The following is a 126206-nucleotide window of genomic DNA, read 5'->3' on the forward strand; positions in this document are numbered from 1 at the left end:
AATGGGATTTTTAGGTCAAGCAGTTTTTTATCATATATCAAAAACAGAAAAAAATGTATTTAAATGAGTTATTCCAGGAAAACTTATATAAGGACCAGAACATAGATGAGCTATAACTCAGTAATAACTGGCAGTTACTGCAAACATCCATGTGCGCAAAAACCTTACAGGATTCTTTTGAATTGTGTCAAGCAATAGGAACTGTTTTTTCTTCTTTTTCACATAGCTCTGTGTATCAGTAAGAAAGGTATCTCTCAGAGTTCTCCAAGACTAACTGCTGTTTAGAATTCAAGGCAGCTCTAATAATATGGCTATTGTTCTGTCTGTCCAGTAGCCAGGTTTAAGGAACCTTCTCTCTGTGGTTGTGTTGTCCAGCTGGTGTGCACAACGCCGGGGGGACCCTGTGCATCTGGGTGACACATGTGCAGAGACTGATTTCCCTCAGCTTTCAGGGAGGCTGCATGGGGCCTGGGCAGCAGAAACCTCAGGCAGGCAGAGAGGCAGCCTCCTCTGCTTACCCCAGGGGGCACTTCGATGGCAACCTTTTCCCTGCAAGGCACAAGGCACTGCTTTGTACGGGACTTGCACTCTTTCAGTCTCCTATCTTTGCTCTCTATTTTCTGTTTCCCCACCGCCATCTTCATTTTTCTGAAGAGATGCTCATTTTATCTGTCACTGGGCAGGCTTCTTTCTCCAGGTAACCCAGGGGCCAGTCAGGGCGATGGCCTGGCAGCTCTGATTCCCATTAAAGCAAAACTAGCAATCTGTTAAATAAGCCTAATATTAACTGAGAAAAAGAATGGCTAAAGCAAATACAATCTATTGATCTCATTTTGACTTATCAACTGATTACAGGCAAGGACCAGAAAGTTGGGGTGGCCAGTTTGCTCAGTGGTTAGAGCACAGTGCTCATAACACCAAGGTCCCCGGTTTGATTTCTACATGGGCCAGTGAGCTGCACCCTCCACTACTAAATTGAAAACAACAACTTGACTTGGAGCTCAGTTGCGCCCACCACAACTAGATTGAAAACAACGACTTGACATGTTGCTGATGGGCCCTGGAAAACACACTATTCCCCAATAAAAATTAAAAAAAAAAAGTTGAGGCTTAAATTTATATACCATGTAGTACAATTTGTATAGGTCCTGACACAAATGTCTGAGACAAAATCAGTAAAGAAAGTTTGAAAGCTAAATTGCATATATTTATTTCTAGAAAAATTTAAAACTATACTAAATGTTTTCCCTGATAGGCAGAGTTAACTGCGTGGTTTGTAGAAAGGGTGCTAACTAGGCTGATGACATTTGGCTCTCTTCCCAGCTTGCTACCTTATTACCATGTGACCTCAGTTCAGATATTGTACCTCATTGCACTTTAGTTTCCTCATCCCAAAATGACATACTAATACTTGCCACATCTACCTCAAAGGGATGTTGTGAAAATAATAGGAAAATGATTTGAATAATTGAAAATGCTGTAGTGCGTTTTTATGATAGGGAACAATGATCTTGAATTTAAGATGTAAGGCTTATGGTACGTTGAGATGAGTATGAAATGTGGATCAACTGCTGGAATAGGGATTGTTATTGCAACAAAAGTTTTCTTTTTAAATTTTAACTCCAATGAAGTATTATGGTGAAGTTCAGTATTATTTCATACATATAAGATTATTAAAGTCTGGCTTTAAGGTGATCACATTTGCTCTCAAATGTGACTTATTTTTTTTTAATTTCTTTACTATAACTTAAATAGGATATAGGAACTGATATTTCTTTCTCAGAACTCTGACCATATTTATAATGGAAGTCAGTGGGAAAATTGATTTTATTTAAGAGGTTTCTGTCCCACAACAATATTTTGGAATACATATTCTATTTTATGAATCATGCTGATGTCTAACTTTTATGCAATCTATATTCCAATTGTATATGTTTAAAAAATTTAACTGTGTAAGTAAGCATAATTAATCAACCTAACAATGTTCTTTAACTGAATCTCAGATGCTGAGACCATGTATTTTTTGTGTTGTTTTTTGAGTTTTTTAATCCATGAACATGGAACATCTCTGCATTTATTTAGTTCTTTTTTGATTTTTTTAAAATTGAAGTTTATTGAGGTGACAATGGTTAGTAAAGTTACATAGGTTTCAGGTGTACAATTCTATAATACATCATCTATATATCATCTATTGTGTTCACCACCCAGAATCAGTTCTTCTTCCATCACCATATACGGTGTTTCCCTGAAAATAAGACCTAGTTGGACAATCAGCTCTAATGTGTCTTTTGGAGGAAGAATTAATATAAGATCTGGTCTTATTTTACTATAAGACAGGGTATAATATAATATAATGCAATGTAATATAAATAATATAATACCGGGAGACCATGTATTTTTAAGTATATAAAATTAGTATATTTAATCAGTAATTGTAATATGGAGGTATGAACCCTCAGCCACCATAAAAATGAGATTCTATTGTTTATATTTAATCAGTAATTGTAATATGGAGGTATGAACCCTCAGCCACCATAAAAATGAGATTCTATTGTTTTATTCCTGTTTTTCACTATTCACAGGAAAATAACATTGATTTTTATTTTATCAAGGTTGTGAGCAAATCCAAAATACTTAAAGAATATTATTTATCCTGACTCAAGACAGACCAAGTCATACATCTCATTAAACATTTTAAAAAGTACAATTTTATTTTTTGTTGTAATTGAAATTCCAGCAATATATCTTTGATTAATACAAATAGAAAATCATTAGTTATAACTTAACTTATTCAGTTTGATACCCAAATATTTAAAAATATGGTAGCTCTAGTAGACAGAAAATAATAAAAGGAATACTTGCAGGTAATAAATGTAGAACAAAGCAGGTAAGTGAAATTTACTTGTGACTTACTGTTAGTTACATTATAGGAGGTCTGACAATTAAGTTTGTGAACTCATCCTAGAAGAAATGCTACATACTTCATTGCTGAATATCACTGTGGTCACCTTCGAAGTACTCCCCTTGGGAAGCTATATACCGATCCCAGCACCTAGTCCACCCTTCAAAGCAATTTTGGAACTTTTTCTGGAATGGCCATCAGACTGTCATCATATTACCCTTGATGTCCTGAATGTCATCAAAATGTCGTCCTTTAATATTTGCTTTATCTTTGGATAAAGAAAGAAGTCATTGGGGGCCAGATCAGGTGAGTAGGGTTTTTCAATAGTTATTTGCTTACCGGCTAAAATCTCCCTCACAGATAATGCACGTAAGCTGGTGCATGGTTGTGATGCAAGAGCCATGAATTGTTGGTGAAAAGTTCAGGTCATCTAATTTTTTCACGCAGCCTTTTCAGCACTTCTAAATAGTAAACTTGGTTAACTGTTTGTCTAGTTGGTACAAATTCACAATGAATAATCTCTCTGATATCAAAAAAGGTTAGCAACATTGTTGCAACAAGTTTGCAAACTTAATTGTCAGACCTTGTACTATTAAGACAAGTTACATCATACTATTATAAATTTTTATTTAATTAAAGTTTATTGTGGTGACAATTGTTAGTAAAGTTACATAGATTTCAGGTGTACAATTCTATAATACATCATCTACATATCACATTGTGTGTTAACCACCCAGAGTCAGTTCTCCTTCTATTACCATATATTTGATCCCTTACTATTATAAATTTAAGGTATTTTGGTATCATAAAATTAAACTTAGGTTTCTTCAAGGTCACTGTTGTGGGCCTTACCTGGCTCCTGAGAAACCATCAGTTGATAATCTGAGAAACTATCAGTTGATAATCTGGGTTTGAGAGTGTTTGGTTAGCATTTCTTGGGCTCTGTGTACTCCATTGCTTTGCTTTGGAAAACAGCTACGATTCAGAGGCATCCCTCAGGCTATTACGGAGACTTCATGGGTGACTCATTAGGAAATTTGGTTTTCAAACAGCAGGACACCTGCATCACATCTCACTGTTGGCAGAGAGTGATCTAAAGGAGATTAAAAAAATTTTTTTAACAAGTATTCAAATAGTGCTTACTGGGTACCAGGCTCTTCCAAGCTCTTTAGAGGCATTAAGTCATTTAATACCACACCTAATAAGTACCATGATTATCTTCTTTAGTTGATGAGGAAATGGAGGCATAGGCAGCTTAAGTAACCTTTGAGGTCAGTTGTCCAGAGTGATTGTGATTCAACCTCAGGATACCTGGCTCCAGAGGCTTGGCTGCCTCTCTATGTGGCTAGTGATAAACAATGCTAAACTGTGCACCATCTGAGCTGGTTTTCTGGTACAGGCTTTATGCCAGGGGAGAACCAATCACTCTCAACAAGTACTGTGGTGAATTTGGAAGAGATACCAAGGGCAGTCACCTATGTCAGTGAGGCACATCTATAGACGTCAGATTTTTAAAAATAAGATTGATCATCAATTTCTAAGATGCTAATACTTCCCTCTTAGTTTTATTGTAAACTTTCCTTTTTTAAAAAAAAATTTATTGGGGTGACAATTGTTAGTGAAATTACATAGATTTCAGGTGTACAATTCTGTATTACATCATTTATAAATCTCATTGTGTGTTCACCACCCAGAGTCAGTTCTCCTTCCATCACCATATATTTGATCCCCCTTACCATCATCTCCCACCCCCGTAAACTTTCCTTTTAAAAAGCCACTTACCTGAGAATTATCCACCATCAGGTCAGCACCATGGTAATAACTATGTAAACAAAGAGTTGAACTGGTGCAAATAAAGTGATGAAAAGTCAGCAGTGTCAGAGAGGGGAATACTAAAATTTTGCTTTTTCACATTCATGGATTTCTTTTGCTTTCTAGGTTGTTTTTGTTTTTACAAGTGAGTTTTATCTTTTATTTAATATGTTGCTCCACTTTGTATTTCAGATTCCACTTAAGCATTTAAAAATTTACAACATAGTGCCGTATCCTTTCACATTAACTATCAAATTAGCTAGAGAAGTTGAGTAACTTGTAAGGACTCCAAAAAGCAAAATATTAAAAAATGAATTTGAACTTGGTGAGTATATGCAGTCAATTATCTAATCGGGTGTAAGGGAACCTCTCATGTGCCAGACATCATGCTTAGCATTTTATACAGTTATCCTGTTTAATTCCACAGCCTTGCAAAGTGGTATCACACCTATGATTTGAGGGCCGAGAAAAGAGGCTTGCAGAGGGTAGTAGCTTGCCATGAGTTTCAGTTAATAAAAGGCCTTAGTGGAATTGTAAACTCAGGTATTTCAGGCTCCACATAACCCAGTGCTTTATCAGAGTCAACCTAAGGCACGGGAATCTTGCTGAGAAGGTACCAAATTTACTGGCAATCAAGTGATGATTCAATACCACTGCATCTGGAAATACTGAGCAAATAAACAATAGCTGCAGGGGCATCCAGCCACTTCTTGCATGATTAGTTGAAAAAGAAATACGTGCACACACACGTTGGAAAAATGTGATTAGCTAAGGTTCGGCCTAATTTAACTGGCAGGAAGAAACAGCTTTTGAACAAAGGGTAATTTGTTCAAATAGGAGGTGAATTAAAATAATTTGCCTATTGAAGCTGGTTGGTGCTGCAGCACCTATAGGCCGAACAGGGGTCTCTTCCGCCCGCTGGATCGGCTAAACAGTAGCTACGGTAGGACTACCCAGTGCTCACCTTCAGATGGGAAGGCAACTCCTATTATAAGGGATAGACATAGACCCGTATCACACCCCGACAGTACGTTTCCACAGGAAGTGCAGGACGGGAGGTTTCATTAATCCAGGACAGAAATACTCCTTGTCCCCATAGCGGGTATTCTGGGAGGAAATTACACCATTGAAGTTAACCACCTCGAGATACCCTTCCCCCCCAGGTACATCATCCTTCATTATTGATCCCCAGGGAGGAACGCATCCAAGGTTCAAGACTTGTCCTTCAGTCCCAGGCAGGGCGGCGAGCGCCGGGGTCCCCAGGCGGGCGGAGGCGACGGTGACGCAGGCGGTGGCCGCGGACCCGTTTGGGGCGCGAGGGGAGGGGGCAGGTTCTCGGCGCGGTGTGGACCAATCAGGAGGCGCGGTGTTTCGGGAGCCGGGAGGGTCGGGGGGAGGCGGCGGCCCCCGGGTTTCCTCGGGCGCGGGCGCAGCGCCGCCTGGTTCCCACCGATCGCGCGGAGCCTGGGGAGGTCTCCGGGCGCGCCCGCCGGTCCTTCTGTTCCTGCGCGGCTCTCCCGCCCCCGCGGGTCCGCCCGCTCTGCTACCCAGACGGGGCTCGGACGGGGCCCAGCCGCCTCCTCCTCGGGCACCTGGTCTCCGCCCGCAGCGCTACACGTCCGGCCGCGCTCCTGGTGCCCGCGGGCCGTGCGGGGGCGGCGCCGGCGGAGGCGCCTCGCTCGGGCCGGTGGCGGTAATGCTGCTGCGGGTGCCGCCCTTGCGGCCCGGCGGGCAGCTGGCAGAGGCAGGAGCCGGGGCCGGGGCCGGAGCGCTGTCGTCGCTGGCCGGGACGCCGCCTGCGCCCGCGCTCGGTTTCCGCGGCCGCCGCGGGGCGCCGGCGCCCGGTGCGGCATGAGGAGGAGGCTGCACGCCGGCGAGCGCCCCGCTCCGCGGCCCCCAGGGCCCCCGCAGGCCCCAGCGTCTCGCGCGCGCCGGCTGCGGCCCCGGCGCCCACGCTAGCCGCGCGCGGGCACCACGCGCCGCGGTCCGGAGTGGCAGGAGGAGGCGGCCCAGGCCTGCGGAGCGCGGGGGGCTTCGCGCCCGGGACCCCGGCGGACGCGGCAGTGGCAGCCGCCGAGAGCCCGGCGTGCTGCAGTTTGGCGCCCCTCTCCGCACGGGCGCCGCGGCCGGCAGCCGGCGCCTCTCCGCACCTGCAGTCCCTCCTCCCGACGCTGCCCGGCGGATAAAACGCGCGTCCTCGGCCCCCACAGGTCCTTCGGTTCTCGGGCTCCCGCCCCGCGCCCCCTCTCCCGGCTCCGCTCCTTCCCGCTCGTCCTCCCGCCCTCCCCCTCCCCCGGGCTCCCCGGCCTCCCATTCATTCCGTTCGCCCCCTCCCCTTTCCTCCTCCCTGCTCGGGCCCTCTCCCTCGGAGCCTCCCCGTGCGGACCCCGTTGCAGTCTCGGGGTTCTCGGCACATTCATGGAAGTTTAGGGTCTGGACGGCGCCCACAAGTCCGGCCAGAGAGCGCAGCCCAAGCTGCTGGCCGGGAAGAGGAAGATGTCTGTGCTCAGGAGGATGATACGGGTCTCCAATCGCTCCCTCCTCGCCTTCATCTTCTTCTTCTCCCTCTCCTCGTCTTGCCTCTACTTCATCTATGTGGCTCCGGGCATCGGTAAGCACCGAGACACACCCTCACTTCCCACAGTCCCACTGGAGTAAACGCGGGATGTTACTGATGGGCTTTGGAAGCTGTAGAAACAAGAGGCTTGGCAGAAATTGTATTTGAAATGTTTTCCAGAAGTGGCGAACTGCTTCTGGGCATGGCTTTGGCATGTGAGTTTGTTAATGCACCTTTAAGTAACTTAAACACTGCATTAAATGGACTGCAAAAGGAGAGGTGATCGCCTTGGATGCCCTGCTCGCTTTCTTGAGTGTTCACCACAGCTTTATCCATCTACTATCAAGTTTTAAGCTTACACTCAGTGCTTAATCGTAGTTTTGTTCAAACATCCTCAGATAGAATAACTGGTCGTAAAAATATGATGGAGAAACCAAGGGTAGCATATGTGATCGAATTCAAGAATGTACGTATTCTAGTGTTCTAGGTCACTTTTGTAGAATGGGGTCACTGAACATTTGGGCCACGCTTAAGGAATTTTTAGGCGAGGAGTTGTCTTGTAAAAACAGTGCTCCATTATTTAGTCTGCTTGGGTCTGCTTTTCAAGGGTAGTTAGCCTCTGCTACCTGTTAGGATGACTTCTGATATAAAATAATGATTAACAATTATGTAAAGTAGTTTAAAATTTTAACCTATTTATCTTTTTTTTTTTTGCTTTTGGTCTAAATTAGACTTACATAATCTGCTTGATATGGCTTCTTCATTAAATACCCTAATTTCTCAGCCCTCCTTGGTTAAAAAGGTGCCAATGTAGCATTCTAATAAATGAAAAAGAAACTTCTTATACACATTGTATTTCCTAAACTGTTCTGAGTTTTTTCTGGTTATTATGTATTTAATGTTAAATTACTTAGTAACATTGTGCATCTCCTATCCTTTCTTTTTAGATACTAGTAGTCTTTTAAGCCAGTATGGTTTCTCCCCTTGAGGCAGCTACAAAAGGAATGGCCTCTTACAGTGTGAAAGCACCTGCAGAATTTTGAGATGGAAGTATTATCAGGGCATTGTCTTGTGTGGTAATAGATTATTGTAATAAAGTGCAGGCAGGGAAGGAAGAAGTAAACCTCATTGACCCTATATAATTTCTTAACATTACTACGTGACTTTTTAAAAAAATAACATACTTTATTGTCTTTTGAACAAGAGAGTTGACATTTTAACTTATTTCAGTACTTCTCAAAGTAAAAAACAATATGCACTGAATTAATTTTTCATATCTTATTTTTTAAATAAAAGTATAGTTAACATACAACATTATATTAGTTTCAGGTGTACGATGTGATTTATTCTTGATTAAACTTTCGGATTCAAGTAATATGCATAAGCTCAGATAATGCGTGAGAAGACAAAGTGTTCAAACCTTGATGTATCCCAAAATAGAAGTTTGAGGTTACAGTTTGAAGAAGTATGAATATTTTAACATATTATTTCCCTTTAACGAGCTTTTAAAAAAAGGCTAAGTAAAACACTCCTTGAAGCTTATAGTAGAAATGACAATGATAGCTTCATGGATTTGAGAGTAGTTAACCAAAATATTCAGCAGGCTTTTCTTGAAATCCTTTGCCATTTTGGAAGTCTTACAAATTAACTCCTGCTTCTACAGCAATTTTTATTTTCTTATGCAGCTCTTTAAAGGTTGGACATCTCTGGGGGATGTTATTTTATTAGACGTTTAACTGAGAGATTTTGGAGAAAAAATTTTTTTACACTTAGATAATTTTATTATTTTCTTGGTATTTTGAGTAACATCATCAAGTTATGTTACTCAAAAAGCTAACAGAAGAAAATCAGAATTCCAGCTGTTAACTTGATAGCTATTCAGTTTTTGTTAGTGCATTAATATATTATCTATAGATTCTTAAAATTCAATCGATATGAAGTGCTAATATATTTTTCTTATTTGTATGCTAATGTTTGCCATAGAACAATCACTGATATGTCATAAAAATTTTGGCAGTTTTCTTAGGTTGACACAGTTTAAACTACTATTTGGGTGGGTCTTATAATTTATAACTTTGAAAATTATTAAAGTCAGTAAGAGTGAAAACCAAAACTTACAAGATACTATCAGTTTATTAAACGGAATCTACTTCCCAAATCCAGTATCAGCAGGAAAAGGAAAGCCTCCTTATTTATCTTTTCAGTATTGGGAAGCAGTTTTCCAAAATTTACGTTTTTGCTTGAAAGCTTGGAATTTTATCATTGGCAACAAATACTGTCACTTTTTCTTGAAGTGTCAGGCTCACTGATCATTTTTGGGAAAATGCAGGTCAAATAGGGAAGTCTAAATAACCATCGTTTGTTAGTTGTTCTTTCAAGTAAAAATGATGTTCCATGAAAAAATGTGGCTATTTCAGCTCACAGTGCAACAATCAGTAGCATAATTTGATTTTCAAAACAACCATGGTAGTTTTGTATGCTGCATAAATGCTTTATGCATACTATCTATTTCATCATAGACTTTTTATTAATGAGAAGTATCCCAAACTAATTAGGGTCTTATAACTAGTTTACATTATAGGTACATGCAATCTTTTTGAAATAATTTATATTTTAGCCTGAATTACATTTGGGGGCAAAATTTTCATATGACTAAAATATATGTTGTATCAGAGAGCACTTTTTATTTAAGTAAATATTTCAAGTCTTTTCTGTTAAAGTTTACATTAATCCTGTCCACGTCAACCTGTTTAGTAGACATCAATTATATTTTCCTACCTTTTCCATTTAGAGACCTATTTTTGTTATGTGCTTATCTCAGGCAGTCCTTTTATCATTTTAGTTACTCTTCCTTAGTCGTCTTCAGCTGCGTTCTTTCTTCCCAACTTCTCTTCCTTCTGAGCAAATACCATAGTACCAAATTGTTGTAGACAGTGTAATCTGTTTAGTTCCTAATGTTGTCTCATGTTGATCAACAATTTTTTGGCTATTTGGGTCTTAATCTGCAATGAGTTCCATCAGACTCAAAGCTTGTTATTTTAAGAATAATTTGAAACATTTTCTTTGAAATCCCAATTCATATAGGAAACACAGGATAGTCTTTATATTATGAGCTCTAGTACTGTAGAGGGAAATGGGTCTGCAGACACCTCCTGCCCCCCCTCTCCCCAGAAGTCCATGGACAGATTGCCCTAGCCCACCCATGGAGCCATGAATCATTTCTCATTCAGTTTCTATCTTTGTGCTTGATTGCAAAAAGATGAATGCAGTGTCCCTCCAAGGTCTTGACCTAGCTGGATTGAGAATGGAATTGCATTTAGTGTGAAACAGTTTCAAGCATAACTCCCAACACAACATAGTCATTTTCCTGCTATGGTATCAGATGACTAGATGAGTGGTTTGCAGATTCATTCAGCAAACATGAATAGAGTAGCTTAGATGGGCTAGACATTGAAGCATGGGAGATGGAGAGATGACTAAGACACAGTTCCTTTCCTCACCCTCCAGTGGGATGAGCCCCGTGAAAGCTGTAACAGGTCCTTGAAAAGCATGCAGTGGGGAGTGAGGACTGGTTAAGGATTTCCAGAGAAGGTGATGATGGTTGGAGTGGGCCATTGAGGATGGATAGGATATATCTGGACTGAGAAGAGATTCTAGTTGGAGGGAACAGCATAAGCAATGATAGGTTCCAGAAAGTAGGAGTATTTCCATCTGGCTGCTACTTAGGGTGTGGAGTGGTAGGTGGGGCAGATTGGGGAAAGTCTTGAGGCTCCTCTGCCCAGCTTAGTGTTCTGGTGCTTGAGGTCCTTAACATTTCTGGCAGAGAGAAACTTGTCTTGGCTCATACAGCTTTCTCAAAGCTGTCTATGATTAAGAAAGAAATTTATGTGCCTGTAATCAGTGGGGAAATACCATGAGGAAGATTGCACAGCTTCCCTGGGAGTGGGGATTTCACTGTCCATTTGACTCACCAAGGCCTTGACCTTTTCTAGACAGCTGATAGGCTGATGTATTCTTTGAGTAGAGGTTATATCTGGTTAAGCCACTTTGGTCTGAATTCCTATAGGCCCTTTGAAAGAATTACTTGGCCAAGTGCTTTGTTATTTGGGCCTCCAGGGTGTTCGTGCCCTGCTGGAACTAGTGAAGCTGGTAATGGGCGGTCAGGGTATGAGGGTTATATGTGCAGCATATGTGTTGTGGGAGAGGGTTGCTTAGTTAGGTCCTTGCTCAAAGCCCCTAACCTTTTGCCTGGGTTTCTCTTGGCTTGCTCAGAGGTGGCTAGTTGCCCTGTGGCTTTTTTATTGCAGCCCTTTAGCCTCCTGGCCCTGGCTGGGTGAGCCTGGTTGTGTTATTTTTTGACCTGTTGTAGTCTGCTTTTTGTTTCAAAGGTCCTTTTAGTTTCCTCACCAAAAACGCCGATGTGCACTGCCCATTTCAGGAATTCTTTTGATTTGAGCCACAGCTTTGGACATTTCTTTCCTCTGGACCTTTCTTACTAGCCATGTATCCCATGCTAAAATTTTTGTGCTGTGAGTAGCAGGAACCATTTGAAGTTTTGAAAATGGGGATGATGCTCTGTTTTAGAGCAATTCTTCTAGCACGGAGTACGGGTTATGGAGGGCAGAGCCAGTGGCAGGGAGACCAGCGAGGATGTTATTTCAGTAGCTCAGGAAATAGAAGATTGGAACCTAATCAAGCTGATAGTTGGATCAGGGCAGAGTTGAGGGGATGTGAATAGTGGGATTGAAGGAAAGGGAGAACTTTAAGACGATGCCTGTATTCTAGTTTAGACAACCAGGCTGCTGGTAATAGGGAATATAGAAAGGCACATGCCTTGAGGAGGCTATTTTGGTTTTAGAGAAATTGAATTGGGATTGTTGTAGGATATCCAGGAAGAACTTGTCAGTAGGTAGGCAGATGGAAATAAGGGCTTAGAGTACAAGAAAAATGTCTGACAGGAGAGAGGTTTGGTTTTCTTTTGCATCTAGGTGAATGATACTTACCTATTTCTCCCCTGACACACCTGAATATAAAACTAACTCCTATAAGCAGAAGGAACTCATTAACTTAGTTGCTCTTAAATGTAGAGTGATAGTGGTTAAATCAGAATATGAAGGAGGCCCACGTGTAGTTTGACAAGTTTCCCACAAGGCTCTGCTACCCTTTTCACTCCCCAGCCCTAAATGGGAGTTAGTGTGGTTGACACTATGCAAAGTTTAGATGGCCGCCCAAGGACAGTTTGTGGAGGCTAAAGAGATGGTAGCCAACAGCTTAGAACAAGTGGAGAAATAGAAACAGGAAAATAATGGGAGGGAGAGATCTTGAAAGTGAAGAGAGACCTTTGCAACAATAAATAAGTAAATAAATAAAAATGATAATAGCAAGACAAGTATTGCAGTGGGATAAAGTTCAGTGGGGGTAAAGACTGGAAGGAAAACTGTTGATTTGGTAAATACCGTGTTTCCCTGAAAATAAGCCCTAGCTGGACCATCAGCTCTAATGCATCTTTTGGAGCAAAAGTTAATATAAGACCCGATCTTATATAAGACCCGTTATTATATTATGTTATGTTATGTTATATAAGACTGGGTCTTATAGTAAAATAAGACTGGGTCTTACGTTATTTTTTGCTCCAAAAGACGCATTAGAGCTGATTGTCTGGCTAGGTCTTATTTTCGGGGAAACACGGTAGAAGGCCTCTGACAGCCAGCCACTATAAGAGTTGTTTTTGTGGTGTCATGGGGAACCAACCAGATTGCCTTGAGTGGGTAGTACAACAGAGGTCAAATGAAAGTGGCTCATTTAGTGGAAGGTAGGCGGTGAAGTGAAAGGGGAAAGTAGGATTCAAGGAACCTTAAATGGGAAGACCTGAGCTTATATGGAGGATTAGGGAGTAAAGATAAAGTTTGAAGATTTGAGAAAGGGAACAGATTATAAAATGTGATCTAAGAAGACTTCATTCATTTACTTATTCATACAACAAACTTTGTTTGTACAAGGAGCTCTGGTTCCACGTTGAACAGGATCCGCACGGTCCCGTTCTTCACAGAGCATATGCCAGTGTGAAATTCACCCAGTTGGAGAGTAACTATTCTAGAATAGAATGTGAAATACAATTTCTCGTAGAGGCACCCAATTTGGGTGGGGGTGGGGGCACTAAACTAGTGTAGGCATTAGGAAGAAGAGGTAGATTAAACTGAGGTCAGAAGCTTAAGTTAGGTAATCAAAGGGTTGGCTTGGGGAGAAATGCTTCAGGCAGGAATGGAGTACTTGAAGGCTAAGAGGTGAGAGAGAAATGGAAAGCTAAAAAAAAAGGGAGGGAGCTGGTGCATAGAGCACAGAGGGGTGTGTTGGCTGAAGCCAGAGATAAATACGGCTCCAGTCACACAGATCCTTGTAAGCTGGGTTTGAGAACTTGGACTTTAACCTGAGGAAAATGTCAAACCAATGAGCTTAACTTCTAAGGAGAGCGGCGTGATCAGATTTTTCTCTTAGAAGGATTTGAGCTGTGCTGGTATGAATGCATTAAAGGGAATAAGATTGGACTCAGGGAGACCTGGTAGAGGGAGTGGGATCAAGTGTACAGCTAAATTAAGTTTGAGATGTTAGAGGAGGAGATAAAGGTGTTTGTGATTGCAAAAATGAGATGTATAGGGAGAGGGAAGTTGAAGGAGTTCATATCTGGTTAGGTGGGTAACTGAGTTATTTGTTTAGAGTGAGGAACTCTTTATGTGAACAAATCTTAGTGTAGAGTGGCCTGTTTCCTGGACTAGGTTAACAGATTTGGGTTTTGCCTTAGCACATACAGGAGGCTTAGGAAAGGATTGTTGCTTGTATGGATGCTCCTGGTTCAATAACTCCTCTGGGTATGGCAGCTGCCGTTCGTTCTCTTACCAGCTGACTCATCAGTGCCATTCTGATGTTGGACGTTAGACACCTTGGGAGAATATGGAGGGGATTAGGAACAAGGGAGAAAATGCCAGGATTGGTCAGTGCATTAGTTATTACTTTGTAACAAATTATCCCAACATTGAGGGGCTGAAAACAGCAAACATGTATTATCTCATAGTTTCTGTGGGCCAGGAATCTGCACATGGTTTGGCTGAATGCCCCTGGTTCAAGGTCTCTTACTGGGCACAACATGTTGGTCAAGGCGTTGGGTGAAGGCTCTGTTGGAGGGGGATCTGCTTCCAGGTTTCCCCAGGTGGTTGTGAGGGTTGTTAGATTGAGGACCTCCGTCCTTTGCAGCTTGTCGGCTGGTGGCCTCACTCAGTTCCTTGATCCATGGGCCCCTCCATATTTTCTTTGCTGTATTTTCTTTGTCGGGAAAGAGTCATTAGGTTCAATCCACACTCAGAGGGATAGGGTAAGGCCTTCTTAGAAATTGCCTGTTTGAGCCGCATATGTAACTCAGCTATCTTGTTTTAACATAAATGAATCTAAGTCCTTTGGCCTGTGGGAAATGAGGTATTTTTTGAAGCAAAAATGGATTCATTAACATCTGACAATGCTTAGTACCATGGAGATGTTATTCTTTTATGAATACATTTGAGTTCTATTAAACAATGTGGCAGAATGAGATAGTGAAGCATTTATTCTGCAGCAATGTTTATCATTACTGCCTTTTAATGTTTATTAAAGGTAAAAATAGCCACGTCTGTGGATACTTTGAAAAGAAAAACTTCTAGGTTTGTAGTCTCTCTCTGTATATGGTAGGTATTCCAAACACTAATTGGAATTGGGGTGGGAGCAAGATGTGTTTTCTTCTGGAGGCAGGAATATAAAGGGTGGGTACATTTCTCATCCATCCTGGGACCAGCCTGTTGATCACAGGAAGTCCTACAAGGTTTCTCAAGGCATTTGTGCTATAGGCCTTCACCTCTGTTGGCTGTAGCTCTGGCTGCTCCTCTCCTCACGATAGCCCCAGAGCCAAGGGCCCAGCGCCATGGAGACTGTGTCTGGAGCCAAAGCTGTGTGCAAAAGGGCCCCAGGAGAAGATCCCAAAGCTGGCCCACTGCTTTGTCCACTATTGGAGCTCCATGTGGGTGTCCCTACCATTCCCCCAAGCCCATAGTAGTAGGATAACCTTGTTGTAAAGAAAGAGAAGGAAAGCCAGGCTCCCAAGGATTGTTACTTTCCCAAAAGCTCACACGGCATTGTTGGAAGAACTGAAGTGGACAGCTTTTGGAAGAGCTGAAATGTACACTTTGGGATATCTGACTCCACTGTGCCTGAGTTGAAGTAACTAATCATTCTTGCCCTTGCAAAATTGAAGATTTGGGGGAAATATAAGCTCCCTCTTTTTCAGCTTAAAGGGATAAAAGAAGAGAGATGAAACTTTCTTTGCATAGCGTCAGATACAGTGAGGGTAATTACAAAAAGGCAGCTTTTCGTCTCATTGTAAAGAAACCAAAGCAAACCGTTCTAACTGAGCTGTAAACAATGAAACAAGTGGCCTTATAAGCACTCCTTTCATTACATGTTTTCCAAGCTGAGGGTTACAAACCTGTTAAGGCTGGAGAAGGTGCTTTGCTTGGGAGACTGATCAGGCTTCTAATAGCCCATTAAACCCAGCTACCCTGTGCTGCGTTAAACTTTGCAGCACTCTTGCTCACCCAACCCAGGGACACACCTGCTTCTCCACCTGTCCCTTCTTCCACCCACACTCCTTTCTGTGACTTGTTTTCCCTTTCAAGCCTGCCTTTCATGTTTGTCTTAACCTAAGTAGAAATGTGAAGGTGGGTGGGGAGCTGTGGGGAGACAAGTGGAAGGAGGTGCATTGCAGAGTGATTTCTCTAGAGCTCGGACTTCCTAGGTCATGTTTGGGAGTTCTTAGAGAATCGGGAGCCCCTCAGGCTTGTGTATTTACAGTAGTCTCCTTTTGGTCAATTATCCTGGTCTCCTTACCAAGCTGACTATTGTCACCACTGCTTCAGACTGCAGTTTACCAGTTTAATCAGAACCGCCTGTCCCTGTTATTTCTTTTCTCTCTCTCTTTTTTTTATTTTCCATTTGGATCTGTTTTTGTCTTCTTCATTTTTGGAGGACAGAGTGATTTAGTATTTAAAAGACATTTTCTTTACATTTCTGCTTTGTTTTTTTTGTCAAGATAATAACAAAGTGAGTAATGTTGTGATTTGAGTTGAAGATCAGGTCAATTGAAGCTTGAAATTGGGTTTTCTGAAGGTACCTACAATGCCATTAACGTGTCATTGGAAAATTGAGTTTATGTCAATTATTACTAGGTATTTTTACCTCAAATCTTGAGATCAAGAGAATTGATTTCCAGAACTGATACCTGGAGAATTTCAGGTAACACCCCAGTTTTATTTTTCTCTAGCCTGTAAATCCTATTGGGCTAACTTGATTTGTTATGTTTCATGGACATACTTGTTTCTGGTCATCTCAGAACCTGGCAGAGTTTGGTTTAAACTATAGCAAAAACCCTCCATAGTTAACATAAGAAAGATAGCTTAAAGGATGTTCTTTGAGAAGATAAACAAAATTGATAAACCTTTAGCTAAACTCACCAAGAAAAAGAGAGAGGGTTCAAGTAAATAAAATCAGATGTGAAAGAAGAGAAATTATAACTGATACCAAAGAAATACAAAGGATTGTAAGAGACTACTGTGAACAACTATACGCTAACAAATCATATAACTCAATAGATGGATAAATTTTTAGACACATGCAATTTTCCAAGACTGAGTCACGAAAAAATAGAAAATCTGAATAGACTGAGATTGAGTCAGTCATCGGAAAACTCCCCCAAAACAAAAGTCCAGCCGAGATGACTTTACTGGTGAATTTTCCCAAGTATTCAAAGAAGATTTAATATCTGTCTATCTCAAATTCTTCCAAAAGATTGAAGAGGAGGGAACACTTCCAAACTCATTTTACAAGGCCAGTATTACCCTGATACCAAAACCAGAAGACCCTACAAAAAAGAAAATTACAGGTCAATATCCCTGATGAAACACAGATACAAAGATCGTCAACAAAATATTAACAAACCAAATTCAACAATGCATTAAAAGAATCATGCAACATACTCAAGGGGGATTTATTCCAGGGATGGTTCAACATCTGCAAATCAATCAACATGATAGACCACATTCACAAAATGAAGGATCAAAATCATATGATCATTTCAGTAGATGTAGAAAAAGCATTTGATAAAATTCAACATCCATTTATGATAAAACCTCTCAACCAAGTGGGTATAGACTGAATGTACCTCAACATAACAAAGTCCATAAATGACAAGCTGATAGCTAATATCATACTCAGCAGTGAAAGGCTGAAAGCTTTTCCTTTAAAATCAGGAACAAGACAAGGATACCCACTCTTTCTTCCAAGATGGTATTGGAAGTCTTAGAGCAATTAGGCAGGAAAAAGAAAGAAATAAAAGCACTGAAATTGGAAAGGAAGATGTTAAACTATCACCATTTGTGGATGACATGATTTTATGCATACAAATCCGTAAAGACTCCACCAAAAAACTGTTAGAACTAATAAATGAGTTCAGTAAAGTTTCAGGGTTCAAAATCAAAATGCAAAAATCTGTTGTGTTTTTATACATTAACAATGAACCATCAGAAAGAGAAATTAAAAAAAAATCTCATTCACAATTGCACCAAAAAAGAATAAAATACCTGGGAATAAGCTTAACCATGGAGGTAAAAAACTTGTACACTGAAAACTATAAGACATTGATGAAAAAAATTGAATAAGACACAAATAAATGGAAAGATATTTTGTGCTCATGGATAAGAAGAATTAATATGTTAAAATGTCCATATTACCCAAAGTAATCTACAGATTCAATATAATCCCAATCAAAATCCCAGTAGTATTTTTCACAGAAATATAACAAACAACCTTAAAATTTGTCTGGAACCACAAAAGATCCCAAACAGCCAAAGCAATCTTGAGAAAGCAGAGTAAAGCTGGAGATTTCAAACTATATTATAAAGCTATAGTAGTCAAAACAATATGGTATTGAAATAAAAACAGACTGTAGATCAATGGAATAGAATAAAGAGCCCAGAAATAAACCCATGCGTATATGGTCAATTAATTTATGACAAAGGAGATAAAACTATGAAATGGTGGAAAGGACAGTCTCTTTAATAAATGGTGTTGGGAAACTGGACAGCCACATGCAAAGAATGAAACTGGGTCACTACCTTACATCATATACAAAAATTAATTCAAAATTGGTTAAAGACTAGAATATAAGACTGGAAACAGTAAAAGTCTAGAAGAAAACATGAGCAGTAAGCTCCTTGACCTTGGTCTTAGCTATGTTTTTATGGAACTGACTTCATAGGCAAAAGCTACAAAAGCAAATAAACAATGGGACTACATCAAACTAAAAAGTTTGTACACAGCAAAGGAAACCAACAACAAAATGAAAAGGGAACCTACTGAATGCGAGAAGATATTTGCAAATCATACATCTGATAAGGGCTTAATATCCAAAATATATAAAGAACTTCTGCAATTCAATAACAATAGAAACAATCTAAAAATGGGCAAAGGATCTGAACAGACATTTTTACAAAGAAGACATACAAATGGCCAATAGGTACTTGAAAAGGTGCTCAAGTCACTAATCCTCAGGGAAATGCAAATCAAAACCACAATGAGATATCACCTCACTCTTGTCGGAATGGCAATTGTCAAAATGACAAGAGATAACAAGAGTTGGGGAAGATATAAGGAAAAGAGAACTCTTGTGCACTGTTGGTGGGAAAGTAAACTGGTGCAGCCACTATGGAAAACAGTATGGAGGTTCCTCAAAAAATTAAAAACAGAGTTACCGTATGATCCAGTAGTTCTATTTTTGGGTATTTGTCCAAAGAAAATGAAAACACTAAGTTGAATGATATATGCATCCCTATGTTCATTGCAGCTTTTTTATAATAGCCAAGATATGGAAACAACCTGTGTCCTTCAATAGGTGAATGGATAAAGAAGATGTGGTAACACACACACACACACACACACACACAGGAATTTAATCAGCCATCAAAAGAATGAAATCTTACCATTTGTGACATGGATGGACCTTCAGGGTATTATGCTAAGTGAAATAAATCAGGCAGAGAAAAACAAATACCGTATGATTTCACTCACATATGTCATCTAAAAAAACAACAAAAATGAAAACAAAACCAATCCCATAGATACAGAGAACAGATTGGTGATTGTCAGAGGGAGGAGAGGAGTTGCAGGGGTGAACGAAATGGGTGAACAGGATCAAGAGGTACCAACTTCCAGTTATAAAATAAGTAAGTCATGGGGATATAATGTACAGCATGGTGAATATAGTCAATAATACTGTATTGTAAAATTGAAACTTGCTAAGAAAGTAAATCTTAAAAGTTTTTAGCACAAGAAGGAAACGTGTAACTTTGTATGATAACAGATGGTACATATACTTAGTATGGGGATCATTTTGTAATATATAGAAATGTTGAATCACGTACACCTGAAACTAACATGCCAATTATATTATGTCAATGTAATGTCAATTATACCTCAATTAAAAATAAAACAAAAACATTTTATACAGCACTTGGCTAGAAAAGTTTTTATAACATCTTTACAGTTAAATAGCTATATGAGGATTGTTACTATAACATACCTTGATTGAAATAGCTTGTGTTTTATTTTTGAGTATTTGAGGTTTGCTAGTCTTAATATGACTTTACTGAAACCGTGTTACCTATATTGCCTGCCTGTTAATTAGTTAATTGCTCAGAAATGACTTGTAATGCAATTTCCAGTTTGACTCAGAGAAGGAGAAACTGCACTTTATTTTTGTTTGAATCAAGAGACGTAAAGAATGATAAGATGCCTTGCTTATTGATTTGAAAATATTCTCTAGCTTTGGAAATCTTCACAATTCATTTCCCACATAGTGTTCTTTTTTCTTCTGCTTGTTTTACAGTCATTTTCCTTCCATGAATAATAAGTTCAAATTGTGAAAAGTATTTTAATTGTGAAAACACAAGGAAATTGAGGATAATTTTAAAACATATAGTTCAGATTGGTCTCACTTTTATTTTTTCTCATTAATGAGAGAATTCTTAAGTGGATTGAGATTCATTTCATAGTCACCTTATGTACTCTGAGTTCATTAATTTTTCTAAGTTATATAATGTTTCCTGGGGTGTTTATTTGTGGTTTGATCTTTTAGTCAGTAATTTTGTTAAGTAAATTTCCCTACTGATTTTGATTTTAAAACTGTTTTGTTGCCTGCATTCTTCCTTCCCTGATTCCCTCGTTTCCTTCTAATTTTTCTTTTCTCCAATGTGGTTTATCACTCCTCACTCTTTGGGCTCATGTCATGCATTAAAGAAGCTATACATTTATTTTAAGTCAATAATAGTGAATTAACAAATGGCAGTGCCGATAGCTATATTTAATAGTATTTTCATATTCCTAGATCCAGGGTCTATTTGTTGAATTATCAGCTGGGTTTAAACTATCTTGAACTGATGATGTGGTCTTTGCAAAAGTTCTTCTGATGTTTTAGGTAGTTTATGCTTCTTCAGGGTTTTGGTTTTTACAGAGGAACCCTTGGAGCCCGTTAGTTTCTGGTACTGCTTGGCACATGGTAGGCATTCAATAAATATTTGTTGAATAAACATGTCCCACACTGAACATCTTTAATAAAAGCGTTGGAAAAGTCAGATTTTGTTTAAAAATACTTCATCTTGATCAGTATGAAAACACAAATAATCTTCAAAAAGTAGCTTAAAACTTTTAAGCTGCAGAGTGGAAGTGGTAAAGCACCTGTTGTAAAGAATTTCTTGTTACTGTTTAGTGTCTGCATCAGCAGAGCTTTTGCTGTTGCTAAGATCTGAACTAGATCTGAACTATATATGACCACTGTATGTGGCTTCTTGATAGAATGGGATTCTGAACACAGAACTCTTTCATTCTCTTTCTTCTTTAGTCAGCCCCTGGCTTACTTGAAAGATGCGTACACTTGAAACCTATGTAATTTGACTAACCATTGTCACCCCAATAAATTTTAATTAAAAAAAAAAGAAAGATGGGGAGGAGAATATTATAGGTTGGTAATTATTTTGCCCTGCAGATTTCCTTGAGCCCATACCTGGCTTTGAATTATTATCACCATGGTAAGATAACTCTGTTTAAATATAAACATAAAGTGACATAAAGTGAATCATTTGTTTTACAGCCTGGCATAGCTTAGAAGTTTGTTATTTTTTGTTTTTAACCCAACTCATACTTTGGTCCTAGGCAAAGTATGAACTGTATTTCATATACAGTCTGGCCCTAGCCTAATCCAGGGGTTTATAACATGATTATAGGAGATAATTAGCTTTACCAACTTAGATGAGTAATTTGGGAATTTGTTGAATAAGAGGTAAGATGTGGAAAAGAAAACCTTTAAGAATCTGAAATAGATGTTTTAAAGATTATTGTGAGTTCTTAGAAATTCAGAGGTACCTGATTCAGATATCTGTAGTTAGTCTCAAGGGGTGTATGTAAGCGGTATCTTGCTTTTATTCATACGGTTTGTTTTCTTAATTTCCTGTGGATAATACGGGAAACCATTATCTTTCCTGTAACTTCAGACTTCCTCCTCCACCTTGCATTAGTGGAAATCTGGTTTATCCTTTCTATTGTCACTTCCCTCATAACTTTTTGCATTGAAGATTTTTCTTTTTCTTTGTCCCTTCCTCTCCTCTGTGACTTTCAGCCATTGCTTCTTCCCAACTTGCTACCCTTCAAAGTCATTCAGACCTGTGCTTGAATCCTGATTTTTAAATTCTATCTATGCCACTTCTGAGTTTGTTTCTTTATTTTATAATGCGGAAAGTTGTACTTATATTCTGGGGTGCTGTATTAGTTTCCTAGGGCTTCCATACACATTACCACATCCTGAGTGGCTTAAAAACAACAGAAATGTATCATTGTACAGCTGTGGGGGCCAGAAGGCTGAAATCAAGGTATTTGCAGGACCGTGCTCCCTCTGGAGGCTGTGAAAAAGAATCCTGCCTTGCCTCCAGCCTCAGGTGCCTGTTGACATGCCTTGGCTTCCTAGGCTGGTGGCCACGTCGCCCCAATCTCTGCTTCCATCTTCACATTGCTTTCGTGTGTGTGTGTGTGTGTGTGTGTGTGTGTGTGTGTGTAAAATCCCCTTCTGCCTTTCTCTTATCTGAGCGCTTGTCGTAGGATTTAGGATCTACCCAGATAATCCAGGATGATCTCTTCTCAAGATCCTTAACTTAATTATATCTGCAAAGACTTCTGTTCCAAATTAGATAACATTCACATCCTGGGAATTAGGATGTGCATATATCTTTTGGGGGGCCCCCACCAACCTGCTACATGTAGGTGGTTATAAAAACTAAATGAAATGTAATTATACATATACGTGTGCATATTTAAATATATTTATATATGGCACTTAGCTCAGTGCCTGGCCAAAGTAAGTACTCAGTAAATGTTGGTTCATTTCCATTGTCTTGAGAAACCTGTGCCTTCCCACATTCTACATCCTGGGATGATTTCGGCAGTTAGTGCTCAATTCAGAACATTCCCGGTTCACTGTCCCCTGCTCATGTCCCTGTGGTGACCATCAGGAAGTCTGGGCCGTGTCTTCCATCTTCACCTGCTTGGCAATGCATTGGGTGTCCTCATAGCTGTGGCATGTTCTCCTTTGTACTTCTCTAGACCACAATGTCCGAACCTCCCTCTTCTGGCACTTTCTCACCTCTGTTAACATTACTTCTCATCTTCACAATGACCTCTAGTCCTCTCCCCCTCCTTTCTGTTTCTTTCACATCATCCATCCATCCACTTGGACCTTTACAACTTATTTTCCATTGCTACCCAATCCTACTCTTTTGGACTGTTAGTCCCTGGATGTGCTCTGTACCCGTGCACTTCAGAGCCTCTGCATATACTGTCCCATGAATGGAAATGTTTTTAATTTAATTTTTTCAATTTTTATTTTTTATTAGTTTCAGGTATACAAAGCAATGTAATAATTAGACATTTACATGCCTCACAAAGTGATACCGCCCCCTCACTCCCACCCCCCACTAATCTACTACCCCTCCAACATCATATATCGCTATTAAAATATCATTGACTGGGGCGGCCCAGTGGCTCAGTTGGTTAGAGCGCAAGCTCTTGAAAACAATGTTGCTCGTTCAGTTCCCGCATGGGATGGTGGGCTGCGCCCCTGCAACTAAAGATTGAAAATGGCAACTGGACTTGGAGCTGAGCTGTGCCCTCCACAACTAGATTGAAGGACAATGACTTGGAGCTGATGGACCCTGAAGAAACACACAGTTTCCCAATATTCCCCAGTAAAATTTATTAAAAAAAAAAAAAAAAACCATTGACTATCTGCACTATGCTGTACTGTACATCCTGTGGCAATACACACATGCGTGCGCACACACGAGGTGTGACAGGTTGTGAACCCATCCTAGAAAAAGTGCTACATACCTCATTGCTGAATATCACTATGGTCACCTTCGAAGCACTCCCCTTGGGAAGCTATGCACCAATGCCAGTGTCTAGTCCACTCTTCAAAGCCACTTTCTAATCCCTTCACCTTCTTCCCCCATCCCTACCCCCCTCCCATCTAGCAGCCATCAGTTTTTTCTCTGTATCTCTCTTTCTGGAATGGCCATCAGAGCTGTCATCATATTACCCCTGATATTCTGAATGTCATCAAAATGTCTTCCTTTCAATATTTCCTTTATCTTTGGGTAAATAAAAAAGTCATTGGGGGCCAGATCAGGTGAGAAAGGAGGGTGTTCCAGTTATTTGTTTACTGGCTAAAAACTCCCTCCCAGACAGTGCCGTATGAGCTGGTGCATTGTTATGATGCAAGACTTGTGAATTGTTGGTGAAAAGTTCAGGTTGCCTAACTTTTTCACACAGCCTTTTCAGCACTTAGAAGTAGTAAACTTGGTTAACTGTCCAGTTGGTACAAATTCATAATGAATAATCCCTTTGATATGAAAAAAGTTAGCAACATCGTTTTGATTGTTGATTTGGACTGATGGAGTTTTTCGGTCGTGGAGTATTGGCTAACGTCCATTGTGCACTTTGTCGCTTTGTTTCAGGATCATGTTGGTACACCCATGTTTCATCACCAGTGATAACATCGCCCCAAACATCGTCTTGCCTCTCCAAAGGGTCCTGGCAAACTTTGACTTTCCTTTGATTTTATTCATCATTGAGCTCCTTTGGGACCATTTTTGCACATACCTTCCTTATGCCAAGATTTTCAGTTAAGATTTTTCTATTGATGTTTCCTTGGTCAGCTGACAATTTTGATGCACAATTCAACAAATTTTTGCAAAGTTTCATCAGTTTTGTTCATTACTGGCTGCCCTGACCTCTTCATCCGTGATATATTTTCTCCCCTCAGAAAAACGTTTAATCAATTTGTACACTGCCATTTTCTTCATGGCATTATCCCCATAAACTTGGATTAATGTATCCATGCTTTCACTTCCACTCTTGCCAAGTTTAACAAGAAATTTAATGTTTGTTCATTGCTCTAATTTAAGCTCAGACATTCTTGCGACGGCACACAAAATCACACGACAACAATAATGAACGCCACTCAGCAAGACACTGCCACATATTGACACAAACACAGCTGTGAGACACTGATACACCAAGGTTATGAAACCTCACCAAGCTGTTTGTCCAGTGCTGCCAACATAAGCGCATGGTGGCAAGTTTGCAAACTAATTGTCAGGTGTGTGTGTGTGTGTGTGTGTGTGTGTGTGTGTAATTATAGTTGACATTCAATGGCCAGGCATCTACACAAGTGATTCCCCTGGTAAGTCCAGTGCCCATCTGGCACCCTACATAATTTTTACAACATTATTGATTATGTTTCCCATACTGTATTTCATATTCCTGTGACTATATTCTGACTACTAATTTGCACTTTCTAATCCCTTCACCTTCTTCCCCCATCCCTACCCCCCTCCCATCTAGCAGCCATCAGTTTTTTCTCTGTATCTCTCAGTCTATTTCTGTTTAGTTTGCACATTTATTCTGTTCTTTAGATAAGACACATAAGTGAGATCACGTAGTATTTACCTTTCTCACTTATTTCACTTAGCATAATATTCACTTAGCACAATATTCTCTAGGTCCATCCATGTTGTTGCAAATGGTAAGATTTCATTCTTTTTTTATGGCTGAGTAATACTCCATTGTATAAATGTACCACAAGTTCTTTATCCAATCGTCTAATAATGGCCATTTTGGTTGTTTGCATATCTTTCTTGGCTGTTGTGAGAATGTTTTTTCCTTTTTTTCTTTCTTCTTATAGTGCCGTAAGTTTAAATTTACTCTTTTCTATCTCAGTCAGGCCACTGTCATGCTCAGGTCCCTCTTTTTTCCCAAAAATAAAAAAAATCTTCTCTTGACCTTGCTCTCACTTATTTTTTTCTGAAACGTAACTGCTTTCATTTTGTCACTATCCAGTTAACTCTTAACTGTTTTCCTTACTTTCTGGAAAGTGCTCTTTTAAAGATTGACAGTGATCTCCTAGTAGCTTTTTTAAGAGGACTAATGGTATGATGGTAAACAGCTAGAATGTTGGAGCCGAGCTATCGATTTGTAGCTTCACCACTTGCTAATAACTGTGTGACCGTGAGCAACTTACTTAACTCCATGCTTCAATTTCTTTATCTGTGAAATGGGAATAATATTAGTACCTACTTTATGGGGTTGCTTGTAGGTATTAAATAGGTTAGTATATGTAAAGTTCTTTTAAGGGTGCCTGGCCAGTATGTACCGATTATTAGTTGTTGTTGTTTTTTTTTAAGCTATTGTTTTTTATTCTTTCTTCTTAGCCTCCAGGCATTTGACGTGGTCGATTGTTGCCCCTTCCATCTTCAGAGCATTGAAGTGCAGACTAATTTATCTTGGGGTCTTTTATCTTTGCATCTCATCTTTGTGGTCTGTCTCCACATTCGCATCTGAACTTCACCTTCTTATCTCCTTTCTGGATAAATTTTCCTGTGGTAATTCACCACCATAGTTCCCACTTTTACTTTGATATGAATGTGTTTCCAAATTGTATTTCGAGCCCCCCTTTCTTATCTCCAGACCTATTTTTATAACTGCATGCCAGAATGTCTAACCCACATGATCTCCCTCAAAATCAGCTCTTCACTTGCCGTACCTTCTTTTAAGGGACCTGTGGCAGTGTTTCATAGTGGTTAGGCTCATGATAACAGGATCAGAGGTTATGTTGTGTTTGAGTCCTTTGGAGCTCAGGAAACCTTCCCAGATCACTGTAGACCGGTGTATTCTCCTTGTCTTGAATACTTACTGCACTTTCGCTGAACAAATTGGATGTGGAAAAGGGTGGGGAGACAGTAATAGCAAATGCATTCCTTAATTTTCTTAAGTTGAAAATGAGACAAGTTCATAAACCCAGGGTAGGATGCCTAGAAGCTGTTGTACACTGTTGATTTTTGAAGGTTTTTTTTTTTTTAAGTTGTCATAGTTTTTCTTCCCCATGGAAAGCAGAACTGGTAAATTAAATTTATGTCTCACAATGCAGAGGCAAATAGCAAATGAACTAAATTAGAGACACAATACAGCATGATTTTAATTAAGCAATGGTAGTTTTTAGTGTATTTCTGAGTTGTATTGAGACCAAAGGGCTAGGTTGGGAAAGATTTCCCAATTTGTTTTCTGATATGTAGTTTCTTGTAAGTTGAAATAGCAATTTTAGACAACGATGTTTTCTAATTTATTTGTTTGCCAATAAGACATTACATTTTATATTAATGATATTAGGCATATAGTTACTCGAGTGTGGGTTAACTTAGTTTTATGACATTTGTAAATCAGAAAATTGGAACCATTCTCGCACTGCTTTAGTATGCCAAGCAGCACTCGGGTGTCTCTTTCGTCCTGTTAGCATGACTGTTTAAACACAGCTTCATTCCCTAATGGGTTTTGATCTTTAGGGATTAAACCCTTGAGGACCTAAGGAATGTAACTCAATTAGCTGTACTTGATTTAAAATAAACTAATAGATTTTCCATTTGGAGAAGTTGGTGTTTCACTTTCCTTTATTCTTCTCCATCAATCTAATGACTAGTAAATGCATTCTTTTGGTAAATGGTTCACCTTTGTCACAGGTACCGTCAGTGATCTACTTTTTCTTAATTGTTTTGTAACCTGATAGTTTGAAAGTTTTTAGAAAAATTGACTTTGATTATTCTTTTTATCCATATATATATATATATATATATATATATTTTTGCTACATAAGTTTGGCTTGGTTTCAAGATGACAGAATTTTTTTTTATAAGTAGGTATTTTTTTTATAAAGCAAAAGCTATGTGGTTTTAAAAAATTCTGTTTCCAGGACACACAATAATGCACATACATTCTTGCTAAGCATATCCTTGCTTAGGCCAGTAGTATTTCCCGAAGTCTGGGCAACAATATTGGCTTTGGCTTACCCCTTGGCTCAGTTCTGCTATTTCAAGATCAGTCTTCTTTTTACAGTTTGGTGCATAACAAATATAAAAAAGTTATGTACATCATTGATAACAAGTTTCATGTGCACCTTTAGGATTAGATGATCCAACGTGTTGTAAACCAATAGGCATTAGTAATCTACCTGATGTCTTTTTCCTGCATTATTTCAGTTGAACTTGAGATCTTGGTTTAGTTTGAATTGCTAATGTTAGTTTGGCTTTTATTGAAAATTTTCCCACAGTTTTGGTTGGCGGTTGTTTTTGTTTTTCATTTTGTCTCTTCTTTCTTTTAAAGTCCACTCAAGAGCAGAGACATAATGAGAACGTGTGCTGTTTGTAACCTGTATAACAAATTCAAGCCTAAACAAGTTAAATCTAATTATAGGACTGCTTTCTGGAGAGGATGTAGACATACTCTTGGAAATGATTGAAGTAAAGTTTATGTGAAACCTAGATTTCTGTTTCTCCATTATGAATTGAAGGTGAAAGGAGAAGTGTTATTTTACTCTGCCTCTCTACTAGTTTTATTTACTCTGCTCATTTTGTAGTTTGAGCAAGTTCAAACTTACATAAGAAATGGGAAAGGAGGTAGTAAACAATACATTTTGCTCATTGTTCTGTATTATCATGAGGAAGTAGGACAGGGCCCAGAAAATTAGTTGTCATTTTCAATTTTTTCATTTGGCATTCATTTTTCAAGAATGTTATGAGTGTGTTCAGAGGCAACTTAACTGATGAGTCATTAACCGAGCCTTGTGCCGTGTTGGTTTTGCCATGATAATGAGCCCCCTTCTCTTTTCTGAATGAAGTTTATGATTTTTGGGGTTTATGCTTGGAGAATTTAGAGTAGAAGGGGTTTTAGAGAACATCAAGTGTAATATTGCCTTTTCCAGAGTTATGTACTGCTCTAGCAGAATCAGAACCAAGAGAGGAAAGATCTTTTGACTTTAATTCTGTGCCTCTCTGAGGAGATGTGGCATCTCAAAAGGCAGGGATTTTTGTTATCTTTGTCAATTTACCAGTTTTTCCCAACAAAAACAAATTAGGGGCCTATTTATGAAGCACCACAAAAAAATGAAATTGACCAATTTAAAAAATGCACGTCGATTTTGATTTCGTCTGCTTTTACAATCCTGGTAGGTAGATTTGGGATTTGAAGGGAGTGTAAAGGTTCAAGTAATTAACTCTTACAGAGAAATTAGCAAAATAGATACTGACTATAAATAATTCTATCCCACCCCTATCCAACACATTGACAATTTGCAAGGATATCCATATCAGATATTATCGTGATTTGATATATTTACAATCAGATAAGACATTCTCATCTTTGTGGAGTTTTGGGTTTGAGAATATTAACATAGAATTAGAGAAAGTGAATTTTATAACTATATGATTGCATACTTGTAATAAAATGCCTCTTTGAAGTTTATAAGTATATTTTATAGCAGAAAATCATTTATGGGTTTCATTTCCTTTCATTAAAGGAATTCATTATGATATTTCTGTTTGTTTAGTCTCATTCTATTTGATATTACTACTTTAATTTTTTTCATTTTTATTGTTTTTGAAAACGTTTGTTTTTGTAAGTTTTTGATAATAGGAAATTATGATTTTAATTTCTGTTTTCCCTTTGGACACACTAATTGAGTCAGTTTGGCCTTATTGGACAGTTCCCCAATTCTGAATATTTTATTAAATTTAAAAAAAGCTTACTGAGTCATAACATTCTCTCTCTCTCTCTCTCTTTCTTTATAGCCAACACATATCTCTTTATGGTACAAGCTCGAGGGATAATGTTGAGAGAAAATGTGAAAACAATAGGACATATGATCAGGCTTTATACAAATAAAAACACTACACTCAACGGTACAGGTAAGATTGCTTCCTGTTTAATCTTGCTTTGCTTCTGCCTCTTATCCTTGTAGTCATGAAGCAGCAAACCAAATTTCTCAAGCCCTGGTTTTGCCTGCAGCTAGCTCCCTGTTAATGATGAGGGTATCTCCTGATAAGCATGCTGGGAAATTCTTGTACTGCTGGAGCCAGGACTCTCACGTATTCTGTTCTTGGGTACGTAAAAACATGGTCATAAAGGTGATGAGGATTTTATACAAAGATACTTAAGTTAATTCTTGCAAACATAAACAAAATAAAAAAACAGCTTGTATGTTTTTAATTCACGTATTGCATTTAAGAGAAATTACAAAAAGAATCATTTATTCATATTTGCCCTTCTGTCCCCCTTCTTTATGCTCATTCTAATTCCTAAAGTATTGTTTCCAATTATGTTTAGAAAATACTTACTACTTTTAATTACAGAAGGGTCTTAATAATTTTATGGACTTTTTAGGGGCTAGTGGAGCAATTACATGAAATTGTAGATGAGTAGCTGCTCTTGTCTTTTTAAAATATTGTCTGCAAGAAGAATGTCTATTAGAACAACATAAGGTTAAGATTTAAGTAATAGGCCAAACTAATGACTTAATGATGGTAGAATTGATATAAATAGGTTTAACTGTTACGGAAGAATACTTATTCTTCTCTCTGGCAGTGTTTCCACATTGTCTCCAAGTGTTCTGAGGTATCATTTTAAAGGGTTCAGTGGCTGATTGTCAGTTGTTGAACCTTCTATATTCTCATTTTAAACAGTTAAAATTAAAGATTTAATTTCCACAGTTTTTCATTATGCCACTGTAAACTACACACACACGCACATACCCACGCACACACACAACACACTCACTCCACTAATACAAAGTCCCTATCTCCCAACCATAGATATTTTTTTTAAGATGCATTTTAAAGTGGGTAATAGGTTTAGACCCTTGAAAAAAATTTAAGACTATAACATACGGATTCTTAATTTAATTTCACACATGCTTCTGCAAAATTGTTCTGGTCATTTGCCTAATTGGTGTTATGATATCAGAAATCAAACACTGTTATTTGTTTTCTTCTTTTTAACTTTAAAGAAATTTCTTTTGGAAAGACTGTCTCATGGTAGTAGACATTCTATTAGTACAGTAAAAGTCTCATTAACTTGTCTTGTGCATTAATTGGTCTTCTGAGTAGTGGGTCAATTTTTGGAGAAATTTAAACATTTAAAAGCTTCTTTGGGACTTGCCCTGGTTGAGTAAGTTAATTGTGAAAGTGTTCATTAAAAGTTAATTCAACTGAACAGAGATATTAAGCATCTTTAGGTTACTCTGTATAAATAAATACTAAGAAATTTGTGCAATAATCAAGTTCTTTTCCTGTAGTATGAATAAGTTATACGAGGTGTGATCAAAAATTGTGTTTGTTTAAACACAATGTTTAAATTGAAAAAAAATTATTACAGTAAAAGACACATTGCCATTAATGCCCCTCAAAATATTCCCCCTCGCTTTGAACACCTATCCCATCGTTCTTGCCACTTTCTGAAGCAGTTCTAGAAGTCCTCTTTCGTGAGTATCTTTAGTTGCGCTGTCGTGGCTGCCTTGATGTGCTGAATCAGTTCAATACGTTTTTCTTTCATGGTCGTTTTGACTTTGGGGAAGAGCCAGAAGTCGGATGATGCCAGATCTGGTGAATAAGGTGAATGAGGACACACTGTAATATTTGTGTTTGACAGAAATTGCCATATACCAGAAGCAATGTGTGACGCGGAGCCTTTTCGTTGTGATCAACAAATATGGTGAATGCTGCTGCCAACCAACGGAAAGGCAGGGATCCTCAATACAGGAAGTGGCGTGCCAAACCTTAGTAACAGTGTGTGACAGGTTTCAACTTGTTTGGTGCAGTCAGTCAGATGGGAGCTATGATTGAGAGAAAGTATGTTTTAAAGTTTGCCACAGATCATCCTCCATCATGACAACGCTCCGTGTCACACATCGCTTCTCGTATGGCAGTTTCTGTCAAATAAAACGTTATGGTGTGTCCACTTCTATCTTATTCACCAGATCTGGCATCGTGAGACTTCTGGATCTTCTCCTTTCATGTTTACCATTTTGAATCGATTCAGGACATGGAGGCAGCCACGACAGTGCAACTAAGGACCCTCAGGAAAGAGGACTTTCAGAACTGCTTCAGAAAGTGGCAAGAATGATGGGATACTTGTGTGTGAAGTGAGGGGGGTGTATTTTGAGGGGGATTAATGGCAATGTGTCTTTTACTGTAATAAATTTTTTAAGAAAACATTCACCGTATTGTTTGATTACACTTGTATGTGTATGTGTGAATGTTAAGCATAATTAGGAAAATGATTGCTTGCGCAAGATGAACTTCCCCCCCAGCCTCCTGCAACTGAAGGGGGAAAAAAAGGAAATCCTCTCCTCCCCTCACCAAGTCACAGTTTCAACAAAGACCGAATAGCCAGTACATAACTTTGATTAAAGTTTGCTTACTTTTATGAACCTTTGAAAACTTTTCATATGGTCCCTTTATTGGTAGCAAACTGTTCTCAGGAGACAGTGAGTCGTCTGTGTCAGTTAAGAATTGGGTTTGGTTGTAAGAGAGTCCCAACTGTGAAGCTTTCAACACATGAGGATTACGTTCTTATGCCAAAAAAGTTTAGAAGTTGCATATCTGTGGTTCTTTCCACCTTCTGCTCTGTCATGTGGAGTCACAGTCTAAGATGGTTGCCAGGGCTCTAGTCTTCATACTAGTGCTTGGGTCAGTAAGACAGTGGGAAGCAAGGGGGAAGAACAAAGAGAGTGACCCTTTTAAGGAGCTTTCCTGAATGTCCCACACAGTATTTCTACTTACGTCTCACTGGCCAGAACTTAGTTGTAAGGGCACTGGGAATTATAATCTTTGAGCTGCCTCCCTGGTACTCTGAATGAAATTGGGGTTCTGTTACGTAGGGAGAAAGGGCAAAGGGAGTTTGATTAGGCAACTATGAGGCTCTGCCATTTTCATTCATATTGAAGAATTAGTATAGTTACTATACTTAACTATAGAGAGTTAAGTATATCATGTAGATATTGGGGATACAACATTAAGAAAAACATCGTCCCTTTATATGAGGATCTCCAGGCTTCCGGGACAGATGGAAACATAAATATTTATAATGCAGTTGTTTATTTTTTGCACAGACTTATACAAATATAATCTGCAAAAAAGAGATAATGGCCGATCAGATATCAAAGAGCCAATTGAACTCTAGGGGAGAATTTATTAACATACACTGGCTCATTTAAAATTTAATGCTTAGATTAGATCTTAGAAATTCTCATACAAGGAGAAAAATTTGTAATTATGTGAGGTGACGAATGTTAATGAAACTTCTTGTAATCATTTTGCAACATATACATATATCAAATCAAGTACATCTCAAACTAATACAACGTTATATGTCAATTAAAAATAGATTACAAAAAATGAAATTCAACACTTAATGGCAAGTATGTTGTGATATTTATAAGCACATTTGATTTCAAAAAGGGATTTTCAATCCTGTACCTGACTTTCTGAAGCATCAAGTGTAAATATTACAGATATATATAACATATTCTTGTGAAGAAATCACATGGTCTCATCGTCAAGTGATGCCTTGCCTTGGGGCTATGAAGTCAGTCAAATTAAGAAAACAAGATATATTCAATGACTAGTTACCAAAACAACTGTTAAAGCTGACTGGTTGGTTAGAAATACCCCAGTACACTTATTTAATAGATGTGTGTGTGCTCTGACACCCTCAGACACTGCCAGACTGACGTGGACAAGCTAATGGTAAACAGACTAGAACTCTCATTGAGTTACCAGGACTAGTTTGAAATGCCCTTTTCCAAGAAAAACAAAACCCTTGAGAGGTCTCCTAGTCTCCTTTTATCTTAGGTGATAAAGTCTAGTGTGAGCTGGGGAGGGGACCTGTTTGGCAGTTTTCATTCTGTGTTTCTTTCCTTTGGGTGTGGTTCTGGAAGGCAAGAAGCAGGCAGGTTGTCCAGAACTTGTTTTCACCCATTCGTTAGGTGAATAATCTACGTTTTAGAGAAGTTGTGGATCAGTCTCAAATTCATCTACCATGCATACCCTTAAAACCGCTCCCGATTTTGCAGGCAGTGGTTATATTTGATGGACCTAACCACTTTGTAAGAATAATGTTTTTGAGGGTTTGTTACAATATAGTCCCGAAAACCTGAAATCATTGTTGGCTATATTACCAGTTGTGAAGTGTTCATTTGCAGGAAGTTTCTACTATGTTGTAGGTACTTTATCAGATACTAGAAATCAGAGGCAATTTGATTTCAGAAAAGGTATTCGGACTAGTGGCAGGGGGTGGATAGACTTATGTACATAATATATTGAGATGGCATAAATGCTACTGGACAGAGTACTGTGGAGCACAGAGACGTTTCTGTACATCTGGCAGCGCGTTGAGATCTTTAAATTTATAAGGATGTGGCCCAGAAATAACATGTTTAGCTCCAAAACATGGTGTTTAAGAGATGTGAATATACTGATATTGCAGGTCTTTAAAGCTTTTTAAAAAATGTTCTCCAGAAACATAAAAATGATAATGTGTTCTTTTGTGCAAGAGTCAGTCATTCTCGCACTAAAATATAAAGTAAAACAATCCACTGGCCCTCCTGTTGCCGCCAGACTCCCTGAGGGGAGCTGGCGTTAACAGTTTGTTTTGCAGAAATGTCTAGAGAGCTTAGAATTTCTGTGAGCTGGAGGTGGATTTGTGGAATCGTAGTGTGTGGCTAAGAGAAGGAGCTCAGCATTAATGACAAGAATTAATAAATTATACCGAGTAAGAAAATACTCTAAAGTTAACTACATGACATTGAGGATTGCATGAGGATGTTAATATTTACCTGCTTCAGGCTTATAAGAAAATGAGTCTTTGGAACACATAAAGGCAGAGGAGTCTCAGAGATAACCTTATTTATCTTCTATTTTCAGCTCCTGCAAATGCATAGTGTGCAGTACATGCTTAGCTAGCATAGCAAGAATCCCTAGGGCAAGAAAAAAAATTTTTTGTAATGTAACTTTAAATTTGGTATATATCTAGACATGTATTTTTAAAAAGCACCTTAAGGAAAGAATCAGAACTTTCTTAGACTTCCTTACGCTTATTATATGTTTAGCATCTTTAAATCTTTCAGATATATATGGGAGAGATTTGGATTATGGGCTACTAGAGGGGTTTCTGTGCTTTTAATCTGTCCCTGGGCATACGAAACAATATCCACTGAATCCCTGTCCCCTGTGTGATGGAGGATTTTCCTTGTCGGATGCTTTCCAGGACTCCTCCAGAGAAAGGCTTTGGGGAGGATTCTCGCTGGGGCTTTCCCACTTCCTGGTAGAACAGCGTTTAGCAGTTGTTCCATCATCAGCCCCTATTTGTCATGCTGGGGGTTTGGCAATGCAGTTACCTTAGCACCTTCCTGATGCCCGGCCAAATTCCTAAATGGGTTTTCGTGCAGTCCTTTGGAATTATGTCTCTTCCTTGGTACCAGATCTCCCATAAACCTCTGCTTAGCAGCCTCTGCAGGGCCCCTCACAGCAGGTGGGCCTACAGCTGGGGGTGAGTCTCTGCTCTGAAAGGCTGTTCTCCCTCCCAGGCTGCATCTCATCCCCCTCAACGGCCATGATAAATGAATATTTATGGTAGACAAAGGTGTACAGGCAAAGGGGAGGGGTTTAGTGTTCTTGGACTCTTATCACATACTTCATATTTAATTTTTAGGATTCTACCGTTTTTGCACAGTGAAAGGGTTTAGCTTTTATAGTTCTTCAATAAGGTATATGATTTTGACCATTAGCCGTTTTTACTTGCTGGTCACTGGCAGGCCTCTCTTTTAAGTCATATGACATTCTCATCTTTCCTGTCCCTTAGCACGCAGGCCAGTTCAGATAGGAATAGCTCTCTTATCAGAGCAGATTACTGAAGATGGAGAGAATATCTTCACATTTTCCTAAAGTGTCTGCTAGAGCTTCATTGTCTATTGGTCCATGGTTTGTGATCCAGGCGGCAGACAGTCATTTAATTAGCTGTTTCCATCTTTTTCTCTCTTACTCACTGTATGTTGGTCTCATTCTCTTAGACTGGCTTCCTCTTAGATAAGGGAAACTGGCATAGAGGGAAACTGGCAAGTCATGGTTCCCAGATTGGCATCCCAGAACTCTGTTCCAGAAAGGGACTGAAATGCGTTCTCTTTGGCTCCACGTGTTCAAAACTTTTAAGGTTCTGATTGTCCTAGATTGTGTCACGTGCTCATCTCTAAACCAGTTGCTCTTAGCTACAGTTATTGAATATATATGTGGGCCAGGGATTTTTCTAAGAACTTTATACATTTATCTTATTGAAATCTGAAAACGACAACATGAAGTGGGCACAGATGAGGAACCATGTTGTCTTGCCCTGTACCACAAAGCTAGTGTGTATTGGAGCAAGGATTTGAATGGAGCATTTGACTTTAGGGCTCTAAACCAATTCCCTCTATGCTTTATAACTAACTGGCTGATTCTAAAGCTAATGGACCTAATGTAATAATAAGCTCCAGGGCTCCCCAGGGACTGCAGCCCATGGAAATGACTAATTTAAAGATTTAAAATAGGCTGTTACAGAAGTTGAGTGAGTGAATCAGTTTCCTAAGTGTGGGACGGTGAGAAGATATTACTCCTGCATCTGTGCTCTGTGGATGCTAGAAGCAGTGCTGTGTCTGTGTGAACACCCTCGGCTGTTTGGTAGTGGAAAGGATTCCCAGAGTCCCTGGGATACTGTCACACTCCCTTTCAGTGTGGCTCAGCCAGAGGACGGATGGGAGCAGGTGCTCTCATAGGGCCACACATGAGCCTGCTCTGTATGATGCACAGGGAGGCCAGGCTGCTGTCTGCACTTGTCCCAGGGTTCCTTTGGGAAATCTTGCTGAGAGGTCCATTCTGGCAGCGGTGAATAATAAATGGGAGAGTAGCCATGGCAGTTGCATTTTGCTTTCACTAGTTCTTTGTAAGTCATTGCTTTGAAGTACTTCTGTAGATTTCGTATTACAGATCTCACAATGACAGTGACATATTTCATACCAGGAGCAAAGCAAAAGGCAATTTTTTGGTTGTAACTTTTTTCTCTCTCTCCAAGATTATCCTGAAGGCAATAATTCAAGTGATTATCTTGTTCAAACAACAACATATCTTCCGGAAAACTTCACATATTCACCATACCTCCCCTGCCCAGAAAAACTACCTTATATGCGTAAGTGTCATCTATACTTTTGACTTAACTATTTCCTTGAATTATAATAAAATAATAAAAATTACATGATTTGAAGACCAGGCTCAGATCATTACTGTGGGTGGTAATGTTTATATTATGTAGCATGTTATTTGATTTCTTTGGGGGGGAGGCGGGCAAAGGATTTTTTTGGAGAAGGAGGGGGATTGAAAAGCTGAAGAAAAAGTTTACCCCTTACCCAGAAGTAACCTCTGTTGTGTTTGATGCGTATCCTTACAGGTTATTTTAAAGTTATTTTTTACACGGATGGCTAGATAGATAGGCAATTAAAATTGTTCAAAGGTTTTAAGAATTTATATAAATGGTCTTAAATTACGTTTAATTCTGCAAATGGCTTTTTTACTTAACAGTTTTTGAGAATGGTCTATGTTGATACATATAGGTCCATTTATTTCCCTTAACTATTGTATAGTACGTCTTTGAATAAATGTATCACATTTCACTTATCTTTTTCCCTGCTGTTGAAAACTTACGTTGTTTCCACTTTTTTGCTATCACAAAGCAAAGCTGTAAGGAGCAGCATATTTCTCTGTGACAATGAGTGTATGTGCTCGAGAGTTCATACTCAGAAGTGGAAGTGCGGGGTAGGCTGGCCTGGTTGTGTGCTGGAGCAGCTGTACCCATTGTATCCTCAGCACCAAAGCGTGAAAACACTTTTGCTATTGATGGACTTTTTAATTTTTGCTAATCTGATAGACAAAAATAATGGTATTTCATTGTTTCCACTTTCACTTTTCTCTTTACCAGTGAGTTCAAGTAATTTTTCATGTGTTTATGAGTGGTTTTGCATTTTTTTCCCTGTGACTCTCCCAATCACGTGCTTTATCAGTTCTTTATTGGTTAATTAGATTTTTGCATTGATTAGTAGGCGTTCTTTGTATATGTTCTGGCAGTGACTTGTTGTCTACTATATGTGTTGTAATAGCTTTTCAGAGTCTCTGGCTTGTCTTTTTATTTTGTTTATGGATTCTTTTATTTTATACAAGTTTAAAATTATGATGTTTTCAAGTGTATCTATCACTTTATTTAAGGCTTTTGCTTTTTTTTTGTCTTAAGGAAGCTTTCCTTACCGCAATGCCATACAAATACTCTATTTCCTTCTAATAATTCTCTAATTTTGTTTTTAACTTTTGTGTATGATATAAGACAGGGATCAAAATATTATATTTTAAATATATACATTTTCAAAATTATGAAGATAATACATTATCACTATTAAAAAAACTATAACTCAGAAGCCACATGACTTATTATTTTGACTTTTTTCCCTTTATCCCCTCATTTTAAGTTTCCTTTATGCATATAAGTTTATATCTTGATTCTTATATAATGAAAAATCTAAATAAACATCTTGTTTAATTGCTTGTTTATCCTGTGTTCTAATGTCCTCAGTATCTACTGTGTTTCCCCCAAAATAAGACCTAGCTGAACAATCAGCTCTAATGAGGCTTTTGGAGCAAAAATTAATATAAGACCCGGTCTTATTTTAATATAAGACTGCATCTTATATAACACAATATAATTATAATTATAATTATAATATAATATAATATAATATAATATAATACTGGGTCTTATATTAATTTTTGCTCCAAAAGACGCATTAGAGCTGATCATCCAGCTAGGTCTTATTTTGGGGGAAACAGGGTAAGTATGTTTTTTATAGCTTTACCTGAGTTTTCTTTATTGAGGAAATTAGCCTTTGCCTGCCATATTTGTGGGATTTTTTTTCAGTTCATTGTTGATAGGTATAATATCTCTATAATAAAATGAAAGATTCACCTTTCAATATCATCTAAGGCTGTGGTTCTCAAACTTTAGGGTGCATTGGAAACTTTTGGATTGTCTTATAAAACAGATTGCTGAGCTCCACCCTCAGAGTGTCAGATTCATTAGATGTGGGGAGAGGTCTGAGAATTTTCATTTCTAACCTGTTCCCTAGTGACATTGATACTAGTGATCCTTGGGCCACACTTTGAAACCCCCTGCCCTGCAGTAGAGGATCTCATTTCTGGTTACACAATAGCCTGGGGAACTTTTATAATTCTCGGGGCCAACCTCTAAGTTTCTGATTTTATTGATCTGATACGAGACCTGGGTTTTGCTATTAAAAACACAAAATTCTCAGTTGATTCTAATCTTGCCATCTCCTTGCTATCCCATAATAGAGTGAAAGTATGATTTTTATGGCTATATATTTGTTAATTACCGTGCTTTGATTTCCTAAAAATGAGTGTTTTTGTGCAGAACTGAAACCACCGAGGTACGTTCTGTTGAAATATTGATTACAATAATGTCATTTTCATAATTTGCACATTCAGGGATTTATAGTTTTAGGATCTCTTTCTGTTCTTGGTTTAGTTGCCATTTTCTTAATTAGTGCTTTATGAGTACTAATTAAATTCTGTTTAGAAGCATCTGCCTGCCAGGCCTTCCTACCAGCGCTCCTCTCCTCTAGTCCCATAACTTGTAAATATTCTGTCACGGGTGCTTGAAAGATTGTGTCATGGTTGCAACTCACTGCCTTTTCACTGAGTGTGTTGGAGTTACTGCTCCTTTTCTCTGCTTCTCTCAGTGTCTTGCATTCTTCTACAAGAGAGGGTCACATTTGTTTGGCCAGCCACCCTTTCACAAGAGACCTCCTCAGGGGCTACCAGCTTTGGGTCGAGCACCAATCTCTTGTCTAATTAGCTGTGGCCAGAGTGAAGGGGGTTGGGTAAAAAATCTGGCCGCATACAAATATCCCCTTAGAAAGGGGCCCATGGGCATAGCCACCATAATGAGGGTTCTTCCTAGAGGGCCTTGCATGAGCCCTCCAGGAAAGCACATTCGCTAGGGGAGACTCAGTTTACCTATGTGTAAAATCTGGAGTTATAATATCAACTTCAGAGTGTTGCAAGGATAAATAGAAGCACAGTGGTTGAAGCTTGGCAGAAGTTAATTCGATATTCCCTTTCCTTCTCCTCATTTCTTTGAATGATATAGCCAATCTTTACAATGATCAAGGGAACGAGAAACCTAGAAATATGTCGAGTGAAGTAGTTTTATAGTTAGCTGCGCATCCTTAATTTTTTAAATTAACAGGATTATTTCTCATCAGTGATGGAAAATAGCATAATAAAATTCCTAAGTGTAAAATCTTTCTGTAATATCACACAAAATAATTGAATATGATTTCTCCCCAAATAACAATTAAAGGAAGTCTGTGTAAGAATAAGACCTACTTATGTGAAACCCACTCAAGCATGAATGATACCTAATTTTCCTATGATCACCAAAAGTGAAGTTAAGGCTTAAAGTTGGTGTGTTTAATTATCTAACTATAACTTCTTTTTGAATTTTATCTACTGTAGTGCTGCGACTATTGGCACTGGAGTACCCTAAAGATAAAATCTGAACTTTCCAATCGGGATTCAGATAAAATTGATCTCATGGATTTCAGCAATATTTTATGTTCAATCAATTACACCATACAACCAATTTAAATGTGATTATTCATACAATACGAGTGAATACTTCTTTGTTACTGTTAGTATTTACAGATTCTCCAGAGGGCAAATACCCTTTCAGCTTTATGAAATTTATATGAAATTCTTTGTGCTAACAAAGTAAAATAGAAATTTTACTGTATTTAGAGCCAAAAAACAATAAATGTTTAGTGTGGATGTTTTGATTTTTTTCTGGGTGAAGTAGTGATAGAAAATGTCAGTTGTGTACTTTGCATTAAAATGAAGTTAGACTTACCTGTAGTTGTCCTACCTTTTAATTCTTATTCAAATAGAATACATTTGCAGTGGCTTTTATATATTCTGTCCTTACTGTTTGTGGAATAGTTCCCTTTATGTATTAACCCTGATAGTTTCTATAGTTGCTAACAAAAACATAACAAATGTTTTTGTTATGTCTGTGAACATAACAAAAGTTGCACAGACTTTTTGAGATGAGTTTAACTAATTCAAAGGAAAATTGGCAAAGAGGGTAAAGATAAGCAAATAAACTTCAGGAAAGTTGAAATAATGCATACTGTAACAAAACATTATGCATATATTTATTGTAGAAAAGGGATAGGAGTCATTTTAGACAAGCAATTGTTGAACAGTGGCAGTACATGCAGTGGGCTCTAAGTTGTTCGTAGGGGCAGGCAGAGGAGAAACAAAGCTAAATATGGTCTCATGTCTGCCAGCTAGAGCAGGTAACACACTCAAAGAGAGGCAGTGTGCTAACTGCTATGAAAGGGTTATTATGGGATGAAAGGGAGACATCAGAGAGAGAGGGAATATGGAACATTAGAAGTGGGTCTTGCAAGATAGTTCAATAGGTAGGTGAGGGGAACAGCATCACAGCACAAGAGATTCTGTATTCCAGGAATGGAGAGAGGTCCACTGGGACTGGGGTGGGTGTGAGTGGGGTGTGTGGGACAGGGAGAAGGGCCTTGTGGAAAGCACTAACCAGTTGGGGGGCTTTGTGGGTTCCACGAGTCCCTAGGCTTCCACGAGATAGGCTTCAGAGAGAGCGGAGCCCCTGACTATGTATGCAACAGACTGCTTGATGGCCTTGTGTTAATCTCTGTAAGATGAAGGTGCAGCGTTTTCAAAGATCCAGGGGCAAAAAAAGAGTAAAACAGAAACAAACAAAAAACACTGCTTTAGGGAATTTCACATTCATATGCTTTTGGTAGATGAATAATGTGACTAAGGTGGTACTTCAGACAGATTATTCTAATGAGAAGTTAGAATATGGATGAGAAAATGGATGAGAATGGGGAAATACTAGAATCTGGAACACCAAGGAGGAGCTCACTGCAGGGGGCCAAGAGGCATGACAAGGACATGTGCCAAGGCTGTGACATTGGAGAGAGGAAGAGGCACTAAAGAGAAGCTATAGGGATGCTATTGGCCAGATATAGTGACCAACGGAAGGATCAGGCTTAATTTTTAAGTGTCTGATTTGGTGACCGTTAACTGAAACAAGTAATGCAGGATAAACATCACATTTGGAGAATGGAGGAGTGAACGAGTTCAGTATTGGGCCTGTTTTGTTTAAAGCTCAAGAGAGTTAATTTGGACTCTGAATTTCATCAGACAGATCTGGGCTGGAAATAAGAGGAATTGAGATTTGATGAAGGCTGAGAGTGGGTCCCTGAGCAACGTCAGCACTCACGGGGATGACAGTAGTCAGTAGAAGAAGGAAAACCCTCAGGGACACAGAAGAGTCAGAGAACGGCATCCCAGAGACCAACAGGGAGAGAGTATTCTGTCTTGTCACATATCTCAAAGGAAAACAGGTAGAATGAGACACTGTGAAAGGATATTGAATTTGGCACATAGAAAATTAATAGGAACTATAGCAAGGACAATTTTAGTAGGGTAAGAAGCAAAATACACTGCCCTGAGAAGTGACTTAGAAGTAGATAAAAACTAGTTGGTTTAAAAAAAAAAAAAGTTTGGTGGCAAAGGGAAGGAGAATGGGGATAAGGAATCTGTGGAGAAGGTGGGGCTGAGGGAAGAACTCTTTAGGAAGAGATGGACTTGAGTGAGTACATGTATGAGGCATTACGGAAAGAAATGATGGAGAAACAAGAGAGGGACGTAAGAAGGAGCATAAGGCGGGTGTCCAGGAAGTTAGGTCCAGAGAAAGTGAAAGAAACAGAAATATGCTCAGGCCAAAGAATTAGGTTTCGAAAGTAGTAGGAGCACCTCCTCTCCTGAGCAAGAGATGAGGTGGAGAAAATTAAGGGGGTTCATGCCTGTTGCTTTTATGTTCCTGACAAAGTAGGGACATTGCGAGGAGCCACAATTGGGTGAAGCTCAAAGGGCTGTGTTTCTTTTGAGTGTGGCCCAGGAATTCTTTGCACCGGAATCAGCTGGGATGCTGGTTAAAAACACAAGCCACTACGCCTAACCCCGGGCCCCCAACAAAAGGCAGGTTTCTTGGTTGCAAACCTCAGAATACAACTCACTTCAGTTTAAGAGGAATGAGAATCCATGAAAAGATGTTAAGCAACCCTCAGAAAACCTAGGTGGCCATAGACATAGGTTCTGAGGCTTAACAGGCAAAACAAGGCCCAGACTAGTCTGTGAAGAGTCTCCCGCTGCTCCTTGGCAGAGATCACAGCTCCCACTGGGGGTGCTCAGGTCTGGAGACCAGAAGTGTCACCCCTGGTGCCCCTAAAGGCCCTAAAAGTGCTACCACTTTTACTGAAAGATCGTTTGCAAGGTGCCCACGTCCTCATGTTGTTCACTTCTACTTCCCAGTCTCCTGTGGGTGTATCTGGTCACGTGACTGCTCCTGTCTGCCACAGAGGTGGGGAGAGTGGGTTCTAGCTTCTTCCTCTGGGAGGCAGGACTCAGTGGTGGACAGTTCAAGCAGCTGAAATGTGTTCAGACCAAGCTGGGTGGCCACAGATGTGAGCCCTAGGCATCTACGGACACAGGAACTTTGAGAGAATGGGGCCAGTAACCTCCATTCTAAATAGGCCTGCCTGGTGGATTTTAACTGCATCACCAAAAGTAGTGAACTGGTTGATTAGGATACCAGATAGACAAGAAAAATGGGTATACAGCAGAGAAAACTTAAAGCCAGAACGGCCAGGCTTTCCACACTGACCCTGCCAGTCAGTTCTAGGTGGCAGTGATGGTCAGGGTGTGGTACTGAGCTGGGTGCACCAGGATGACGGGTAGGGAGGGGAGGGCATCTGTCAGTGAACGTGGCTGGGTATTGGAAGGTGGTACAGCGACAAGTCGCAAACTTCAAAGTCATAAAATTCAAACTCAAATTTATGAAAGAAGGAAGGGCGTGCTTTTTGGTAAGGTGTAGGTTTGAATCTACAGAATACTTTCACGTCTGGCTTCAAGTTGGTAGACGTAAGAAAGTAGGCACTTAGCACAGTTTGAAAGGGAGAATACTGGTGTAATTCAGATGAGAGGGGGTGGTATTCTAGAAAAAACGTTGAGGTAGAGTATATGGAAATTTGTTGGCAATTGAATGATTCTAGAAAACACATTTGAAAAGGCCGGAGGAGAATAGGATATACCATATTTCCTGGACAAGACTGATCTTTAATTTTATAAGGGCTTTCTGGGAACATGAAAGAAGCCCTACATTAAATGCACACATTATAGGGTATGTCCCTACGTCAGAATGCTAAAACATGAATGAATGTGTCTCAGAGTTGAGGAACTATAGGAATAGGGGTTGTGGGTTCTGACTTTAAAGGAGGTTGTCGCCTTCTCAGTCGTAGGGGGCCAGGAGGACAATTTGAAAGCATGTGATAAAGGGTATCAGTACCTCCAGGGGTGGACCAAAGGGTCATTGGGTGGATTACCAGGCAAAACTGAAACAGAAACCAGACTGTTAACAGAGGTCACAGCTAGTCATTTAGAGTACAGGAAGAAGGACCACAGCAGGAGAAAGTGTATGTTAAGTACTGTGTCCTGTGGCCGAGATTAGGAGACAAGAACTGCAGCCGTAAAGGGGGCTGTCATTTTAGGTCACCTACCTGTGGGACCCTTTTTGCACAGATGTCTTAAAGGCATATTTGAGCACCTGATGGAGGCAAGGAGTGGAAATACAGGTATGAAGGAAGCAGAGAAAGAGAGAGGTGAGACAGGATTTGACATGGCCAGCTTTGACATTCCCAGTCGTTCGGTTCATTCATTCGTTCGTTCATCCTATGTTATGCATTGCATTCGGCATTGGGGTTGTGTGACTAGAAACGACCCTCTCTATGTTTAGAGTACTCGGATTTGGTTACTTTGTGGATAGTTGAGTACGAAATCATTTGTATAAGCAGAGGTTATAAAATTCCACACGTTGAGAAGCCTAAGTAAAGCATCGAAAATGGGCAGTTTCTAGTGTTGGCTTCAAAGGGAGTAGTGGGGGACTGGGGCAGATGACTCATGTAACTGGTCAGCCTCAGAGCTGTGGTTAAGTGGCAACCCCGAGGGAGCGGGGAGGAAGGTGCCATCTTATTGTAAAAATGGTTTCCTGACTCTGGAGAGGAATCCACCCGAAAGGATTTTTTTGGAGGAAATTCAGGTCTTTCTCTGACATTGTTTCAGATCTTTGGGCTGTGTAGATTTTGAAACCCTGAGGATAAAACAGTGACAAGAGCTCAAGCATCCAGAATTAGGCTTTGGATATAGACCCCAAACTGAATGAAGTAGTTATTTAAAACTGTTAATTTATAGAGATGACAATTCTCTGCCTAGAGAATATATGCCTTAAATTTTACTTGAAATGTGAGAAAAATGTAAATATAGGCAATTTGTATGTATTGAATGTTTATTTTAAGAATTATATTTTAATAGGAAAAATAATATCCTAAATCATGTTGTGTGGTACATTATAATCCACAGTACCAGGAGCCTATAGTTTGGGCCTGTGCATACCTAACAGGCCCCAGGCCCATTTAGGGAGGCACTTTGCATGTCTTACAAATTCAACATTAGGAGATTATAGCAAATGGCCTGTGTAACCAGTAGTGCAGCTAAGTTATTTTCATACATAATAGAAGTAGTTTGGGGCCCGGGCTTTGTTGCCAAGACTGACGGGTAGCTTACAGTTGACCTTCATTTTTCCACTTTACCCTCCAGCTATCCAGCGACTCCATCTCTCTTCAGGCCCCCACTTCTCCTGCTCTTTCCTTTCTAACCCCAGTCGCACCTTCCAAATAGTGAAAGTCAGGATTTAATAAATGACATTATTTACATTTATGTCCTGATTGATTATAATGCTGGGTAAATGGGTTTCAACCAATGCATTTATTTCTCGACCTTTTAATCTTGAATTGCAGAAAGAGTACACATGTTCTCAGGTTTAGCACAGATGCAGAGGGAAGAGTGGGGGTTCCCTGCGGGGCTCTGGATCCTTGCTCTTCAGCTGGCCCTAGGTCTCAGCAAGCGCAATAAAGTGACTGGCCTGGCTGATTGCTCTTTTTTTTTATTTTTTTTAACTTTTTTTTCATTAGTTTCAGGCGCATAAAACAATGTAATAGTTAGAAATTTATCATTTATATCCCTCACACAGTGACAACCCCCTAACCCCCCATCCACTACCCCTCTGACATCGCACACAGCCATTACTCTTATTTACAATAAAGAAGGCTGTGTCCTCCCCTGGCTTTAAAGCACTGAACTGCTTTCTGGAGTGAAACTGAAGGGGACACCCGTATGTAAATGAGATGAAAGTCGCCTTAATGGGTGCAGTGGGAGGGGGACCCCACGTCCTCCCTCATCCCACCACAGGCTCACTTTGAGATTTTTTCTGCTGTTGGCAGTTTGGAAACGATGTACCCACTGGTTTACCTGCTCAGTGCCTCTTCCTGGGGACATTCCGTAATGTGCCCTTTTCCCCTTCCCTTCCTGTACACAGGGTTTTCTCCCTAATACCACCCACCTGGCCCCACTAATTAGTGCTTCCCTCTCTCTTTCTGATTGCACTTTTGGTTTCGTGGTGGCAGTGCCTATCCTGAAGGCCTGTCCCCTTTCCCGAAAAGAAAATGACATGGCTATTCCCTCTAGCATGTTATTAGGATTTCAGAGCAAAGAGCAATAAGCACATAGGATGTCTGCTGAGGGACTCTGAGGAATGTGGATGGGGGGGTGTGCAATCAGGAGAGAAATGAACTTCGGGTGCCTGGGGCATCAGGGATAGTAAATGATGGACGCAGGAGGCCCTGTCCATTGAGGACAAAGGACTTCATCTTAATGTGCCAGCACATGTGTGTTCAAGATGAAAAATTAAACTGCAAATGATACTGGAGAAAACTGCTGACAACAATGATGATTACAGCTGTGGAAACAATAAAGCTGGAAAAAAGGCAAAAAAATTGGTTTCACAATACCTAAAGAATACTAACAGTTACTTGAATGGGCTGCTTATTATTTAGCCTAATTACTGGCATTTAGCAATCATGCATACCATTTTAAATAGATCTGATTTATTTGTGTGAATTTTGTTTGGTTACACTGCTAGATTTTGTTTTTGTCAGCTGTGTCCTGATAGTCTGTACTCAGACTGATCACAATTATATTTGACCTACCCTTTCTCTGCAAGTCGTAAGTTACTCTTTCCTTTAGTTACCTGATCTTTCTAGTAAGATTAGCTATTTTGCATATCTTCTTACACTAAAATGCTGGATATTTGGTTATAAAAGACCATTAACGTTGTCACTAGAGCAGGCAGACAGAAGATTACAAATTTTTTCCTAGCTCACTCTGTGAAACATACGTATTTGCATTTTAAAATACTTCTATCTAGCACGCTTTTGTGTTGAGTGGAAGCTCCTGATGTTCCTGCCTAGTTAGGACAGAGAGGCCTCTGTGGAAGCCTTATAGAATATAGAATAGCAGGAGTGAGAAAAGGGGTTCGTTCCCTCAAGAGAGCCAGATAGATGTTTTATATTGTGAAATCATGGCCACCAAGGCTTCGCAAACTGGAACTGGGAAACCTCAACACTTGTTGGTCTCCGTTTGATGAGACAAGGAGGTTAGAAAGAACTCAGCCCTGTTAGTTCTTCGTACTGTTTTTGAGTTAATGGAAACAATTTTTCATCCAAGATTCACTCCTATCTCAGTGGCATACGTTAGGAAACATTACTAAAAACAACTCCAGTCATATCATATACTTGTTAATTTGGAAAATGACTGCCTAGGATACCAGGAATTCCTTAAAAGTCCCTGGTTTTTCAGTTTTGTATATCCAGGGGATACATAGTAGGTCCTTAGAATTGTATTTGCGAATTTTTTCTCTTAAGAAATGTCAGTAAAATAAATGACAGTAATAGTAGTTGACATTTATTGTGTACCTTTGTACCAGCACCATACCTGATCCTTCACACACACACACTATTTCATCTAATGGTTACATCCATGTTGGGAGGCAGGCATTACCACCTCCTTTTATAGATGGGGAAGCTGAGGCACAGAGACGCTAAACAGTTCTCCAATGGAAGCGAAACTTCAGCTTCCAGTCAATCTAACTGCTTAATTAACTTTCTCCTCCTGTGCGTTGTGTCCCCTCTGTTGACTACGTTGAAATTAAAAATAGTTTTTAAATACTTGAATAGTTGTTAATTAAATTGCAATGATGTGCTAAGTTGTAATGACATGTAATCTTTTCCCAAAGAATATTAACATATTCCTTATATTACTCAAAACCACAAAGTTTAAACTATTTGATTCTCTTTGGTTGATTTACCAAAGTTAATAGTGTGACTGTATAATTTATCATCCAAAGTAAAATTGAAAGGGAGTGATATTAACAATGATGTGATAACTGGAACAAATCATACTGTTCTGGCAACTAAGTTATGTCATCACCCTACTGATCGTTACTTGTCTTGCTTCATCTTTGAGGCAAAAAAATATTAAAACAATTTTTCATGTTTTTGACCTTCCAGGGGGATTCCTCAATGTCAATGTCAGTGAAGTCAGTTTTGATGAAATTCATCAACTCTTCTCCAAGGATTTAGATATTGAGCCAGGAGGTCACTGGAGACCTAAAGACTGTAAACCCAGATGGAAGGTGAAGTAAATTTTCTCATAAGTAATGTGCCTATTACTATGCATTTGAGGAAAAGTGTGCTTGATTCAGAATGTATAGTGGAATACCTTAAAGTCTTGGTAAATTTAAGACATCAACGTTTTTATGTTTAATATTTAGGTATTCACAGTTCAAATCTGATTTAATAGTGTTACTTGTGAAGACTGTAACTGCTTCTATGCAGATACGAAATATACTGGGGGTGCCAAAAAATGTATACAAGTGGACACTTTGGTCAACGTTGCTCCAGCAGTAGTTTGCTGTAATCAGAAGTGTCTGGACACTGATGGTAACCACTTTGAGCACCTCTTGTAATTGCAGAAGTCACATGTGACTTGTATTCATTTTTTATTATCAATATATATTATTACAATTTTAATAGCTTTTCCCTTTCGTAAAGTGTGTATACATTTTTTTGGTACCCTCTGTATATGCTCATGTGTTATTGCCAGTCTCTTGGAGGTCCTGATAATAAATACCTCACTTGAGATTGGCCTAGGGAACAGGTTTTTTTCAGTTCTGTTCTGTTTGGAAGAGAGGCTCTGATTTCTCTGCTTCCTGAACCTGTCGCTACTGATTATGGACACCTGTGGTCATAGCTCCACCAAGTCCTGGAACTGGTGAGGGCTCATGGGGAGGATATTACAATCCTGATTTCCAGTTAAATCTAGTATTGGGGTTTTCAAGCTCTGCTCCTCAGTCTCAGATTTCTGAAGAGCCTCTCAGAGGTCACTGTGACATAAAAGGGAGAACTTTGGGCTCTCTGTTTCATAAGGAAGAGCATAAACTTTTTATCTTCTTGCTGTGTCAGAATTCTATTTAATGTTTTGTTTGAAAAACTATAAAGGAATGGGCCTCTCTCTGCTGCAAAAAAAAAAGAAAAGAAAATCATAGTTTAGACTAACTGTGCTCTCTATACTATGAAATTGGTTAATAAGTGCATATTCATGTAATGTTTTTATGGTTGAGTGGGAAATAGCATTGACATTAATTCAAGTGAAAACTACCAACGATTAAATAAAATGTTATGTACTAAAGGATTGTGACATAGCCTTAATTTGGGACTGGTTTTCAGTTTCTCTTTAAATCTTAGTATATTGCTAAAAGATTTGTCTTTTGGCACCAAAAAAAAAGAAAAAAAAATCTCTGCTGGGAAGAATTATATCCTGTTAAGCTTAGGATAAAAGTCCTCTGACTTAATTGGCCTTGAACTCTCTGTGTTTGGGGATGTGTATTATTTATATCAGCACCCCTCACACAGAGCATATTGTCTTGTATGAGGTAAAGCAGTAAACCCAGTTTCGTTGGATTGAGTTCGTGAGACAAATAAATGCCTTGCTACAAATTGTTTAATATCTATATATTTTTTTTGCCTCAAACAAGTTGTAGGGCTACTTAAATGAATTCTAGTACAAATTTTGGCAACAATGTCCATTTCACAATTGTCTTATGCTATTTCCCCAATCCAATTCAGTTAGTAAATGAATCTTTTCATATTTGATGATTGATTTTTCTCACATTTGTATATAAATATGGCCCAATTAACATAACTCCACTTTTTAAAATTGTTCTGGACACATAAATTATTTTTCTTACTTGGGGTATGAGTATGCATGCTGGATGCTAAAGGAAGAAAAAGCATACTCAGTCACAAAGGCTGTGGTACCCCACAAAGGCTGTGGTACCCCACTAATATGGAAGTTAGTCTTCAGACACATGTTCCTGTTAAGTACAGCCTACCCTCAGCTGTGCACTGTGTGACACGGTAGTAGAATAATGTGGGATCCGAAAAATGATTCCAATATCCTTTCTCCAATGGTCTATATCAGAGGTTGGATTTAAAATTTTATGGTTTGTTTTCTTCTTATTTTCTAGGAGAGAAGTATATCACACATACATAGTTCCTATTTAGAAATGTTAGTAGACTATAAACTGCATGTGAATCAATAGGTAAGAGTATAAAAAGTGGAGTTCCTAGGAGCGTGCTAATTCAGGGATCTAAAACTTAGCTTATTTTATTTAGGAACTGTATGGCAGTGCTGCTCTTATTTCAGCTTTAGGCAAACTCTTCTCAGAATACAGTTTCGAGTTCTGAGCTCCACAGCTAAAGGTATGAGAGGAAATTTAGAGATCATTCTGAGGGGACCTTTCCTTGCCATACCTAATGAATTAAATAATCCTCCACCTCCCCTGGCTGTTTACATTCTAATAATGTCCATTCTAACCTAGGAACAAAGGAGAGAAAGGGGGGAAGAAGAAATAACTAGATTTATAGTAGACATCTGCTACCAACTTGATTGTTAATATTTGAGGCTCTTGTACTTAAAAAAAAAAAATCAGTTAAGTTTATTGATGGTCAATTCATTGGAACTGAGCTCCAAAGCTAATGATGTCAGCAATTCCAAGCTCATGCTGAACACGGCATGTGGGCGTAGAAGATTCAGCACAGGTTGGATGCCTTGGAGAGGCAAGCTCATTTCTAAAAGAAATCGATGAGGGAAGTGTTTTCCTATGACGTTGCCTTTCATTCAGGGTGCAGGTGGAGGCCTGAACAACTTTGGTCTAAGACGTAACGGCTTAAAGAACCTGGCCGCTGCTTGATGCTGTTAGCTACTCAGAGGCCTGGAGTTCCATTTCTAGTCCAGGGTGCCTTAAAGGTGGGTCTTGCGGCCACCTGTCTCAGAACTACCTGAGGTGTTTGGTAAAAATGAAGACTCTTGAACCCAGTCCTCAGGCATTCTGATTCTATTAGTAGAAAGAACCTGCATTTTTCTTTTTTTTTTTAATCAAGTGCCTCCTGCTGGAGAAGTTCCTGTACGTACTGGCAATGAGGAGAAAGAGGAAGATGGACCTAAAAACACTGCGGGAGGATGAGAGCTTGGTAGCTTCGACTCCGTTCAGTCTTAGTGGCAGATAGCTAGTGCACCCTTAAAAGTAGGCAAACATGAAGCCATGTCGTTTTGGGACACCCTACCTGGTGGTGTGTTTGAAGTTCCAAAGTAGGACAAAAACTTGGTGGAGGAAATTGATGTAGTAAACATTTTTCTTGCTCATCTCATGGGGAATGTAGGAGAAAATAAGCAAGATAGAAAAATAGGTGCGTACATTCAGTAAGGTTAGTGGTTTTAAAGTGGGAGCAAACTATGGGATAATTTTGCTTGAACAAGAGGTGGTGAGGGGAGCTTCATGAAGATACGTGTTGTTTTTCAGAAGATGATGACCAGATGTTCTTTATTGCCACCAGAGATGCATCAGCAGGAGAGTGGCTCAAACAGCAAGTTAGGGCACATATAAGAAAGAACGTCCTGGAACAAAAGCTATAAACTTAGAAATAAATCATCACAGAACACTGAGATCTTCTTTTTCTAGACAACAGATTGTAAACTATTGAGAATGTCATTGCACAGCCACGAGGGACATGTCAAATGAAATTTTAAGCTACTGTTTAGCTTCATTTTAATAAAAACTTTGCTTTAGGCATATCATTCAAAATCTTTGATAACTGTCTTATTAAAATGTGGACAATTTATTTGCTACTAAAACAACAGTTTCACTTATTTGAATTTGCCAAGACGGTGGTAATTTTTTTCTCTTACGACATTCTGAGTTTCCTTATGAGATTTAAAAAACAAAGAAATAACTCTTGCTATTTTAAATGTTTCACTGAAAAAATTACTGCATTGGGGCTATGACATTGCCTTTGTTTATTTTTATATGTTTCACTCATCACTCGTCCTAATTGTATTTCAATAATATGGACCCTGCAGCTATTTAATAGCTTCTTCCCTTAAATATCTATAATTCACCTTAATTGTTTTTGTAGCCCATTTACATTATGTCTGAGGCATTCAACTTGTGGCCAGTTCAAAACCAGGAAGGGCAAGTTCCACCCTCATTTCAATAGACGTTATCACACTGATACACATCAGATAAGATCAGTGGTAGGGATCTGTACCCACCATCTAATTGCTTTCTCTCCTTTTACTTTTCACAGCAGTTTCCTATCCTAAGACTAAACCCAGGGGCCCTGGAACTGCTTTGGGAGTTTGTATTGATTTGGGAATTCCTTGAATATGCCAGTAATTGATACTGAAATCCATCAGCAAGTTCCCAGTCAGGAGGGAGTGCCCAGAACCAGCAGTAGCCATCGTGTGAGGGTATGGAAGGGACGCTTAGATGTGGGCTGCTCTGACAGCTTTGCAGCCTCAGATTCATAAGCCAAGTATGAGGCAAACCAAAAGGGAATGAGATCCAAAGTGGGGTACCAGAACCTCGTTAGTGCCTACCACTTACCAAATGTAGAACATGAAATGTAACTTACCAAATGTAGAACATGAAATGTAACTTACCAAATGTAGAACACGAAATGTAACAACTTTTTCATGAAATATCAGCCTCATAGCGGATATTTAGGGAATAATTAAGGGAAAATTAGCAGTGGGGTTTCTGAATTAGACATCTTCAATTTTACTAAATCATACTTTGTTCACTTTTTAAATGAAACTATTTTAAGAATTAAAAAAATGTGTCTCATTTACCATCCTGGTAATATGAAATACACATACACAGGTAAATTGTACACATGCACAGGTAAATGTTACTATTTTCTCTTGACTATATCTAATGCCATATTCTGATTTTACAAGTAGGATGAGGTCCTAAACCTATGCACGTGCCCCAGTTACTTACATGTATTCATTTGTTAGTAAAATGTATTTAGTACATGTGAAATTTTAATCAATATCACATTTAATGTTCTTATATATTTTTCTGTTATAACCAATTTAGATTGTATTTAAAAATCCAGAATATAGAGTAACACAGAAATTTTAATTAGATATATTATGACTGTTATGTTCTTTGAAAATCTAATGATTTTAGAATTTATAATCTGTAGAATTATCAATTACTTATTTTAATTTCAGTTTTTATTAGAAAATTTACAATTATAGTAAAGCTAGCTTAGCTAAGAAAAGTGATGTTTAGAAAATAGTTTAGCTGTTTCAAAGGCAAACTGAAGTGTGGGGTGACTTGGCTTGTGTGACAAAGTTTGGATATAGATAATAGAGGATTTGAGTAAGTGATGATTGATAATTGTTGACTTATTCCCATATTATATTAACATGTTTTATATAGATGGTATTTTTTATTCTTGATTTTGATAGTTCAAATAAATGTTTTTTTTCCTATTAGAAGAAAGATTAATTTACTGAGAAACCATTCTAATTTCCATATACATGGTTTTTCTTTTATTTTTTGGATTATATAAGAACACATTTCCTTGATTTCTCCACCTCACCTCAGTTCAAGCTACCATTACCTCTTGTCTTAACTATTGGATTAATTTCCTGAGCAGCTCCCTGAGTCCATTTATGGCTTTCTCCAATCTGCTCTCCATAGTGTTCTCTGCCATCACCAAATCTGACTTTATCACTCTTTTTAATCTTTCCACACTTTCTAAAGGTGTTCATAGGATAAAGACCACAATCCTTAGAATAGACCTCAGAGCCCGTTTATACCTCCCAGGTTCTCAAGACCATAAGTGGCATGAAGGTTTTTGCTCACTGTTAGATCTCTGATGAAGAAAATTCATAAGAATGGGTCTTTAAAACCTCCCGAATTTTTTAAGGATTAGTTATCATCTTTACCTTTAGGGCTTGTTGCTGTATTATTCACATATATGTCTATTTTGTCTTAAAGGTGGCAGTTCTCATTCCTTTTCGTAATCGCCATGAACATCTTCCAATTTTTTTCTTGCATCTGATTCCAATGCTCCAAAAACAGCGCCTGGAATTTGCCTTTTATGTCATTGAACAGGTGAGAATTTTTTCCAAATTGTAACTAAGTCTAGTAGAATGTAATAAACTCTTAGATGTGGTTTGAGCAACAATGTTTAGCTTAAGGTGAATCAGGTAACTCAAATCCTTGGTTTTATATTGATTTTTGGATTAAAATTGAGTTTTGGATTGAGCTGTTAGTGGTATATACCACATTTTGTGAATCCATTTATCAGTTGATATACTCCTATCATTTTTAATCATCTAATATTTATTAAAGTGAATTTTTTCTCTAATTATTGTTCATATTGTCAGCTACTTTTTTCTCCAAATATTTTTCTTGTCTCACTATATCACAGGCAAACTTTTTTTTCCAGCCTTATTTGAACCCTTTAGAGATATTTTCCATACTTCTACTTTTCTCCACTTTTGGATTATTTTTACACTTAAAATGTCATCTTTGATTTCTTTCTTCCCTGCCCCACCTCCCAAACATTGGGTCACTTGCTGAATTTCATCACTGATTTCTACATAGCATTTCTAAAATCATACATTTTGTTTGTGTTTCAAATACATGATAATTTGGTTATTTCTGGTTTTGACATTGATGAACTCATTTTATCCTGACCTTTCCTTTTTATTACTCACACTAAACCTGACTAAAATATATTTCCTTATTCATCAGTAGACAACAAGTGACCTAGCTTATATTATCAGATGCTTCTTTTTTTCTGATAGAAAATATTCAAATTTTATTCCTAAGATTGTAATATTTAGTGTTTTGCCAGCTCCTTTGCAGTTTATTCTAAATACACTTTTACTCTTTATTTTTTTAAATTTCTTACTTTTTGTTTCCTGTCTCTACTATTCTCTTGACAGTGTTTGGTTTTTAACATAATTTATACTTCTCTGTACCTAAGTCCCCATTTTAAGGTTTGTTCCCTGTGCATACTTTGATGCATATAGTACATGTGCACTTTTTAATGTAACAACTTATATTATGAAAATTGATATTTTTTGACTGAATAAGAAATCAAAATTTTTAGCTGCTTTCATGATTGTGAACTTCTAAGTGAGTGTTACCCACGGCTAGTTTCCTTTTTCAAAACTTCAGTCTCCATAATGTGTTGAGAGATGAGCTGTCTGCCTCCGTGTTATTAAAGGCTTATTCTCCCGAGAGCCCAGCATCATGGAATTGTTTTGTGTATGTGATGAACAAGAAATCTTTGCAAAGCAACTGAGATCCATATTTTATAAACCTCTTAAGTTAGAATCTCAGCCTGGATCAATGTTAATTCAGGCCAGTGTATTTGGTAGTGTGTAGTTTGGAGCAGTAAGATCTTTACCGCATATGAAATAGAAGAGTAATTTTTTTCTGTTGGACTGGTGCCCAGGAGCGCTCAGCAATTGAAGAGCAGCTCAGAACTCCTTGTTACATATGGAAGATTGTACACATATTTATCTCTTCTCCTTTGTATACTCCTAAAATTAGAATGAAAGAAAAATCTTTTAAAAGGTTATTAAAACCACAAGGGCAAAGCGATGGAAGTAGTTGAGAGTATTCGACGCATTTCTGGAAGTCAGGAAGCAGATGGATCATTGGCAACTCCCTTAACAGAGCAGAGGATGTTTAAAATCATGTGCTCGATTGTGACAAGCTTGAATTAATTTACTGGACAAACTCCCGCACATCTCGGCTCTTGAAAGGTGTCGCAGAAGATGGACTGAAGCACTGGGCTAAAGTGAGGGAATTGTCTGAAAGTTTGATTCCAAAACAGTCAAATCCCCAGTTCTTCATCTTTGCTTGTGTTGACAGGCGATTGATTTCTGTGCTATATCTTGAAGAAAATGAAAAGTTTACCCTCTGGAGAAACCCCACTAGAGAAGGTCCTGAGTGTGTTACAGAGCTGTCCCGTGGGGCCTCAAATACCAGGGGCTAAGTAAGTCTGCATGCTGACCCTAGGGACCCTCAGGCCTCGTCCCTGTTCGGCTTTTTGAAGCCAGCAGATAGGTATGACTCTCCCTAACCCCTCCAACTCGGAAAGGGCACAAGTGATGTCTTCATTAGAGAAATAGATTATCCCCTGGAAGAAGATGCCCAGTCTAATGTGTGGAAGTCTCTATAGCAAAAGGCCAGCTTATCACTTTATCACCTTCACAAAGCCCACTTTCATTCATTGAAAAGAAGGGAATACAGCAGTGACAGACCAGGTAAGGCCTCTCCTGTTCTTGTGAGGAGAGACGGGCAATAAATAAATATGTGATATGTCAGGTGGTGCTCAGGGCAGGGGCAGGGCAAAGAGAGCGGTGAGGGCAAGTAGAGGTGCTCTTTTATACAGGGTGTTCAGGGAAGGCCTCTCAGAGGAGGCGAGGTTGGGGCAGCCCCGAATGATGTACAGCCGTGCTGGTGATAGGGGGATGTGCATTCCTGGTATGTTTGGGGAACGAGGGCATGAGGGGAATGTCGCTAGAGTGATGAATGGAGGAGAACGTTAGGGAGGAAGCAGATAATGAAAGACCTAACAGGCCAGGGTGAGGATTTGGATTATCCCACATGAGGTTGGAAGCTCTAGAGGGTTTTGAGTAGAGGAATGGCATGATCTAACTGTTGTTTTAAAAAGATGACTGTTCAGAGAATAGACTGAGGGGAACAAGGGCTGAAACGTGGGCAGTTAGAAAGCTCTTGCAGTTGTCTGGGTAGGAGAAGATGTTGACTTGGGCTGCTGTGGGAAGAGGTGAGCAATGGATGGGTTTGGGGCTACGTTGGGTTTAGAAGTGATGTTATTTGCTGATAAGTTAGAGGTGCTGTGTGAGCGATGGAGAACAGTTAACAGTGATGTCACGGTCTTGTACGAGGATGTTCCCATTTTCTGAGCTATGGGAATCTCGAACACTGCGACAGAGGAAAGGAGCTTAGTGCTGTTGGTGTTGTTTAGGGATTTGCTCTTGCACGTGTGTGTGTGTATGTGTGTGGTGTTTGAGGCAAGAGTGATGCCATGATCCTCACATACATACATACATGGTGATTTCCTTCAGCTTTTTAAGTGCCTTACTTAAAAAGTAATGAATGGGCAGCCGAGGATTCTCAGATTTTGAAGAAAGCCTCCACCAGAGGAGACAAAACCAATCGAACAAAACGGTGTGTACAACATAGAGACATTGGAGAGAACAGAGGAAATCTTAAAAGAACTGAACGACAACAGAAATTCATAATCAATATTCACAGAGAATGAAGAAAAAAGATAATCCATGAAACAAAAACAGGATACCATAAAGAAAGAATAATCAGAACAAGAAAGTTATTGAAAATAAAAATTTGATAACTAAAATGAAACTTTCAACAGAATGGCTGGAAGATAAACTTGAGAAAATAACTCCTAAACTAGAAACAAAACATAAGAAAACCAGTCTAAGAGTACCAACACATCACAGGGTAACCAGTCTCTATGATGGCCTCACGGATCCTTGTATCCTAGTATCCAGGCCCTTGTGTGGTCCCTCCCGCAATGAATAATGGCTGACTTGTGAGGGCAGCCCGATTGCAGAGTGACAGCATGTGACTTTGGAGGGTAGGTCATAAAAAGTGCTGCTTCTGTCTTGGTCTCTTGGATCACTCGCTCTCGGGGAAGGCAGCTGCCATGTCATGAGGACACTCGAGCAGCCCTGTGGAGAGAGAGTGACTTGGCAGCATTGTCTTGCCGATCCTGTGAGTGAGCCAGATGGAAGTGCATCCTCCAGCTGAGGCCCAGACACCATGGAGCAGAGATGAGGCACACGAGTGCATACTGTGCTGTCAGAACTCCCTATCCACAGATGCTGTGAGCATAATAAATGGCTATTGTATTTTTAGCCACTAAGTTTTGCTGTGATTTCTTACACATCAGTAGATAGCTAATACACTCACTAATCAGGGTTCTGGAAAAATATAGCAGAAAAAAATTGGGGTGGAATGGAGGACTGTGGCCCAAGAAATTAATATAAGAAAATTTTCCAGAAGCAAAGACATGAGTCTTCAGATTAAAGGGGACCAAATGTACACAAGAATAATTTCTGGGTCCATTGTGAAGCATATTATTTTGAAGTTTTAAAAAAAATTTTTATTGGGGAATATTGGGGAACAGTGTGTTTCTCCAGGGCCCCTCATCTCCGAGTTATTGTCCTTCAACCTAATTGTGGAGGGCACAGCTCAGCTCCAAGTCCAGTTGCTGTTTTCAATCTTTAGTTGCAGGGGGCGCAGCCCACCATCCCATGTGGGAATTGAACCGGCAATCTTGTTGAGAGCTTGTGCTCTAACTAACTGAGCCATCTGGCTGCCCCTCAGGAAGCTCAGTGGCAGATCGTTGTCTTCAATCTAGTTGTGGAGGGCGCAGCTCACTGGCCCATGTGGGAATTGAACCAGCAACCCTGTTGTTCAGAGCTCGCGCTCTAACCAACTGAGCCATTTGGGCCCCCACAGAAGTTTTAAGAATACCGATTAAAAATGGAAGATATCAAAAAGATTCTGTAGGACAAATTACCAATGATTATGTATCATAATCGTATGAACCTTCTCAGCAATGCCGATAGCTAGAAGATTGTGGATCCATGCCTTTAAAATTCTAGGGGAAAGTAATTTTCAACCGAGAACTTTTTACCAAGCCAAAAATGTCAATCAAGTGTGAGGATAGATTGATGGCATTGTCAATCATCCATTAACTAAAAAGTTTTTGTTTTTTTTTTCGTGGATGTTTACTTAGGAAGCTGCTAAAGGAGGTGCCTTTTCTGAGAAAGCCAGGCAAAAAATATAGATGATATAGAAAATGAAGGACGAGTCCCAGGATGATAGTCGTCCATGGTCAGACCAGTCCAGACGGCACCACGAACTGAGGGCAGTGGGAGTTGGAGTTGGGCATGGGGCATGAAGACTTGATAAATGATTTGAGGTGTTTGAATGATTACATCAATTATTAATAGATACAGGACATATTTATGGGGACTTTTGTATAAAGTAATAATAGTGTAGAAATAATGTAGAAAACTAATAATAATGTAGACAACTAAGAAAACAAAAGGCAGTTATTAATCTCAATTTGGGAAAGAAAGCAGAATCATAATTCACTCAGCACTCAAGCAATATTTCCACAGTCCTAATAATGTAAACACTATAGATTTCACCAAAGATTATGATATAACTATATTGGGAGAATAGATGGTGGAGCAGTGTGGTGGTGTAAATCCTCAACAACCATGATAAGAAGTCAGTAAACGATGTCCAAAGTTAATGAAGCAAGGAAATATCAGAACTCTCATTATCTTGAAATATGGTAAGCACTGGAATAAACTGCTAGAGGAGTTGGAATTTATTGCTTTTGGAGGATGAAGACGGGTTAGGCATAGAACTTCTTATTTTTATTATAAGCCATTAAGTATTGTCCACATTTAATAAAAAACAATTTTTAAAACCTTGAAGGAAAGTAGTTCAAGCTGATGTTGATATACCGGTAATCACATTATAATTTCACTCCCTTTCCCTTTTATTCCCTCCATTTCATTGGTGAAGAAAGAAGCTGTAAAAAGTAAAGTGATTTCTGTTACCTCCAGTTAGTGAAAGACCCAGGGCTGAAAATGAGTAACTTTTCACTCCTGAGGCAGCAGTCTGGTGGTGACTACATTGTATATCTCATTCACTCCCGTCATAATCCTTTTAAATATTTTGGGAATCAGAAATATTGCTAAAGTATAGGTAATTGCTGTTTAATATTGTTTAGATACAGAATGAAACTTTTTATTGCTAATGCACCTTAATGTAATTTCCTCATAAAGACAGGTAAATGGCTATAATATAGGAAGTTGGGTTCTCTGTAACAAGTTTCCATTTTTTTGTCCCTTAAAATACTCTTGGCGTTTATCATAAGCAAGAATAATAAAAATAGGAATGGTTTGTTGCCTGGGCATTTTAATATATTTTCTCTACTAATAAAGGAAAATGGTTATAATAAAGGAAGTTTTATGTAATAAGTTCAAATTGTTTTTGTTCGCTAAACCTGTCTTTGTCTTTATTATAAGCATTAGTAATACAGAATTAGCCCTCCCCTGGCTTTGTTATATAAGAGAAGTTAACGTTTGTTGAGTCATTTTCAGTTTCCTGCTTTTCTTAGTCTTGTCAGCACATGGAAAGCTTCAGTAAAAAAATACAACCCATACTATTTTTAATGACTTTATATTTTTCCGGTTATAAATAACCTATATCTTGATGTATATGAAGGAAAACAGAAACATAAATGATGTCATTGTATAAATGTGGTGCTTGACCAGTGGACTAGACGACAACATTGTTTTCCTGTAGGTTACCAAAGTATAAAATAACGCAAGTACATTTAAACGGTATATTTGAAAATCCTGACATGTTTATTATTGTATGGATTTGATTCATATGTGCTTATTATTTGACTATAGTTTAACAAGTTAGAAAGTATAGAAAAAAGTCAGGTGACAAAGCCTGAGTCCGTTTCTGTTTTTCTCCCTGTGAAGACCGGCACACAACCTTTTAACCGTGCAATGCTCTTCAATGTGGGCTTCCAAGAGGCCATGAAAGATAGCGTCTGGGACTGCGTCATCTTCCATGATGTGGATCATCTACCCGAAAACGACCGGAACTATTATGGATGTGGAGAAATGCCACGTCATTTTGCAGCAAAGCTGGATAAATACATGTATATGTAAGTGATGTGCGGTCCTGCAGCTGTTGTACAACGTGCTTGTAGAATCATATCACTGAAACGGCGGCAGCATGATGTGCCTGCATCTGAGAATGTTCCACGGCCTGAGGAGCATCTTTAACTCCAGCCTGTCCTCCGAGGGAGCAGGACGGAGAGTCGCTTGTCATCCATCTAGGGACTTCCTCCTCACACAGAGGTTTGAGCGTGGGGTGGTGGAAAAGAGAGATGCTTTCTACATCAAGCAAATGTGGATTTAACTTCTGGTTTTGCACTTAACAGTTTTAGGAGTTGTTTAGTTACTTTGTATCTCTGAACATTGGTTTCCTTGTTCAGTGGAGTAATAGAGCCCTTCCTTAGGGCTGGTGAGTGCTCCCATGTGCTGGACCTGCGCCCCAGGTACATACCATGTTTCCCCAAAATAAGACCTAGCCGGACAGCCAGCTGTAAGGCATCTTTTGGAACAAAAATTAATATGAGATCCGGTCTTATTTTACTACAAGACCGGGTATTATATTATGTTATATTATATTATATTATATTATATCCAGTCTTATATTACATAGACCGACTCATATTAATTTTTGCTCCAAAAGATGCATTAGAGCTGATTGTCTGGCTAGGTCTTATTTTCAGGGAAACACAGTAGCACCTGTTGTCTCCCTTCTGCTTCCCCTCCCTTAGTGATGTTTTAATGCAGTGTATCTTCTTTCTAAGCTATGGATTCTTGACTTGCCTTTAATAAGAAGAAACAAATTTTTTCATTCTCTGACTGGAGATAACTTGAAATGTGAACAGTCATTGAATCTGTGACAGTAACTTAAATTAACATCAAAGTATGTAAGTCTGACCTGGGAAAGGGGATCATAGTTTTCACTGGCTAACGGAAGTGGAGAGAAGAGAAGATAGCCTGGAGCAGGGGAGATGTTGCCTGCTGCAGAGAGGCAGTGACCTGACCAGGAGAATCAGCCCGAAAACAGGAAAAGAACGGCTTTGTTATTTTTATTGTTTTTGCTGGTCATGGTCGTCATTGGAAAACCTCTTCCTTAATGCCGCAGTATCTGAACTCCAAGCCTGGCGTTCCCTTGGGGAAGTCATCCAGGTTCAGGATCTGGTTCTTGGCATTTATGGAAACCCAATTTTGATCAGCCTGCTAGACTCAAATTAGATTCAGTGTAATTGATTTTGACTAAAAAAATCTCATAAAGGTCATATAAACTAAGAATTCTAAATGAATTGTTTTACTTGCAAATATTAATTTCTAATGAGTAAAATGTTTATATCTGCCTAGACTAATCCCAGGGACAGTAGGGTATGTTGGAGGTTTGAATAGAAATTCAAGTGGTAGCACAGGGAGAATGGTGGGGTCGGGAATGGTGGGACAGTGCAGACGTCAGCCTTGGGACAAAGCCTGATGAAGCATCTCTGCCCCACAGTGGTACTCACTCCCACTCTGATGGCAGCTGACCAGAAAGCTCAGGTCCCCAGGTTAGTGTGTCTCTCCCTTTTGGAAGATAAACACTACTAGATTTTTGCTTGTTTACAGTTTCTATTCTTTATCTATTCATATCTTTATTTTTACCTAATCTTTTTTCTCCTTGGCTTTATGCATTGATTGTTTCCACTTAAGCAGAACAATAAAGGGAATTAATATGCATGCCAGTTTATACATGTCAGTACACACACACACATACACACACACACACACACACACACACACACACACACACACACACACGCCTGCACCCCTACCTATCTACTGATCTCAGGTTTCTTCCAAACCGCTAGTCTGGGCAAGAATAATCCAATTAGTGAGGGAAGCACAACAGAGCCATGAATGTTTATTGGCTCTGTTGAACCCCAGCTGGTGTTACTACTAGAATCCTAACTTCCCAAGTGCAAGCCTCATGAGGTCTCTTGGGACACCATGGTTGTCTTTGGGGTCTACGTGGCTGTTACTCTCCTGGGGAGCCTTAGGTCCAAGGCAGGGCCAAGATTGCTTTCTCCTGCAACCCTAGAGTTCCATCCAGGAGTGGTCTCTCCCATCTGCTGTGACCACACAAGATCCCCACTGGCAAAACAGCACTTCTTTCCCATAGGGAACAAGGTGAGAGTCCCTCAACAAAACAGTGGAATCCCCTCTTTCTCAGAGGTGGCTGTGGATAGGGTCTGGGCCAGATTTCCTTCAGCACGATTCTCAGATGCTATGCATGGTCGTATTTTCTCTGCTGGCCCTGCACACTGGCCTGGTCCCTTCAGGGACTCTAGCACGCTACTCCCCACTAGCACATTTGGGGCCATAGTACCATTCAGGTCTGCAAATCTAGGGGTGCTACCTCAACATGAGAAAACTAATCTAGGTCTAAATGGATAGCTTAGTTTGACAAATTCCTTAGAACATGAGTTAAGGAAAGGTAAGGGAAATGAAATCCAAATTTGAAAATATAGTTATTTCTCTGAGAAAGACAAATACTATATGATGTCACTTACATGTGGGATCTAAAAAAAAAAACTGAATTCAGATACAAAGAACAGGTGGGTGGGATGGGCGAAATGGGTGAAGGTGGTCAAAGGTACAAACTTGCAGTTATAAAATAAATAAGTCCTGGGGATGTAATGTACAGCATGGTGACTATAGCTAACAGTATTATATATTTGAAAGTTCTTAAGAGAGTAGATCTTAAAAGCTCTCATCACAAGGAAAAAAAAAATTTTGTAACAGTATGGTGATGGATGTTAACTAGACTTATTTCGGTAATCATTTCAGAATGTATACCTATATTAAGTCATGTTGTACACCTAAAACTAATACAATGTTACATGTCCATTATGTCTCAGTTTAAAAAAGTCTTTTTAAAAATATTGCATTAAAAGTAAATGTTTGTAAATATCTATGAGTATTTGGGGAGTATAATCCAAACAGATATGGTTGTTGTAGGAGTAGCCACTTGTCATTTCAAAATTAAATGCTAGACTTGTCTTTATAATTTATATTTATCCTGGCCTATATACTAAATAATGTATTTATAATTAAGTTCAATTAAGCTAGAAAATTTTATTGGTTTAGCAACATCTAAAATTGTATTGACAGCTATTGATGTACTTAATCAAGTATACTTTGGTGTGAAAATATACAATTTTTGAACACTAGGTTTAGTAACAATACTAAGTATTAAATTTTAATTACTACAGTTGTTTTATTTTGTGTTTTACATAACACATTTAGGTGTACTTGTTTCACTAGAATACAAAAATATTTTGTTCCTTGGTGTACTTTACATTTCCCAGAGTGTGATTTAATCAACAGATTTATTTATTTGGAAAATAGAAGTATATTTTGCAAAGCACATAAGACTCGAAACTTGATTTCATGTGGCAAACTGTTTTGATTTCATTTTAGGATGCTATCTTCTGCTTTCTTTTTAGTCTTCCATATAAAGAGTTTTTCGGTGGTGTAAGTGGACTGACAGTGGAACAATTTAGAAAGATCAATGGTTTTCCTAATGCCTTCTGGGGATGGGGAGGAGAAGATGATGACCTTTGGAACAGGTATGTTGAGATCAACTTGCTTAATAACAGAATTTCTATAAATTTCCTTTCTTTTAGGTAAATTGTACTTTGCTAATTCAAGAAAAGATTCTTTGGGATGGAAAATTTTTGAGGTTCCTAAATCTTATTTTGTGTTTCTTCTTTTTTTCATTAAGAATGCCTTCTAAAATTATTGACAACACATTCATTAGAACATTCTTTTGTATTTTAAATTGAACTCATGGAATCAATTTTTATGTCAGATTTTATTTCTTTATATTTTCATTTCCATATATTGTATTATAGAGTTCACTATGCTGGATATAATGTAACAAGACCAGAGGGGGACTTAGGGAAATACACATCTATTCCTCATCATCACCGAGGTGAAGTCCAGTTTTTAGGAAGGTAAGTTTAATGTCCTCTTATAGATACCAAGGTTGCAAAATTATTTAATGTATGAAAGATTTTAAAAAATGCATTGCACCCAAAAAAGTCCCCTGAAGGGAATTTTCTGTCAATATCATTTTTTAGAGAAGTGAAGCACTTTTGTGCTTGTTTTGAAGAGATATGCATATATCTACACACATATGTGCATTTTCAAGAGCCCAGTTAACGATTTTTATAAAAAGTGTTTTCTTAACGTAAAACTTAATACATTTTCTTTCTTAAAGATGTCTAAGTTGTAAGGGTACAGAATAATTTTTTCAGGTGGCATTTTGAGACTCGTCAAAATGCTAATTTACAGCAATGATTTAGAAAGATTTTTAATTATGTATGAGAGTCAAAAATTGTAGAGCTTTAAATGCTTTAATTTATAAGAATGATCTTGAGCATTATTCCTCCTCAATTTTTCTTTTTGCACTTGTTTCTGTTACTTTTTTTCTAACACTATAGGTATAAATTACTAAGGTATTCAAAAGAGCGTCAGTACATCGATGGGTTGAACAATTTAATATATATGCCAAAAATACTGGTTGATAGGTTGTATACAAATATATCTGTAAACCTCATGCCAGAGTTAGCTCCAATCGAAGACTATTAAAACAAGTCGCTCTCCTGGCAAGATGGACCACAATGCTGGCTCATAAACTTGGAGTGCACGCTTCCTGGAGGTCAGTGAAGGGATGTGTCCCAGTGCCTCGTTCTGTAAGAAGAGCCGGCATCCTCAGTGTTTCCAGTGTGGGATTGTACAGTCAGCCTTCTTCCTCCCATCCTCTGCGCTGAGACACACCCCCATGGCGAGCACTGCAGAAGCCAGATGCCATTGCTTAAGACTGGAAGTTAAGAGAGCTCCCTACAAAGAAAAACATTTTTATACTGAAATCTATAATTTAATTCAAGAGAATGCTTTATTTCTGTTTAAACATATTTTGTACATATGTGATGTAAATGAATGGGTTCAAATTGTTGAAAAATAAGCTGTGTTGCAGTTTTGCATGTAATTGGTTATGCCTTTATTGGACTTTTATAGACTTTTTTATTTGCATGGGAAAAAACAATGTAAATTTATGTTACGAAACAAAGGTTAACCCTTGTGTGAAATGAAGGAACTGTCAATAATTGACAGCCAACTACTACAGTAAACTATTACACTAGTTTTGAGCTTTAGATCTTCAGCCTTCTGTGGGGAAGAAGTCACAGCTTTCTTAGGGTCTTAAAGGGTAAGAAGAAAGGGCTTAAACAGCTTTTCTTCCTACCAGCATTACCTGTATTTTTCCTTGCTTGCAATCTCATCAGATTTGCTAAATCACAACCATATTGTTTATGCATATTGCATGAGTATTACCAAGAAAATCTTAAAAGTTGTGATGTGACATGATGTAAAGGAACTCTTTTTGTTAAATGTCTTTCATGTACCTCTTGTGTGTCAGGGACTTTGTGCCTCAAAAAATGTTCCCAAGGTTGTGTGCGTTTGTACACTGTTTTTTGTTTGTTTTGCTTTTCAGTTCATAGTGGACAGCACTTTTATTATTTCCGGTTCAGAAGAGCCAAAACATTTTTTTCACTTAAAAAAAAAATCAAAATGATTTGTTTTAAAGAATGAGTTATAGAAAACCCAGTAGTACTTATAATAAACAAATGGTTAGACTGTTAGATAAAAATTTAAATGTTCTATTTTTATGAAGATAAATGCTTAATAGATAAAAACAGATTTTAAGTTTAATTCTCAGACTCATAGAATTTCAGGTTTAGCAGGGTTTCATTTTAATGTTGGCCAATTTCATTCAAACTATGTATTGTTTTCACTTCTAAGCAATTATATCTCTGTTGTTACTAAAATTCCCTTACTGAATTTAATAGAATTACATAATCAGTTATTTAAATCCATTAATGTTTTGAGACACTTCTCAGAAAACAGGTCTTCCTACCTGACATCAAATATATTACTTTATCTTAAATTTGGACGAAGTTTTTATGACAAAATCAAGCATTATTTTTACTTTGAAAATGATCAATTGTTGTTAACCAAAGACTCTTTAAAATATCAAGATATTTTCACAAATTTAAAACAAAAAAATGTATATGTATAAAGTGAATCTTCAACAACAGTAAAGAACACTAAAAATTTATATTTGAGAGATGTTTGATAACATTTGCCTCATGAATTATTCACCTAAAACAGAAATATGGCTATTTATCTCAGGTTATAAGTTTAATTTTGAAGTGCCATTTTCTATGGCAATATTGGTAACCCAATGACTACAACCCAACTCACAAAATAGTTGAAATTCTCGTGCTTTGAGAAAACTGGTAGCTCTCTGTTATGATACGAAACAGAATTTTTTCACATTTTTTTTTTAGAAATAATTCCAAAATATGTCTCATTTATTTGCTTTTACTGAAAATAATGAAAAATTAAACCTTTTGAAAAGTAATATATTTGTTCTTAATTTGTGTATCTGTTCATTTTCTGTGTCTCATAGCCAATGCAGTTTTTTAATTCAATGAAATGAAGGAAAGTAAATTGGGAAAGTTAACATTTGTTCATCACTAACAGGATAGTAGGGGCACAGAAGCAAAATTAATCCATATAATAATAAAATAATTAAATATTTCAGTTGTGGGGAAAATTAGGGCTGTTTTTGGGTCTTATCAGGAAAACTTTTTTTTTTTTTGTAGTGTGGAGGTGCCCACATTTTAGAATCTTTTCATTATATACACTTTACAATTTTAAGAGAATTCAGTTCTACTACAGTCTGCCTTATTTTTATGGATTAAATCTAATAGTAATTTTTGTTTTAGGAATGGGCCTGAATATTTTGCTTCTTTCTAATTTGAATGATATGTCATCCCTTGAAAACCATCTCATAAGTTGGCTTTTTGTCTTTTGTTTTTGTTTTGCCTGTTAAGTGCAGACCTAAAATTGATTTTTGCCCATAAATAATGACTTTTACATGTTTCAATAAAGTGACAGTTTTGACCAATTATCTTTAATGTATGAAAATAAATCTATTCCATAAAAATGAACAAATGCATTGCAAATGCAAACTTTCTTTATAGTTATGTTGGTGGATTTATTAGTGAACGTGTATTCTTGCCTACTTTATCAGGTGCAATGCTAGCTATGTCTACGGAAAAAGTATCATTTCATTTTTAAACAAATCAAGTTAAGCAAGTTGAAACCTTTCCAAAATTATGAAGACATGCTCTTATAACTTATTCATTGTATTTCTTAGTCTCAAAGTCTAGACATATATGTATCTGGACATACAGCTATTATTACGAGGTCCCTATAGCACTACTGGGAAAGTTATATAGTGCCTTTCAACTAGAGAAAGTAGTAATGATTAATGGGCCTGTTTGTAGAAAAAGGAAAATGTTCACATGTCCTGTAACATTGTGTCTAATTCATAGTGGAGATAGTCATTTAAACCTTTGCCAAAACTAGGATTTAATGGATATTTTTTAAAATCTAAATTTAAATTTCTGTTTGTATTTTGTGAAAAGGTGTTCAGTAAGAAAACCTTGTTTACAATATTATGTAAGTATGAAGTTACGTATTAAAAACTTGCTTATCCTCCTTTTCCTAGTCAAGAGATTAATATCTCTTTTAAAACAAATTGGACAAATATGCAATAAAATATTCTCCCTCTTTTGAAGGCCCCTTCTGAGAGAAAGAAATTTTGTGTCATTTTATTTGGCCTTTGCTCATCTCTGTTACATTTCTTTATGTATTTTTTCAGACAAATATTAGCACTCTAGATTTATTGCCTTTTATTTGCAAGTATGCCCATTGAGAGAACCAAAATGGCCATAGTGGTGTTTATCACAAAGAGGAAGTGTACTTAAGATTAATTTTATTAAGATCTGAAAGGCTTTCACATAAATGCACTGAAATAAATGCTAGTTATTTCTTGTACTCTTTTTTTTTTTTTTTTGCATCTCATGGAAATGTTTGTACTTTTTTATCATTGTCTTTTATGAAATATAATGTTCTAAAGACTTTGTGTGATGATGTAATTATTTTCTTTCGGGAACTTTTTTTGAGTTATCTGGTTTTTCCTTGTTGTATTTGTTTTCCTAAATTTCAAGTGAATTTTTGATGAATACCTTGGCTACACTAGGATTGCAACACAAACATAAGACTATCACAGCATCTGCCTTTGCAACAGTTTCAGTTAAATACATTTAAGTATCACCTCATAGCTTTCTCCCCCAAAGAGACACAGTAATATTTAAATGTTTGTCCTTGATACAGTTGGGAATCTGTTATATCAAGATGAATATTTAATGAGCCATTTTCAGCGTAACTTCTCCCTGTACAACTTCAATGAATTAAACTAGTATGTTATGGTCAATTCCCTTCTTGTTTTTCGAATGTCGAGTAGCATTGACAATTTTTAATTAAGACAATCAAATCTCAGAAATACCTAGGGATTAGATTTGCATTTGGGGTAGATTGTGAGAGCATGGCTTTTATCAAATTATTTGTAAGGAACTCAAGTATTAATTTTTATGCATAGTATCAGTTACCAGGATATTGTCACTATAGATCACAAATAAAGCCAATCATTAAATCATAATCATTTAGTTATTTACATCATGCAGAGTCATAAAATTGAGTCAGCTTAGTCTGCCCCAGGTTTCTACCTATGGTATTAATGTGTCTTCTGATGAAACCTGCTGACTCAATTTACTGATCTTATATCTTGAGGTGTGTGTGTATGTGTGTGTGTGTGTGTGTGTGTGTGTGTGTGCTGTCTTTACACACATAGATTTAAGGTTGTGGAGATATTCTGGCCCAAAATTGTTTTATTCAAGAGAAGATTGTTCGTAAGGAGAATGGACTGTATTGATCTTGATTTAAGTAACTTACAGTAGTGCTATCCCTCAAAACTATACTGCAAAGAAAAGAAAAATATATGAGTTGAAAAATAAAACTTGTATCTTTCTCAACACATTCCTGTAACATATTGTGGTGGCTCTGAATTCCATTGCTAGTTGAACCTTCCCAATTCCATCAGTTGAAGTCTGTGCTCTGGAGGGTATCGGAGAAGTATGAGATGTCACCTATCCTTTAGGAATTGACTGTCTTCTGTGTGTAAAACTGATAGAGTGGAAACAACTGAAAACCCACATGCTGTCAGATGAAGTGCTCAACTGTGGCCTTTGCACACGCTTGGTTTTATAATTCACTAATGGAATGTTTGGCCAGTGGAGCAGCTTTGTAGGAGCAGATTTTCTCCTACAAAGAATATTTCATAGCTGTAAGCATATGCTTCAAAAGAGATCATTGTTCTTCTGCAATGGAACGTGAGGATTTGTAGTTAATTTTTAACTACTGTGTGGAAGGTGGTGGTTATAAGTAAAGATTCGGGAATCAGACTGATCTGAATTTGCATTCAGTGATCCACTGTCATTAGCTGTGAAATTTTAGCAAATTTTTAAACCTCTGTGGCCCCCAGTTTCCTGATCCCTCCATTGATAATGATAGGAACTACCTGAGGATTGTTGAAATGATTAAATTAATCCGAAGAAGCACCTGACACACTTTGTAAAAACTTGGCTCAGATTAAGTCGGTTTTCAGCTTTCGAGTAACAACCTTTTTTTTCTGGCAAATTGTTTCGGGTTATAGAGAATGGTATTGCAATCTTTAATCCTACCAGGAAATGAAGTCGGTGATTAACCTAAATCCAGGGTAATGTATGTAAACAGTAAAACTGGCCAAAGTGCACAATTAAAATTTAGCAGTGATCATCATGAGAAGTGTAGCAAATGGGACTCAGGCTCTGTGTTCTCAGAAGGTTGTGTGATTCTAGGTGGGTGACGTGGAAAGCACCTATTATAGAACTTAGCTCATGGAGGGCATTCAGTCACTAGTACCTTCTCTCAGTATTACAGCTGAAGAAGTTAAATGTCCACAGGGGCCCGAGCGCCTGCTTTTTCTCTTCTCCCTTGGCTTTTGGGTTTGACTTTTTCACCTATCCTCTTCTCTTGGATTTTCTTGGAAGACTCTTCCTGTGCCTTCCATTCTCCTCCCTCTTTCTCCTCTCTTCTGATCAATAACTCATTTTCTAGGACCACTTTCTAGCTCTGTCCAGTGGAATGTTCTACGATGATGGAAATGTTCTATGGCTATGCTATCCAATATGGTAGTCATGAGTTACATAGGGCTATTAAGCGTTTGAAATGTGACTAGAGCAAGGAAGGAACTGGATTTTTTATTTTGTTGACTTTTAAATAAATTTTAATAGCCACAAACAGCAGGTTTTAATTGTGCACTTTGGCCAGTTTTACTGTTTACGTTCATTACCACGGATTTAAGGTAACCGCTGACTTCATTTCCTGGCAGGATTAAAGGTTGCGATGCCATTCTCTATAACCCAGCACCATTCACGTGGACCATGCAGTGTACGTGCGAAGCTTTCACTACATGGTCCCCCAGGTATGTGGAGTCAGGAGACCGTATCTCCAGCGCAGAATTCTTAGCTTCTGTTCCACATTATCAACTTACTGGTCATCTCCCTCTGCTCGTTCACAGAAATGTAAAACTCGGCATGTCCCAAGCTGAATTTAATCATACGCCCCTCCCAAACCTAAACCTAGTCTTTCTCCTGTTTTATCATCCGCTTGGCAACCCAAGGACAAATTCATGAGCCATCCCCTCGCTTTCTCTGTCCAGTCAACATTCACTCTGCCTCTTAAGTCTCTTTCCGGTCTATGTGGTCTTTCGTTTCCACAACTACCCAGAATCTCCCCAGTCTTTTCTTATTACCAAGGTGTGTTGTCTTCTTTGAATCCACCCTCCACTTTGCCGGGAAAGTGTAGCTTTTGAAATACTACCATGCTTAAAATCTTTCAGTGGCTCCCCATGGCCTACAGGACGAGGTCCAAGCGTTTCGGCCTCTCATACCAGGTCCTTACTGACTGGCTTCTGCTTGCCTCTCCAGAACCAGCACCTCACTGTACATTCCTGTCGCACCCTTTCAATTCTCTGGCCACCTTTGGACTGCACCCCATGGCCAGTATCAGACCCCTTTGCCTTGGCACACTATCTTTTCTATCCTCATCCACCAGAGGATCTATCACGTATCTCTTAAGACTCAGTAAGCTCTTCTGGAAGCCTTCTCTGGTTTCCCCGAGTAAAATCGGCCACTTGTTCTCTTGAACTCCTGCCCCACAATACATGAACCCTATGAAAGCATATTTTATGCCATTCATGTATTTGTTGGCACTTTTGTGTTTCCCCCGAGGACTTAGCCCTTTGAGAGCAGTGGTGCGTGTCATTCATTTTTGTACTCCAGCATCTAGTGCTCAGTGAGCGAGTGATTCTGTCAAGGGAGCGCCGTTTGCCATCTAATAGGATAGAACCCTCCACAGCATTCTAAGTGACGGTTCCATTAATACATACATGCCATATCTCCTACCAAACTGTGTTCGGTAGGATCAGTGCCTTAATTATGCCTATTCAGGGCCATCAGCCAAATGCATTTTGCCCAACGTACCAATATAACTAATAGACAGCTATGTTCATCATTTTTATTCAACATATTTTTTTAAATTAAAGTTTATTGAGTGTCAAGTTACATAGGTTTCAATATCAACATATTTTTAAAATTTAAAAATATTCACTAAGTTTTAAAACATTAATTATAGCAAAGAATAGCAAAAAATTCACTGCCAATATGTTTATTAAATAAAAAAATCAAATATGGAAAGTGAAAGTCACCCTTCCTGTAAAATAAATGTCACAAAACACTAATATAATGATGGAAGAGTTTGAGAGCAGAAGCTGAAAACAGCTGTTTACCTATCAAAGAGGAGGTATTTACCTCTGGAACAATTTCCACCTGAGGTACTTTAAAAAATACATCTCGCTCATCCCCAAGAACTTTTGTGACTTACTTTTACACAGTCCTTCCTCCCCTTTTCCCCTTTCTTTACCTGCTCTTTCCTCTCATTCCTTCTTTCCCACCACTACTGTGGTTAGAATCAGGAAAAATCATGGTGGCTATTAGTTTTCCTGTAGTTTTTGTGAAATCCTCCGAGTGCTTTTGTTCAGGCAGAACAGGGTCCCCATTCTGTTGTGAAAACAGAGTTTCCCTTCATTGTACTCTTATCCCTTGACCTTGTATAAATGTCATTTTGTGTAGGATGATTAGATAGTCTCTTAACCTGTCTAGTAACTTCTGATAGCCTTGTCTCCAATCTTTCCAACCCCAATATTTTTAAGCATTTGTTAAACTCCTGCTGTGTCTCAGGCAATGTGCTGAGTGCTGAGAATGAAAAAGAAAGTTTCTGCTCCCCAGGTAGGCTACAGCCAAGTAAGGGAGATGCTTGCCAAGGGCTTCTCAAGGGCCAACCACTTTTTCTTCTACATATTTTGTAACCTACTTGGAAATCCATTGGGAAAATGGGCAAAAGTCTTGGACAGATCACATGAGGGGAGTTCGCACAGAGTTCCCCCCAGAGACTCTGAGGGAGAGCACCACCTTGATACGATGGAGGAGGTAGGGGAGGGGGGTCAGGGTTCACCCTGGCTTTTCTTGGAGTTCTCTTTTGGAGAAGAGACAGGTATATTTCAAAGGTGTCCGCCTGCTGGCCTTTGCTTTCCTAGGTTGTTAGATTACAGACAGCAGGCTTTTCTTGGAGGGGGGCATTTATTTTTCTTTTGGTCTGCTCCTGTTGGCATTTCTGAGGTACAGATGTCTACCTCCCAGACTGGGATATCAAGGAGGCAAGAAAAACAATTCCTGGAACACACAGCTGGGTTGATCCTTGAGAATCTGGGTCTCTCCAGGCCATTCACCTTCTTGAGTCATCTTTAGAGTCTTCTGGTTTGTTTGTATGTTTGATCATTAGTGGGAGAAGAAAATGGAATGCGTTGACCCCATGTTGTCCAACTCATATAAAAGTATCACATAAAAAGAAAGGTAAGGAACTGTGCTGTATCTTGACTGTATGGCTGTCCGTATGGTGGTTGTGACATCGCACTATAACTTTGCAGGATATTACCACGGGGAGGAGGACTGGGGAAAGGGTGCAGGGATCTCTGTATTATTTCTCATAACTGCATGTGAGTCTACAGTTACCTCACACGAGGACATTTAATTTAAAAAGAGGCGAAAAGTCATATATGAAAGATGATGGACTCCACCCACAACAAGAGAGATGCAGATGAAAATTACATCGAAATACTGATTCTGACCTATTAGATTAGCAAAAATTGAATTTTCACCCGCACTTGGTGAGGCTGTAGAAAACCAGGCACTCTCATATAAGATGCAAAATGTCACAACGCCTGTGGAGGGGAATTGAGCAATACCCAACAAAATTACTAAAGCATCACACTTTGTCTTAGAAATCTTTTTTAAGGCATCTATCTGAAGGACACATCTCTACAGATATGAAACAACATATGAATACGTTTATTCATGGAGGTGTTATTTAGAGTAGATTGGAAGCACATGATTATCTACCTAGAGGCAGTTGGTTGAATAGGCTCTGGTCATCCACACACTGAAGTACTCTGTATCCATAGAAAAGGGGGCCCAAATTCCATATACGGATACATACTGGTTACCAGGCTAATGGTGTCCTGTGGGACAAAATACGATTCTCTATACAAAGTGCTGCCTTTTGTGAATGAAATAAGGGAAGTGAAAATGTATGTGTGTGTTTGCTTCTTTTTTATGTAAGTGACTGGCAGGACAAACCAGAAACTAAGACAAACAGTGGTCTGTGGGGAGAGGGAGGCAGTGGGATTGAAGGCGCAGGGATGGCAGTGAGACACATTCAGTATGATTTTATGTAGTTAGGTACTGGAACCAGGTCAATGTTTTTATAATCATCAGATAAATTTTAAAAGCAACCTCTAAATTAATTTTAAACAATCAAATTTTAAAAATGATTTGGACAAAACAGCACAAATGTTGTGTGGCGAGTTTGGTCTTCATTAACTAATGATTAACCTTAGCAAGTAGAAAGAAAACAATTCCTGTTTGTTCACTTTCCTTGCTGCATTGTATAAATGTCACTGATGCCCTGTTTGCATGTTTCCCTGGGTCTTTCTTCCTGTTCTTACTGTGCATGTTCTTTTTGTGTACACAGTTGACTTTGTATTGTTAACATGGGGAATGTAGTAACTACTGTTTCGTGGCTGTTTCAGTAGGTTTGGCAACCATGCCCATCATCCTTTCCCAGAGAGCCTGCCTTACTCAGCTCCTCACAGGAAGAGTTACACACACCCTAACTTCCCTGGCCACAGCTCACTGGGCAAGGGTCAGGCATCACCCAGAGAGAGCACAACAGTGCCCACGGAAAGCAAGTGAGAGTCCTAGCAATTTGACGGCACATAGTGACTGAGGAAGTGGGTGCTGAGCCCAATTTCCTTCCTTGTGGTTAAGTGAGCAGAGAAGCTGGTCTGCAAGGAGAATGAAGGGGACTCACATTATCAATCACGCAGCCCAGAGAAACATGTGGTTACTTCAGTTCCTGATTCCTTTCCAGACCCAGTATCTGGTGAGGCCCAACTGTGTCTGTTCCATTTGTGCTCTGTGAGATTCATATAAATAAATCCCTTGTCATTCAAGTTAGCTGGACTGAGTTTGTGTTTCTTAAATAAACTCCAGTGGAAACACTCCATTTCTCTTTTAGAACGATTTTTGACCTTATTAAAAACCAATTTTGATTACGTCAGTCAACATTACAAACTCTTTATAATCAAGTGTGTTCAAATGTACATAATAATAGCCCTACTGGGATGAGACATCTTTGAGGACAAGAACCATTTCTTTTTAATCTTTACTGGCACGCTTATTGGGAATGCAACAAGTATTTGTTAACTGAAGCTTTTTTCTATGTTAGCCCTTAGAGTATGGATTCTGTTTAGTAAAATTGCTTTTCTCTAAGGCAGTAGAATGTAGACTCTCAGGGGATACAGTTTCAGTTTGAGTTGGATTTGAGGAGCTATGGATATTCTGGAACAACTTCCCAGAGATATGGTCCTCCTACTTCCTTGTCTAGGAAGTCCTGTAAAGCTGATTCAGGGGCTGTCCAGGGTTTGGGAATGGTTTCAATGGATGGTACTCTTGGCTAGTGGGTCTCAATGCTGGGTGATATTAGCATCACTTGGGGAGCTTTTAAAACTAAATCCCACTTGGGCTGGACCTCCAGACAGCTGATTTCATTGGTCTGGGTTGGGGCCTAGGCATGGATATTCTTTAAATATTCCCAACTGACTCTAAAATGCAGCTACGATGGAAAAACATGGCAGTAGACACAACCTAAATTGTTCACGTAGCCTTGCAGCTGATGCGTCCTTTTCAAACAGATGTAGACGTTGGTCCAGGCCTGATCATTTGAGACCATGATTCTCCAAGTGTGTTGGGCTAGTAGTGGCAGTGTCTCCAGGGAACCTGCTAGAAATGCCAATTCTCAGGCTCTGGCCAAGCCGTCTGTATGGCCCAGCAATCCGTAGTTCCACAAGTCCTCCAGGTGACTCTGATGTGTGTTAAAGTCTGAGAATCACCGCTTGAGGCCAAAACAGGCTCGGGTGGAACAAATGGAGTTTGCCTTGGTCTATACCTCTTGTCCTCTGCTTGTTGGGTCATAAATTGTTATCGTCTCAGAGAAAAAGGTGCTGGGGACTCATGACAGACCATTTAATCCGACAGTTATCCTGACTAACTTTTTGAATTTTTCATAGGATAATGTAGTCAGTTCACAGAGTTTCACATAGATAAAAATATTTCACATATTACATGCGCAGAATGGACCAAGCACTTTCTAAACTCAAATATGTCATTATTGGTCTTCACAACTGTCTAGAAGGAGTGAAAGTAAGGATCAATTGAGAAGCCACAGGAAAGAGGTTCAGTGACAAAAGAGAAAAAGCTAAATGCTAAGTACTGCTGCCCATTCAAGATAAACCAGGAAATAGAGGTGATTAAGGAAAATTTGAAGGTCTAAGGGAGTGGAATAAAAAACAGTAGGTGAGAAATTTTATAAACCCCAGAAACTTACAGGCCTTATTAAAACTTTTCTAGAAACTAATTCCGGACTCTAGACTTTAATTTCAAAGAAGTCCAACAATTTATTAAAGGTGAAAAAGAAACCCTAAACAACATACATTGATTCTAAGTCTGCAGTCTGAAAGGTTTTTGCTCTGTATAAGGAAATAAAAGCTATCCAAAGACTCAATAATATACACTGGAGGAAATAATTGTGTAAATTTTTAATCTTTTTATTGATATTCAGTATTATTTTATATTAATTTCAGGTGTACAGCATCGTGGTTAGACATTTATATAATTTAAGAAGTGATTCCCCTGTCTAGTACCCACCCAGTACCATACATAGTTATTACCATATTATTGACTGTATTCCCTGTGCTTTGCTTTACATCGCTGTGACTATTTTGTAACTACCAATTTGTATTTTATTCCCTTCACCTTTTTCACACAACCACCCCAAACCCCCCTCCCATCTGGCAGCCATCAAAATGTTTTCTGTCTATGGGTTTGTTTGTTTTGTTTGTTAATTTTATTCTCTAGATTCCACATAAGCAAAATCACATTGCATCTGTCTTTCACTGTCTGACAAATGCCACTCAGCACAACACCTTCCAGGTCCATCCATGCTGCCACAGATGACAAGAACCCCTTCCCTTCCCTGGCCCAGCAATATTCCACCATATATATGTACCACCTCCTCTTTATCCGTTCTTCCATCAAAGGACACCCAGGCTGCCTCCACATCTTGTTCCCTGTAAACAACGCTGCAGTGAACATATGGATGCGCACATCCCCCCCGAGGTAGCGTTTTGGGTTTCTTCAGCTAAATACCCTGAAATGGGATTACTGGGCTCTTCACTGTCTCTTCTTATAGGCTTTGTTTTAAAGTCTGTTTTGTCTGGTATAAGTAGTGCTACCCCAGCTTTTTTTTTTTTTTTTCATTTTCATTTTCATGAAGTTTACTTTCAGTCTGTGTGTGTCTTTCAATCTGAAGTGAGTCTCTTGCAGGCAGCATTTTTTTTCTTATCCGTTCAGTCCTCCTATGTCTTTTCATTGGAGCATTCAATCCATTTACATTTAAAGTAATTTTAATGCATAGCTATTGCCATTTTATTCATGATTTTGATTTTGATTTTTTTCTGTCTTAAAGAAGTCCCTCTAACATTCCTGGTAATACTGGTCTGGTGGTGATGAACTCCTTTAGCTTTTTCTTGACTGGGAAGCTCTTTATCTGTCCTAAATAAAAGCCTTGATGGGTAGAGTAATCTTAGTTGTAGGACCTTGCTTTTCCTCGTATTGAATATTTCCTGCCAATTCCTTCTGGCCTACAAAGTTTCTGTTGAGAAATCAGCTGACAGTTTTTTGGGAGCTCCCTTATAGGTTACTAGCTGCCTTTCTCTTGCTGCTTTTAAAATTCTCTCTTTGTCTTTAACCTTTGCCATTTTAATTATATGTGTCTTGGTGTGGGCCTGTTTGGGTTCATCCTGTTTGAAACTCTCTGCACTTCCTGGATTGCATGTCTATTTCCTTCACTGTAAAGTTTTCAGTCATTATTTCTTCAAATAGGTTCTCAATCTCTTGCTTTCTCTATTTTCCTTCTGGTTCTCCATGATATGAATGTTGTTACACTTGATGTTGTGCAGTTTTATGGGACAGAGGTCTCTTAAACTATCCGTATTTATTTATTTATTTATTTATTTGTTTGTTTGTTTATTCTGTTTTCTTTTCTCAATTCTGGGTGTTTTCTGCTACCTTGTCTTCCAAATTGCTGATTCGGTCCTCTGCTTCATCTAGTCTGCTGGTGATTCCTTCTAATGTAGTCTTCGTTTCAGTTATTATATTCTTCATATCTGACTGGTTCTTTTTTATGGTTTTTAGGTCCTTTTTCTGTGCTTGCTATCTCCTTGTTGAAGTTCTCACTAATTTCCTTGAGCATCCTTATAACCATGGTTTTGAACTCTGTCTCCAGTATGTTGTTTGCCTCCATTTCATTTAGTTCTTTGTCTAGATTTTCCTCCTGTTCTTTCATTTGGGATGCATTTCTTGGTTTTCTTATTTTGGCTTCCTCTCTATTTATTTCTATGTATTAGGTAGATCTTCTATGCCTCCCAGTTTTGGCCAAGTGTCTTTACGTATTAAGTGTCTGGTAGAGCCCAGTGACACAGTCTCCCTGGTCACCTGAGCTGCATTGTCCACGAGTGTCCCTTGTGTGGGTGTGTGTGCCCTCCCTCCTGTTAGAGTTGAGCCTTGATTGCTTTTGGTACATAAGTGGGTGGGATTGACTCTTAGACTGACTGGCTGTGGGGTTTGGCTATGTCCACAGCTTATGGGCTGCTGTGCTGAAGGCTTACCCCACTGAATGGGATTTGCCCCAGCAGGCTCTGGTGCCTGTTGAGACCACCATTTGTGTGTGTCACTTGTGGGGCTAATTGGGCAGTGCTCTGCTGTGGTGTGAAGTCAACCTCAAAGTGTATTGGTTCTGGGGCCTCTTGGGAGGGACTGTGGTGCAGGCTGGGGGCTACTTCGTAGGAGCTACAAAGTGATCCACAGTTTGCTGCCTGTGCTGGACCAGGTGGTGTGTGGGAGAGGCTACACTACAAACTGAGGACAGCTGCCACCAGTACTGGGTCTGGGGTATCTCCTGACACTCCGAGGCTTTCTGCTGCTTGCTAGCTTACTTAAGGTTCAGCTACTGATGATGTCTCCTGTGGTATGTGAGTTGGGTGAGGCACAGTCTCGAGGACTCACTAGAGTGAGAAGAGTTGTGGTCACCAGGTTAATATAAATTCTGGTTTGGTGCGAGTGTTGAGCCTGGAGCCACTCAGCAAAAGTCTCAGAGCACACCAAAGCCTGTTGCCACCTGACTGGGGCCTACCAGACTCCAGTAGTTTTCCAAGAAGGAGTGCTGTCAGAGAAAGTGCTTCCAGTGGTGCACCAGTTGGGTGGGGTGGGTTCCCAGTGAGTCAGCATGGCCAAGCAGCAGAGCTCACCAGACCAATCAGATTCAAATTTGATTGGAGGGGGCAAGTTTAACACAGGAAAATGACATCCACCTTCTGGCTGCACGAAGGTAGGCCCCTCACCAGGAAAATGCTGACGGTCCTCCAGTTCTCCCCATGAAGCCACACACCTCGGTCTACTCCCATGTCTCCACGGCCCCCTGAGTCACTGTCCCTCTACTGGAGCCCAAGGTGAGTGCTTGTGAGCTGGTCTGTATCTGGGCCATTTAAGAGGATGTCTGGGTTTCCCGCAGCCTCAATCAGACCAGAATGATTAGAATCCCCACTGTTTTTCACAGCCAGATATTTTGGGGGCTCCTCTTCCTGGCATGAGTACTGCGGGCTGGGGTGCCTAGTGTGGAGGTCTGGGGTCCCTCGCTTCTCTGGGGGGAATCTGCTGTGGCTGAAATATCTCTCCTGATTCTCAACTGTTGCAGGAAGGTTTGGGGACAGTTCAACATCTCCGTCCCTCCTCCAGCCTCAACATGGCTTCTTTATATTTTTAGTTATTGGACTTCTGTTCAGCTAGACTTCTGATGGTTCTCCAGGTTGATTGTTCTATAACTTAATTGTAATGTGTTCATGGAAAGACACAGGAACAGTGTTTATTTACTCCATCTTGGATCTATACTCATATATTTCTTGAGTAATTTTTAAATAACAATTTTTAGTACCTACTTATCTAAAAATTTATTTTAAAAGTCATTTTCCACCTGACACTAATAATACTAAAATATTAAAAATAAATAAGTAAAATACAAAAAAAAAAGTCATTTCCTGGGAGTAAATGTAGTTTTTCACTCTAGACCTAGAAACTGAAGAATTATAATTATCAATCCCATTGGGAGAACAAGTTGAATAAAAATCATGAAACAACAGAACTTTAGATCAGTTAGGGAACTTTAAAATCATGTAATTCATTTTCTTTCCTTTCCATTTATTTTCTTAGATATCAATTAAAACAAAAAGAATATTGATCAGATCAGATCAGATCGTTACCCTTCTTTACCATCACTGGCTTCCCCTTTACCCATAGTTTCTTTAACTTCTTAGCATAACCCTTCACTCTTCTGTCCTATATGAAATATCCTAGTCATGCACTAGACAAGATTGCTTGCCTTTCTCTGAATATTTAATGTGTCCTCAAATCTTTATCTCTCTGTAATTCAGTCTCCTCTCCAGGAATAGCTTTTTCCTACTCATTTGACTGCTGCCTCCTGCTTAGCTTCTAAGGGCAAGGTCAGCTGTCCCTTCCTCTGTGAGGCCTCTAGGCCCCCCAGGAATCAGAACAAGTTTTTTTTTTATTATGCTACCATAGCATTTTAAATATTTTTATGGCAATGATTTCTTTCCTTCTTTTTCTTCTTTCTTTTTCCCCTTCCTCTCTGCCTCCCTTCCTCCCTTCCTTCTTTCCTTTCCTTCCTTTCTTCTCTCTCCCTCTCTCTTTCCCTCTCCCTCTCGCATGCCTGTCTCCCATGCTAAGAACATTTCCTTAAAAACAGAGTCTTTGTATTAATTTATCCTTATAGCCCCAGCACCTGGTACAGAGTAGATGTTTGTTAAATGTTTGTTGAGTAAATCAATACATGTATGCTGATTAAATAATGACCCCCCCCTCCCCAAGATGCCCATGTGCCTATTCCCAGAACTTGTGCAAGGAACTTGGCAGATGTGATTAAAGATCCTGAGATGGAAAAATTATCCTGGATTATTTGAATGACCCAATGTAATGCTGCATTCTTTGAGAGGCACTACATTTTTCTCTCACCATTAAAGAGAAGTCTTGAGTTTCCCTGTGATTGGGCCATTTTAGGTCCCCTGAGCACCCTGAAAGTAAACATCCTGGCAAAGATGATATTTTGCTGATTGATTTAGACCAATGGGCTCTTCACTCACCAACTTCGGGAGCTCAGGGTGAGAGTATTTCCATTGCTACTCAATGGAAGAGGAATGAATAGAAAGGATGCTGGCAATGCAGCTAAACTATACATTAGCGTATTCATAGATTTTACTGTGTGTTTGCCTCTCAAAACCCCAGGCAGGAAAGGCCTTGACTGCTGACAAGGCCCCACCTTCCCATGTGGGACCCGCATCCCCCATATAGTGCCCCGAACTCCCAGCAGCACCTAGTCCCAAGCAGGGCTCCAATGCCTGCTGCTTTTCTATGGAAAAGCTTGGGATAGCAGAGAGTCTCTGCCTTTCAAGACGCCAAAGCAAAACCCATTCAGTAGGCTTTAGTTATTATTTTGAATGAAGGGACCCTTTTGTTTTTTTGGTCCTGGCCCTAGGCAGAAGGACATTTTAAATAGACTGTTTCTATTTTTAAACATACTCAGTGACAAATTCTTGAAAGTAATCCAAGGGTGCAGAAGCTGGCACTCACTATTTGAACTGGGTTACTCCCTGGAGCTGGTAGTCTTTTAGTGTTTCCCAAAAAAGGGACTCACTTCTTGCACAGTGTTAGGTCACGGTGCCATTTCTTACATATCTGTATGAGGGGGAAACACCACACTGGTAAAACCAAAGGGGCCTACAAGGACTCAGATGAGTCCTAGTTACCTACCGGGAGCCAAGCCTTCCATTCTTCCCTTCAGCAAATATGTAGTGAGCACTGATGGTGTGCTAGGCACTGTCTATTCCAATATATTTTCCAAGTACACATACCCGGGGAAAGTTGTCAAGAGACTTCGTTCAGCTCAGCACGAGTCTTCATCTAGGAAGCTGCCTGGGGCTCTCATACCAGCCTCAGCATTCTCTCCCTAAGCCCACATTGCATTTCCACATCAGGCCTTAGACCCAGTTTCACAACCTTCAGCCTCCTGGAGAGTGAGATTAGTGGCAGCAACAGCAGGTGGGTGACTGCTGAACCAGAGGGAAGCTCTACATTTCAGATGTTTATTTAAGCAGGCTGCGTGTAACCCCTCTCTTCTTGCTAGCTGACAGTGGTTCCGGAACAGACCTTCAGCGTTTGCATTGATTGCCAAAGATGAATTACCACATGCCTTGGCTTTAAATGAACTGGGGCAGTTCTAACCCACAGAGAATGGGGAGCTAGGAAAATGGAATTGATTCTGAGCTTATTTCCATTTTGAAAGGAAGTAAGGAGTAATGGTGCTATGGGAGGGGTGTGTTCTATAAACTGTGAAGTAAAAGGAAGGAATGGGCTGTAAAACTGACAGTTTGGGTGAAAAATAAAAATTCCTAGGAGATGCTGCCTCTGTGGACAGAATACAGTTTAAGGCATACATGCCCTCAATTTCATTGTTTGACAGGTGCTATCCAAATGTTTCAGGAGGTAGTTTAGTATTAATGAGCTTTGTTTTCTGCCTGTATATGTACGCACAATGCCAACTTCCAAGGTATGAGATGGAAAACTGATTTGACTAATTAAAGCTCAGCACAGCTGAGATTGAACTCACCATCTCTGACTGCAGATCTGCTCTCCTGCCCATATTCCTGAGCTCAGTTACTGGCTCATCTGTTCAATCTGTTAGCCAGGATGGATGCCTGAGACTTCATGGCCTCCTCTAATTGTCTCCTTTACCACAGCAAAGCTATCACCACTATCTGCTGATATCTATTCTTAATACCTCTACAGACATTGAGGTAGCAGCTCCCGGTATCTGGGCACTGGCTTCAGTGTTATACAAGCCTGTCTGGGCCATGTTATTCCCTTGGACACGGCAATTTTGCAGACATCAAATACATCAAATACAAACAAGGTTTGTATTGCTCCGAGACCATGACAAAAACAAAGTCACTGTGAAACCCACAAAATACCAAATCTTGCCTCTCACTGAAAGGAGTAACTGCTTCTGCTTTACCAGTTATGGTTTATCTCTGCTCTGGCTGGCCCTCCTTGCGGATAAACCATTGAGACACTCACTTGCTCATAGATTTGACCCCACTTTCTGATAGAATCCAACCTAGAGTGAAGTCCCACTTCCTTAGACTCTTCCCCAAATCACCCAACCAAAGTCCAAATCCCACAATAGATTCTTTATAATAGCCTGTTAGTGAGAGTGTTGTGTGTTCTTTCTGGCTAGAATGAGTCATACATCCAACCTGTTCAACTACACAGATGTGTTCCTGGTGGATTTTAGCTGGAAACATCATTCTCGTCTCCATTTCTGGTTGAATCTTGTTCTTTATCATCGCCAGCCTATAATGGTACAACAACAACCCCCTGTGTGTTTTTCCAGGTGCTAGCGTCCTCCCTCTCTGATGCCTCTTTCTAATGGCGGTGAGATGGCCTCATGAGCTGTCCACTGTCCATCCGGCTGGCCTCCCTGCTCTGGCCACACCATGATTATTTCCATGTCTCATCTTCCCACCATGGAAATTTATATGACCCCATTCATTCATTATCTCTTCTCTTATACTTTCCCTCTTGTCCTCTGGCAGCATCGGTCCCTAAGCACTGATGGAGGGAGAAGAGACGAAGGCTAAAGAGATATAAACATATTCAGAGGTATGTACAAAGTGAGCATTCCATTCCTTTTCAGTGTTCATATCTGAAACCATGAGGAAAACGGGTAACCATGTGATGTGATAAAGATGTTAACTAATCTTATTGTGGTAATCTTTTCACAATATATATGTAATCAAATCATCATGTTTCATACCTTAAACTTACATGTTATGTTTCAATTATATCTCAATAAATCTGGGGGGAAATGTAACCATGTCTAAAAACACCTTCATGGCAACTTTTAGTATTTTGATGTTTGACTAAAAACTGGATATCATGGCCTAGCCAAGTTGACACATAAAATCAACCATTACAGTCCCCCTCCCCAAATTTACCCACCATAGGGTGAAATCTTTATCCACAGCATTCTTCCTTAGGTCTTTGGGAAACTGATAAAACGTGATGAAGATCCCTCTAGCTTTAGTGAAGTAAGAGACACCGGTGTTTCTGACTCGTGCGAAAGGTCATGAATTGAGTTAATTAACATATTTATCTCTTGCGCAAAGCAAGTAAGGCTGACTGCAGACCACCACGTTTGATATGTGAGAAGCACATATCTACATTTGTGATTTACTGGCAGGGTTTCCTTATTAACATTCATTGTTATTTCAAGGCTTCGGATGAGCAGATCCTCACTGTCTAAATTAATTGGGAACCCTTGGGCTACTGTGGCAAATGCGTTTTTCTGCCTTTCAGGGCTTTCCAAAGCTGTCTGCATAGCTTTGAGCAAATTACGTAACATTCTGCATCTCAGCTCTCTTATTGCCAAAAAGCCTCCAAAACCCAGCATTCAGTGATTCTATTCTATTCTAACCTGAACCTAACTTACCCATCCAACTTTTTCCCCAGGATTTTTTCAACTGTCTGCTTCTTATAACCTAGTCCCCACCCTCCTCTTTGCAATTATCACACTGACTTCCACCAAGGTATCTCAGCTGATATGGTTTTCTACAACTTAGATAACTATTCCTCTATCGGTCACACCTACTTTTCAGATACAACTTGTAATATCTTTAATATACATAGAACTTTTATAAATCAATATCAATAAAATGGACCTGCTTTATAATATGGCCAAACGATGTGAACATGCCATTCACAACAATAGGTTGAAATGGCCAGTAGACATAAGATAATATGTTCAGCATCACTAAATTAAAAAAAAGAAGAATATTAAATGTAAATTTGTTTTACATTTAAGTAAAGTACATTACATTTAAGAAAGTTACAATGAGTACAAACCAGGATAAAATTTGGAAGTGTCTCATAGGAGGCTATATTCATTTCCCAGTTTTCCAGGGCTGCAATAACAAAGTTCCACAAATTGCGGGGCCTAAAATAACAGATTTATTGTCTCACAAGTCTGGAAATTAGAAGCCCGAAATCAAGGTGTCAGCAGGGCCATACTCCCTCTGAAGGCTTTAGTGGACAATTCTTCTGTTGATGGCTGTCAATTCTTGATGTTCTCAGCTTGTAGCTGCACTACTCTATTCTCTGTCTCAGTCATCACATGACATTCTCACATTTTCCCTGTGTGACTGTCTGAATTTTCCTCGTATAAGGACACCAGTTAGATTGGTTTAGAGCCCACCCTAATAACCTCATCTTTACTAATTACATCTACAAAGACGATTTCTAAACAATATCACACTCACAGGTACTGGGTGTTAGGACTTTAACATATCTTTTTTTTTTTTTTTTAACCAGAATATCACATAAGTTTATTTCAGATGTAACAGTAATGTTAAAATCAACAAGTTTAATCATTAACTGCACCAAGTAAACTTAGCTATTTAAGTATTTTTAAAGTTATTCCCTCCAAAAAACTGAGGGAGCTTTTCTTTTCCACCCCACATACCACGGTTTCCCAATAGTTCTGTTTTTGGAGGACTTTCAATTGATGAGCAAACTGCTTTGGGGATACTTCAGAACTTCTTTCCCCAAATGAAAATTAATCTGGACAAATTACATACTGCATAGATTTTTCTGCAGATTCTTTTCTTTAGAACCTAAATGTAATTACCATAAAGTATAACTTTTACCTATTTGCTCCACAGTAAAAACTATCTGTCCTGAAAAATATGATGGATATATCCTGTGATCTTCCAGTTAATAGAACTGTTTTACCTCAATGATAATTTTTTACATAATATTTCAAAATAACCAACTCAACAAGGGACGTTATTTCAGTCTTTACTAACTCATAGGCAGATGAACTAGTGCCCAGCTTCCACCTTTTCTAAATCCTCAAGTGGATGGAATTATTTAATACAAGTTTGATGTAGGACAATTAACCCTTTACGAACATTTATAATTTAGGTTAGTCATTGACTAGTATGGGAAAAGAAACACTATAATGATAGGGAGCCTACACACTCAATTCAAATTTTAATATTTTTTCCTCCTTAAATAACATGTGCTTAATTGTCATGAGGCAGCTATTCGGTTTTCAATAACCACATTTAGGGATACATTCATAGGACTGATCATATAGTCCAGGCGAAATGGTTATAAAAATAGAGGCAGTGTCATCTCTGAAAACACATTTATATATCAAAATCTATTTTGATATCTGGAAGTTTACAAAAAGGCTGAATTCTTCAAACTAATTATGCCTTCTGTAACTCAAGCACTCCTCTCTTGGCAAGAGCAAGCTGAAGCTTATCCATGAAGGTACGGGTGCTTAATACTGAACTTTTCTTCTAATCTTGATTTAGGCTGAAGAAACAACATATCTTTTTAAGAGACAGAATTCAACCCATAACAGTGGCTATGAAAGGAAAGTATGAAAGGAAAGCTTCTGCCAAGATACTAACACGTAACAACAAAGAACAAAGGAGAAAAGGATCATTTCAGTGGAAGCAGCATGCACAGAGGACTATTAGGGCCCAGACAACACATTCCAATTTATGCCAAGATGCTAAATAGGTTCTAGAGGTAGATGAAATTTAGAAAGGAAGGAGAAAGAGGTGGCTGGTTAAAGACGGAGTTAGAAAGGAAGGAGAAGGCTGAGCATTAAACTAGAAGTTAAACTGAATTGATTTCAATGGACAGGATTAAGTTTGCTGATAGCAAGATGAAGTGGGGGCAGGAAAATTCAATTCAGGTACATGTATACATGAAAGACTCATATTTTCATACCGCTTGGGTAATAGAAATCCATAGCTATTTAACAGAAGCTAAATGAAAATGTAGCATTATATAAACAGGCAGGTCAGAGACCAATACAATCATTGTATGTATTAGATTGAATCTTATGAAATTGATAATATTTGACCATTTAATTTATTAAAATGGCAACTTGATATGCATTAACCCAATATACATGGAAGAGAAACTTGCTAACCTCATTAAACAGACTCAGAGACATTGCTTCTACCACATACATTTATGGGAAAGTTCAGTACATGTTAAAGAGTCCAACCCTCCATTCCACTCTTTTCAAATGTCTTACTCTCTTTACACAGCTAGCTAGAGAGTGGCAAGATTTTAGATTTGAATTCGGAGGAAAATGGAAAGATTGATGATGTCGTTTAGTCCTAAACCTTGGGTCTAACTCAGGTTTCCCTGGAGAATCCTGGATGAAGATTATGCACAGCAAGTAATTACCCTGTCTCAACCACATGGGGAATGACCGATGAGAAGGTTTCCATCAATGGATACATATTGTCTATAAGATACATTCACACTCTAACAGGTAGCTTATAAAGCCACCTTCACTCCAACCTCTTTCCCACCACTCCCAATCCCACTGATGATTATTGACCAACAGAGATTAGTGCTTTTTTCCAGAATGTAGGGTTGTTCTGAAAAATGATTCCCTGCAATTCACATTGCTCCATTAATCTAAAATGGGGCCATGCCACTATTTCTGGCCAGTGAAAGATCAGTAGGAATCATGTGTGACACTTGAGCACAGAGGGAACAAATACCATACTTTCTCTCTGTCGTGCTGGGGACCCTGCTCGCTGTGCCATTTGTCGTGCAGGGCTGCCTGTGGGGTCTCTGCTCCCGCTCCCCACATAAGAACGCAGGATATGGCTAGGCCAAAAAGGAACACCCACAGAGCCATGGATAGGGGTGTCATATCACTATCATCTCACTGGCGGCTGGAGCCACACGACCAGCAGACTGCTGTCCTCTTCTCTGCCTGGCAACCCACCGACTGACCAACCAACGCAACCGCGGCAGTTATATTAGTGGCCAATGGCTCACTGGTTACAGCTGACGGCCAACTAGCCACAGTTGACGGCCATCTACTACCCGAGCCAGCACCTTTCCACGTGAGGCCAAGAGCCTGGAAACTGCTCTCTGGGACTCTGTCCCTACACTCTCTTCCCTCAGTTTACTAAATAGATGTCCCTTGAAGCCACAAAGTAAATCAAACTGGGGCCTGAGTCATCTTTTGGAGGATAGCCATCCTGAGAGTCACCAGATGAAGAAGCTCTTCACTGGACTTGGAGTGAGAAATAAATTTTGATTTTGTTGAGCCACAGATATATGGGGTTGTTACAGCAGCACAACCTCGCCCACCTTAATTCCTCCTCCATTTCAACATTCTGAATTCCCATCTGTTCCCTCAACTTATCAAGTTGTTTCACTTGGCCTGGCCTTGCAATCTCTGCTCTCTCTACCTAGAACACCTCGCTTTTCAACCTGGTGAACTGCCAAGATTCAGATTAAGTGACTGTGGGGACAGAGCCAGGAGAGCAGTTTCTAGGCTCTCGGCCTCACGTGGAAAGGTGCTGACTCAGTTATTAGATGGCCATCAGCTGTAATCAGATGGCCATCCTCTGTGGCTGGTTGGCCATCAGCTGTTACAGGTTAGCCATTAGCCACTAATATAACTGCTGTGGCTACGTTGGCAAGGGTGTTGGTTTGTTGGCAGAGAAGTGGACGGCAGATGAGGGTCGTGTGGCTCCCGCTTCCAGTATCTCCAACCCAGTCACCAGTGAGAATATAATGATATGAACCCCTATCCATGGCTCTTTTGGTGTTCCTTTTTGGCCTCACCATATCCTGTGTCCACCCGCCGAGAGTGGGAGTGGGACCAGACACCCTGCATGACAGTGACATTTATTCAGAGTCCTTCTCTGACTTTTCCAAGCTACTCCTTCTTTCGTACCCTCACTGTGCCTTGTGCCAAAGCCTATGTCAAATCCCATTGACATAGTTATCTTCTCAAAAGAATGTGAGCTCTTTAAATGCAGGCACTCAATCTTATTCTTTATATTCAGAGCACCTAAAATAGTGCTTGGCATATAGTCACCTCTTGAAACATGAATATTGCATTAGTCTAAGTGAATTGAGGGTGTGCGGGTTCTCTGATTACATCCCTTTGTCAGCTGACTGAGGGGGTGGGGTCAGTTGCTCTGAATGGGATCAGAGAGCTTGAGTTGCTGCAGGTCAGTCCTGGTGGAGCTGTGCTGCTCGTGAAATCAATAAAGCCCTTACAGAGCATGCAGGAGTAAAGAAGTAGGCCCTTAGAATTTGTCTGTTGCTACTCGCTGAAGGTTAAAGGACAAGAAAACTTGCATTTTCAGGATGTGTGTTTTTAATGGCTGCAGACCATGCTGCATATGTGCTTAGCTTGAAAGACAGTGGAAGTATAGATATCCCTCAGAGTTCAGCCAGAGATATTTTTAAGTTCCTGTGCTTCTCTGTAAAATTTGGATTTTCTTTTCCTTTTGGAGTGGACAATAAGGGAATAAAACAAAGCAAGTTCAAACGACATGGGAAGTGCTTTTAATAAGAATGTTTTATTGTCTCTGCCTTAGTTTCTAACATAGTTTATAAAGTGAAAACACTGCTTTAATACAAATGGAATACTGTTGGTTACATGCAATCCTGTTTCTCCTCCTTTAAACTGACCAAAGGAGGGGTCCCTCATTCTTTGGGGGTGCTGACAAGGGCTGTGGTGGAGTAAGAGTAGGGGCTGAGCAGAGCAGCAATGGTGTACTTGCGTTGGCCGGAGTCATTTGCTGTGAACACCACCTACAAGAGAACACAGATGGGATCCATTTCTAACAGAACCCAACAACGTGAGTCATGGACCGAGAAACCACTGGAAGTCTCCTGCTACAGCAATTCTTTTTATTTTATTACTTCATTTTTTGGAGCAGTTAGAACAAAAGGCAAAAATCCAAATATGCCTGCCAGCTAACCACTGGAGTTTTGTGCAGTCCTTAAAACAAAAGTTCTTCTCTACTTCCTGTATGACCAAGTCTCTCTCCTTTTTTTTTTTTTAATGCAAATTCACACTGAACGTCAGGGTGACTGAGGGAAATCACAGAAAGCCTAAATGGTCTTGTCCACTTTCTTGGTTTTAGGAAAAAGAGAGGAGGATGTAGAAACTGGCATTCAATGACCTGCCGTCTTGAGAATGGTGACTGCCCATCCCACCGCAGATTTAGCGACATAGAATGTTAGAGCTGGAAGGGAACATTCTTGACATTTTACAGGTAAGCAAACCAGAATTCTGAATTATCATGTTTGGTCCAAGTTCACACAGTGACCGGGCTAAACCTGGAAGTTAAGGCTCCTGGTTCCAAACTCAGATATTTTTCTCCAATTATTCCTTTGCATTTTCTACCATGAACATTATATCTTTATGTATAGAACAAGCAATGAAATAGGGAGTAAAAGCCCTGAAGGGTTCTGTTTACAACAGAGTGTGGAAGGTCATGCTGGAATTCTGAAATACACACACATGTGTTAGAGCTCACTTACATTTTCTAATTGGGCAAATTGTCAATCAAAATGTTGTTCCAGTTAGTCACGTACTTCAGGTAAATTTAATAGAGTTTCTGAGACTCAGGTGCTGGGATCGTTAGGTGCTTAGACTGAGGCAAACGGGGAAAATTTTGGTTCAGGAAAGAGAGTGAAGAGGTGTTTACCTTTACTTATTTTAGGTTTAGGATTTGGGTTGAGCTTGGAACACACCCTAGATAAGTACATTTTGTTCCAAATATGGAAAAAGAAAACCTTGATTACTTGGGGACAGGAGAGGAAAAAAATCTGACTGAAACATTCCAAAAAGAAAAACAGCATCAGGGCAAGTGGAGGTGAGAAACACTTAAGAATCTCTCTGAAGGAGAAAGGGAATGTTTAAAGGCCAAGTTTCTGAAATCAAATCAGAAAAACATCTCTTAGAGTGACATTGGCCTCAATCCCCATTTGATTCTTCCTAAAAAGTGTAAATGGCATAACCTTTGCTCAAAAATCCATGAAATGAAGAGGACTAAGAGCTCCAAAGGAAATTCCTAACTTTCTCTGTAAGGCTAGTATGGCACCTGGGTCATTGGTCAAGGAGGGAGTGAGTAGTGCTGAAGGATAGCAGCATTCTGGGAGGCTCTCAGCAGAAGAAGGTGGCAGGAAAGGAACTCATAGCTGAACCCACCATGCACTCACCAGCCACTGAAGAGCCTCCGTAGGGCTCATGCTTGCTCTCTCATTCTGCAGAGTCATTCAGACTCCAACCTGGGCTTGTGGTCCTGCCTAATATTTTCCAAGGACAGAAATGTTTTTTCACTTCTGAATCTCTAGCATCTAGCAGAGTGCTCAAGGTTTTTATTTTTTAAAATGTTTGTTGAATGAATATTAAACGAGTGAACAGCAGACAAGGAAGCTGACGTCTACTGAGTAGGAGCAACATGTCATGGGGAGTTTAGCAGTGAATGTCTTCAGATGGTCTCATCAGGCTGAGACCCAGGGCAGACAGTGGTCGTAGGGAAGCTGATCTGGTGCTCTAGGGTAGGCCCTGAGACTGTCTAGGGGCACGGGTCTTGTGGTAGGTGCCATCTAAACCCTGCACCCGACCGTGATCCCGCTCTGTGTCTTGCTGACTGGCTAAGAAGTAGCCAGAGACATGCTTCTTGGTAGATAAAGGTACCTTGGTAACTTGTGGGCCCCAGAAGTCAAATAAGGCCCTCCAGTTTCCATGGCAACATTGTCTACCAAAGGAAATATTTTATGTCAACTGAAAGCCTCATCCATGACTAAGCCAGAGACAATGGCTACTTTTCATGCTGAGCTATTTTTGATGCAATTGGTTTATCTTTAGCTCTGAACAACAGGTCTGGATTCTATTTCCATGACAGCCATCTGTTTTAAATGACTTAAGGAATTACAGACAAGGAGGAGGCCGAGAGATTGGGCCATGCATATCTCTGAGGTTCTTAGTACCTCATAAGTAGAGCAGCAGAGTGTACACCAAGAGTTACAAATGTAGCATTATTATTACTATTATTATTATTATTAGCTTGGTTTCTTATGCAGCTTGTCCAGGCACTCCTAAGGCTAAATTCAGTTTAGGTTCTGTTGATAAATAGGACTGCTCCTCCCCTTACTGGCACTGTGACCTTTGACAAGTTATTTAACTTCTGTGAGCCTAACTTTCTTCATCTGCACAATGGGGATAAAAATAGGACTAACTCCAATGGGTACTTTGTGAAGATCCAATAGGTTAAATACAGACAACACAGCAGTGTCTGGCATGTGATAGATGCTGGATAAATGTTATCCATTGTGTTGCCGTTATTATTGCACATTTGCTGTCTCTATATGCATTGCCTCAAATCACTTATCCAAACCTCTGGGTTCCAGATGTGTTTTGGAATGAATCATTTTTCAGATTTTAGAAAAGTAAAATAATACATCTATTATTTGTTGCGCAACACCTGAGTGGGGTCTGGAGGGCTGCCTAATAATCTAACATATTAATATTTCTTCAGCAAACAAATAGTCATATTCAGTGGAGTGAATGAAGACTTTAAAGAGCATCATGTAAGTTCAGGTCATGTTACTAAATGAGTTTTCACCAAACCTGGAAAGAGAGCTTGCTTTTCAGAATTTTGTGGATTTCTGATTGCAGAAATGGGAATGGGAACCTGTGCTAGTTCAATGACATTTCATGGTATGCATTTGCATTTCTATCATATGCAAAGTGCAAACTGTGCATTTCCTGGGATTAAAAACAACAACAACAACAACAAAATAAAAATAAAATACAACTCAAATGTCTACATACTTACCTCTGCATATTCATGGAAGGGGGAAATGCCAAGCGCCGTCCAGTAGGATTTGGTGTCTAATACTACTTTGTATACCCCTTCTACAAATTTATCAGTAGTTGTGAGCCCGTGCAGCTCTCCAAATTCACTGGTTTTCCTAAAAGGTGCAAAGGTCCAGTTTAAGTTAGGCATTAAGGGAATAAATACCATGGCAATAAATACCATCACACACACACACACACACACACACGAGCAGTTTGTGCATGTGAATATATGTATTTTCCCAGCCAGGTCAGGATAGGGAAAATTCTATTAAATGTCTAAAATTAACTGACAGGAAATTTGTCAGAAATGTTTCAAAAAGCTCATTGTGGATTTTTTTTCTTTTATGAGAACAAGTAGAGGCATAACGTTTCACTTCAAAAAGAGTCATTGCAATTCAGGGTTGGTGTTTGGGTGAAGCTTCCTAACAACCCCTGGAAGTGGCCCTACGCCACTCTGACTGCAGTTTCCCATTCTACAAGGGATCACTCCTCCCTCGTGGTATGAGGATATCTTTCAGAAGTGGGTATCATTTGTACACACAGTGGAAACCCCAAACTACAAAGAGAAACCCGTATCTGACTCATCGTTCGTTTATATATTTAATGTCTTTGGTAACTCTTTATCAATAACAAGTAGCTGGGCAACTCCTTTTTAAGTTTTTAAACTAGGCAACTTCTATTTCTGTATAAGTACCAGCTTAGGAGCTATTGTTTGAAATTGCTCTCCATCAGACTGAAAAAAACTAAGACAGATAAAAACAGAAGTTGTCTTTATTGACTCTATCACCCTTCCACCTTTCTTCTTTTCCAGGAAAAAAAATATTTAACTTTTTTTTTCGTCTTGTCATAAGGAAAATGATTCGCATGGGCGATTGAATATTTTTGGTGTCCATTGTATCTCTCATTTAGAATATTCTCGTAACTGCTTTCCACACTGTGCTTGACATTTTTATAAACAAATGATTTAAGAGATAAAAACTCAATTGGAACCACACCAAATAAAATGGGCTCCCCAATGATGCATGAATAATCATAACGTGGTTCTTGGGATTCAATTAAAACCCACAGGAACTCTCCTCCCAGGATACAGAAACTCTTAGCAGTATTGCTTGCAGGTGAGGATTCCTTACTTTGCATTAGTTGGTTTAGGGTCACTAATATGCATTTTCTTTGAAATTCTTGCCAGTGGAGGTGGAAAACCTCCCTGAAAATTGTAAAGCGATTGATGAAGGTGAGAAGTCATTTTTGTGTCTGATGGGTGCTTGAGAGATTGGTCAGCGGCAGTTTTGCATTCTGTATCTTTCTCTCCTGTGAACTTTCGTATTAAGCTCAACAGCCCCCAGTCTTACAGGGCAGATGCTCCACAAGTGTTTGCTAGACAAAAGCCCTCGATTCTGGATGATCCACATAAACTACAGACAGATGGCTTGTCAATGCTGCCCGTCAATTTCTTTCCTTCAATTAATAAATTAACCCAAGTTGTATATCTTCCCTAGAAGACAAGGACTGAGCTTGAGTTTTATACCAGGACACCAGGGAATCTGTGAAACTCCTGAAATTACATGTGCAAGTGTGTGTGTGTGTTTCTGGGCATGGAGTCCATAGGTTTCATCACCTTCTTAAAGTGCTCTGTGACCCAAAAATGTGGTGAACCATTGCTGGAGTACAGGAGGTGCCAGGTCCTTTTTTCCCCCACCATCTGCCCTAAATGCTGTTCAGGTTCTTCACCAGCTAAGCAAAGCAGGAGGAGAACATCCTTCTCAGGGTCCATTTGACCTCTGCCTACATTTTCAATCTACTTATAGATTCTTAAGTAAATGGATGTGAGCCTCTTTCTCCAACAGGTGGCTGGAGAATGGGAAGATATAATGAAGTCTCACATGTGGGGTTGTCAGGCAGCTTACCCAGAGGCAAATGGCTCCCAGGTTTCATCAGCAGCCTTCTTGAATACTTTCACAGTCACATCAACAGCAGGACTGCCTCGGACAGCATCTAGGACTTTGACCATCAGAGGACACTTGGATTCACCCTGGGCATAGAGAAAACAAGTGAAAAGTGAACAAAACTGGTCAGAGTCAAAGGATCTGTTCTCCATGGTGCTAGAAATCTGGAACAAGGCAGGAAGTACATGCTAATCCCATTTCCAGCAACAAAAAGTGTTGACAGTTAATGAGCTTCCCTTACTCAGTATGACACAGACATGATTGTTTCCAAAGCAAGAATGGTTTCTGCCTCCAGATACACTGCAGTCGACTAGAGGAGTGTATAATGAATTTCAGAGAAGAAAATAGGCCCTCTAAGAGTAGTTGCTTTGTTAAGCCTCACCATTTGAGAGGAATTACGAAAAAGATGTAATGTGCCATAGAACCAAGTAGTTTTTCCTTAGAGCATTTTAGTCAGTTGTTGCTGTAGTACTTCCCTCTTACTAGTTGTTGTAAAATCATGTCAAACTACTTCATGACCAATTTTATAGTATTAGTTAATTCTTCTAGGGGATTTAAGAATTAAATACCTGACTAAAATGTTGTCTTCCAAGCCTTTCAAAGATTAATCAATAAACACATTTTGATTAGTTAAAGGTAAATAAACTTTATAAGAGAATGTATTTCTGAAAATCCAATCTTAATAGCTTCATGAATATCCTGTATTTATTTGTATCATCAATCTGAGGAAACTGAGACACCAGGCATTGCAACCCCAATGAACCAGAGCAATAGAGAAGAGCACCCACAGTCCAAGCTCCAGTTCAGGGAGCTCTGCAGAACCTCATTCTTTTCAAAGTTTGAATCAATGATGTTTGAAAATAGATACTGGGTACCCTTGCCCTTGGAACAAAAGCTGGTTGGCAAATCTGGAGGAAGTCACTTGTCCTTCTTCTAGTGTACACAGGAAATGTATGAAAGAGACTTCACAGAGTTGAGCACTCACCACAGGGCCAGCCTCAGACACAAATACCAGTCCAGCCAGGCAGAGGAGGAGCAGGCGCTGAGAAGCCATCTTGCCAAGAACCAGTGGGCTTCTGTGATGGTCGCAATAAGCTTGGGGCTTTTATATTCACTTCTCCTCAGCCAGACTGCGGATCCCTGCCAACCTGACTCCAAACCTGCTGATTCTGATTATTGACTTAGTCAACAAAGGGAGAATAAGTAACCCACACAAATATGAACCTTGCCTAGAGAGATTAAAGTGTTGGAACCTAAGTGCTATGAAATATTCTTAACAGGTCATTTGACTGGCTTGATGACCAAAAAATGAAACAATTGAAACAGAACAAAAATAGTCTTCTCCTTCCTTGCCTGAATACAGCAACGTTCTTGGGATTTTATTTTTTCTCCTTTACCTATGTCTATGCATGATTTCCATGTTCTGTGCATTTTTTCTTTCATTTTAGGTGATAGATGCAAGTTATAATAACTTGTTTCACATTGAATGATACTTGGCTGCACATGCTCAAATATAGTGCATTAGAAGACATATTTAGAAGACTTGATGTCCCCGAGTCAGCAAAGAAAAACGCTTGGCAGTATTTACGTTTTTAAAAGTCTATGTTTTAGCCAAACTAAGTTATTTGGAAGCTTTGTTAGCCAGAAATTTCTCCAAAATTTGGTGTTCTTCCCAGCCAATGTTCATGTCAACCCAAAGAATTATGATATATTTCTAACAGGCACTGATGACCCTGAAATACAGAGAACCAAATATTCTTGACTGCTTCTCTTGTACTGGATGTGTAGAAATAAGGCTACCCAGCTGGCTTTTGTTAGAGTTAAAGTTTCTGGAAGGAAGTCTGTGAGAATAGAAGCAACAGGTGGCAACTGGTTCTCTTCTTCTAGGCTGACTTAAAAGTCCAAGAATTATAATCATTTGATGATTCGTTGATCAAGTACCAACTCTTGTGTGTTTGTGTGTGTACATATGTGGCTTTCTTCATGGATTAAGACAGCTTTTGTCCTCTTAGAGACAAATATGTGGAAGACATATAGACAGAAATTTTGGACAAATGCATGTCAAGGATGAGTCTAGTTTGGAGTACTAAGAGTTGGAAGAACATTCCTATAGCCGACAGAGCCAGGTTGGAATAAACTCAACAAAAGATTGCGAAGGGAAGAGCTTTCAGGGAGTGACAGAAGGGTCAGGAAGGCATTCAGGGATTTGGACATGTGTAGAAGACTTGGGGAGAGTGGGTTGACTACAAGAAAGCAATGAGGAGCAAATCCAGTTCAGCACATAGCTAGGACTGGACTCTTACAGTTTTAGAGTCTGAAGTAGCACTGGAAAGAGTTTTGAATTTGGAGTTAGATGACCTGAGTCATCCAATTTCTAGTTCTGCCCAGTTTCCCAGATGACATCTCTGAGTTATTTAATATCTCAGTTATTCAGCTTATGCATTTGTAAAATAGAAATACCTAATATTCTACTTAAAGAACTGTCCTAATGACTGTTAATGTGATTTGATATAAAAGTTCTTTGTAAACTGTAAACCACTTTTCTGATGTAAATTATAATTTGTTTCAACATCTCTGCTAAGGAGAAAATCTTTTCTCTCATATGTTGTCATCCAGTATTTTCTTGACTCTTTCCCATTGCTCAGAACTTGGATGGAGAGCCTATTTTCTACATCAATTTCAAACATTTGAAAATTCTCTCATAGCTCAAGTCAATATTCCATCCATGTATCTTAGTGCTACTTTCTGTTGAAACCTAGAAATGTCATAGACATAAACTGGCAATCCGGGGCTGCCAGCAGTCCATAGAGAGATGTTTGGCCTGTGGAATGTTCCTTTAAAACTTTTGAACTAGTTGCTAAAGTTAAAAATTGAGACACGTTACATAAATATTTAGATTTCTGGCTCCTCTGACAAATCAGAAAAGATGGCAGCACTAGGCTCACGTGCACATATGGGCTCTCACTCTCAGATATTAGAACATTCTGAAGGCAGGCCGATGGAGTTCTAATATCTCACTCACAGATATTAGAACTCCATCGGCCTGCCTTCAGAATGTTCGTAGTGGCACGATCATGCTCAAGGATTTTTTCCTTCCCTCATCCTATTTCTCTCATCCATGTTCCTGCCTGAACTGTTGGAAATTTGAGTGCAATTGCTGATATCCTTATAGCCATGTAAGCAGTGAATGACAGTATTTTGTTTTCGCCAAATAGACATTCTCACTTCTTTAAACGATCTCTTTTGTGATTTATTCACCCCTTGTCATCCCAATCTGAAATTTGCTGGGTCATGAATTTCAGAGACAAACAGGCTCTGTAATTTATCTATCATCTATCTATCTATCTATCTATCTATCTATCTATCTATCTATCTATCTATCTATCTATAAAATATAATTTTTAAAAATTCCTATCCCCCCACATATCTTCCCTCTGGCAACCGTCAGCTTGTTCTCTATATCTCTGTATCTGTTTCTTTTTTTGGTTTATTGTTTTATTTTGTTAGATTCCACATATAAGTAAAACGATTTCTCTTCAGACACAGTTCCTAGAATCCTTCCCACCCAGAACTTCTTCCTCATATACTCCCATTGGTCACTATTTCTCTTCAAATGGAAGGTATTGAACGGAACACATTCTTCAGATGGGGTCAGGCCAGCACAAAGGACACTGAAACTTCTCTTGGCAAAGGGACTCTCCAGCAAATGATGTTTCCGGAGTGCATCTGTTACTGTACTAGCTATAACCCCTCCTCCACCTCATCATAGCACCGTCTATTTTGATCTGTTGGTCACAATGATATGACATCACTGTGTGTTATCTATCGTTCTGCGCTTTTGTCATTTATGAATGTTATTTAATTTTTCAGCTTTATTGAGGTATCATTGACAAATAAAATTGTAAGATTTGATATGTGTGTGCATTGTGAAAGGATTCCTACCATCTAATTAATTAACACATCCAACACTTCACTTATTTATTTTTGTGTGTGTGAGAGAATATTTAAGTTCTACTCTGTTAGCAAAGTTCCGTTGTATAATACAGTGTTATCAGTTATAGTCACCATGTTTTACTTTAGGTCCATCGACCTTATTCATCCTATAGCTAAAAGATTATACACTTTTATCAACCTCTCCCTATTTCCCCCACTCCCCAGCCCCTGACAACCACTTTTCACCTCTCTGTTTCTGTGAATTTTTCTTTCTTCTTCTTCTTTTTTAAAGATTTCATATATGTATAAATGATACAACACAGTATTTATCTTTCCCTACCTGGCTTATTTCACTTAGCATAATGCCTTCAAGTTCCATCCATGTTGTCACAAATGGCAGGATTTTCTTCTTTTTCATGGTTGAGTAATATTCCTAAATATGAGGTAGGACTAAAAAATATGGTGAATGTTTAAGTAAAAAAGTTATTACAGTGAAAGATATGTTGCCATTAATCCCACTCAAAATACTTCCCCTCACTTCGAACACACTTATCCCATCATTCTTGTCACTTTCTGAAGCAGTTCTGGAAGTCCTCTTTTATGATTGTCTTTATTTCATTATCCATCATGACAATGCTCTGTCACACATCGCTTCTGGTATATGGCAATTTCTGTCATATTTCTGTAATAAAAACATTACCAGTTGTCCTCATCCACCTTATTCACTGGATCTGGCACTGTGTGACTTCTGGTTCTTCCCCAAAGTCAAAATGACCATGAAATGAAGACGTTTTGAATATATTCAGGACATGGAGACAGCCACGACAGCACAACTAAAGACACTCATGAAAGAGGACTTCCAGAAATGCTTCAGAAAATGGCAAGAACGACAAGTGTGATAAGTGTGTTTGAAGCAAGGGAGGGGGGAGTATTTTGAGGTGGATTAATGGCAATGTGTCTTTTACTGTAATAATTTTTTCAAATATTCACTGTGTTTTTCAATCATACCTCATATATACATATAATATATATTATATATTTCCTCTTATTTATCCATTCATTGTGGGTATGTAGGTTTTTCCCCATATCTTGGCTATGTGAATGATGCTACAATAAACATGGGAGTGTAGATTATCACTTCAATATCTTGTTTTAATTTTCTTTGGATAAATACCTAGAAGTGAGATTGCTGGATCACATGATAGTTCTAATTTTAATTTTTTGAGAAATCTTCATACTGTTTTTCAAAGTGGCTGCACCAATAAACATTCCTACTAACAGTTTATGAGGGGATCCCTTTTCCCCACATCCTCACCAACACTTATTTCTTTTCTTTTTTTTTTTTTGGCAATAACCATTTTAACTTGTGAGATAATATCTCACTGTGTTTATTCATCATTTATGAATTTTAACCTAAATACAGGGATCGATGTTTAGGCCTGATGCATCTCATCCTGTTAGTTGTACCCTGCCACTCCGTCCTATTGACATCAGTTAATAGTTGATTCTGTAATTCACTGCATTAGCATGCCCTCCAAGCATCACACCCTGGCCACTTTGACTAGCTTGCCTTCTGAACTGTCATTGCTCTGAAAATCATGAATACAATTTGAATTTGAACAAGACAAGGAGGTAGAGGGACAGTGAATAAAGCAGTTCAAAGTACAGGGGGCATAGCATAGTGAATCTGATTGTTGAGTCATTGATAAACTTACAGAAGTAGAGATTCTTTTTAATATAAGTAGAGAAAATTTTGGCAGAAGCCTAACAATCAAATGTAGATAGTCTGAAGTAAAGTAAGGGGATCCCAGGAGAAGAAGCTGACAATGTTTTAAATGAGAGAAGAGGAAGGCGGGCGTAGGAAGGAAAAAGCAAAAAAGAGAGTGGGAATGCATTCTTGTCAGAGGAATATTTGAATGGGACAAATGGCAATGGCAAATACAAGAGAGTCTAATGCTTCCTGCCTGAGAGGCAATTTGTCATGAGAGAGGGTTATGTGGGTAAACATAGACTCCCAAAGATAAGGGGTCTACCTTTCCAGTGTGTATTTGAGTTTGTGCAAGCTCTTTTAGATAGATGGCTGCATGGGATCCACAAAGAGGGCTGAATTAAAGTCAAGGGTCACTACATTCCTAGAGTCTTAAGTGGTTGCTGTAGAGTTTGTGCTCCAGAGAGAAGATCAGCAACAGTAAGGATCCAGAAAACAAAAGGAGCATTAGTGAAACATTTACACAATAAACATATGTTCTTTCTTAGCCACGTACTGTTTTCCTCACATTTTGACCATGAGACTATATATAACCTAGATGTTTAACTGAGGTAAAAAAGATTAATTTTGATGATGGCGTTCCTTCTCCTACTACGGAATAGACGGTGGTTAATGAATTATTCAGGCCTGTTCGTTGTTTATTCTTCTTCTGCCCTCTTCCTAACGATGGATGGGCTTAGTTCTTAATTTTTTTAAATATCATAAACTCTTCTTCATTTGTTTTTCTGAGGGTGTATGTCAACTGCTAGCTAGTGATTTGTTGACCTTGAAATGCTCATTAAAATTATTTCCAGTAAGCTGATTAGCCAGAGTAGAGAGTTGGCTGGCCAAGTGCTTGAGCTGGGTCTTATGCAGGGGTGTTTGTGAGGGGGGGGTGGCAGTATTTTGGGGTCCTGGATCTTTGGAGGTTAAAGAATTCAATTTTGTCAGCTCCTCTCAGAATTAATAAGCCCTCGGGGTTTGATTAATGGTAAGCAAGCAAACTCATAAAAGACTCATTTTAACACCATAATACCAATTTAATTAACAGTCAGATGGTTGCTGAGTAAGCAAAGATTTAGAGCAAAGAGGCTTGGCTGATTTTTTGAGAATATTTCATTCAAACTACAGGGGAGCCTAGGAAAGTTTCCTTATTTCACCATTGAGTACGCTTTTTTTGTGCTTGAAAGGTTTGTATCGGACTTATCAGCATCCAGTTTTTCTTCCAGGGATTGTTGAACAAAGACTGACAAAGCCTTTTCCTTTGTCTTCATTGTCCCATGTAGACAACCGTCCAAGTAAAAGCAAACATCATCTAGAATATGTTAATTAGACTGTAATTGTTTTTCATTAATTGTAATTTTAGTTCCATCGTTAAATCTTAGTGGTCAACCTAGTTGGGAGCAGCAATTGGAAACAGCCTTGTATAAGAATCTTCCACAGCGTTTTTCCTGCATGCTGCCATATTTGGGGACCTTATATTCAGGTGGAGCCACCTCAGCCCCACCCCAGTTTAAGAACTCACCCTGCTTCTATCTGGGGGATTTCAATTTGCCTTACATCAGTCAAGACATCCATGCCTTGCTCCCCATTTATATCTGTCCCCATTTATATCTATCCCAGCCATCACAAATGTGTTAAGGATTTTTATCCCCAAGTAGCCACTAGATGAAGTTAGAGTTATGGCTTCTAGAGTCACTCAAAGTTCACCCACCGCCCCCAAGAGAGGTATAAATGCATACAGAAGAGGAGATGCAAGGCTCTTTTATCTAGTTTTATCAGATTTTCTTGGGGGTTCTCTCCTGCAGCTCTCATGCAGGTCGCGTGGCAAAACAGGCCCTGAGGTTGCATGTCCCTGGATGGACCTATGTGGTCATCTCCTGTGAAAGCTTGAGTTTTTCCTGTAAGCAAGAACATAAACCTTTCTGGTAATTTATGGCTGTTACCCATGGAGTACTCTGCCTCATGATGTGGGTGAGCCCATTGCCACTAAGGTGAAAAGCTCACGTGTGAAAGCTCACTCACCATTGGTCAAAAGTTTTGGGGAGAGGGTTCCTTGGTGAGTTTGCGATGGGAATTCATGAACTTCGAAGTCCCTTCCAATAACAAGTCTGTACAAAAGGGTTATTGAGAGTTCTAAGTGATAGAGGGACAGAATACAACTAGGAAGACTGAGCCAGGAGGAATATGCACTGGAGGAGGAAAACATACAAGCTGAGAGACCACTTAGGAAACTAATGAAGTTGTCTGGTCAATAGGCTCAAGGTTACCTGCACCTCTGTCCTTGTGGAGTTGTTGCAGATCCTTGAGTCTATATGCACACAGGAATTCTCTACCAATGGATATTAAAAGTATAATTTCTATGATATGGAAGTCCACATATATTTTCTCATGGTTTCAAAAAGATACATTGGGCTATAATTTACACACAGAAATATTCTCCTTTTGGAAGTGTACAATTATATGAATTTTGACAAAAATATGCAGTCATGCAAGTATCACCAGAATCAAGAGGTAGACTATTTCCATCCAAAAAGTTTCCTCTCACTTTTTGTAGTGAATTTCCTCCCCTCACCTCAGCCCCTGGCAACCACTGAACCTGTTTTCTGTCCCATCGTTTTGCCTATTCCACAATACCATATAAATGGAATTATACAGTGTGTAGCCTTTTGATTCTTTTTTTTTAGTTAATTTAATTCATTGGTATTCATCCATGTTGCTCTATGTTTCATTAATTTTTCCTTTTAATTTACGAGTCATTTCATTTGAGTAGTTATACCACAATTTGTTTATCTATTCAGCCCTTGGTAGATACTTCAGCTGTTTCCAGTTTTTGGTGATTACCTCATTCTTTTTTAAATGTAAGAAACAATGTTCTTGAACATTGTTCTTAAGAATATATCTGATAACTGTAGGTAAAATATGTGGACTGGAATGAGTTACCTAGGAACTTAGAAATTGTGGTGTGAGAAACACACTATAAAATCAGTGTGCAATAGAAAAAAGCAGAACCATGCCAAGTTACTTTAGTAGGAATTCTTAACCTAGGATCCATAAACTATTGGTGTCTGTGGATAAAATTCATAAAACCTGTGATGTTGGCTGGAAAAAAATAATTACATCTGTATTTATACAAATCTATGACTGAAATTTAGCATTTCATTAAATTATGACAAACCAGAGTACTTATTAGCAGTACCTATGACTTTGTCACCAATAGAAGTCACAGATATTTTCATATGTATCTAATTGATAGATATATTTAAAAAATATCCTTTATGCTCATCTCTACTTTGAAATTACGGTAGTTATTAGACCCAGTGCTAGATTTTGTAATTAATAGGGAGGCACACATATTACTATACCACAATTTGAAAAATGTTTTAATAGTGACATTTCAATGTCATTGATTTACTTTGTAATCATCTGTATTTAATTTTTATGCACGATGAGGTTAAGAACCTGGGCAAAGAGACAGAACAGACCCCAAGGCCAGTATGACTTGGCTGCAATCTAATGGAATTGACTAGCATATGTAAAAAAAGAAAACAGCAGTCAATCCTGAGATTGGTTAGCAGTGGAAAGAATTAAAAAGGAAGTTGCAGTGTTGGCTGTTTGGATTGAATATTTATTGTCTTATGGACAAGACTTTCCCTGGAGTAGGAAAGAGAGCTGCACAGACTTTCCATGGAGATAGAAAACATATTAGTCATTCTTATCTGTGTGACTGCTGCATTTCTTATGGAATATTATTACACTAAAATTCTTATTTATACTTCAGTGTTTGTGATCTTGGTTACTGAGAGTCCCTCTCTCAGAATTTGGATGAAACGGTGCTTCTGAACCTCCACAGTTGACTTTGGACATTGGTCAGCCCACGTGAACTGGCCAATTCATCTAGGTAACGCTCCCTATCGAGAGGGCCAGCTGGGCTCCACCTGGAGATGCTGACCTTAGCAAAATCCTCTCCTACAGTGTCAATAACAGCATCAGGCTGGCATGACATCGCTGGTTTAGAAGTGAGGGACGGATGTAACAGACAATGTTAAGCAGATGGATGCCAGAGGAACTGTCATCATTGTTGTGTGTGATGAAAAAGAAGAAATGGCAAGGTCAGCTGCTCTTTAGCAATGGTAGGAACCAGAGAGGTAGAATCATAGTCAAAAGTTGGAAGGTAGGTGTCACCTTGTATGACATGAATTCGTTTTTAGGCATAGAGGGAAGACAGGGGTTGGGAGAAAGCAGGTACAAGTATAATAAAGAGTACATAGTAAATTATCTTAGAAGAAGACAAATTAAGATCTATGTCAAAGTAGGAACATTAGTCTTGGAAAATAAAAAGTAAGGGGTAACCCAGAAGAAAAAATGATCTCTCTTCTGAGTGGGGGGATGAAAGCAGAAGGATCATTAAGGAATAGTTCACAAAAGAAATGAAGGTTAAATATTTAACCCAAGTCTTTAAGAATAAGTAGAAAATGAAATAAAGTGTTAATAAGGTATGAATACAGATATAAGAATATTGAAGCTATAATGAAGGTTTATAAATTAAACCCTGAAGCTATAATAAGGATTTATAAATTAAACCCTTTAATGTATAAAGGGTTAAATTAAATATTTTAAGGGCATGATTAAGATAGCTTTGTTATTTTTTAAAAAGGAATACCAATTCTATTTCCCAAATATTTCTCCCATTTCTTCTGTTCGGTTTCCACAGCTGCCAACTGAATTCAACCCTTCAGTGCTAATCGTATAGCCTTTTGCAAGTATGTCCTAGCTGGTCTCCTTGCTGCTAATCTATTTTCCATATAATCTTTTCTATAAGCTACTGCCAAACTAATCTTCTTAATGCATACCTCTGATTACATAACATCTCTTCAAAAGTTTTCTCTCGGTTCTCAGGGCCAGCCCAATAAAGTTGAATGTCCTATGCCTGACATTGAGAGATGGCCAAAACTTGATTCTACTCCATCTTCATTTATTGCTGTGATCCTTACAACACCAGCTGAACCTTGGACAGATTCTGTGACATGCCACCCCTGGGCCCTTACCCCGGCCTCATCCATTCTCCCTCATACTGCTAACTGCCTGGAGGGGCAAACAAAGCTCCCCAGTGACCTTTTAGGGCATAAAAGACAACATCCTACAGAGGGGTGAGACTTAGGCAGATGGTGCAAGAGGAGGAAGTTTCAGTAACCTAGTGAAGTGATGATGAAGACAGTGATTGCAGAAAGCAAAGACCAGATGAGAGACAGTTATGGAAATCAAAATAAGAGTTCCTGGTGACATCAGGAAAGGAAAGTGAGTGAGAGGGAAGAACCAAGGATGAGTAGAGTACTTCAGTTTGGGAGGCTATTTAAGTAATAAAATAATTCACTTTACACTTAGAAATATGAACAAAAGTGAATCTAGTTTTGAACACATTGAGGCTGAAGGCTGGATATCCAGACATCCATGTCTAGATGGCAGTTGAAAATGAGAGATGGGGAGATGGAGCTTGGGAGAAATCAAGCTTGGGATAGAAATTCAGGGTCACGTGCATGCAGGTTGAATTCCAGCATTTGTCACCAACAGACATTAACGATAAGAAATCTAAGGCTAGAACTCTAGGGTAAACTAACATTTAGTTGGTGATAAAAGCAAGGGAAGGCTGAAACTGAAGTTTTTCCCACGCAGAAGTTATCTCTTTCCTTCAAGTGCTTTGTACCTCTTGTAAACATCTATGCTCTTCACCAGAGTTGCTTATATTCACAATTTCTCTTTCCTGGAACACAGTACCTTGAGAGCAGAGGCAATCCCTTCTTACTTTTTGCACCCCCAGTCCTCAGGACCAGGCCTGGCACGGAGGAATGCCCAGTAAATGTTTGCGGAAGGATTCCGTAAATGAGTGAAGAGTCACCTCTAGTTGCAGCTAGGTTTTGCTTTCTCTCAGTTAATCAAAACTTGCACGGCTATCTACACACAAGTGTTGATGTTTCTGATCACAGCTCAGCAGTCTGCCATTTTCCTATGTTCTCAATTGCACAAGCCAGACTAAGCCAGACTGAGCCTGTGCTCCAGTGCTCCCTATTTCATCCCCTGACCAGTACCTTTGTTTTCCTGCCCCCTAGCCTGGGCTTACCTTCCATCTTTACCCAGGTTATTTTCCATGGGCCTCCATCTGGCGTCTGTGCTGGCTTGAGGATTTATGTTGTTATCTTTGATTTCAGGCTCAACTCCAAACTCCTTAACTGTGATTCAGCAGAATGGGCAGAAACGCCTTTTCCCCTGACATTTAATTGCCTCCAAAATGTGCATTCTAGAAGACAATTTCACCTAACTTATTTGGCCCAGGACAGATTTGGAAACTGGAACAAACTGCTTTATCCTGAGTTTTTAGATAAATCTTTTGTGTCTTTGGGGTCAGAGGAAGAACTTCTTCTTCCCACCCATCCTAGACCAGTGTGGGCCCCAGGCGAAGAGTATCAATCCTCCCTAGGAACTTGTTAGAAATGTAAATTCTCAGGCCCCACCCCAAACATACTAAATCTGAAATTCCGGGGGTGGGCCCAACAATTTGTGTTTTAACAAAGCCTGCGGGTGATTCGGATATGCTCTGAAGCCCCGAAACCATGGTCTTCGACGCAACTCATCCTCAGCAGTGAGACAGGACCATGGAGTCCAGAGTCTGGTTTCTTGAGTCCAGAGTTTGATTTCTTTAAGAGCTCTGCCACCTCTAAGAGGGATAACCTTGGACAAGTTAGCTAACCTCTCTCTGGACCTAAGCTTTTTCCATTGTAAGATAAAAGTTTTGAGTCAGTTAATCACAAATCGGTGTCATAGTATTCTATAGCTCTGTGAACACCTGCAAATGCAACAAAACAAATTCCTAAGCTGTCAGTTCATAGGGCAGAGCTTCAGCGCTGACTAGACACACTGAAAGGGCTAGCCTAGCTGGGGACCAGGTGTGTGGCTACTTTTAGTTCCCTCTAACCTTGCTCAGAAACAAATCCATTTGGCCAGGCATCTGTGAGGCAAATAAGAACCTCCTAGCCTCCTTGCCAAAGTTCTGTGTTGAGAGAGGCTAAGCAAATGATCTGTGACCTGTGGGTTCCATTGGATCAGAGTTTCTTGATCCTGTATAGAACTATTTGCAGATATTAGCAGCTTAGAAAGGCTGATGCACAAACAATGATCAACTCAGATTTCAACAGGCAAAAGAATTACCCAGACTGTGGCTTAGTGCTGCCGTGTTTTAGTTACTTATGAATTCAGCAGAGGAGCTTGTTCATTTTGTTCTCAATTTAAAGAGTTTAAACTACAAGGTCACTCTGAAAATGAGTGCTGATTCTTCTAGAGAAGTAAACCATGTCATTAGCTGTTGAACAGTCAATATAATTCCCTTGGAACACAACTCAGCGTCTGTTCTTTTGATGAGCATTCATACCAACACCATAATTCATAATGTTCGGTTGGGACAATTGTTTGCATAAAAACAAAAATAAATGTATCCAAAGCTTTACATGAGTTAAGTGTTTAGCTCTGCTTAGCTCTGAGAACTGCTCCAAAGTCACCATGAAGATAAATGGTATTGCTGGTTGATTTGAGTTAGCAGTTTCCCTAATAGCACAGTTTCAGTTATCCCACACCATTTGTAATTTCTTATTCCCATTCTTCCGGGTACTGTGGGGTAGAAACCTGTTTCTGAGACTGGAAAACTGCCTCTTGCATCATGCCCACCCCCCAGAGTCCTTCACTGACTTAGCCTCCATCGAGAGACCTCAAAGGTCTATTGACATGGCATCTGTACTCGGAGCTCCATATTGGTGACTCACTACCCATTTTTTAAGAACATTACAAATATGAATAAGTAGGGATGGCCAGTTAGCTCAGCTGGCTAGAGCGCAGTACTCACAATACCAAGGTTGCCGGTTCGATCCCCACATGAGTCACTGTGAGTGGTGCCCTCCACAACTAGATTGAAACAACTACTTGACTTGGAGCTAATGGGTCCTGGAAAAACACACTTATATATATATATATATATATATATATATATATATATATATATATATATATATATGTATGTATGTAAGTAGGATAAGTCTACTCATGTTTGGTTTTTGAAATCTCTTTGTTAGCAGGGCCACTTGAGAGAATATTACTTAAAAACTCTGCTGGAGCTCTTGTGTGAGGAGAGAGTTTGAATTTTTGGTGTGACCACTTTTTTAAGCCTTCCAAACATCTCCCACTCTCTTATACTAGGGTCAAACCCAAATCTGTGAACATACACCCTGGCTGTGAGGGCTGCTAGGCAAAGAAATGATACTTCTCTTGAAAGGCAACATAGCATACTGAAAAATGCATGGACTTCGGAGTCAGAAAAATCTCAGTTTGAGTCTGACTTTGCCACACACTAGCTGTTTTACCTGGGTTTTCTTATATAACCTGTAAGGCTTACTGTCCTTATCTACTCAATAGCTATAAGAACAGCATCTACCTGTTAGGGAGTATTGAATGCAATGATGGATAAAAACACAGCACAGTTATTGGCATGTAGTAATTCATAATCTTTGGTTTAGTCATAAATCTTTGGTTAGTCATAACCATAATCTTTGGTTAGTCATAAATCTTTGGTTTAGTTTAGTCGGTGGAGGTGGATGGGGAGATTGGCAGGCCTGCCCTAATTTTTGGTTAAGCAATTTAATCTTAGGCTCTGCTGGTTAAGGGTACTCTACAGATAAAGTTGCAAGCCCATACATGTCTCTTTCCAGGCCCTAGCTTTTTGCTTAGGAATCACTATATCATAACCCTGTTTCATTTTTGCCCTGAATAAAAGCACTGTCATCATACAATATGGAAGTGCTGTCAGAATTTGGATATTTATTGATTAACCTGGTAGTTGCCTCTTAGATTATGAAGCATGTAAAAATGCAAGTAATTATTAGGACATTCAAGTGATGTCCATTTATTTCAGTGACACTTGCTATACCAAATGGCTATCATGCCATATGGTTTGTGGAAATAAATGTAATGAATTAGGTCAAGAAAGGACAGGAGCCCTATTGCTTTTATTAATGCGTAATATGATGACGCTTGGTGTTCTCCTCCTCCTGGCCATGCAATGATGGGACTCTCAATAATCTGCATTGGGATGGGAGAAGGATTGGAACTGGCCCTTGTTGTTTATTGTATGCTAAGATAGAACTGTTTAAGTTACAATTTCTAGATTGTGTATGGCTGCAGCTCCTAGTAAATAGGTCAAGGTGATAGTTGCATCAGTAGCATTTAAACTTTGCCCTAGGCTTGGAGCTTCTGTGAATTCAGAAATTCATTTTTGGCAGGCTCAAAAATATCCATTTAAAGAAATTCACTCTGCAGCAGGCTTAGTACACAAATGGAGAATCTAGACCCTGGGTTCCAGTTAGCAGTATGTTGGTTGACCAAATGGGAGGAGACTTCAGCATTTGGTGTGTGGCTCAGCGGTTCCAACCTTTTCTCATATGATGTAGAAATTCTTTTTTTAATGGAAAAAAGTTTCCTGGACCTCAACTTTTATATCTAACTATTTAGAAAAAAAAGTCTATAACACCAAGTTCATAGAAAGTCAACAATGCCTTCACTTTGTATTTTATAAATCAAATGTGTGTGTATGTTTGAAAAAGAGTAACTGGATGAGTAATTGATGAATCAATAGTGATTTCTGGATGAATTATCAACTTCAATTACCTTCAGTGCTTGGGCTAAGCATTGGCAGGCCATGTCTGCCACAGATGGTGGTCCTGAAGGGGAGCTCTTGAAGGTTCTTCTGCCAGTGCCTACATCTATGACAGCATGCTGTCAGGAGGCAGCTCAATCAGTGAGTCAATGCACATCTCATGGTGAAGAGCGGGACTCGGTCTTACTGAAACGAACATTTCAAGCATAAACTTGTCCTCAAACAACTAAAAACTCCTGCTGGGAGAGTGTGTTGGGATTATAGACTTGAAACCAGAGGCCTATAATAAAGACCGTGGCTGGTAGTTGAGATTGAAATTGCCCAACATGTTAGGGAAAAGGAGAGGTGCCAAGGTTGCGTTTTGGCAGTAGAAGACTTTGTGGAAGAGAGGTTTTTCTAGTGGGGGGGCTAGAGCAAAATCTAGGATTCGAAGATCTAGAAAAGAAGGAGGAGAGGAGAAAGAAGGAAGATGGACATTCAATCTTGAAATTTCCATGAATCTTTGCCTTGCTAGCCCTCGTATTGACTTTCTCAATTTTCCCCTCTTCTCTCTCCCTTTCTCTCTCACACACCCCTCTTATCCATCCTGCTCATTTGGTGTCTCTGTTTTGTGGCTTGCTAGTCTCTAGCAGAGAATGAGGAGAAGCATACAGCAGGTTATCTTTCCAAAAAAGATGTATTGAGTCAGCCACTGTGTGCTCTGACTTTAGCTGGGCAACCAGATTAAGGTGGGATCCTGGAAAAAGGGGCCCCATAGACCATCTAAGGCCTCAAGTCCCCAGGCTCACTGCTCAGCATTTAGGACCCTCAGGCACAAATGCTCTGGAAATTCATTCTGGCTCTTTCTTGTAGCCACTTGCTGGTTTTGCCCTGCAGTTATTATGCTGGATGCTGTTCCCTAAGCAGTTTTTAGAACTAAATCAGAGATTAAGACACAAAACGATGAGGCAGCCCGCCTGTGCTCTGACCTGGGCTCATGGGAGAAGTCTGCGTTGTGTTTACTGCCTTTGCTCAGTCTTCCTCCAGCCCAGAAATGACCTCCTTGCTTTTTCTGAGGCTGAGTGCACAGGCCCACGGTTGTCTGAAGAAGAAGGGATGGAGAGTTGGGAGGTGGTGGGAAACGGGCATCCTCGGGGCCGTGGTACCATGTTTGATTGGATTCTTGGCTGAGATTTGACATTCAAAGCCGTCAACTTTACTTGGCTTGTTCTTTCAACTTAGAGCTTGGATTTTCTGAGAAAACAGTATAAAAAATGGTGCAAATGAGGTTGGGGTATTAGCTAAGGATTTCAACAATGTCTGATTCCCTTTAAGAAGGATAATCTGGACTTGAATGTATAAAGTTTGCAATTTCAAGTCTTACACAGGCTGCAGGGGGGCAAATTGTGTGAGTGAAAGCCGGTGAATACAAAGGAAATGAATTATACACAAAAGGAGAAGTGTCTCATCATTAGCGCTCAGGAAAATTGCTGTTCTCATCATGGCCTCCTCTTAGCTCTAGGCCTGGAGCTGTTGGATCAGCAGGGAATCGGGGGTGAGGGGCTCTTAGAAAACACTCCTTGTCAGAAAAGAAAGAACAGACTCATTCAGTGCTGTCTTGCTGGTGTGTCATTGTGGGTGTGAATCTTTTTGGATGTTTATATCTCTATTTGCCTCTGGGATATCTCTCATTCATTAACAGAATTCGTTATGCTGTGTTCTGGCAGAGAAAATCTAAGCAGTCACATCATATGGTTAAGTTGTTCCCAGTATTTCCATGCCTCCCCCTGCCCTAAGTGGAAGTCAAGCTGGGGTCTCCTGGAAGTAGGTAAGGGAAGTGTTGAGAAGAGGAAAGAGCATGGGCAGTGGGTCAGACAGAGCTATTGTCAAATCATTCCTTTACCACCCTGAGGTGAGTGAGAGGAGATTTAAGGAAACAAAGTATGGGCAGCACTGGCGTAACCAAGAACCAGTTCTCAGTAAATGTCTATTCCTTCCTTTTTTCCCTTGAACGGCTTCTCAAAACACTTAATTTCAATGTATTGGCTTCTTTCAAAGCCTGACAATCCAGGCCTTGTCCTTCAGCTGAAGAATTACAGAAATCTAGAATGCCTGGCCTGGAAGGTACCTTAGCACTCCCCAAGTACAATGTCTCAACTTTGCAGATTAAAAAACTGAGGTTCCAAGTGGTGTAGCAGCTTGCAGAGAGTAATATCCAGCAGGCATCTACTGAGGGCTTGCTATGTACTAAGGCACGTTTCATCCCTACAACAGCCTTGTGAGATAGTTACTCTTTTAATCTGCCTTTTATAAATGAGAAAGGGGGAAGATTTGGGCAATTAAGCTACAGTGTACCACTCAAGAACACACACATCTTCAGTGAGGAAACTAGAACTGCGACTAAAATAGACTCTCTAAGTTTGGCCATTTTTCTGCTCAAAGATGCCTTTGCAATACCCCAAATGGAACAGTCTACTTCAAGGTTATGCATTTTTGAAATCAAGAAAAGTCTTGAACTGAATCCATGAGACCATCATCTGCAGAGACACACGTAGGAATTAAAAAGATGTTTTTAAATAAATTAATATACTTTATTTTTTAGAGCAGTTTGAGGTTTCCAGAAAAATGAGTGAAAAGTGCAGAGAATTATCTTACACACCCCTCACACTTCCCTCCCCACAATTTCTCCTACTGCTAATATTTTTCATTAGTGTGGTACATTTGTTACTATTGATGAAGTAGCATCGATGCATTATTATTAACTAAAATCTATAACTTACATTAGGATTCCCTCATGGTGTACATTGTATGGTGCTGACAAATATATAGTGGCAGCTGTCCTCCATTATAGTATCACAGAGTATTTTCACTGCCCTAAACATCTTCTCTGTTCTGCCGGTTCATCCTTCTTACCCACCCCTGGCAATCACTGGTCCTTTACTGTCTCCATAGTTTTGCCTTTTCCAGAATGTCATGTAGTTGGAATCATACAATATGTAGCCTTTTCAGATTGGCTTCTTTCACTTAGCAATATGCATTTAAAGTTCCTCCATTTATTTTTGTGGCTTGATAGCTCATTTCTTTTTATGGCTGAAGGATATTTCGTTGTCTGGATGGACCACACTTTATCCATTAACCTATTGAAGAACATCTTAGTTGTTTCCAATTTTGACAATTATGAATAAAGCTGTTATAAACATTTGTGCGCAGGTTTTTATGTGGCTCAAGTCATTTTTGATTGGCAGCTAGAATTATTGGCCCAACTTTGAGAATAATCAGAACTTTGACAATTATACCTATTTATATTTTAATTTGGTTTGTTTCACCCACCACACACAGAAATTCCTTGGTTCCCCAAGCACATACTCCCTTGTTTAAAGAGAAACAATCCATATAACTGGCAGAACGCTGGAGTTTGGAAACCTCTCAGGGCCTAAGTTCGCTTGGATCTATAGACTTGATTAGGCTTAGGGGAACTTATCACTCTCAGAAACAATCAGAAACAGTGGAAATTTACCCAAAGAAAGGTCTCACATGGAAGATTCTGGAATATTGCAGGCCATTCATGGCACTTTGGGCATAGACAAAATTCTTACTGACTTTTAATCCCGTTGTCCCTTCTCCTTAAGTTGGCTCTAAGAACAATTTCTCAAAAGCCACACACACACACACACACACACACACACACACACACACACGCCCTTATTGCCATCCACCTCGGTGGCAGAACAGCACTTGGATTTCCTGTTTCCTAGCTCTGATCAGTCTACCTGGCCATTGTATCAGGAGGACTGGACAGTGAGTTTTCTCTGATGCTCTCACTTTCCCTTCCAGATGTTTGTTTTCCGAGCTCCTCCTGTAATTGGGTCAGGTCTAATCCCTATGCTAAATCTTATCCCAGCGTGCTCATCGTGCCTCTACTTTCCAGAACACAATCTGACTGAGATACACTTCGACTCAAGTGCACATAAAGTTGGCCTTCATTTATTTTCTATACCCCATGTTTGGAGCCCCTATTCCTACCAATGACGGGAGATAATGGCTGAGGGGGGGATACTACTTAAACTTGCCAAAGAAAGGAAATTCTGTCTCTTTCAGTTTAAAACAGCCATTTCTGGGTTAACTCAAACTGCTTTTGCCTTCCCTCCCTCCTCTTTTTTTCTGGGTGTAATATTCCTGGGCTCAAGGGGAAAGATAGCCACACTCCTGGTGGGATGGCCCATTCCTGGCACGCTGATCTCTGCAGTGGCATTGCCCAGGCTATCCCTGGATGGCCTGCACTGCTCTCTCTTGCGATGTGGCTAATTCCACATGGTCTTTTGGACCAATGTGATGGTATCTACTGCTGAATTCCAAGGCCCCTGACATTTGCCTCCATTGACGAGGTGGCCACCCTGCTTGGCCTCATTTCCTGACAGCCCACCTATCCTCTCAGCATTTCCACATCCCTCTACTGACGCATTCCTGGTTTCTTGAATTCCATGCCAAGGCTGTGGGGCAATCAGAGTGCTATCTCAGAACCATTTATGGAGCTCCTACAAATTTCTGGGGACTCCATATGAAGGGAAGAAAAGGTTTCTACGAGTCTCCAGAAGGTTGAAGAGTTGGTATCATAGGAATGAAGATGTGTCCTGAGAAAACTGGAGCTGAGACAGAGTTTTCTGAGGTGAAACAGTTTCAGGAGCTGACAGACTTAAGGACATTCCCCTGGAGTGTGGAATGGAAATGGAGTATTGTGGGAAGTCTAATAATTAGAGGAATCATAGCTTATCAAGTGCGCTTGGGAGAGGGTTCAAAGAGAGCAGCCAGGAAGTCCTAGGGTTTGGGAGAAATGCAGAAGGAAGCTTAGGAGAGTGGAACATTGATGGACTTTATAAGTCATCTCTTGAGTTTACATCCTCGGTTTAAGGTTGAAATCAGATGCTTTCTTGGGACCTCACTTTCCCCAGGTGTTAAATAAGGACAATGGTGCAATGATAACCATTCTGCAGGACAACTGTGAAATATTCAGTGTACCTCAGTTGCACACTGGTACATCAGGTACTTGGGTGCATTGTGGGCCATCATTTGCTGCACTCATTTCTCATCATTAGTTGTCACTGTTAGAAAGAAAAATAGTCAAAAACGTACCACTGTATTTCCTTAAGGTGCCCCTGCACTTCCCTTTGGGTTTCCAGAATCCAGAGGATGTATATATTTATTGTACTCATTCCCATTTTTGGCAGTTTTGTTCTCTTATTAAACCAATGATGCGTCTCATAATGTATGATACCTTGATCCAGAAAATGCATTATTTCCACTCCAAGTAGTTACAAGGCTACAAGATACGTTCTGATATTCCTTTTTATCTTGTTTTGATACTAGATGGCATGTCCATTCTGTTATTGTGCCGTCTTGCTCCCCACAAGCTCCTCCCTCTCCCAGTGTAAATTAAGAAATAATCGAATTTTAGTGATAAAAAGATAGCTGAAACTTTGAAATGGAAAAATTAAGGTGGTTTTCATTGGTCAATTACTAAAATGCAAAGATACAAAAACAGAGAATGCCTGAATTTCACACAACACTCTCTACTGCCTTTATTTCTTTAACTATCTACTTCACCCCAAGACATGGTAAGCTCCTTGCAAGCAAGGACCATGTCGTAAGAATCTTTCTATGCTCAGGACTTAACCTAGTGCCTGGCCCAGGAGATGTCTTTCTAACGAGTGATTTAAAACTTGAACTTGGAGAAGAGAAAGGTCCAAGTGATTCATGATTCATGTCAAATAAATAAAAGACCAAGAAAAAAAATCTTAAGAAACATAGATGCCTTCGTAAGGAAGATACAAAAAGAGATTAGCTTGAAACAGTAGCAGGAAGGATTCCAGTGAGACTTAAGGAAGAACTTCCTGATACAGAAGCTGCAAACAGGAGTGGACAACAAAGAATGAGATTGTCCCCCTTTCCTATTTTCGTTAGTTTGGGAAGTGCCTCTGAGTGGGAGAACAGAGTAGCTGAACTTCCAAGCTTGTTTCAGTTTTCTTTTGAGACTGAATGTGTTTTCCTTACTTACTGCAAATCTTTGCTGTTTTCCCCACTGGTGAAAGTTAGCTTTGACAATTGTTTTGTCTACTTCAAAGCATGTCACAGTTGATCTTTATTATCATGGGCAGGTGTGGACCTCTGTATGTGTAGAAGCTGAGAAGCTGCAGAAGCTGAGTAACAAACAAGCTTGATGTCTCCCTGGGGTTCAGAGACTACAGGAACTGGGGGCCCTCCCCACAGTCCAGAATGTGGTCTCTTTCAAAGACCGTCCGTCTGAGTTTTATAATACCAACAAAGAAAACTTGTTTTGCACAGAAGGAAAAAAACAAAACAAACCAACAACATTGCCTGATCTCTAACACCCTGTAAGCCTCAGGGCCGTTGGCTGTACCTTGTAATAACTCTGATCTTTTGACTAAAAAAAGAATGCTAATCAGCCTGGCTTTGCCAACCTCCACTTGTCGCCTGGTTGCTAAGCGATAGCTAAAGATTTGTCCATCACAGATCATAGGTGAATGGAAATTTCTGCCCTGTGCTTTTGTTTGTAGTGATGAAAAATAGTTTAGGGTATTTGAGGGAGAATAAAAGACAAAACCCTTTTCTATGTCTTTGGCTCTTGAATTGTTTTTAAAAAGCCCCTCTCTATCCCAACAAACCCACAGATTGGAAGAGGCAATAAATGATTTTCTGCCATATTGAAGTACTCCTTACTCTTGGCTTTTCTCTTCTTCTTGTCATCATTTCTTTAGCGAGGGCTGAATGTCTGATGTTGTAGAAGGCGTGAGACAGATTACCCAGCTGAACAGCTGAGTGCTGTGTACTTGCTCTAACCTTCAGCTTACTCATCCATAGAATGGGAGAAAATAATAGGATGTATTTCTAGGATTGTTGTGAGGATAAAGACAGATAAGAAATGCCTAGTTAGCATTGTGCCTGCCCATAGAAGGTACCCAGTAAATATTGCATACTATTATTATCACCACCATTATCATGTGTCAGTGTCTCTGTGGCTTCAGAGTATTATTATCCCAAAGCGAAATGCACATTTATTTTCCTCTCCTAGAAACAGACTGCAGTGACAACAATTTTTGACCAGAGTGAGAACCACTGAGTAAACAAGGTCACTGTATCGGAAAGCTTTATTTAGCAGTGTGTACCTGTGCCACATCTATTGGTTTGCTTGCCTGAAAAGTGGGCCCTGAAACCTTCTGTAGCTGACACTCATGGTAAGAAAGGCCAGATGGAGTGGTGGAAAGACCTATTCCATGTTCCCTTGTGCCTTTGCAATTACTAAAAGCAGTTTAGGGGTATCGCCATCTTGTAATTTTAAAGTGCCTCATTAATCCACATGTAACACTGCACAGAATTGATTTTTCATGCACTCTACCAGTAACCTGTTGCTTAACAATTTTCCATGGTAAACAAGACTGTGATACACCTCCTTATGTATACGTCTTGTCATAATTTTAAGGTTATTTTCTGAGGTAAGATCTTAGAAGTTGAGCTGCAGAATCTGATCATTTTTTGAGGCACTGTTAGAATTATCATAAGATGCATCCGGGATAGCAAATGAGCTTCATTCCCCGTTATGAGGGCTGTATCAGAGTTGGAGGGATAAGAACTGGAGAACTTGTTTCCATGTTCCTTCTGCTTCTTTTACAGTTTTTTTTTTTTTAAGTTGGCCTTGCTTCTTCCTAACTCCTTGATTTTTACTTACAGCTAAATATTACTGGTGCGTGAGAAAGAGGGAGAGAATGTGAGAGGGAAAGTTCCTTTTTATCTTTGTCTTTAATTCTATTTCATCCCACCTTTTGACTGTGGATCTCTGAACCAATTTTTCTAATTTTTAAGACTTTAAATCTTACAATAGCAAGAATCATGTGGATTATATTACCCTTTCTGAGAATGTTCCTGATTACCTAGGTATTTTATTTATCTTCAACTGCAAGGGAAACACTCATTCCTTAAAAAAGCACGAATCCCCATCTATCTCTTAACCATAGATTTAGCTGCTCTCAAAGAAATATGAAGAATACTTTGTGTGTCTTTTTCCTTCTGTATCCACTTCTAATTAAAAGTCTCTTTCCAGTGTATCCATTTCAAATTCTCAGAGAAAGGAATGAACTGGACCAGTCATTCGTCATCAACCCTGTCTATCTCTTGCGCTTCTAGATGCCCGATGGATGACTACTCTTGGGTTAAGCATTCTTCGCTCATCTAATCAACTGTCAGTTGTGTGTGTGTGTGTGTGGGGGGGTGTTGTCTTAGTCTGTTCTGACTGCGATAACAGAATATTATAGACCGAGAGGCTTATAAACAACAAAAATTTGTTTCTCAAAGTTCTGGAGGCTGGGAAATCCAAAATCAAGGTGCCAGCAGACTTGGTGTCTGGTGAGAGCCCCCTTCCTGGTTCATAGTCTTTTCACTGTGTCCTCACATGGGGGAAGGGGTAAGGGAGCTGTCTGGGGTTTCTTTTATGAGGCCACTGATCCCATTTATGTGCCTCCACCCTCATGACCTAATCACCTCCCAAAGGTCCCACCTCCTAATACCATCACATTGAGGCTTAATCTTCAACATAGGACTTCTGAAGGGACACAAACATTCAGTCTATAGGAGGTGTGTATCATGTGAAACTGAAAGACCCCTCTGATGCTCTGGAATTTTGAGTGAGGTGTATAACATTCAATGGACCCCTATGGGAGCTCTTACTCTGGGTTTTCTTACTCTTAGAGGATCAAGTTGGGAGAGATCAAGTGCCCAGCTTTTTGTAAAAAGGAACTTGTAAAAATGTCTAAACATATATTTGCCCTATGACCCAGCAATTCCAATCCTAGTTATTTTTCAAGAGAAATGAAAACATATGGCCACAAAGACTTGAACAAGAATGTTCATATTAGCTTTCTTCTTGATAACACAAAACTGGAAAACAGCCCAGTGTCCATCAAAATAAGAACGGATAAGCAACCTTGCTATAATTATGCACTAGAACACTACTGCCAACAAAAAGAAAGGTATTACAGATAAAAAGTATACAGATGAATCTCAAAAACATTATGCTGAGTGAAAGAAGCTTTATCCCAAAGAGCACACTCTATGACTCCATTTATATGAAGTTAGAAGAGGTAAAACACAAAAATAAATACATAAATGAATAAAAATTAGTCACTTCTGGAGGTGGGAGTTGGGCCTGAGCAGGAAGAGGCAGTATTTTCTGGTGTGATAGTAATTTCTACATTTTGAAAGGAGTTTGGGTTACACAGGCATATGCATTGGTCAAAACTTAGAAAATTACACTTAAAATTGGTGCATTTCATTGTATATAATTTTATCTTAGAGGACAAAATGTAAACAAATCTTGAACTCTAATTAAAGACATGCACACTGATGTATTTAGGGGGAGGTGTACTCATGGTTGTAATTCAATTTGAAATTCATAAAAATTAAGATGGATTAATGGATGGATAGAGAAATGGGTGGGTAGATAGATTAGTGATAAAGCAAGAATGGTATAATGATAATGGTAAAATGAAATGTAGGTGATGGGCATATGGGTGTTCACTGAAAACGCTTTCAAATTTGCCATGTGTATGAAGTTTCCCAATAAATGTTGGGGCAAATGTCCAACGACACAAGGCATGCCATTCAATTAATTTCAATAGTACAGTTTAAGGGCAATTTAATAACAACAAAAAATAACTGAGCACCTGCCACACATAAAACATTTTTTTTTTTATGTACTGAGGATACAGGATTAGTAAAGATAATGTTCTTGGTTCAGGAAACTTAGAGTTTCATAAGGGAGAGGAAAGCAAAATCAAACTTTCATGGGAACAAACATGTCAATGGTTTTCTGGAGTAGTCTAATTTCAAGTACTTTTATTCTTTTTAAAGGTAAGGGATTCATTAAGTAAATGACTCAATGGTTAACTTTGTAAGAACTTTCATGTAAATAAATTCAGTCAGAGAAAAAGAATCTTTTGTCAATTGCTATATTCCAATTTTGTTTAGGGAAACATTTTTGCCATAACTATATCTTACTTTTCTGTTGGTTCTGTGACCTTGTTGACATAACATTTAAAATTTACTTTACAACAAGGAGAAAGGCACTGATACATGGAAAAAAATCAATGAAAGTCAGGGGGAAAAATAAGAGGTTAATATTTAACGTGCACGTGGGTTGGAGTTATCTTCAACTTTGCCCCACCCTCTTCCTTCAGAATTTCCCTCCCACAGCCCATCTCCCACTACAGCCTAAGGGCTCTGTCTAAAACCTGATCATGAGGTAGTCCTGCTCAGCAATTTTCAGTGACTCTCTGTTGACCAGAGCCTAGTCCTATGTCCTTAGCCTGTACCCACCTCTTCACCCACACCTTATGCTGCACCCACTGCATGTCATTTCTCAGACACTAGCACCCTCACCTGTGTGAGGTGAGCCCTCTCATCCCTGTTTACTTAATCTTCACTTTTCATGAAAATCCCACCTCTCTAAGAAGATTTCTTAGATATTCCCCATTCCCTACCTCACAGAGCAGTTTCTGTCTTTGATGCTTTGTTTATTAGGGGCTGTCTTGGTTTTCAGAATAAAATGTTTGTAACTACCACCTCCACTACAATATAGGCCCCTGGAGCGCAAATTTATTCATCTTTGAAGAAACTTAAAGCTACTAAATGGTCTCTGCACATAGTGGGAACTCAACACATGTTTATTTAATTGAATCCAGTTTTGCAGAAAGGTCGACATCTATTCTTAAATTAGCCCACACAAGGCTGAGTGTGTTATTTGTAAATTGTTGGCCAGCATCATTTCCTCCAAAGTGCAGCATTTTTAAATAGAACCAAAGGCTCCTAACTGACCTTCAGAAAGACATTTTTTAAATTTCACTACCAAAGGAGCTGTACAGGTTGTATTAGACTTTCATAATTTAGGCACCATTTCCCAGGAAATCCTGAAGCATATCATACTTTATCTGGAAGGAGCGCAGTTAGTAAAGCTGCCTTTTGGCCTTTGTCAGTTTGCATGGCTCTTGAGTTTACTAAATTGCTTAATTGTTTTCGTCCTAGTTTTGATGCTGGCGGACTTTGCGTCATTTGCTGCATGCATAGTGCCATCTTATGGCCAGGAAGCATATAACACTCAATTACTCCAATGCTGCTGAGGCAGTAGTTTTGGGGTATGCACCGGTTTAGATAACTGTGATTCTGGGATTCCATCTATTTCTCTAGCCCAGAGGATCTGCAAGTGGAGAAACATGAGTTATTACTAGGTGAATGTTAACATAGTTTACCGCTAAATCAACTTGGGCTTCATCTAGCCGGAGTACACTTAGAAGCAAGTATGATATGTGTTTTTTGTTCATTTCCCCACTTTTTTCATGGTGGTACCCTTAAGGGCTGTTTTTCCTTCCCAACACAGTGTTTTTATCCTGAGAAAGAGCCCAGGTAAAACTGAGGTGATGGTAAGAGTGGTCCTTGGGAATTACAAAGCCCAAGATTATTCCAGCAGGGTCCAATTCAACAGGAATGTAAAACCATACTTTCTACTAGAAGAAGCTGAAAACAGTAGATGCAGGGAAGCTGGAGATCTGGGTCCCATCTTAATGTCAGCCTTGGGTGAAAGGACAGAATAATAAAAATCTTTAATACTGTAAATAAAGTCTCTGACAATCCAAACAACCCAAATATAAAAAGAAACTCTGAAAGAAACAGAGGAGACTTTGAGCCACTACAGATCGTTCCCATCATGCACTAAATCCTCTAGAATTCTCTTCTTATCAGAACCCCTCAGACCCTACTCAGAGTCTATAATGACATACAATGAGAAAAACTTGGGTTTGGGATACTGCAAATTAGAGGTTGCCAATTAAATGAAGATGGAAAGATGGGACCCTGACATCACCGATCACACACAGGCTTAGGAAATCCACTTTGAAAATTTTATTGGATTTTCAAAATCCACAATTGCCTTGTTTATGAGTGTATCATGAAAAGACGGATCCAAAAAGACCATCCCTGCCTTCAGTGATCTCATTTCCTGGTGAAGATACGGATAAGAAAAAAGAATAATATACATGAGGCAATTAAAAAAATATAGAAAATAGTTTGTTTTTTCTTCTGTAATCTATATTTTGTCTTTTCCCAACCAAGCACATGTAATAAAATAAAATATTTTGGTAGAAGAACACTTTAAAAGTGAGGTAATTGGAGTGAAACAAAGAAGAGGTTGAAACCAGGTAGTACATCTTCCAAGAAAAATAATTAAATAGTGTTGTTAATTTTCCTAGGCCTTTAGACCCTTAAGCAAATAAAAACTTAAACATTTTTTAATAGTGGTAATTTTTGCTAGTTATAGATGGAGTTGTACCACTGGTTTATTATAAAGCAAGCAGATATTAAACCAATTTCACAAAATGTGCAAGTATTTATTAGCAGACAGGCACCAAAGAACTCATACAACCTGATCTTGTAACTCAGGGCATTTCCACTCTTGCCCTAGTCCCTTGTGATGAGCAGTTGATGAAGAGCTCATTTTGAGGTAGACAGAATTATGGTCAGATGACAGGACGAGCCAGTTTTGTGGTTTGTCAGATGGCAGGATGTTCCAGGAAGGACTCAGGTCTGAGGGGACGCTAGATGACAAGGGCTTTACACAGGCTGTTAAACCATTGACCCTGCCATATTCTCATGCATCGTTCATGGAAGTGCAGCAGAAGCTGTATCCAACGCCTAAACAATCACTAGTCTCAAAAACCACTTATTTCACCAATGAAAAATTACTTCTATCCCTTAGGTTAAGGAGCAAACCTCCAGATATGGATTTTGATAGTGATATTTGAAGTGCTAAGTAACCATCTCTGGAATGTCAATTTCTGATTAGAATTCTTCAAACACTAACTACTCCTAGGGAATAAATTAGAACGTGTTGCTCCCACACCTTATATTGAAGTGACTTTGAAGTGAATTACCTCACAGACGTTGTAACAAAAGTCATAATGAAGAAGCAGACCAATATAATTTATTTGAAGGTCTTTGAATCAACTTCTCTTTTTTCTTTTTTTTTCTTAGCTAGAAGGGTAGATAGAGAATAATTTATACTGACTAAAATTTAAGAGTACAAAAGAAAACAAGGTCATGCCATTATGATATATGAATAGGAGCCTCAGAAGCAAGTAAGAAAAAAAATTAATCCTTAGAATGAGTTCCAAAGGAAAGACTCATTATGCTTCTTCCAGCTTTCTTGAAGAGTCATTTGTGGTGCATGTGCTACAAAGCCTCTGAGAAAAATTAAAAAGCAATATGAAACACATGGCCATTGCCATGTGAGCTAGGAGTGTTAGCTGTTGTCAATAATACGTTGTTCTACGGCTTTAGAAACTGTACAACCAGGTGTGCTTTAGCTTTGATTGCCTTTGAGATTTTTCTAAAGGCTCAGTAGATTATTCTGCAGTATCTTTATTCGGGCTACTCTCAACACAGATTTCAATTTTATTACTGTGACTAGCAATTTGTATTAATAATTAACCAAATAGTTGGAAGAAGAAATTCATGACTTTCATGGGGGAAAAAATAGTGCAGCTTTTCAAGCTAAGTCTGCTTGTTTACTAGGTATTATGGGCTGAGTTGTGTTCCCTCAAAGTTCATGTATTGAAATCCTAACCCCTAGTACCTCAGGATGTGACTACATTTAGACATACATTCCTTACAGAAGTAATTAAGTTAAATGAGGTTGTCAGGATCAACCTCAATTTAATATGACTGGTGTGCTTATAAGAAGAGGACATTTGGACATAGACAGGTACAGAAGGAAGATCATGTGAAGATGCAGGGAGAAAACTGCTATCTACAGGCCAAGGAGAGCGGTCTTAGAATAAAACACCTCTGCCAACACCTTAATCTTGAACTTCTACCCTCCAGAATTGTGAGACAAGACATGTCTGTTGTTTAAGCCACCCAGTTTGTGGTACTTTCTATGGCAGCCAGAGCAAGCTAATACACAAGGATTTTTTAAAGGGGGGAAGGGTTCTTATGATTTGTGAAAATGATTCATCATTTAGCAGATGAATGCGTATCAGTGAGAGTCCAAGGGGAAGCGTGTGGAAGTGAGGAGGGTTTAATGGATCATTAAAAGATCATTAAAAGGCAGGTGAGGGAAGCCTCAAAGGACAGTCCTGGAGACCGAGTCTGGCAACAGTTGAAGAGGGGCAATCACCCTCAGGCCTCAAGGAGCAAGGAGAGGGAGGAGGTCCTGGAACTCAGAAAGGGAGTTTCTGTATATAGAGAGATGCCTGTTTCTGTATATAGATAGAGGGAGAGGGGAGGAAATGCCCTGACCTTATTTTTCTCTTTCTCACCAACCCCCAGCCAATGACTTTGATCAAGCCCAACCAGAAGCCTGAGGGCAAGGATGCCTGTTGAAGCATCCATAAAGGACTAGCTCCTGGGTCTTAGAGAAGGGTGAAAAAAGGTGCAGAGTGGATAAGAGGCAAATGAAAAATTTGCAACCCAGGGCAGATCTGGGTTTTTAACAGTGGTACACATTTCTCATCTCATTCTCTCAACTTGGCTCATGGGTTGGTGGAGGTCTATAATCTGTGGATCAATAAGACTTCATTTCCATTAACTATTGGACTTGATACAGGTTCCGGAATATTCATGCCAATAATGCACTACAGCCAGTGGAGTGGCATCTGAAGGAAGGTGTGGTGGACAGGAGGCAATGTTGGAGGGCTTCTTGGTTTGAGTACGGATGTGAAGGTCAGAGAGCCAGTGACATGGCACGATCCACAAAGTGGAACTTCAAGATTTATATACATTTTTGGTGAAGTTGTGGAATATTTGAAGGCAGACTGTAATAAAGATGCACACTGTAATTTCTGCAGCTATGCTGCAAAACAAAAAACCAAACAAAAACAAACCTTTCCATAATGATAGAAATAGTCCCTATTTGTGCTATCCAATGGTGGCCACTTGCCATATAGAACATAGCCCGAGAGTGTAAGGGTTCAGTACAAATCTTAAAAAAAGTTGAATTTTTCCTGGTGCAGAAAGGAAGAATTTCCCTCCCCTCTCCCCTTTCTTAGAGCGTTTACTTCAGAAAACTTACTGTTCTTTCTCTGCCCCTTTTAGATGGTCTGTGAATCTTTTTCAAACTAAAGGAGGTTTTGCTAGCTTTACAAGCCGGAATGTCTTTCTCAAAGACCTGGAAAGCATCTCTTTGTGAACATTGTGGAAGATAGACCCCTCCCTCCCCTTCTCCATGGCTGCCTGGCTCCATCCTGTAACAAGCTACCCATCATAGAGATTTTAGAAGTTTAATTATTTCTTTGGATAAAGGCA

At 39.3% G+C, this 126206-nt stretch overlaps 2 protein-coding genes across 2 annotated transcripts; one reads left to right on the forward strand and one right to left on the reverse strand.

The window, feature by feature from the left end:
- The first annotated feature begins 7077 nt into the window (after positions 1–7077).
- On the forward strand, positions 7078–69012 carry B4GALT6 (beta-1,4-galactosyltransferase 6). The gene is made up of 9 exons (XM_081078219.1): positions 7078–7325; positions 29561–29677; positions 36870–36983; positions 48424–48548; positions 54267–54383; positions 60854–61041; positions 64465–64587; positions 64873–64974; positions 65464–69012. Exons 1-9 carry the CDS (start codon positions 7211–7213, stop codon positions 65609–65611), a joined length of 1149 nt encoding a protein of 382 aa, XP_080934345.1. The 5' UTR covers positions 7078–7210; the 3' UTR covers positions 65612–69012.
- Positions 69013–90235: 21223 nt separating this feature from the next.
- On the reverse strand, positions 90236–96678 carry TTR (transthyretin). Its single transcript, XM_081078671.1, has 4 exons — positions 96479–96678; positions 95455–95579; positions 93528–93663; positions 90236–90489 (listed from the first exon to the last, which is right to left on the reverse strand). The coding sequence occupies exons 1-4, from the start codon at positions 96545–96547 to the stop codon at positions 90382–90384; spliced, it is 438 nt and encodes a 145-aa protein (XP_080934797.1). The 5' UTR covers positions 96548–96678; the 3' UTR covers positions 90236–90381.
- Between the last annotated feature and the right edge of the window lie 29528 nt (positions 96679–126206).

The sequence above is a fragment of the Rhinolophus hipposideros genome (assembly GCF_964194185.1).
Source record: "Rhinolophus hipposideros genome assembly, chromosome: 17".
Lineage (NCBI taxonomy): Eukaryota > Metazoa > Chordata > Mammalia > Chiroptera > Rhinolophidae > Rhinolophus > Rhinolophus hipposideros.

Bases quoted from the DNA above. Each gene is read 5' to 3' on its own strand.
- TTR (XM_081078671.1), bottom strand. From the start codon at position 96,547: ATGGCTTCTCAGCGCCTGCTCCTCCTCTGCCTGGCTGGACTGGTATTT. The intron at 95,580-96,478 runs GTGAGTGCTCAA...CTCTATGCCCAG, and splicing joins TGTCTGAGGCTGGCCCTGTG to GGTGAATCCAAGTGTCCTCT. The intron at 93,664-95,454 runs GTAAGCTGCCTG...TGCACCTTTTAG, and splicing joins TGGGAGCCATTTGCCTCTGG to GAAAACCAGTGAATTTGGAG.
- B4GALT6 (XM_081078219.1), top strand. From the start codon at position 7,211: ATGTCTGTGCTCAGGAGGATGATACGGGTCTCCAATCGCTCCCTCCTC. The intron at 7,326-29,560 runs GTAAGCACCGAG...CTTTCTTTATAG, and splicing joins CTATGTGGCTCCGGGCATCG to CCAACACATATCTCTTTATG. The intron at 54,384-60,853 runs GTGAGAATTTTT...CTCCCTGTGAAG, and splicing joins CCTTTTATGTCATTGAACAG to ACCGGCACACAACCTTTTAA.